This window comes from Schistocerca gregaria, chromosome 10 (assembly GCF_023897955.1).
Source record: "Schistocerca gregaria isolate iqSchGreg1 chromosome 10, iqSchGreg1.2, whole genome shotgun sequence".
NCBI classification, from domain to species: domain Eukaryota; kingdom Metazoa; phylum Arthropoda; class Insecta; order Orthoptera; family Acrididae; genus Schistocerca; species Schistocerca gregaria.
The window spans coordinates 46,447,403-46,591,581 of NC_064929.1; positions in this window are offsets into that span (position 1 = coordinate 46,447,403).

The following is a 144,179-nucleotide window of genomic DNA, read 5'->3' on the forward strand; positions in this document are numbered from 1 at the left end:
TGTTGATGAAACACAGAAATTGCATCGGGATAGAATACAACAGTCACCATGCGCACTTTCCTCCATGGGAGTAAAGTCTGTAACAGTCTACACTTTGATCATTCCCTTGAAGACCAGTAGTAGTTTCCGATGCACATCTGGAGGCATTATGTAATCTGTGGACTATCAGAGTGTTGATGAAACACAGAAATTGCATCGGGATTGAATACAACAGTCACCATGCCGACTTTCCTCCATGGGAGTAATGTCTCAAACAGTCTACGCTTTGATCGTTCCCTGGAAGACCAGTAGTAGTTTCCGATGCACATCTGGAGGCATTCTGTAATCTCTGGACTATCAGAGTGTTGATGAAACTCAGAAATTGCATCGGGATTGAATACAACAGGCACCATGCGCACTTTCCTCCATGTGAGTTCCGTCTCAAACAGTCACACTTTGATCGTTCCCTGGAAGACCAGAAGTAGTTTGCGATGCACATCTGGATGCATTCTGTAATCTGTGGACTATCAAAGTGTTGATGAAACACAGAAATTTCATCGGGATTGAATACAACAGTCCCCATGCGCATTTTCCTGCATGGGAGTAATTCTCAAACAGTCTACGTTTTTATCGTTCCCTGGAAGACCAGTAGTAGTCACCGATGCACATCAGGAGGCATTCTGTAATCTGTGGACTATCAGAGTGTTAAATAAACACAGAAATTGCATCGGGATAGAATACAACAGTCACCATGCGCACTTTCCTCCATGGGAGTAAAGTCTCTAACAGTCTACACTTTGATCATTCCCTTGAAGACCAGTAGTAGTTTCCGATGCTCATCTGGAGGCATTCTGTAACCTGTGGACTATCTGAGTGTTGATGAAACACAGAAATTACATCGCGATTGAATACAGCAGTCACCATGCGCACTTTCCTGCATGGGAGTGATGTGTCAAACAGTCTACGCTTTGATCGTTCATTGGAAGACCAGTAGTAGTTTGCGATGCACATCTGGAGGCATTCTGTAATCTGTGGACTATCTGTGTGTTGATGAAACACAGAAATTACATCGCGATTGAATACAGCAGTCACCATGCGCACTTTCCTCCATGAGAGTAATGTCTCTAACAGTCTAAGATTTTATCGTTCACCGGAAGACCAGTAGTAGTTTCCAATGAACATCTGGAGGCATTCTGTAATTTCTGGACTATCAGAGTGTTGATGAAACACAGAAATTGCATCGGGATTGAATACAACAGTCACCATGCCCACTTTCCTCCATGGGAGTAATGTCTCAAACAGTCTACGCTTTGATCGTTCCCTGGAAGACCAGTAGTAGTTTCCGATGCACATCTGGAGGCATTCTGTAATCTCTGGACTATCAGACTGTTGATGAAACTCAGAAATTGCATCGGGATTGAATACAACAGGCACCATGCGCACTTTCCTCCAGGTGAGTAATGTCTCAAACAGTCTATTCTTTGATCGTACCCTGGAAGATTGGCTGTAGTTTCCGATGCACATCTGGAGGCATTCTGTAATCTGTGGACTATCAGAGTGTTGATGAAACACAGAAAATGCATCGGGATTGAATACAACTGTCACCATGCGCACTTGCCTCCTTGGGAGTAATGTCTCAAACAGTATGCGCTTTGATCGTTCCCTGGAAGACCAGTAGTAGTTTCCGATGCACATCTGGAGGCATTACGTAATCTTTGGACTATTAAAGTGTTGATGAAACACAGAAATAGCATCGGGATTGAATACAACAGTGCCCATGCGCACTTTCCTCCATGGAGTAATTCTCAAACAATCTATGCTTTGATCGTTCCCTGGAAGACCAGTAGTAGTTATCGATGAACATCTGTAGACAATCTGTAATCTCTGGACCTTCAAAGTGTTGATGAAACACAGAAATTGCCTCGGGATTCAGTACAACAGTCACCATGCGGACTTTCCTCCATGGGAGTAATGTCCCAAACAGTCTACGCTTTGATCGTTCCCTGGAAGACCAGTAGTAGTTACCGATGCACATCTGGAGGCATTCTGTAATCTGTGGACTATCAGAGTGTTGATGAAACACAGAAATTGCATCGCGATAAAATACAACCGTCACCATGCGCACTTTCCTCCATGGGAGTAAAGTCTCTAACAGTCTACGATTTGATCAATCCCTGGAAGACCAGTAGTAGTTTCCGATGCACATCTGGATGCATTCTGTAATCTGTGGACTATCTGAGTGTTGATGAACACAGAAATTACAACGGGATTGAATACAGCAGTCACCATGCGCACTTTCCTCCATGGGAGTAATGTCTCTAACAGTCTAAGCTTTTATCGTTCCCCGGAAGACCAGTAGTAGTTTCCGATGCACATCTGGAGGCATTCTGTAATCTGTGGACTATCAGACTGTTGATGAAACACAGAAAATGCATCGGGATTGAATACAACAGGCACCATGCGCACTTTCCTCCATGTGAGTAATGTCTCAAACAGTCTATTCTTTGATCGTACCCTGGAAGATTGGAAGTAGTTTCCGATGCACATCTGGAGGCATTCTGTAATCTGTGGACTATCAGAGTGTTGATGAAACACAGAAAATGCATCGCGATTCAATACAACTGTCACCATGCGCACTTGCCTCCTTGGGAGTAATGTCTCAAACAGTATGCGCTTTGATCGTTCCCTGGAATCCAGTAGTAGTTTCCGATGCACATCTGGAGGCATGATGTAATCTGTGGACCATCAGAGCGTTGATGAAACACAGAAATTGCATCGGGATTGAATACAACTATCATTATGTGCACTTTCCTCCGTAAAAGTAATGTCTTAAACAGACTACGCTTTGATCGTTCCCTGGAACACCAGTAGTAGTTTCCGATGCACATCTGGAGGCATTACGTAATCTTTGGACTATCAAAGTGTTGATGAAACAAAGAAATTGCATCGGGATTGAATACAACAGTCCCCTTGCGCACTTTCCTCCATGGAGTAATTCTCAAACAGTCTATGTTTTGATCGTTCCCTGGAAGACCAGTAGTAGTTATCGATGCACATCTCTAGACAATCTGTAATCTCTGGACCTTCAAGGTGTTGATGAAACACAGAAATTGCCTCGGGATTCAGTACAACAGTCACCATGCGCACTTTCCTCCATGGGAGTAATGTCTCAAACAGTCTACGCTTTGATCGTTTTTTGGAATACCAGTAGTAGTTTCCGATGCACATCTGGTGGCATTCTGTAATCTGTGGACTCTCAGAGTGTTCATGAAACAGAGAAATTGCATCGGGATTGAATAAAACAGTCACCATGAGCATTTTCCTCCATGGGAGTAACGTCTCAAACAGTCATACTTTGATCGTTCCCTGGAAGACCAGAAGTAGTTTGCGATGCACATCTGGAGGCATTCTGTAATCTGTGGACTATCAGAGTGTTGATGAAACACAGAAATTGCATCGGGATTGAATACAACAGGCACCATGCGCACTTTCCTCCATGTGAGTAATGTCTCAAACAGTCTATTCTTTGATCGTACGTGGAAGATTGGAAGTAGTTTCCGATGCACATCTGGAGGCATTCTATAATCTGTGGACTGTCAGAGTGTTGATGAAACACAGAAATTGCATCGGGATAGAATACAACAGTCACCATGCGCACTTTCCTCCATGGGAGTAAAGTCTGTAACAGTCTACACTTTGATCATTCCCTTGAAGACCAGTAGTAGTTTCCGATGCACATCTGGAGGCATTCTGTAATCTGTGGACTATCTGAGTGTTGATGAAACACAGAAATTACATCGGGATTGAATACAGCAGTCATCATGCGCACTTTCCTCCATGAGAGTAATGTCTCTAACAGTCTAAGCTTTTATCGTTCACCGGAAGACCAGTAGTAGTTTCCAATGCACATCTGGAGACATTCTGTAATCTCTGGACTATCAGAGTGTTGATGAAACACAGAAATTGCATCGGGATTGAATACAACAGTCACCATGCCGACTTTCCTCCATGGGAGTAATGTCTCAAACAGTCTACGCTTTGATCGTTCCCTGGAAGACCAGTAGTAGTTTCCGATGCACATCTGGAGGCATTCTGTAATCTCTGGACTATCAGAGTGTTGATGAAACTCAGAAATTGCAATGGGATTGAATACAACAGGCACCATGCGCACTTTCCTCCATGTGAGTTCCGTCTCAAACAGTCACACTTTGATCGTACCCTGGAAGATTGGAAGTAGTTTCCGATGCACATCTGGAGGCATTCTGTAATCTGTGGACTATCAGAGTGTTGATGAAACACAGATATTGCATCGGGATTGAATGCAGCAGTCACCATGCGCACTTTCCTCAATGGGAGTAATGTCTCTAACAGTCTACGCTTTGATCGTTTCCTGGAATACCAGTAGTAGTTTCCGATGCACATCTGGTGGCATTCTGTAATCTGTGGACTCTCAGAGTGTTGATGAAACAGAGAAATTGCGTCGGGACTGAATACAACAGACACCATGAGCACTTTCCTCCATGGGAGTTCCGTCTCAAACAGTCACACTTTGATCGTTCCCTGGAAGACCAGAAGTAGTTTGCGATGCACATCTGGATGCATTCTGTAATCTGTGGACTATCAAAGTGTTGATGAAACACAGAAATTTCATCGGGATTGAATACAACAGTCCCCATGCGCATTTTCCTCCATGGGAGTAATTCTCAAACAGTCTACGTTTTTATCGTTCCCTGGAAGACCAGTAGTAGTTACCGATGCACATCAGGAGGCATTCTGTAATCTGTGGACTATCAGAGTGTTAAATAAACACAGAAATTGCATCGGGATAGAATACAACAGTCACCATGCGCACTTTCCTCCATGGGAGTAAAGTCTCTAACAGTCTACACTTTGATTATTCCCTTGAAGACCAGTAGTAGTTTCCGATGCTCATCTGGAGGCATTCTGTAACCTGTGGACTATCTGAGTGTTGATGAAACACAGAAATTACATCGGGATTGAATACAGCAGTCACCATGCGCACTTTCCTCCATGAGAGTAATGTCTCTAACAGTGTAAGCTTTTATCGTTCACCGGAAGACCAGTAGTAGTTTCCAATGCACATCTGGAGGCATTCTGTAATCTCTGGACTATCAGAGTGTTGATGAAACACAGAAATTGCATCGGGATTGAATACAACAGTCACCATGCCCACTTTCCTCCATGGGAGTAATGTCTCAAACAGTCTACGCTTTGATCATTCCCTGGAAGACCAGTAGTAGTTTCCGATGCACATCTGGAGGCATTCTGTAATCTCTGGACTATCAGACTGTTGATGAAACTCAGAAAATGCATCGGGATTGAATACAACAGGCACCATGCACACTTTCCTCCATGTGAGTAATGTCTCAAACAGTCTATTCTTTGATCGTACCCTGGAAGATTGGAAGTAGTTTCCGATGCACATCTGGAGGCATTCTGTAATCTGTGGACTATCAGAGTGTTGATGAAACACAGAAAATGCATCGGGATTCAATACAACTGACACCATGCGCACTTGCCTCCTTGGGAGTAATGTCTCAAACAGTATGCGCTTTGATCGTTCCCTGGAATCCAGTAGTAGTTTCCGATGCACATCTGGAGGCATTATGTAATCTGTGGACTATCAGAGCGATGATGAAACACAGAAATTGCATCGGGATTGAATACAACTTTCACTATGCGGACTTTCCTCCGTAAAAGTAATGTCTTAAACAGACTACGCTTTGATCGTTCCCTGGAAGACCAGTAGTAGTTTCCGATGCACATCTGGAGGCATTACGTAATCTTTGGACTATCAAAGTGTTGATGAAACACAGAAATTGCATCGGGTTTGAATACAACAGTCCCCATGCACACTTTCCTCCATGGAGTAATTCTCAAACAGTCTATGTTTTGATCGTTCCCTGGAAGACCAGTAGTAGTTATCGATACACATCAGGAGGCATTCTGTAATCTGTGGACTATCAGAGTGTTGATGAAACACAGAAATTGCATCGCGATAAAATACAACCGTCACCATGCGCACTTTCCTCTATGGGAGTAAAGTCTCTAACAGTCTACGCTTTGATCAATCCCTGGAAGACCAGTAGTAGTTTCCGATGCACATCTGGAGGCATTCTGTAATCTGTGGACTATCTGAGTGTTGATGAACACAGAAATTACATCGGGATTGAATACAGCAGTCAACATGCGCACTTTCCTCCATGGGGGTAATGTCTCTAACGGTCTAAGCTTTTATCGTTCCCCGGAAGACCAGTAGTAGTTTCCGATGCACATCTGGAGGCATTATGTAATCTGTGGACTATCAGAGTGTTGATGAAACACAGAAATTGCATCGGGCGTGAATACAGCAGTCACCATGCGCACTTTCCTCAATGGGAGTAATGTCTCTAACAGTCTACGCTTTGATCGTTTCCTGAAATACCAGTAGTAGTTTCCGACGCACATCTGTAGGCATTCTGTATTCTGTGGACTATCAGAATATTGATGAAATACAGAAATGGCATCGGGATTGAATACAACAGTCACCATGCGGACTTTCCTCCATGGGAGTAATGTCCCAAACAGTCTACGCTTTGATCGTTCCCTGGAAGACCAGTAGTAGTTACCGATGCACATCTGGAGGCATTCTGTAATCTCTGGACTATCAGACTGTTGATGAAACTCAGAAATTGCATCGGGATTGAATACAACAGGCACCATGCGCACTTTCCTCCAGGTGAGTAATGTCTCAAACAGTCTATTCTTTGATCGTACCCTGGAAGATTGGCTGTAGTTTCCGATGCACATCTGGAGGCATTCTGTAATCTGTGGACTATCAGAGTGTTGATGAAACACAGAAAATGCATCGGGATTGAATACAACTGTCACCATGCGCACTTGCCTCCTTGGGAGTAATGTCTCAAACAGTATGCGCTTTGATCGTTCCCTGGAAGACCAGTAGTAGTTTCCGATGCACATCTGGAGGCATTACGTAATCTTTGGACTATTAAAGTGTTGATGAAACACAGAAATAGCATCGGGATTAAATACAACAGTGCCCATGCGCACTTTCCTCCATGGAGTAATTCTCAAACAATCTATGTTTTGATCGTTCCCTGGAAGACCAGTAGTAGATATCGATGAACATCTGTAGACAATCTGTAATCTCTGGACCTTCAAATTGTTGATGAAACACAGAAATTGCCTCGGGATTCAGTACAACAGTCACCATGCGGACTTTCCTCCATGGGAGTAATGTCCCAAACAGTCTACGCTTTGATCGTTCCCTGGAAGACCAGTAGTAGTTACCGATGCACATCTGGAGGCATTCTGTAATCTGTGGACTATCAGAGTGTTGATGAAACACAGAAATTGCATCGCGATAAAATACAACCGTCACCATGCGCACTTTCCTCCATGGGAGTAAAGTCTCTAACAGTCTACGATTTGATCAATCCCTGGAAGACCAGTAGTAGTATCCGATGCACATCTGGAGGCATTCTGTAATCTGTGGACTATCTCAGTGTTGATGAACACAGAAATTACAACGGGATTGAATACAGCAGTCACCATGCGCACTTTCCTCCATGGGAGTAATGTCTCTAACAGTCTAAGCTTTTATCGTTCCCCGGAAGACCAGTAGTAGTTTCCGATGCACATCTGGAGGCATTCTGTAATCTGTGGACTATCAGAGTGTTGATGAAACACAGAAATTGCATCGAGATCGAATACAACAGGCACCATGCGCACGTTCCTCCATGGGAGTAATGTCTCAAACAGTCTATTCTTTGATCGTTCCCTGGAAGACCAGTAGTAGTTTCCGATGCACATCTGGAGGCATTCTGTAATCTGTGGACTATCAGAGTGTTGATGAAACACAGAAATTGCATCGGGATTGAATACAAGAGTCACCATGCGCACTTTCCTCCATGGGAGTATTGTCTCAGACAGTCTACGCTTTGAGCGTTCCCATGAAGACCAGTAGTAGTTTCCGATGCACATCTGTAGGCATTCTGTAATCTGTGGACTATCAGAGTGTTGATGAAACACAGAAAATGCATCGGGATTGAATACAACTGTCACCATGCGCACTTGCCTCCATGGGAGTAATGTCTCAAACAGTATGCGCTCTGATCGTTCCCCGGAATCCAGTAGTAGTTTCCGATGCAAATCTGGAGGCATTATGTAATCTGTGGACTATCAGAGCGTTGATGAGACACAGAAATTGCATCGGGATTGAATACAACTGTCACCATGCGCACTTGCCTCCATGGGAGTAATGTCTCAAACAGTATGCGCTCTGATCGTTCCCCGGAATCCAGTAGTAGTTTCCGATGCAAATCTGGAGGCATTATGTAATCTGTGGACTATCAGAGCGTTGATGAAACACAGAAATTGCATCGGGATTGAATACAACAGTCACCATGCGCACTTTCCTTCGTAAAAGTAATGTCTCAAACAGACTACGATTTGATCGTTCCCTGGTAGACCAGTAGTTGTTTCCGATGCACATCTGTAGGTATTCTGTATTCAGTGGATTATCAGAATATTGATGAAACACAGAAATTGCATCGGGATTGAATACAACAGGCACCATGCGCACTTTCCTCCAGGTGAGTAATGTCTCAAACAGTCTATTCTTTGATCGTACACTGGAAGATTGGCTGTAGTTTCCGATGCACATCTGGAGGCATTCTGTAATCTGTGGACTATCAGAGTGTTGATGAAACACAGAAAATGCATCGGGATTGAATACAACTGTCACCATGCGCACTTGCCTCCTTGGGAGTAATGTCTCAAACAGTATGCGCTGTGATCGTTCCCTGGAAGACCAGTAGTAGTTTCCGATGCACATCTGGAGGCATTACGTAATCTTTGGACTATTAAAGTGTTGATGAAACACAGAAATAGCATCGGGATTGAATACAACAGTGCCCATGCGCACTTTCCTCCATGGAGTAATTCTCAAACAATCTATGCTTTGATCGTTCCCTGGAAGACCAGTAGTAGTTATCGATGAACATCTGTAGACAATCTGTAATCTCTGGACCTTCAAAGTGTTGATGAAACACAGAAATTGCCTCGGGATTCAGTACAACAGTCACCATGCGGACTTTCCTCCATGGGAGTAATGTCCCAAACAGTCTACGCTTTGATCGTTCCCTGGAAGACCAGTAGTAGTTACCGATGCACATCTGGAGGCATTCTGTAATCTGTGGACTATCAGAGTGTTGATGAAACACAGAAATTGCATCGCGATAAAATACAACCGTCACCATGCGCACTTTCCTCCATGGGAGTAAAGTCTCTACAGTCTACGATTTGATCAATCCCTGGAAGACCAGTAGTAGTTTCCGATGCACATCTGGAGGCATTCTGTAATCTGTGGACTATCTGAGTGTTGATGAACACAGAAATTACAACGGGATTGAATACAGCAGTCACCATGCGCACTTTCCTCCATGGGAGTAATGTCTCTAACAGTCTAAGCTGTTATCGTTCCCCGGAAGACCAGTAGTAGTTTCCGATGCACATCTGGAGGCATTCTGTAGTCTGTGGACTATCAGAGTGTTGATGAAACACAGAAATTGCGTCGAGATCGAATACAACAGGCACCATGCGCACGTTCCTCCATGGGAGTAATGTCTCAAACAGTCTATTCTTTGATCGTTCCCTGGAAGACCAGTAGTAGTTTCCGATGCACATCTGGAGGCATTCTGTAATTTGTGGACTATCAGAGTGTTGATGAAACACAGAAATTGCATCGGGATCGAATACAAGAGTCACCATGCGCACTTTCCTCCATGGGAGTATTGTCTCAGACAGTCTACGCTTTGAGCGTTCCCATGAAGACCAGTAGTAGTTTCCGATGCACATTTTTAGGCATTCTGTAATCTGTGGACTGTCAGAGTGTTGATGAAACACAGAAAATGCATCGGGATTGAATACAACTGTCACCATGCGCACTTGCCTCCATGGGAGTAATGTCTCAAACAGTATGCGCTCTGATCGTTCCCCGGAATCCAGTAGTAGTTTCCGATGCAAATCTGGAGGCATTATGTAATCTGTGGACTATCAGAGCGTTGATGAGACACAGAAATTGCATCGGGATTGAATACAACTGTCACCATGCGCACTTGCCTCCATGGGAGTAATGTCTCAAACAGTATGCGCTCTGATCGTTCCCCGGAATCCAGTAGTAGTTTCCGATGCAAATCTGGAGGCATTATGTAATCTGTGGACTATCAGAGCGTTGATGAAACAAAGAAATTGCATCGGGATTGAATACAACAGTCACTATGCGCACTTTCCTCCTTAAAAGTAATGTCTCAAACAGACTACGATTTGATCGTTCCCTGGAAGACCAGTAGTTGTTTCCGATGCACATCTGTAGGTATTCTGTATTCAGTGGATTATCAGAATATTGATGAAACACAGAAATTGCATAGGGGTTGAATACAATAGTCACCATGCGCACATTCCTGCATGGGAGTAATGTCTCAAACAGTCTACGCTTTGATCGTTCCCTGGAAGACCAGTAGTAGTTTCCGATGCACATCTGGAGGCATTCTGTAATCTGTGGACTATCAGAGTGTTGATGAAACACAGAAATTGCTTCGGGCGTGAATACAGCAGTCACCATGCGCACTTTCCTCAATGGGAGTAATGTCTCTAACAGTCTACGCTTTGATCGGTTCCTGAAATACCAGTAGTAGTTTCCGATGCACATCTGTAGGCATTCTGTATTCTGTGGACTATCAGAGTGTTGATGAAACACAGAAATTGCATCGGGATAGAATACAACAGTCACCATGAGCACTTTCCTCCATGGGAGTAAAGTCTCTAACAGTCTACACTTTGATCATTCCCTGGAAGACCAGTAGTAGTTTCCGATGCACATCTGGAGGCATTCTGTAATCTGTGGACTATCTGAGTGTTGATGAAACACAGAAATTACATCGCGATTGAATACAGCAGTCACCATGCGCACTTTCCTCCATGAGAGTAATGTCTCTAACAGTCTAAGATTTTATCGTTCACCGGAAGACCAGTAGTAGTTTCCAATGCACATCTGGAGGCATTCTGTAATTTCTGGACTATCAGAGTGTTGATGAAACACAGAAATTGCATCGGGATTGAATACAACAGTCACCATGCCCACTTTCCTAAATGGGAGTAATGTCTCAAACAGTCTACGCTTTGATCGTTCCCTGGAAGACCAGTAGTAGTATCCGATGCACATCTGGAGGCATTCTGTAATCTCTGGACTATCAGACTGTTGATGAAACTCAGAAATTGCATCGGGATTGAATACAACAGGCACCATGCGCACTTTCCTCCAGGTGAGTAATGTCTCAAACAGTCTATTCTTTGATCGTACCCTGGAAAATTGGCTGTAGTTTCCGATGCACATCTGGAGGCATTCTGTAATCTGTGGACTATCAGAGTGTTGATGAAACACAGAAAATGCATCGGGATTGAATAGAACTGTCACCATGCGCACTTGCCTCCTTGGGAGTAATGTCTCAAACAGTATGCGCTTTGATCGTTCCCTGGAAGACCAGTAGTAGTTTCCGATGCACATCTGGAGGCATTACGTAATCTTTGGACTATTTAAGTGTTGATGAAACACAGAAATAGCATCGGGATTGAATACAACAGTGCCCATGCGCACTTTCCTCCATGGAGTAATTCTCAGACAATCTATGTTTTGATCGTTCCCTGTAAGACCAGTAGTAGCTATCGATGAACATCTGTAGACAATCTGTAATCTCTACCTTCAAAGTGTTGATGAAACACAGAAATTGCCTCGGGATTCAGTACAACAGTCACCATGCGGACTTTCCTCCATGGGAGTAATGTCCCAAACAGTCTACGCTTTGATCGTTCCCTGGAAGACCAGTAGTAGTTACCGATGCACATCTGGAGGCATTCTGTAATCTGTGGACTATCAGAGTGTTGATGAAACACAGAAATTGCATCGCGATAAAATACAACCGTCACCATGCGCACTTTCCTCCATGGGAGTAAAGTCTCTAACAGGCTACGATTTGATCAATCCCTGGAAGACCAGTAGTAGTTTCCGATGCACATCTGGAGGCATTCTGTAATCTGTGGACTATCTGAGTGTTGATGAACACAGAAATTACAACGGGATTGAATACAGCAGTCACCATGCGCACTTTCCTCCATGGGAGTAATGTCTCTAACAGTCTAAGTTTTATCGCTCCCCGGAAGACCAGTAGTAGTTTCCGATGCACATCTGGAGGCATTCTGTAATCTGTGGACTATCAGAGTGTTGATGAAACACAGAAATTGCATCGAGATCGAATACAACAGGCACCACGCGCACGTTCCTCCATGGGAGTAATGTCTCAAACAGTCTATTCTTTGATCGTTCCCTGGAAGACCAGTAGTAGTTTCCGATGCACATCTGGAGGCATTATGTAACCTGTGGACTATCAGAGCGTTGATGAAACACATCGGGATTGAATACAACTGTCACCATGCGCACTTGCCTCCATGGGATTAATGTCGCAAACAGTATGCGCTCTGATCGTTCCCCGGAGTCCAGTAGTAGTTTCCGATGCAAATCTGGAGGCATTATGTAATATGTGGACTATCAGCGCGTTGATGAAACACAGAAATTGCATCAGGATTGAATACAACAGTCACTATGCGCACTTTCCTCCGTAAAAGTAATGTCTCAAACAGACTACGATTTGATCGTTCCCTGGAAGACCAGTAGTTGTTTCCGATGCACATCTGTCGGTATTCTGTATTCAGTGGATTATCAGAATATTGATGAAACACAGAAATTGCATCGGGATTGAATACAACAGTCACCATGCGCACATTCCTGCATGGGAGTAATGTCTCAAACATTCTACGCTTTGATCGTTCCCTGGAAGACCAGTAGTAGTTTCCGATGCACATCTGTAGGCATTCTGTAATCTGTGGACTATCTGACTGTTGATGAAACACAGACATTGCATCATGATTGAATACAACAGTCACCATGCGCACATTCCTCCATGGGAATAATGTCTGAAACAGTCTACGCTTTGATCGATCCCAGGAAGACCAGTAGTAGATTCCGATGCACATCTGGAGACAATGTGCAATTTGTGGACTATCAGAGTGTTGATGAAACACAGAAATTGCATCGGGATTGAATACAACAGTCACCATGAGCACTTTCCTCCATGGGAGTAACGTCTCAAACAGTCTACACTTTGATCATTCAATGGAAGACGAAGTAGTAGTTTCCGATGCACATCTGTAGGCATTCTGTATTCTGTGGACTATCTGAATTTTGATGAAACACAGAAATTGCATCCGGTTTGAACACAACAGTCACCATGCGCACTTTCCTGCATTGGAGTAATGTCTCAAACAGTCTACGCTTTGATCGTTCATTGGAAGACCAGTAGTAGTTTCAAATTGCACATCTGGAGGCTTTCTGTAATCTGTGGACTATCAAAGTGTTGATGAAATTCAGAAATTGCATCGGGATTGAATACAACAGTCCCCATGCGCACTTTCCTCCATGGGAGTAATTCTCAAACAGTCTACGATTTTATCGTTCCCTGGAAGACCAGTAGTAGTTTCCGATGCACATCTGGAGGCATTCTGTAATCTGTGGACTATCTGAGTGTTGATGAAACACAGAAATTACATCGGGATTGAATACAGCAGTCACCATGCGCACTTTCCTCCATGGGAGTAATGTCTCTAATAGTCTAAGCTTTTATCGTTCCCTGGAAGACCAGTAGTAGTTTCCGATGCACATCTGGAGGCATTCTGTAATCTCTGGACTATCAGACTGTTGATGAATTTCAGATATTGCATCGGGATTGAATACAACAGGCACCATGCGCAATTTCCTCCATGGGAGTAATGTCTCAAACAGTCTATTCCTTGATCGTACCCTGGAAGATTGCAAGTAGTTTCCGATGGACATCTGGAGGCGTTCTGTAATCTGTGGACTATCAGAGTGTTGATGAAACACAGAAATTGCATCGGGATTGAATACAACAGTCACCATGTGCACTTTCCTCCACGGGCGTATTGTCTCAGACAGTCTGCGCTTTGATCGTTCCCTGGAAGACCAGTAGTAGTTTCCGATGCACATCTGTAGGTATTCTGTAATCTGTGGACTATCAGAATGTTGATGAAACACAGAAAATGAATCGGGATTGAATACAACAGTCACCATGCGCACTTGCCTCCAAGGGAGTAATGTATCAAACAGTATGCGCTTTGATCGTTCCCTGGAATCCAGTAGTAGTTTCCGATGCACATCTGGAGGCATTATGTAATCTGTGGACTATCAGAGCGTTGATGAAACACAGAAGTTGCATCGGGATTGAATACAACTCTCACTATGCGCACTTTCCTCAGTAAAAGTAATTTCTCAAACAGACTACGCTTTGATCGTTCCCTGGAAGACCAGTAGTAGTTTCCGATGCACATCTGGAGGCATTACGTAATCTATGGACTATCAAAGTGTTGATGAAACACAGAAATTGCATAAGGATTGAATACAACAGTCCCCATGCGCACTTTCCTCCATGGGAGTAATTCTCAAACAGTCTACGTTTTGATCGTTCCCTGGAAGACCAGTAGTAGTTATCGACGCACATCTGCAGACAATCTGTAATCTGGCGACCTTCTAAGTGTTGATGAAACACAGAAATTGCCTCGGGATTCAGTACAACAGTCACCATGCGCACTTTCCTCCATGGGAGTAATGTCTGAAACAGTCTACACTTTGATCGTTCCCTGGAAGACCAGTAGTAGTTACCGATGCACATCTGGAGGCATTCTGTAATCTGTGGACTATCAGAGTGTTGATGAAACACAGAAATTGCATCGCGATAAAATACAACCGTCACCATGCGCACTTTCCTCCATGGGAGTAAAGTCTCTAACAGTCTACGCTTTGATCAATCCCTGGAAGACCAGTAGTAGTTTCCGATGCTCATCTGGAGGCATTCTGTAATCTGTGGACTATCTGAGTGTTGATGAAACACAGAAATTACATCGGGATTGAATACAGCAGTCACCATGCGCACTTTCCTCCATGGGAGTAATGTCTCTAAGAGTCTAAGCTTTTATCTTTCCCCGGAAGACCAGTAGTAGTTTCCGATGCACATCTTGAATCATTCTGTAATCTGTGGACTATCAGAGTGTTGATGAAACACAGAAATTGGATCGGGATTGAATACATCAGGCACCATGCGCACGTTCCTCCATGGGAGTAATGTCTCAAACAGTCTATTCTTTGATCGTTCCCTGGAGACCAGAAGTAGTTTCCGACGCACATCTGGAGGCATTCTGTAATCTCTGGACGATCTGACTGTTGATGAAACTCAGAAATTGCATCGGGATTGAATACAACAGGCACCATGCGCACTTTCCTCCATGGGAGTAATGTCTCAAACAGTCTATTCTTTGATCGTACCCTGGAAGATTGGAAGTAGTTTCCGATGCACATCTGGAGGCATTCTGTAATCTGTGGACTATCAGAGTGTTGATGAAACACAGAAATTGCATCGGGATTGAATACAACAGTCACCATGCGCACTTTCCACCATGGGAGTATTGTCTCACACAGTCTACGCTTTGATCGTTCCCTGGAAGACCAGTAGTAGTTTCCGATGCACATCTGGAGGCACTCTGTAATCTGTGGACTATCAGAGTGTTGATGAAACACAGAAAATCCATCGGGATTGAATACAACAGTCACCATGCGCACTTTCCTCCATGGGAGTAATGTCTCTAACAGTCTAGGCTTTTATCGTTCCCCGGAAGACCAGTAGTAGTTTCCGATGCACATCTGGAGGCATTGTGTAATCTCTGGACTATCAGAGTGTTGATGAAACACAGAAATTGCATCGGGATTGAATACAACAGTCACCATGCCCACTTTCCTCCATGGGAGTAATGTCTCAAACAGTCTACGCTCTGATCGTTCCCTGGAAGACCAGTAGTAGTTTGCGATGCACATCTGGAGGCATTCTGTAATCTCTGTACTATCAGACTGTTGATGAGACTCAGAAATTGCATCGGGATTGAATACAACAGGCACCATGCGCAATTTCCTCCATATGAGTAATGTCTCTAACAGTCTATTCTTTGACCATACCCTGGAAGATTGGAAGTAGTTTCCGATGCACATCTGGAGGCATTCTGTAATCTGTGGACTATCAGAGTGTTGATGAAACACAGAAATTGCATCGGGATTGAATACAACAGTCACCATGCGCACTTTCCTCCATGGGAGTATTGTCTCAGAGAGTCTGCGCTTTGATCGTTCCCGGGAACACCAGTAGTAGTTTCCGTTGCACATCTGTAGGCATTCTGTAATCTGTGGACTATCAGAGTGTTGATGAAACACAGAAAATGAATCGGGATTGAATACAAAAGTCACCATGTGCACTTGCCTCCATGGGAGTAATGTCTCAAACAGTTACGCTTTGATCGTTCCCTGGAATCCAGTAGTAGTTTCCAATGCAAATCTGGAGGCATTATGTAATCTATGGACTATCAGAGCGTTGATGAAACACAGAAATTGCATCGGGATTGAATACAACTGTCACTATGCGCACTTTCCTCCGTAAAAGTAATGTCTCAAACAGACTACGTTTTGATCGTTCCCTGGAAGACCAGTAGTAGTTTCCGATACACATCTGGAGGCATTCCGTAATCTGTGGGACTTCAAAGTGCTGATGAAACACAGAAATTGACTCGGGCTTCAATACAACAGTCACCATGCGCACTTTCCTCCATGGGAGTAATGTCTCAAACAGTCTACGCTTTGATCGTTCCCTGGAAGACCAGTAGTAGTTACCGATGCACATCTGGAGTCATTCTGTAATCTGTGAACTATCAGAGTGTTGATGAAACACAGAAATTGCATCACGATACAATACAACAGTCACCATGCGCACTTTCCTCAATGGGAGTAATGTCTCTAACAGTCTAAGATTGTATCGATCCCCGGAAGACCAGTAGGAGTTTCCGATGCACATCTTGAGGCATTCTGTAATCTGTGGACTATCAGAGTGTTGATGAAACACAGAAATTGGGTCGGGATTGAATACAACAGGCACCATGCGCACGTTCCTCCATGGGAGTAATGTCTCAAACAGTCTATTCTTTGATCGTTCCCTGGAAGACCAGAAGTAGTTTCCGATGCACATCTGGAGGCATTCTGTAATCTCTGGACTATCAGACTTTTGATGAAACTCAGAAATAGCATCGGGATTGAATACAACAGGCACCATGCGCACTTTCCTCCATGGGAGTAATGTCTCAATCAATCTATTCTTTGATCGTACCCTTGAAGATTGGAAGTAGTTTCCGATGCACATCTGGAGGCATTCTGTAATCTGTGGACTATCAGAGTGTTGATGAAACACAGATATTGCATCGGGATTGAATACAACAGTCACCATGCGCACTTTCCTCCATGGGAGTTATGTCTCAAACAGTCTACGCTTTGATCGTTCCCTGGAAAACAGTAGTAGTTTCCGATGCACATCTGGAGAGATTCTGTAATCTGTGGACTATCAGAGCGTTGATGACACACAGATATTGCATCGGGATTGAATACAACAGTCACCATGAGCACTTTCCTCCATGGGAGTAACGTCTCAAACAGTCTACACTGTGATCATTCAATGGAAGACCAGTAGTAGTTTCCGATGCACATCTGTAGGCATTCTGTATTCTGTGGACTATCTGAATTTTGATGAAACACAGAAATTGCATCTGGTTTGAACACAACAGTCACCATGCGCACTTTCCTGCATGGGAGTAATGTCTCAAACAGTCTACGCTTTGATCGTTCATTGGAAGACCAGTAGTAGTTTCCGATGCACATCTGGAGGCATTCTGTAATCTGTGGACTATCAAAGTGTTGATGAAACACAGAAATTGCATCGGGATTGAATACAACAGTCCCCATGCGCACTTTCCTCCATGGGAGTAATTCTCAAACAGTCTACGCTTTTATCGTTCCCTGGAAGAACAGTAGTAGTTACCGATGCACATCAGTAGGCATTCTGTAATCTGTGGACTATCAGAGTGTTGATGAAACACAGATATTGCATCGGGACTGAATTCAGCAGACACCATGCGCATTTTCCTCCATGGGAGTAATGTCTCTAACAGTCTACGCTTTGATCGTTTCCTGGAATACCAGTAGTAGTTTCCGATGCACATCTGGAGGCATTCTGTAATCTGTGGACTCTCAGAGTGTTGATGAAACAGAGAAATTGCATCGGGATTGAATACAACAGTCACCATGAGCACTTCCCTCCATGGGAGTAACGTCTCAAACAGTCTACACTTTGATCATTCAATGGAAGACCAGTAGTAGTTTCCGATGCACATCTGTAGGCATTCTGTATTCTGTGGACTATCTGAATTTTGATGAAACACAGAAATTGCATCCGGTTTGAACACAACAGTCACCATGCGCACTTTCCTGCATGGGAGTAATGTCTCAAACAGTCTACGCTTTGATCGTTCATTGGAAGACCAGTAGTAGTTTCAAATTGCACATCTGGAGGCTTTCTGTAATCTGTGGACTATCAAAGTGTTGATGAAACACAGAAATTGCATCGGGATTGAATACAACAGTCCCCATGCGCACTTTCCTCCATGGGAGTAATTCTCAAACAGTCTACGATTTTATCGTTCCCTGGAAGAACAGTAGTAGTTACCGATGCACATCAGTAGGCATTCTGTAATCTGTGGACTATCAGAGTGTTGATGAAAGACAGAAATTGCATTGGGATAGAATACAACAGTCACCATGCGCACTTTCCTCCATGGGAGTAAAGTCTCTAACAGTCTACAATTTGATCATTCCCTGGAAGACCAGTAGTAGTTTCCGATGCACATCTGGAGGCATTCTGTAATCTGTGGACTATCAGAGTGTTGATGAAACACAGAAATTGCATCGGGATTGAATACAACAGTCACCATGCGCACTTTCCTCCATGGGAGTAATTCTCAAACAGTCTACGTTTTGATCGTTCCCTGGAAGACCAGTAGTAGTTATCGATGCACATCTGTAGACAATCTGTAATCTGTGGACCTTCAAAGTGTTGATGAAACACAGAAATTGCCTCGGGATTCAATACAACAGTCACCATGCGCACTTTCCTCCATGGGAGTAATGTCTCTAACAGTCTAAGCTTTTATCGTTCCCTGCAAGACCAATAGTAGTTTCCGATGCACATCTGGAGGCATTCTGTAATCTCTGGACTATCAGACTGTTGATGAAACTCAGAAATTGCATCGGGATTGAATACAACAGGCACCATGCGCAATTTCCTCCACGGGAGTAATGTCTCAAACAGTCTATTCTTTGATCGTACCCTGGAAGATTGAAAGTAGTTTCCGATGCACATATGGAGGCATTCTGTAATCTGTGGATTATCAGTGTGTTGATGAAGCACAGAAATTGCATCGGGATTGAATACAACAGTCACCATGTGCACTTTCCTCCATGGGCGTATTGTCTCAGACAGTCTGCGCTTTGATCGTTCCCTGGAAGACCAGTAGTAGTTTCCGATGCACATCTGTAGGTATTCTGTAATCTGTGGACTCTTAGAATGTTGATGAAACACAGAAAATGAATCGGGATTGAATACAACAGTCACCATGCGCACTTGCCTCCATGGGAGTAATGTATCAAACAGTATGCGCTTTGATCGTTCCCTGGAATCCAGTAGTAGTTTCCGATGCACATCTGGAGGCATTATGTAATCTGTGGACTATCAGAGCGTTGATGAAACACAGAAGTTGCATCGGGATTGAATACAACTCTCACTATGCGCACTTTCCTCCGTAAAAGTAATTTGTCAAACAGACTACGCTTTGATCGTTCCCTGGAAGACCAGTAGTAGTTTCCGATGCACATCTGGAGGCATTACGTAATCTATGGACTATCAAAGTGTTGATGAAACACAGAAATTGCATAAGGATTGAATACAACAGTCCCCATGCGCACTTTCCTCCATGGGAGTAATTCTCAAACAGTCTACGTTTTGATCTTTCCCTGGAAGACCAGTAGTAGTTATCGACGCACATCTGCAGACAATCTGTAATCTGTGGACCTTCAAAGTGTTGATGAAACACAGAAATTGCCTCGGGATTCAGTACAACAGTCACCATGCGCACTTTCCTCCATGGGAGTAATGTCTCAAACAGTCTACACTTTGATCGTTCCCTGGAAGACCAGTAGTAGTTACCGATGCACATCTGGAGGCATTCTGTAATCTGTGGACTATCAGAGTGTTGATGAAACACAGAAATTGCACCGCGATAAAATACAACCGTCACCATGCGCACTTTCCTCCATGGGAGTAAAGTCTCTAACAGTCTACGCTTTGATCAATCCCTGGAAGACCAGTAGTAGTTTCCGATGCTCATCTGGAGGCATTCTGTAATCTGTGGACTATCTGAGTGTTGATGAAACACAGAAATTACATCGGGATTGAATACAGCAGTCAACTTGTGCACTTTCCTCCATGGGAGTAATGTCTCTAACAGTCTAAGATTTTATCGTTCCCCGAAAGACCAGTAGTAGTTTCCGATGCACATCTTGAGGCATTCTGTAATCTGTGGACTATCAGAGTGTTGATGAAACACAGAAATTGCATCGGGATTGAATACATCAGTCACCATGCGCACGTTCCTCCATGGGAGTAATGTCTCAAACAGTCTATTCTTTGATCGTTCCCTGGAAGACCAGAAGTAGTTTCCGATGCACATCCTGAGGCATTCTGTAATCTGTGTTACTTCAAAGTGCTGATGAAACACAGAAATTGCCTCGTGATTCAATACAACAGTCACCATGCGCACTTTCCTCCATTGGAGTAATGTCTCAAACAGTCTACGCTTTGCTCGTTCCCTGGAAGACCATTAGTAGTTACCGATGCACATCTGGAGTCATTCTGTAATCTGTGGACTATCAGAGTGTTGATGAAACACAGAAATTGCATCGCGATAGAATACAACAGTCACCATGCGCACTTTCCTCCATGGGAGTAAAGTCTCTAACAGTCTACGCTTTGATCAATCCCTGGAAGACCAGTAGTAGTTTCCGATGCACATCTGGAGCAATTCAGTGATCTGTGGACTATCTGAGTGTTGATGAAACACAGAAATTACATCGGGATTGAATACAGCAGTCACCATGCGCACTTTCCTCCATGGGAGTAATGTCTCTAAGAGTCTAAGCTTTTATAGTTCCCCGGAAGACCAGTAGTAGTTTCCGATGCACATCTTGAGGCATTCTGTAATCTGTGGACTATCAGAGTGTTGATGAAACACAGAAATTGGATCGGGATTGAATACATCAGGCACCATGCGCACGTTCCTCCATGGGAGTAATGTCTCAAACAGTCTATTCTTTGATCGTTCCCTGGAGACCAGAAGTAGTTTCCGACGCACATCTGGAGGCATTCTGTAATCTCTGGACGATCTGACTGTTGATGGAACTCAGAAATTGCATCGGGATTGAATACAACAGGCACCATGCGCACTTTCCTCCATGGGAGTAATGTCTCAAACAGTCTATTCTTTGATCGTACCCTGGAAGATTGGAAGTAGTTTCCGATGCACATCTGGAAGGATTCTGTAATCTGTGGACTATCAGAGTGTTGATGAAACACAGAAATTGCATCGGGATTGAATACAACAGTCACCATGCGCACTTTCCACCATGGGAGTATTGTCTCACACAGTCTACGCTTTGATCGTTCCCAGGAAGACCAGTAGTAGTTTCCGATGCACATCTGGAGGCACTCTGTAATCTGTGGACTATCAGAGTGTTGATGAAACACAGAAAATCCATCGGGATTGAATACAACAGTCACCATGCGCACTTTCCTCCATGGGAGTAATGTCTCTAACAGTCTAGACTTTTATCGTTCCCCGGAAGACCAGTAGTAGTTTCCGATGCACATCTGGAGGCATTGTGTAATCTCTGGACTATCAGAGTGTTGATGAAACACAGAAATTGCATCGGGATTGAATACAACAGTCACCATGCCCACTTTCCTCCATGGGAGTAATGTCTCAAACAGTCTACGCTCTGATCGTTCCCTGGAAGACCAGTAGTAGTTTCCGATGCACATCTGGAGGCATTCTGTAATCTCTGTACTATCAGACTGTTGATGAGACTCAGACATTGCATCGGGATTGAATACAACAGGCACCATGCGCAATTTCCTCCATATGAGTAATCTCTCTAACAGTCTATTCTTTGACCATATCCTGCAAGATTGCAAGTAGTTTCCGATGCACATCTGGAGGCATTCTGTAATCTGTGGACTATCAGAGTGTTGATAAAACACAGAAATTGCATCAGGATTGAATACAACAGTCACCATGCGCACTTTCCTCCATGGGAGTATTGTCTCAGAGAGTCTGCGCTTTGATCGTTCCCAGGAACACTAGTAGTAGTTTCCGTTGCACATCTGTAGGCATTCTGTAATCTGTGGACTATCAGAGTGTTGATGAAACACAGAAAATGAATCGGGATTGAATACAAAAGTCACCATGTGCACTTGCCTCCATGGGAGTAATGTCTCAAACAGTTACGCTTTGATCGTTCCCTGGAATCCAGTAGTAGTTTCCAATGCAAATCTGGAGGCATTATGTAATCTATGGACTATCAGAGCGTTGATGAAACACAGAAATTGCATCGGGATTGAATACAACTGTCACTATGCGCACTTTCCTCCGTAAAAGTAATGTCTCAAACAGACTACGTTTTGATCGTTCCCTGGAAGACCAGTAGTAGTTTCCGATACACATCTGGAGGCATTCCGTAATCTGTGGGACTTCAAAGTGCTGATGAAACACAGAAATTGACTCGGGCTTCAATACAACAGTCACCATGCGCACTTTCCTCCATGGGAGTAATGTCTCAAACAGTCTACGCTTTGATCGTTCCCTGGAAGACCAGTAGTAGTTACCGATGCACATCTGGAGTCATTCTGTAATCTGTGAACTATCAGAGTGTTGATGAAACACAGAAATTGCATCGCGATACAATACAACAGTCACCATGCGCACTTTCCTCAATGGGAGTAACGTCTCTAACAGTCTAAGCTTTTATCGATCCCCGGAAGACCAGTAGGAGTTTCCGATGCACATCTTGAGGCATTCTGTAATCTGTGGACTATCAGAGTGTTGATGAAACACAGAAATTGGATCGGGATTGAATACAACAGGCACCATGCGCACGTTCCTCCATGGGAGTAATGTCTCAAACAGTCTATTCTTTGATCGTTCCCTGGAAGACCAGAAGTAGTTTCCGATGCACATCTGGAGGCATTCTGTAATCTCTGGACTATCAGACTTTTGATGAAACTCAGAAATAGCATCGGGATTGAATACAACAGGCACCATGCGCACTTTCCTCCATGGGAGTAATGTCTCAATCAATCTACACTTTGATCGTACCCTTGAAGATTGGAAGTAGTTTCCGATGCACATCTGGAGGCATTCTGTAATCTGTGGAATATCAGAGTGTTGATGAAACACAGATATTGCATCGGGATTGAATACAACAGTCACCATGAGCACTTTCTTCCATGGGAGTATTGTCTCAGACTGTCTACGCTTTGATCGTTCCCAGGAAGACCAGTAGTAGTTTCCGATGTACATCTGGAGGCATTCTGTAATCTGTGGACTATCAGAGTGTTGATGGAACACAGAAAATGCATCGGGATTGAATACAACAGTCACCATGCGCACTTTCCTCCATGGGAGTTATGTCTCAAACAGTCTACGCTTTGATCGTTCCCTGGAAAACAGTAGTAGTTTCCGATGCACATCTGGAGGCATTCTGTAATCTGTGGGCTATCAGAGCGTTGATGAAACACAGATATTGCATCGGGATTGAATACAACAGTCACCATGAGCACTTTCCTCCATGGGAGTAACGTCTCAAACAGTCTACACTTTGATCATTCAATGGAAGACCAGTAGTAGTTTCCGATGCACATCTGTAGGCATTCTGTATTCTGTGGACTATCTGAATTTTGATGAAACACAGAAATTGCATCTGGTTTGAACACAACAGTCACCATGCGCACTTTCCTGCATGGGAGTAATGTCTCAAACAGTCTACGCTTTGATCGTTCATTGGAAGACCAGTAGTAGTTTCCGATGCACATCTGGAGGCATTCTGTAATCTGTGGACTATCAAAGTGTTGATGAAACACAGAAATTGCATCGGGATTGAATACAACAGTCCCCATGCGCACTTTCCTCCATGGGAGTAATTCTCAAACAGTCTACGCTTTTATCGTTCCCTGGAAGAACAGTAGTAGTTACCGATGCACATCAGTAGGCATTCTGTAATCTGTGGACTATCTGAGTGTTGATGAAACACAGAAATTACATCGGGAATGAATACAGCAGTCACCATGCGCACTTTCCTCCATGGGAGTAATGTCTCTAACAGTCTAAGCTTTTATCGTTCCCTGGAAGACCAGTAGTAGTTTCCGATGCACATCTCGAGGCATTCTGTAATCTCTGGACTATCAGACTGTTGATGAACCTCAGAAATTGCATCGGGATTGAATACAACAGGCAAAATGCGCAATTTCCTCCATGGGAGTAATGTCTCAAACAGTCTATTCCTTGATCGTACCCTGGAAGATTGGAAGTAGTTTCCGATGGACATCTGGAGGCATTCTGTAATCTGTGGACTATCAGAGTGTTGATGAAACACAGAAATTGCATCGGGATTGAATACAACAGTCACCATGCGCACTTTCCTCCATGAGCGTATTGTCTCAGACAGTCTGCGCTTTGATCGTTCCCTGGAATGCAGTAGTAGTTTCCGATGCACATCTGTAGGTATTCTGTAATCTGTGGACTATCAGAATGTTGATGAAACACAGAAAATGAATCGGGATTGAATACAACAGTCATCATGCGCACTTGCCTCCATGGGAGTAATGTATCAAACAGTATGCGCTTTGATCGTTCCCTGGAATCCAGTAGAAGTTTCCGATGCACATCTGGAGGCATTATCTAATCTGTGGACTATCAGAGCGTTGATGAAACACAGAAGTTGCATCGGGATTGAATACAACTCTCACTATGCGCACTTTCCTCCGTAAAAGTAATTTCTCAAACAGACTACGCTTTGATCGTTCCCTGGAAGACCAGTAGTAGTTTCCGATGCACATCTGGAGGCATTACGTAATCTATGGACTATCAAAGTGTTGATGAAACACAGAAATTGCATAAGGATTGAATACAACAGTCCCCATGCGCACTTTCCTCCATGGGAGTAATTCTCAAACAGTCTACGTTTTGATCGTTACCTGGAAGACCAGTAGTAGTTATCGATGCACATCTGCAGACAATCTGTAATCTGTGGACCTTCAAAGAGTTGATGAAACACAGAAATTGCCTCGGGATTGAATACAACAGTCACCATGCGCACTTTCCTCCATGGGCGTATTGTCTCAGACAGTCTGCGCTTTGATCGTTCCCTGGAATCCAGTAGTAGTTTCTGATGCACATCTGGAGGCATTCTGTAATCTGTGGACTATCAGAGTGTTGATGAAACGCAGAAATTGCATCGCGATAAAATACAACAGTCACCATGCGCACTTTCCTCCATGGGAGTAAAGTCTCTAACAGTCTAAGCTTTGATCAATCCCTGGAAGACCAGTAGTAGTTTCCGATGCACATCTGGAGGCATTCAGTAATCTGTGGACTATCTGAGTGTTGATGAAACACAGATATTACATCGGGATTGAATACAGCAGTCACCATGCGCACTTTCCTCCATGGGAGTAATGTCTCTAAGAGTCTAAGCTTTTATCGTTCCCCGGAAGACCAGTAGTAGTTTCCGATGCACATCTTGAGGCATTCTGTAATCTGTGGACTATCAGAGTGTTGATGAAACACAGAAATTGGATCGGGATTGAATACATCAGGCACCATGCGCACGTTCCTCCATGGGAGTAATGTCTCAAACAGTCTATTCTTTGATCGTTCCCTGGGGACCAGAAGTAGTTTCCGATGCACATCTGGAGGCATTCTGTAATCTCTGGACTATCTGACTGTTGATGAAACTCAGAAATTGCAACGGGATTGAATACAACAGGCACCATGCGCACTTTCCTCCATGGGAGTAATGTCTCAAACAGTCTATTCTTTGATCGTACCCTGGAAGATTGGAAGTAGTTTCCGATGCACATCTGGAGGCATTCTGTAATCTGTGGACTATCAGAGTGTTGATGAAACACAGAAATTGCATCGGGATTGAATACAACAGTCACCATGCGCACTTTCCACCATGGGAGTATTGTCTCACACACTCTACGCTTTGATCGTTCCCAGGAAGACCAGTAGTAGTTTCCGATGCATATCTGGAGGCATTCTGTAATCTGTGGGCTATCAGAGCGTTGATGAAACACAGATATTGCATCGGGATTGAATACAACAGTCACCATGAGCACTTTCCTCCATGGGAGTAACGTCTCAAACAGTCTACACTTTGATCATTCAATGGAAGACCAGTAGTAGTTTCCGATGCACATCTGTAGGCATTCTGTATTCTGTGGACTATCTGAATTTTGATGAAACACAGAAATTGCATCTGGTTTGAACACAACAGTCACCATGCGCACTTTCCTGCATGGGAGTAATGTCTCAAACAGTCTACGCTTTGATCGTTCATTGGAAGACCAGTAGTAGTTTCCGATGCACATCTGGAGGCATTCTGTAATCTGTGGACTATCAAAGTGTTGATGAAACACAGAAATTGCATCGGGATTGAATACAACAGTCCCCATGCGCACTTTCCTCCATGGGAGTAATTCTCAAACAGTCTACGCTTTTATCGTTCCCCGGAAGACCAGTAGTAGTTTCCGATGCACATCTTGAGGCATTCTGTAATCTGTGGACTATCAGAGTGTTGATGAAACACAGAAATTGGATCGGGATTGAATACATCAGGCACCATGCGCACGTTCCTCCATGGGAGTAATGTCTCAAACAGTCTATTCTTTGATCGTTCCCTGGGGACCAGAAGTAGTTTCCGATGCACATCTGGAGGCATTCTGTAATCTCTGGACTATCTGACTGTTGATGAAACTCAGAAATTGCAACGGCATTGAATACAACAGGCACCATGCGCACTTTCCTCCATGGGAGTAATGTCTCAAACAGTCTATTCTTTGATCGTACCCTGGAAGATTGGAAGTAGTTTCCGATGCACATCTGGAGGCATTCTGTAATCTGTGGACTATCAGAGTGTTGATGAAACACAGAAATTGCATCGGGATTGAATACAACAGTCACCATGCGCACTTTCCACCATGGGAGTATTGTCTCACACACTCTACGCTTTGATCGTTCCCAGGAAGACCAGTAGTAGTTTCCGATGCATATCTGGAGGCATTCTGTAATCTGTGGGCTATCAGAGCGTTGATGAAACACAGATATTGCATCGGGATTGAATACAACAGTCACCATGAGCACTTTCCTCCATGGGAGTAACGTCTCAAACAGTCTACACTTTGATCATTCAATGGAAGACCAGTAGTAGTTTCCGATGCACATCTGTAGGCATTCTGTATTCTGTGGACTATCTGAATTTTGATGAAACACAGAAATTGCATCTGGTTTGAACACAACAGTCACCATGCGCACTTTCCTGCATGGGAGTAATGTCTCAAACAGTCTACGCTTTGATCGTTCATTGGAAGACCAGTAGTAGTTACCGATGCACATCAGTAGGCATTCTGTAATCTGTGGACTATCAGAGTGTTGATGAAACACAGAAATTGCATTGGGATAGAATTCAACAGTCACCATGCGCACTTTCCTCCATGGGAGTAAAGTCTCTAACAGTCTACAATTTGATCATTCCCTGGAAGACCAGTAGTAGTTACCGATGCACATCTGGAGGCATTCTGTAATCTGTGGACTATCTGAGTGTTGATGAAACACAGAAATTACATCGGGAATGAATACAGCAGTCACCATGCGCACTTTCCTCCATGGGAGTAATGTCTCTAACAGTCTAAGCTTTTATCGTTCCCTGGAAGACCAGTAGTAGTTTCCGATGCACATCTCGAGGCATTCTGTAATCTCTGGACTATCAGACTGTTGATGAACCTCAGAAATTGCATCGGGATTGAATACAACAGGCAAAATGCGCAATTTCCTCCATGGGAGTAATGTCTCAAACAGTCTATTCCTTGATCGTACCCTGGAAGATTGGAAGTAGTTTCCGATGGACATCTGGAGGCATTCTGTAATCTGTGGACTATCAGAGTGTTGATGAAACACAGAAATTGCATCGGGATTGAATACAACAGTCACCATGCGCACTTTCCTCCATGAGCGTATTGTCTCAGACAGTCTGCGCTTTGATCGTTCCCTGGAATGCAGTAGTAGTTTCCGATGCACATCTGTAGGTATTCTGTAATCTGTGGACTATCAGAATGTTGATGAAACACAGAAAATGAATCGGGATTGAATACAACAGTCATCATGCGCACTTGCCTCCATGGGAGTAATGTATCAAACAGTATGCGCTTTGATCGTTCCCTGGAATCCAGTAGAAGTTTCCGATGCACATCTGGAGGCATTATCTAATCTGTGGACTATCAGAGCGTTGATGAAACACAGAAGTTGCATCGGGATTGAATACAACTCTCACTATGCGCACTTTCCTCCGTAAAAGTAATTTCTCAAACAGACTACGCTTTGATCGTTCCCTGGAAGACCAGTAGTAGTTTCCGATGCACATCTGGAGGCATTACGTAATCTATGGACTATCAAAGTGTTGATGAAACACAGAAATTGCATAAGGATTGAATACAACAGTCCCCATGCGCACTTTCCTCCATGGGAGTAATTCTCAAACAGTCTACGTTTTGATCGTTACCTGGAAGACCAGTAGTAGTTATCGATGCACATCTGCAGACAATCTGTAATCTGTGGACCTTCAAAGAGTTGATGAAACACAGAAATTGCCTCGGGATTGAATACAACAGTCACCATGCGCACTTTCCTCCATGGGCGTATTGTCTCAGACAGTCTGCGCTTTGATCGTTCCCTGGAATCCAGTAGTAGTTTCTGATGCACATCTGGAGGCATTCTGTAATCTGTGGACTATCAGAGTGTTGATGAAACGCAGAAATTGCATCGCGATAAAATACAACAGTCACCATGCGCACTTTCCTCCATGGGAGTAAAGTCTCTAACAGTCTAAGCTTTGATCAATCCCTGGAAGACCAGTAGTAGTTTCCGATGCACATCTGGAGGCATTCAGTAATCTGTGGACTATCTGAGTGTTGATGAAACACAGAAATTACATCGGGATTGAATACAGCAGTCACCATGCGCACTTTCCTCCATGGGAGTAATGTCTCTAAGAGTCTAAGCTTTTATCGTTCCCCGGAAGACCAGTAGTAGTTTCCGATGCACATCTTGAGGCATTCTGTAATCTGTGGACTATCAGAGTGTTGATGAAACACAGAAATTGGATCGGGATTGAATACATCAGGCACCATGCGCACGTTCCTCCATGGGAGTAATGTCTCAAACAGTCTATTCTTTGATCGTTCCCTGGGGACCAGAAGTAGTTTCCGATGCACATCTGGAGGCATTCTGTAATCTCTGGACTATCTGACTGTTGATGAAACTCAGAAATTGCAACGGGATTGAATACAACAGGCACCATGCGCACTTTCCTCCATGGGAGTAATGTCTCAAACAGTCTATTCTTTGATCGTACCCTGGAAGATTGGAAGTAGTTTCCGATGCACATCTGGAGGCATTCTGTAATCTGTGGACTATCAGAGTGTTGATGAAACACAGAAATTGCATCGGGATTGAATACAACAGTCACCATGCGCACTTTCCACCATGGGAGTATTGTCTCACACACTCTACGCTTTGATCGTTCCCAGGAAGACCAGTAGTAGTTTCTGATGCATATCTGGAGGCACTCTGTAATCTGTGGACTATCAGAGTGTTGATGAAACACAGAAAATCCATCGGGATTGAATACAACAGTCACCATGCGCACTTTCCTCCATGTGAGTAATGTTTCTAACAGTCTACGTTTTGATCGTTTCCTGGAATACCAGTAGTAGTTTCCGATGCACATCTGGAGGCATTCCGTAATCTGAGGACTATCAGAGTGTTGATGAAACACATAAATTGCATCGCGATAAAATACAACCGTCACCATGCGCACTTTCCTCCATGGGAGTAAAGTCTCTAACAGTCTACGCTTTGATCAATCCCTGGAACACCAGTAGTAGTTTCTGATGCTCATCTGGAGGCAATCTGTAATCTGTGGACTATCTGAGTGTTGATGAAACACAGATATTACATCGGGATTGAATACAGCAGTCACCATGCGCACTTTCCTCCATGGGAGTAATGTCTCTAACAGTCTAAGCTTTTATTGTTCCCCGGAGGACCAGTAGTAGTTTCCGATGCACATCTGGAGGCATTCTGTAGTCTGTGGACTATCAGAGTGTTGATGAAACACAGAAAATGAATCGGGATTGAATACAACAGTCACCATGCGCACTTGCCTCCATAGGAGTAATGTCTCTAACAGTCTATTCTTTGATCATACCCTGGAAGATTGGAAGTAGTTTCCGATGCAAATCTGGAGGCATTCTGTAATCTGTGGACTATCAGAGTGTTGATGAAACACAGAAATTGCATCGGGATTGAATACAACAGTCACCATGCGCACTTTCCTCCATGAAAGTATTGTCTCAGACAGTCTGCGCTTTGATCGTTCCCAGGAAGACCAGTAGTAGTTTCCGTTGCACATCTGTAGGCATTCTGTAATCTGTGGGCTATCAGAGTGTTGATGAAACACAGAAAATGAATCGGGATTGAATACAACAGTCACCATGCGCACTTGCCTCCATGGGAGTAATGTCTCAAACAGTTGCGCTTTGATCGATCCCTGGAATCCAGTAGTAGTTTCCAATGCAAATCTGGAGGCATTATGTAATCTATGGACTATCAGAGCGTTGATGAAACACAGAAATTGCATCGGGATTGAATACAACTGTCACTATGGGCACTTTCCTCCGTAAAAGTAATGTCTCAAACAGACTACGATTTGATCGTTCCCTGGAAGACCAGTAGTAGTTTCCGATGCACATCTGGAGGCATTCCGTAATCTTTGGACTATCAAAGTGCTGATGAAACACAGAAATTGCATAAGTATTGAATACAACAGTCCCCATGCGCACTTTCCCCATTGGGAATAATTCTCAAACAGTCTACGTTTTGATCGTTCCCTGGAAGACCAGTAGTAGTTATCGAAGCACATCTGTAGGCAATCTGTAATCTGTGGACCTTCAAAGTGTTAATGACACACAGAAATTGCATCGGGATTCAGTAAAACAGTCACCATGCGCACTTTCCTCCATGGGAGTAATGACTCAAACAGTCTACGCTTTGATCGTTCCCTGGAAGACCAGTAGTAGTTACCGATGCACATCTGGAGGCATTCCGTAATCTGAGGACTATCAGAGTGTTGATGAAACACATAAATTGCATCGCGATAAAATACAACAGTCACCATGCGCACTTTCCTCCATGGGAGTAAAGTCTCTAACAGTCTACGCTTTGATCAATCCCTGGAACACCAGTAGTAGTTTCTGATGCTCATCTGGAGGCAATCTGTAATCTGTGGACTATCTGAGTGTTGATGAAACACAGATATTACATCGGGATTGAATACAGCAGTCACCATGCGCACTTTCCTCCATGGGAGTAATGTCTCTAACAGTCTAAGCTTTTATTGTTCCCCGGAAGACCAGTAGTAGTTTCCGATGCACATCTGGAGGCATTCTGTAGTCTGTGGACTATCAGAGTGTTGATGAAACACAGAAATTGCATCGGGATTGAATACAACAGTCACCATGCGCACGTTCCTCCATGGGAGTAATGTCTCAAACAGTCTATTCTTTGATCGTTCCCTGGAAGACCAGAAGTAGTTTCCGATGCACATCTGGAGGCATTCTGTAATCTGTGGGACTTCAAAGTGCTGATGAAACACAGAAATTGACTCGGGCTTCAATACAACAGTCACCATGCGCACTTTCCTCCATGGGAGTAATGTCTCAAACAGTCTACGCTTTGATCGTTCCCTGGAAGACCAGTAGTAGTTACCGATGCACATCTGGAGTCATTCTGTAATCTGTGGACTATCAGAGTGTTGATGAAACACAGAAATTGCATCGCGATACAATACAACAGTCACCATGCGCACTTTCCTCCATGGGAGTAATGTCTCTAACAGTCTAAGCTTTTATCGATCCCTGGAAGACCAGTAGGAGTTTCCGATGCACATCTTGAGGCATTCTGTAATCTGTGGACTATCAGAGTGTTGATGAAACACAGAAATTGGATCGGGATTGAATACAACAGGCACCATGCGCACGTTCCTCAATGGGAGTAATGTCTCAAACAGTCTATTCTTTGATCGTTCCCTGGAAGACCAGAAGTAGGTTCCGATGCACATCTGGAGGCATTCTGTAATCTCTGGACTATCAGACTTTTGATGAAACTCAGAAATTGCATCGGGATTGATTACAACAGGCACCATGCGCTCTTTCCTCAATGGGAGTAATGTCTCAATCAATCTATTCTTTGATCGTACCCTGGAAGATTGGAAGTAGTTTCCGATGCACATCTGGAGGCATTCTGTAATCTGTGGACTATCAGAGTGTTGATGAAACACAGAAAATGCGTCGGGATTGAATACAACAGTCACCATGCGCACTTTCCTCCATGGGAGTTATGTCTCAAACAGTCTACGCTTTGATCGTTCCCTGGAAACCAGTAGTAGTTTCCGAGGCACATCTGGAGGCATTCTGTAATCTGTGGACTATCAGAGCGTTGATGAAACACAGAAATTGCATCGGGATTGAAAGCAACTGTCACTATGCGCACTTTCCTCCGTAAAAGTAATGTCTCAAACAGACTACGCTTTGATCGTTCCCTGGAAGACCAGTAGTAGTTTCCGATGCACATCTGGAGGCATTCTGTAATCTGTGGACTATCAGAGTGTTGATGAAACACAGAAATTGCCTTGGGATTGAATACAACAGTCACCATGCGCACTTTCCTCCATGGGAGTAATGTCTGAAACAGTCTACGCTTTGATCGTCCCCTGGAAGACCAGAAGTAATTTCCGATGCACATCTGGAGCCATTCTGTAATCTGTGGACCTTCAAAGTGTTGATGAAACACCGAAATTGCATCGGGCGTGAATACAGCAGTCACCATGCGTACTTTCCTCCATGGGAGTAATGTCTCTAACAGTCTACGCTTTGATCGTTTCCTGGAATACCAGTAGTAGTTTCCGATGCACATCTAGAGGCATTATGTAATCTGTGGACTCTCAGAGTGTTGATGAAGCAGAGAAATTGCATCGGGATTGAATACATCAGTCACCATGAGCACTTTCCTCCATGGGAGTAATGTCGCAAACAGTGTACGCTTTGATCGTTCCCCGGAAGACCAGTAGTAGTTTCCGATGCACATCTGGAGGCATTCTGTAATCTGTGGACTCTCAGAGTGTTGATGAAACAGAGAAATTGCATCGGGATTTAATACAACAGTCACCATGAGCACTTTCCTCCATGGGAGTAAAGTCTCAAACAGTCTCCACTTTGGTCGTTTCCTGGAAGACCAGTATTAGTTTCCGATGCACATCTGTAGGCATTCTGTATTCTGTGGACTATCAGAATATTGATGAAACACCTAAATTGCATCTGGTTTGAACACAACAGTCACCATGCGCACTTTCCTGCATGGGAGTAAAGTCTCTAACAGTCTACAATTTGATCATTCCCTGGAAGACCAGTAGTAGTTTCCGATGCACATCTGGAGGCATTCTGTAATCTGTGGACTATCTGAGTGTTGATGAAACACAGAAATTACATCGGGATTGAATACAGCAGTCACCATGCGCACTTTCCTTCATGGGAGTAATGTCTCTAACAGTCTAGGCTTTTATCGTTCCCCGGAAGACCAGTAGTAGTTTCCGATGCACATCTGGAGGCATTCTGTTATCTCTGGACTATCAGAGTGTTGATGAAACACAGAAATTGCATCGGGACTGAATACAACAGTCACCATGCCCACTTTCCTCCATGGGAGTAATGTCTCAAACAGTCTACGCTTTGATCGTTTCCTGGAAGACCAGTAGTAGTTTCCGATGCACATCTGGAGGCATTCTGTAATCTGTGGACTATCAGTGTGTTGATGAAACACAGAAATTGCATCGGGATTGAATACAACAGTCACCATGCGCACTTTCCTCCATGGGAGTATTGTCTCATACAGTCTGCGCTTTGATCGTTCCCAGGAAGACCAGTAATAGTTTCCGTTGCACATCTGTAGGCATTCTGTAATCTGTGGACTATCAGAGTGTTGATGAAACACAGAAAATGAATCGGGATTGAATACAACAGTCACCATGCGCACTTGCCTCAAACAGTTGCGCTTTGATCGTTCCCTGGAATCCAGTAGTAGTTTCCAATGCAAATCTGGAGGCATTATGTAATCTATGGACTATCAGAGCGTTGATGAAACACAGAAATTGCATCGGGATTGAATACAACTGTCACTATGCGCACTTTCCTCCGTAAAAGTAATGTCTCAAACAGACTACGCTTTGATCGTTCCCAGGAAGACCAGTAGTAGTTACCGATGCACATCTGGAGGCATTCCGTAATCTGAGGACTATCAGAGTGTTGATGAAACACATAAATTGCATCGCGATAAAATACAACCGTCACCATGCGCACTTTCCTCCATGGGAGTAAAGTCTCTAACAGTCTACGCTTTGATCAATCCCTGGAAGACCAGTAGTAGTTTCTGATGCTCATATGGAGGCAATCTGTAATCTGTGGACTATCTGAGTGTTGATGAAACACAGATATTACATCGGGATTGAATACAGCAGTCACCATGCGCACTTTCCTCCATGGGAGTAATGTCTCTAACTGTCTAAGCTTTTATCGTTCCCCGGAAGACCAGTAGTAGTTCCCGATGCACATCTGGAGGCATTCTGTAATCTGTGGACTATCAGAGTGTTGATGAAACACAGAAATTGCATCGGGATTGAATACAACAGTCACCATGCGCACGTTCCTCCATGGGAGTAATGTCTCAAACAGTCTATTCTTTGATTGTTCCCTGGAAGACCAGAAGTAGTTTCCGATGCACATCTGGAGGCATTCTGTAATCTGTGGGACTTCAAAGTGCTGATGAAACACAGAAATTGACTCTGGCTTCAATACAACAGTCACCATGCGCACTTTCCTCCATGGGAGTAATGTCTCAAACAGTCTACGCTTTGATCGTTCCCTGGAAGACCAGTAGTAGTTACCGATGCACATCTGGAGTCATTCTGTAGTCTGTGGACTATCAGAGTGTTGATGAAACACAGAAATTGCATCGAGATACAATACAACAGTCACCATGCGCACTTTCCTCCATGGGAGTAATGTCTCTAACAGTAAAAGGTTTTATCGATCCCCGGAAGACCAGTAGGAGTTTCCGATGCACATCTTGAGGCATTCTGTAATTTGTGGACTATCAGAGTGTTGATGAAACACAGAAATTGGATCGGGATTGAATACAACAGGCACCATGCGCACGTTCCTCCATTGGAGTAATGTCTCAAACAGTCTATTCTTTGATCGTTACCTGGAAGACCAGAAGTAGTTTCCGATGCACATCTGGAGGCATTCTGTAATCTCTGGACTATCAGACTTTTGATGAAACTCAGAAATTGCATCGGGATTGAATACAACAGGCACCATGCGCACTTTCCTCCATGGGAGTAATGTCTCAAACAATCTAATCTTTGATCGTACCCTGGAAGATTGGAAGTAGTTTCCGATGCACATCTGGAGGCATTCTGTAATCTGTGGACTATCAGAGTGTTGATGAAACACAGAAATTGCATCGGGATTGAATACAACAGTCACCATGCGCACTTTCCTCCATGGGAGTATTGTCCCAGGCAGTCTACGCTTTGATCGTTCCCAGGAAGACCAGTAGTAGTTTCCGATGCACATCTGGAGGCATTCTGTAATCTGTGGACTCTCAGAGTGTTGATGAAGCAGAGAAATTGCATCGGGATTGAATACATCAGTCACCATGAGCACTTTCCTCCATGGGAGTAATGTCGCAAACAGTGTACGCTTTGATCGTTCCCCGGAAGACCAGTAGTAGTTTCCGATGCACATCTGGAGGCATTCTGTAATCTGTGGACTCTCAGAGTGTTGATGAAACAGAGAAATTGCATCGGGATTTAATACAACAGTCACCATGAGCACTTTCCTCCATGGGAGTAAAGTCTCAAACAGTCTACACTTTGGTCGTTTCCTGGAAGACCAGTATTAGTTTCCGATGCACATCTGTAGGCATTCTGTATTCTGTGGACTATCAGAATATTGATGAAACACCTAAATTGCATCTGGTTTGAACACAACAGTCACCATGCGCACTTTCCTGCATGGGAGTAAAGTCTCTAACAGTCTACAATTTGATCATTCCCTGGAAGACCAGTAGTAGTTTCCGATGCACATCTGGAGGCATTCTGTAATCTGTGGACTATCTGAGTGTTGATGAAACACAGAAATTACATCGGGATTGAATACAGCAGTCACCATGCGCACTTTCCTTCATGGGAGTAATGTCTCTAACAGTCTAGGCTTTTATCGTTCCCCGGAAGACCAGTAGTAGTTTCCGATGCACATCTGGAGGCATTCTGTTATCTCTGGACTATCAGAGTGTTGATGAAACACAGAAATTGCATCGGGACTGAATACAACAGTCACCATGCCCACTTTCCTCCATGGGAGTAATGTCTCAAACAGTCTACGCTTTGATCGTTCCCTGGAAGACCAGTAGTAGTTTCCGATGCACATCTGGAGGCATTCTGTAATCTGTGGACTATCAGTGTGTTGATGAAACACAGAAATTGCATCGGGATTGAATACAACAGTCACCATGCGCACTTTCCTCCATGGGAGTATTGTCTCATACAGTCTGCGCTTTGATCGTTCCCAGGAAGACCAGTAATAGTTTCCGTTGCACATCTGTAGGCATTCTGTAATCTGTGGACTATCAGAGTGTTGATGAAACACAGAAAATGAATCGGGATTGAATACAACAGTCACCATGCGCACTTGCCTCAAACAGTTGCGCTTTGATCGTTCCCTGGAATCCAGTAGTAGTTTCCAATGCAAATCTGGAGGCATTATGTAATCTATGGACTATCGGAGCGTTGATGAAACACAGAAATTGCATCGGGATTGAATACAACTGTCACTATGCGCACTTTCCTCCGTAAAAGTAATGTCTCAAACAGACTACGCTTTGATCGTTCCCTGGAAGACCAGTACTAGTTTCCGATGCACATCTGGAGGCATTCCGTAATCTTTGGACTATCAAAGTGTTGATGAAACACAGTAATTGCATAAGGATTGAATACAACAGTCCCCATGCGCACTTTCCCCCTTGGGAATAATTCTCAAACAGTCTACGTTTTGATCGTTCCCTGGAAGACCAGTAGTAGTTATCGATGCACATCTGTAGACAATCTGTAATCTGTGGACCTTCAAAGTGTTAATGAAACACAGAAATTGCCTCGGGATTCAGTAAAACAGTCACCATGCGCACTTTCCTCCATGGGAGTAATGACTCAAACAGTCTACGCTTTGATCGTTCCCAGGAAGACCAGTAGTAGTTACCGATGCACATCTGGAGGCATTCCGTAATCTGAGGACTATCAGAGTGTTGATGAAACACATAAATTGCATCGCGATAAAATACAACCGTCACCATGCGCACTTTCCTCCATGGGAGTAAAGTCTCTAACAGTCTACGCTTTGATCAATCCCTGGAAGACCAGTAGTAGTTTCTGATGCTCATATGGAGGCAATCTGTAATCTGTGGACTATCTGAGTGTTGATGAAACACAGATATTACATCGGGATTGAATACAGCAGTCACCATGCGCACTTTCCTCCATGGGAGTAATGTCTCTAACTGTCTAAGCTTTTATCGTTCCCCGGAAGACCAGTAGTAGTTCCCGATGCACATCTGGAGGCATTCTGTAATCTGTGGACTATCAGAGTGTTGATGAAACACAGAAATTGCATCGGGATTGAATACAACAGTCACCATGCGCACGTTCCTCCATGGGAGTAATGTCTCAAACAGTCTATTCTTTGATTGTTCCCTGGAAGACCAGAAGTAGTTTCCGATGCACATCTGGAGGCATTCTGTAATCTGTGGGACTTCAAAGTGCTGATGAAACACAGAAATTGACTCTGGCTTCAATACAACAGTCACCATGCGCACTTTCCTCCATGGGAGTAATGTCTCAAACAGTCTACGCTTTGATCGTTCCCTGGAAGACCAGTAGTAGTTACCGATGCACATCTGGAGTCATTCTGTAGTCTGTGGACTATCAGAGTGTTGATGAAACACAGAAATTGCATCGAGATACAATACAACAGTCACCATGCGCACTTTCCTCCATGGGAGTAATGTCTCTAACAGTAAAAGGTTTTATCGATCCCCGGAAGACCAGTAGGAGTTTCCGATGCACATCTTGAGGCATTCTGTAATTTGTGGACTATCAGAGTGTTGATGAAACACAGAAATTGGATCGGGATTGAATACAACAGGCACCATGCGCACGTTTCTCCATTGGAGTAATGTCTCAAACAGTCTATTCTTTGATCGTTACCTGGAAGACCAGAAGTAGTTTCCGATGCACATCTGGAGGCATTCTGTAATCTCTGGACTATCAGACTTTTGATGAAACTCAGAAATTGCATCGGGATTGAATACAACAGGCACCATGCGCACTTTCCTCCATGGGAGTAATGTCTCAAACAATCTAATCTTTGATCGTACCCTGGAAGATTGGAAGTAGTTTCCGATGCACATCTGGAGGCATTCTGTAATCTGTGGACTATCAGAGTGTTGATGAAACACAGAAATTGCATCGGGATTGAATACAACAGTCACCATGCGCACTTTCCTCCATGGGAGTATTGTCCCAGGCAGTCTACGCTTTGATCGTTCCCAGGAAGACCAGTAGTAGTTTCCGATGTACATCTGGAGTCATTCTGTAATCTGTGGACTATCAGAGTGTTGATGAAACACAGAAAATGCATCGGGATTGAATACAACAGTCACCATGCGCACTTTCCTTAATGGGAGTTATGTCTCAAACAGTCTACGCTTTGATCGTTCCCTGGAAACCAGTAGTAGTTTCCGATGCACATCTGGAGGCATTCTGTAATCTGTGGACTATCTGAGCGTTGATGAAACACAGAAATTGCATCGGGATTGAATGCAACTGTCACTATGCGCACTTTCCTCCGTAAAAGTAATGTCTCAGACAGACTACGCTTTGATCGTTCCCTGGAAGACCAGTAGTAGTTTCCGATGCACATCTAGAGGCATTATGTAATCTGTGGACTCTCAGAGTGTTGATGTAGCATAGAAATTGCATCGGGATTGAATACATCAGTCACCATGAGCACTTTCCTCCATGGGACTAATGTCTCAAACAGTGTACGCTTTGATCGTTCCCCGGAAGACCAGTAGTAGTTTCCGATGCACATCTGGAGGCATTCTGTAGTCTGTTGACTCTCAGAGTGTTGATGAAACAGAGAAATTGCATCGGGATTGAATACAACAGTCACCATGAGCACTTTCCTCCATGGGAGCAAAGTCTCAAACAGTCTACACTTTGGTCGTTCCCTGGAAGACCAGTATTAGTTTCCGATGCACATCTGTAGGCATTCTGTATTCTGTGGACTATCAGAATATTGATGAAACACAGAAATTGCATCTGGTTTGAACACAACAGTCACCATGCGCACTTTCCTGCATGGGAGTAATGTCCCAAACAGTCTACGCTTTGATCGTTCATTGGAAGACCAGTAGTTGTTTCCGATACACATCTGGAGGTATTCTGTAATCTGTGGACTATCAGAGTGTTGATGAAACACAGAAATTGCATCGGGATAGAATACAACAGTCACCATGCGCACTTTCCTCCATGGGAGTAAAGTCTCTAACAGTCTACAATTTGATCATTCCCGGAAGACCAGTAGTAGTTTCCGATGCACATCTGGAGGCATTCTGTAATCTGTGGACTATCTGAGTGTTGATGAAACACAGAAATTACATCGGGATTGAATACAGCAGTCACCATGCGCACTTTCCTTCATGGGAGTAATGTCTCTAACAGTCTAGGCTTTTATCGTTCCCCAGAAGACCAGTAGTAGTTTCCGATGCACATCTGGAGGCATTCTGTAATCTCTGGACTATCAGGGTGTTGATGAAACACAGAAATTGCATCAGGAATGAATACAACAGTCACCATGCCCACTTTCCTCCATGGGAGTAATGTTTCAAACAGTCTACGCTTTGATCGTTCCCTGGAAGACCAGTAGTAGTTTCCGATGCACATCTGGAGGCATTCTGTAATCTGTGGACTATCAGTGTGTTGATGAAACACAGAAATTGCATCGGGATTGAATACAACAGTCACCATGCGCACTTTCCTCCATGGGAGTATTGTCTCATACAGTCTGCGCTTTGATCGTTCCCAGGAAGACCAGTAGTAGTTTCCGTTGCACATCTGTAGGCATTCTGTAATCTGTGGACTATCAGAGTGTTGATGAAACACAGAAAATGAATCGGGATTGAATACAACAGTCACCATGCGCACTTGCCTCGAACAGTTGCGCTTTGATCGTTCCCAGGAATCCAGTAGTAGTTTCCAATGCAAATCTGGAGGCATTATGTAATCTATGGACTATCAGAGCGTTGATGAAACACAGAAATTGCATCGGGTTTGAATACAACTGTCACTATGCGCACTTTCCTCCGTAAAAGTAATGTCTCTAACAGACTACGTTTTGATCGTTCCCTGGAAGACCAGTAGTAGTTATCGATGCACATCTGTAGACAATCTGTAATCTGTGGACCTTCAAAGTGTTAATGAAACACAGAAATTGCCTCGGAATTCAGTAAAACAGTCACCATGCGCTCTTTCCTCCATGGGAGTAATGACTCAAACAGTCTACGGTTTGATCGTTCCCAGGAAGACCAGTAGTAGTTACTGATGCACATCTGGAGGCATTCCGTAATCTGAGGACTATCAGAGTGTTGATGAAACACATAAATTGCATCGCGATAAAATACAACCGTCACCATGCGCACTTTCCTCCATGGGAGTAAAGTCTCTAACAGTCTACGCTTTGATCAATCCCTGGAAGACCAGTAGTAGTTTCTGATGCTCATATGGAGGCAATCTGTAATCTGTGGACTATCTGAGTGTTGATGAAACACAGATATTACATCGGGATTGAATACAGCAGTCACCATGCGCACTTTCTTCCATGGGAGTAATGTCTCTAACAGTCTAAGCTTTTATCGTTCCCCGGAAGACCAGTAGTAGTTTCCGATGCACATCTGGAGGCATTCTGTAATCTGTGGACTATCAGAGTGTTGATGAAACACAGAAATTGCATCGGGATTGAATACAACAGTCACCATGCGCACGTTCCTCCATGGGAGTAATGTCTCAAACAGTCTATTCTTTGATCGTTCCCTGGAAGACCAGAAGTAGTTTCCGATGCACATCTGGAGGCATTCTGTAATCTGTGGGACTTCAAAGTGCTGATGAAACACAGAAATTGACTCGGGCTTCAATACAACAGTCACCATGCGCACTTTCCTCCATGGGAGTAATGTCTCAAACAGTCTACGCTTTGATCGTTCCCTGGAAGACCAGTAGTAGTTACCGATGCACATCTGGAGTCATTCTGTAATCTGTGGACTATCAGAGTGTTGATGAAACACAGAAATTGCATCGCGATACAATACAACAGTCACCATGCGCACTTTCCTCCATGGGAGTAATGTCTCTAACAGTCTAATGTTTTATCGATCCCCGGAAGACCAGTAAGAGTTTCCGATGCACATCTTGAGGCATTCTGTAATTTGTGGACTATCAGAGTGTTGATGAAACACAGAAATTGGATCGGGATTGCATACAACAGGCACCATGCGCACGTTCCTCCATGGGAGTAATGTCTCAAACAGTCTATTCTTTGATCGTTACCTGGAAGACCAGAAGTAGTTTCCGATGCACATCTGGAGGCATTCTGTAATCTCTGAACTATCAGACTTTTGATGAAACTCAGAAATTGCATCGGGATTGAATACAACAGGCACCATGCGCACTTTCCTCCATGGGAGTAATGTCTCAAACAATCTAATCTTTGATCGTACCCTGGAAGATTGGAAGTAGTTTCCGATGCACATCTGGAGGCATTCTGTAATCTGTGGACTATCAGAGTGTTGATGAAACACAGAAATTGCATCGGGATTGAATACAACAGTCACCATGCGCACTTTCCTCCATGGGAGTATTGTCTCAGGCAGTCTACGCTTTGATCGTTCCCAGGATGACCAGTAGTAGTTTCCGATGTACATCTGGAGTCATTCTGTAATCTGTGGACTATCAGAGTGTTGTTGAAACACAGAAAATGCATCGGGATTGAATACAACAGTCACCATGCGCACTTTCCTCCATGGGAGTTATGTCTCAAACAGTCTACGCTTTGATCGATCCCTGGAAACCAGTAGTAGTTTCCGATGCACATCTGGAGGCATTCTGTAATCTGTGGACTATCAGAGCGTTGATGAAACACAGAAATTGCATCGGGATTGAATGCAACTGTCACTATGCGCACTTTCCTCCGTAAAAGTAATGTCTCAGACAGACTACGCTTTGATCGTTCCCTGGAAGACCAGTAGTAGTTACCGATGCACATCTGGAGTCATTCTGTAATCTGTGGACTATCAGAGTGTTGATGAAACACAGAAATTGCATCGGGATTGAATAAATCAGTTATCATGCGCACTTTCCACCTTGGGAGTAATGTCTCTAACAGTCTACCCTTTGATCGTTCCCTGGAAGACCAGTAGTAGTTTTCGATGCACATTTGGAGGCATTCTGTAATCTGTGGAGTATCAGAGTGTTGATGAAACACAGAAATTGCCTTGGGATTGAATACAACAGTCACCATGCGCACTTTCCTCCATGGGAGTAATGTCTGAAACAGTCTACGCTTTGATCGTCCCCTGGGAGACCAGAAGTAATTTCCGATGCACATCTGGAGCCATTCTGTAATCTGTGGACCTTCAAAGTGTTGATGAAACACCGAAATTGCATCGGGCGTGAATAGAGCAGTCACCATGCGTACTTTCCTCCATGGGAGTAATGTCTCTAACAGTCTACGCTTTGATCGTTTCCTGGAATACCAGTAGTAGTTTCCGATGCCCATCTAGAGGCATTATGTAATCTGTGGACTCTCAGAGTGTTGATGAAGCAGAGAAATTGCATCGGGATTGAATACATCAGTCACCATGAGCACTTTCCTCCATGGGAGTAATGTCTCAAACAGTGTACGCTTTGATCGTTCCCTGGAAGACCAGTAGTAGTTTCCGATGCACATCTGTAGGTATTCTGTATTGTGTGGACTATCAGAATATTGATGAAAAACAGAAATTGCATCGGGAATGAACACAGCAGTCACCATGCGCACTTTCCTGCATGGGAGTAATGTCTCAAACAGTCTACGCTTTGATCGTTCCCTGGAAGACCAGTAGTAGTTTCCGATGCACATCTGTAGGCATTCTGTAATCTGTGGACTATCAGAGTGTTGATGAAACACAAACATTGCATCGGGATTGATTACAACAGCCACCATGCGCACTTTCCTCTATGGGAGTAATGTCTCAAATAGTCTACGCTTTGATCGTTCCCTGGAAGACCAGTAGTAGTTTCCGATGCACATCTGTAGGCATTCTGTAATCTGTGGACTATCAGAGTGTTGATGAAACACAGACATTGCATCGGGATTGAATACAACAGCCACCATGCGCACTTTCCTGCATTGGGAGTAATGTCTCAAACAGTCTACGATTTGATCGTTCCCAGGAAGGCCAGTAGTAGATTCCGATGCACATCTGGAGACAATCTGCATTTTGTGGACTATCAGAGAGTTGATGAAACACAGAAATTGCATCGGGATTGAATACAACTGTCACCATGAGCACTTTCCTCCATGGAAGTAATGTCTCAACCAGTCTACGCTTTAATCGTCCCTTGAAGACCAGTGGTAGTTTCAGATGCACATCTGAAGGCATTCTGTAATCTGTGGACTATCAGAGTGTTGATGAAACAGAGAAATTGGATCGGGATTGAATACAACAGTCACCATGAGCACTTTCCTCCATGGGAGTAACGTCTCAAACAGTCTACACTTTGATCGTTCCCTGGAAGACCAGTAGTAGTTTCCGATGCACATCTGTAGGCATTCTGTATTCTGTGGACTATCGGAATATTGATGAAACCCAGAAATTGCATCTGGATTGAACACAAAAGTCACCATGCGCACTTTCCTGCATGGGAGTAATGTCTCAAACAGTCTATTCTTTGATCGTACCCTGGAAGATTGGAAGTAGTTTCCGATGCACATCTGGAGGCATTCTGTAATCTGTGGACTATTAGAGTGTTGATGAAACACAGAAATTGCATCGGGATTGAATACAACTGTCACCATGCCCCCTTTCCTCCATGGGAGTAATGTCTCAAACAGTCTACGCTTTGATCGTTCCCAGGAAGACCAGTAGTAGTTTCCCTTGCACATCTGTAGGCATTCTGTAATCTGTGGACTATCAGAGTGTTGATGAAACACAGAAAATGAATCGGGATTGAATACAACAGTCACCATGCGCACTTGCCTCCATGGGAGTAATGTCTCAAACAATTGCGCTTTGATCGTTCCCTGGAATCCAGTAGTAGTTTCCAATGCAAATCTGGAGGCATTATGTAATCTATGGACTATCAGAGCGTTGATGAAACACAGAAATTGCATCGGGATTGAATACAACTGTCACTATGCGCACTTTCCTCCGTAAAAGTAATATCTCAAACAGACTACGCTTTGATCGTTCCCTGGAAGACCACTAGTAGTTTCCGATGCACATCTGGAGTCATTCCGTAATCTTTGGACTATCAAAGTGTTGATGAAACACAGAAATTGCATAAGGATTGAATACAACGGTCCCCATGCGCACTTTCCCCCTTGGGAATAATTCTCAAACATTCTACGTTTTGATCGTTCCCTGGAAGACCAGTAGTAGTTATCGATGCACATCTGTAGACAATCTGTAATCTGTGGACCTTCAAAGTGTTAATGAAACACAGAAATTGTCTCGGGATTCAGTAAAACAGTCACCATGCGCACTTTCCTCCATGGGAGTAATGACTCAAACAGTCTACGCTTTGATCGTTCCCTGGAAGACCAGTAGTAGTTACCGATGCACATCTGGAGGCGTTCCGTAATCTGAGGACTATCAGAGTGTTGATGAAACACATAAATTGCATCGCGATAAAATACAACCGTCACCATGCGCACTTTCCTCCATGGGAGTAAAGTCTCTAACAGTCTACGCTTTGATCAATCCCTGGAAGACCAGTAGTAGTTTCTGATGCTCATCTGGAGGCAATCTGTAATCTGTGGACTATCTGAGTGTTGATGAAACACAGATATTACATCGGGATTGAATACAGCAGTCACCATGCGCCCTTTCCTCCATGGGAGTAATGTCTCTAACAGTCTAAGCTTTTATCGTTCCCCGGAAGACCAGTAGTAGTTTCCGATGCACATCTGGAGGCATTCTGTAATCTCTGGACTATCAGACATTTGATGAAACTCAGAAATTGCATCGGGATTGAATACAACAGTCACCATGCGCACGTTCCTCCATGGGAGTAATGTCTCAAACAGTCTATTCTTTGATCGTTCCTGGAAGACCAGAAGAAGTTTCCGATGCACATCTGGAGGCATTCTGTAATCTGTGGACTATCAGAGTGTTGATGAAACACAGAAATTGCATCGGGATTGAATACAACAGTAACCATGCGCACTTTCCTCCATGGTAGTAATTCTCAAACAGTCTACGTTTTGATCGTTCCCTGGAAGACCAGTAGTAGTTATCGATGCACATCTGTAGACAATCTGTAATCTGTGGACCTTCAAAGTGTTGATGAAACACAGAAATTGCATCGGGATTGAATACAACAGTTATCATGCGCACTTTCCACCTTGGGAGTAATGTCTCTAACAGTCTACCCTTAGATCGTTCCCTGGAAGACCAGTAGTAGTTTTTGATGCACATCTGGAGGCATTCTGTAATCTGTGGACTATATGAGTGTTGATGAAACAAAGAAATTACATCGGGATTGAATACAGCAGTCACCATGCGCACTTTCCTCCATGGGAGTTATGTCTCAAAAGTCTAAGCTTTTATCGTTCCCCGGAAGACCAGTAGTAGTTTCCGATGCACATCTGGAGGCATTCTGTAATCTGTGGAACTTCAAAGTGCTGATGAAACATAGAAATTGCCTCAGGATTCAATACAACAGTCACCATGCGCACATTCCTCCATGGGAGTAATGTCTCAAACAGTCTACCCTTTGATCGTTCCCTGGAAGACCAGTAGTAGTTTCCGATGCTCATTTGGATGCATTCTGTAATCTGTGGACTATCAGAGTGTCGATGAAACACAGAAATTGCATCGGGATTGAATACAACAGTCACCATCCGCACTTTCCTCCATGTTAAAAATGTCTCAAACAGTCTACGCTTTGATCGTTCCCTGGAAGACCAGTGTAAGTTTCCGATGCACGTCTGGAGGAATTCTATAATCTGTGGACTATCAAAGTGTTGATGAAACACATAAATTGCATCGGGATTTAATACAACAGCTACCATGCGCACTTTCCCCTTTAGGAGTAATGTCTCTAACTGTCTACGCTTTGATCGTTCCATGGATGACCAGTAGTAGTTTCGGATGCACCTTTGGAGGCATTCTGTAATCTGTGGACTATCAGAGTGTTGATGAAACACAGAAATTGCCTCGGGATTGAATACAACAGTCCCCATGCGCACTTTCCTCCATGGGAGTAATGTCTGAAACAGTCTACGCGTTGATCGTTCCCTGGGTGACCAGAAGTAGTTTCCGATGCACATCTGGAGGCATTCTGTAATCTGTGGACCTTCAAAGTGTTGATGAAACACAGAAATTGCATCGGGCGTGAATACATCAGCCACAATGCGCACTTTCCTCCATGGGAGTAATGTCTCTAACAGTCTACGCATTGATCGTTTCCTGGAATACCAGTAGTAGCTTCCGATGCACATCTAGAGGCATTCTGTAATCTGTGGACTCTCAGAGTGTTGATGAAGCAGAGAAATTGCATCGGGATTGAATATAACAGTCACCATGAGCAATTTCCTCCATGGGAGTAATGTCTCAAACAGTCTACTCTTTGATCGTTCCCTGGAAGGCCAGTAGTAGTTTCCGATGCACATATGTAGGTATTCTGTATTCTCTGTACTATCAGAATATTGATGAAACACAGAAATTGCTTCGGGATTGATTACAACAGTCACCATGCGCACATTCCTCCATGGGAAAATGACTGAAACAGTCTACGTTTTCAACGTTCCCAGGAAGACCAGTAGTAGATTCCGATGCACATCTGGAGACAATCTGCAATTTGTGGACTATCAGAGTGTTGATGAAACACAGAAATTGCATCGGGATTGAATACAACAGTCACGATGAGCACTTTCCTCCATGGGAGTAATGTCTCAAACAGTCTATTCTTTGATCGTACCCTGGATGAGTGGAAGTAGTTTCCGATGCACATCTGGAGGCATCCTGTATTCTGTGGACTATCAGAGCGTTGATGAAACACAGAAATTGCATCGGGATTGAATATAACTGTCACTACGCGCACTTTCCTCCGTAAAAGTAATGTCTCAAACAGACTACGCTTTGATCGTTCCCTGGAAGACCAGTAGTAGTTTCCGATGCATATCTGGAGGCATTCCGTAATCTTTGATTTATCAAAGTGTTGATGAAACACAGAAATGACATCGGTATTGAATACAGCAGTCACCATGCGCACTTTCCACCATGTGAGTAATGTCTCTAACAGTCTAAGCTTTTATCGTTCCCCGGAAGACCAGTAGTAGTTTCCGATGCACATCTGGAGGCATTCTGTAATCTGTGGAACTTCAATGTGCTGATGAAACAAAGAAATTGCATCGGGATTGAATACAACAGTCACCATCCGCACTTTCCTCCATGTTAAAAATGTCACAAACAGTCTACGCTTTGATCGTTCCCTGGATGACCAGTAGTAGTTATCGATGCACATCTGTAAACAATCTGCTATCTGTGGACCTTTAAAGTGTTGATGAAACACAGATATTGCCTCATGATACAATACAACAGTCACCATGCGCACTTTCCTCCATGGGAGTAATGTCTCAAACAGTCTACGCTTTGATCGTTCCCTGGAAGACCAGTAGTAGTTACCGATGCACATCTGGAGGCTTTCTGTAATCTGTGCACTATCAGAGTGTTGATGAAACACAGAAATTGCATCGCGATACAATACAACCGTCACCATGCGAACTTTCCTCCATGGGAGTAAAGGCTCTAATAGTCTACGCTTTGATCAATCCATGGAAGACCAGTAGTAGTTATCGATGCACATCTGTAGACAATCTGTTATCTGTGGAACTTCAAAGTGTTGATGAAACACAGAAATTGCCTCGGCATTCAATACAACAGTCACCATGCGCACTTTCCTCCATGGGAGGAATGTCTCAAACAGTCAACGCTTTGATCGTTACCTGGAAGACCAGTAGTAGTTATCGATGCACATCTGTAGACAATCTGTAATCTGTGGACTTTCAAAGTGTTGATGAAACACAGAAATTGCCACGGGATTCAGTACAACAGTCACCATTCGCACTTTCCGCCATGGGAGTAAAGTCTCTAACAGTCTAAGCTTTTATCGTTCCCCGGAAAACCAGTAGTAGTTTCCGATGCACATCTGGAGGCATTCTGTAATCTGTAGACTATCAGAGTGTTGATGAAACACAGAAATTGCATCGGGCGTGAATACAGCAGTCACCATGCGCACTTTCCTCCATGGGAGTAATGTCTCTAACAGTCTAAGCTTTGATCGTTCCCCGGAAGACCAGTAGTTGTTTCCGATGCACATCTGGAGGCATTCTGTAATCTGTGGACCATCAGAGTGTTGATGAAACACAGATATTTCCTCGGGATTGAATACAACAGTCAGAATGCCTACTTTCCTCCATGGGAGTAATTCTCAAACAGTCAACGTTTTGATCGTTTCCTGGAAGACCAGTAGTAGTTATCGATGCACATCTGTAAACAATCTGTTATCTGTGGACCTTCAAAGTGTTGATGAAACACAGATATTGCCTCGGGAGTCAATACAACAGTCACCATGCGCACTTTCCTCCATGGGAGTAATGTCTCAAACAGTCTACGCTTTGATCGTTCCCTGGAAGACCAGTAGTAGTTACCGATGCACATCTGGAGGCTTTCTGTAATCTGTGCACTATCAGAGTATTGATGAAACACAGAAATTACATCGCGATACAATACAACCGTCACCATGCGAACTTTCCTCCATGGGAGTAAAGGCTCTAATAGTCTACGCTTTGATCAATCCATGGAAGACCAGTAGTAGTTTCCGATGCACACCTGGAGGCATTCTGTAATGTGTGGACTATCCGAGTGTTGATGAAACACAGATATTGCATCGGGATTGAATACATCAGTCACCATGCGCACGTTCCTACATGGGAGTAATGTCTATAACAGTATGCGCTTTGATCGTTCCCTGGAAACCAGTAGTAGTTTCCGATGCACATCTGGAGGCCTTATTTAATCTGTGGACTATCAGAGCGTTGATGAAACACAGAAATGGCATCGGGATTGAATACAACTGTCACTATGCGCACTTTCCTCTGTAAAAGTAATGTCTCAAACAGACTACGCTTTGATCGTTCCCTGGAAGACCAGTAGTAGTTTCCGATGCACATCTGGGGGCATTCCGTAATCTTTGGACTATCAAAGTGTTGATAAAAAACACAGAAATTGCATCGAGATTGAATACAACAGTCCCCATGCGCCCTTTCCTCCAATGGAGTAATTCTCAAACAGTCTACGTTTTGATCGTTCCCTGGAAGACCAGTAGTAGTTACCGATGCACATCTGGAGGCATTCTGTAATCTGTGGATTATCAGAGTGTTGATGAAACACAGAAATTGCATCGTGATAGAATACAACCGTCACCATGCGCATTTTCCTCCATGGGAGTAATTCTCAAACACTATACGTTTTGATCGTTCCCCGGAAGACCAGTAGTTGTTTCCGATGCACATCTGGTGGCATTCTGTAATCTGTGGACTATCAGACTGTTGGTGGAACACAGACATTGCATCTGGATTGATTGCTACATTCACCATGCGCACATTCCTCCATGGGAATAATCTCTGAAACAGTCTACGTTTTGATCGTTCCCAGGAAGACCAGTAGTAGATTCCGATGCACATCTGGAGACAATCTGCAATTTGTGGACTATCAGAGTGTTGATGAAACACAGCAATTGCATCGGGATTGAATACAACAGTCACCATAAGCACTTTCCTCCATGGGAGTAATGTCTCAAACAGTCTACGCTTTTATCGTCCCTTGAAGACCAGTGGTAGTTTCAGATGCACATCTGGAGGCATTCTGTAATCTGTGGACCATCAGAGTGTTGATGAAACACAGATATTTCCTCGGGATTGAATACAACAGTCCCAATGCGTACTTTCCTCCATGGGAGTAATTCTCAAACAGTCAACGTTTTGATCGTTTCCTGGAAGACCAGTAGTAGTTATCGATGCACATCTGTAAACAATCTGTTATCTGTGGACCTTCAAAGTGTTGATGAAACACAGATATTGCCTCGGGATTCAATACAACAGTCACCATGCGCACTTTCCTCCGTGGGAGTAATGTCTCAAACAGTCTACGCTTTGATCGTTCCCTGGAAGACCAGTAGTAGTTACCGATGCACATCTGGAGGCTTTCTGTAATCTGTGCACTATCAGAGTGTTGATGAAACACAGAAATTGCATCGCGATACAATACAACCGTCACCATGCGAACTTTCCTCCATGGGAGTAAAGGCTCTAATAGTCTACGCTTTGATCAATCCATGGAAGACCAGTAGTAGTTTCCGATGCACACCTGGAGGCATTCTGTAATGTGTGGACTATCCGAGTGTTGATGAAACACAGATATTGCATCGGGATTGAATACATCAGTCACCATGCGCACGTTCCTACATGGGAGTAATGTCTATAACAGTATGCGCTTTGATCGTTCCCTGGAAACCAGTAGTAGTTTCCGATGCACATCTGGAGGCCTTATTTAATCTGTGGACTATCAGAGCGTTGATGAAACACAGAAATGGCATCGGGATTGAATACAACTGTCACTATGCGCACTTTCCTCTGTAAAAGTAATGTCTCAAACAGACTACGTTTTGATCGTTCCCTGGAAGACCAGTAGTAGTTTCCGATGCACATCTGGGGGCATTCCGTAATCTTTGGACTATCAAAGTGTTTATAAAAAACACAGAAATTGCATCGAGATTGAATACAACAGTCCCCATGCGCACTTTCCTCCAATGGAGTAATTCTCAAGCAGTCTACGTTTTGATCGTTCCCTGGAAGACCAGTAGTAGTTACCGATGCACATCTGGAGGCATTCTGTAATCTGTGGATTATCAGAGTGTTGATGAAACACAGAAATTGCATCGCGATAGAATACAACCGTCACCATGCGCATTTTCCTCCATGGGAGTAATTCTCAAACACTATACGTTTTGATCGTTCCCTGGAAGACCAGTAGTAGTTATCGATGCACATCAGTACACAATCTGTAATCTGTGGACCTTCAAAGTGTTGATGAAACACAGAAATTGACTCGGGATTCAGTACAACAGTCACCATGCGGACTTTCCTCCATGGGAGTAATGTCTAAAACCAGTCTACGTTTTGATCGTTCCCTGGAAGACCAGTAGTAGTTACCGATGCACATCTGGAGGCATTCTGTAATCTGTGGACTATCAGAGTGTTGATGAAACACAGAAATTGCATCGCGATAGAATACAACCGTCAACATGCGCACTTTCCTCCATGGGAGTAAAGTCTCTAACAGTCTAAGCTTTTATCGTTCCCCGGAAAACCAGTAGTAGTTTCCGATGCACATCTGGAGGCATTCTGTAATCTGTGGACTATCAGAGTGTTGATGAAATAGAGAAATTGCATCGGGATTGAATACAACAGTCACCATGCGCACGTTCCTCCATGGGAGTAATGTGTCAAACAGTCTATTCTTTGATCGTTCCCTGGAAGACCAGAAGTAGTTTCCGATGCACATCTGGAGGCATTCTGTAATCTGTGGAACTTCAATGTGCTGATGAAACACAGAAATTGCATCGGGATTGAATACAACTGTCACCATCCGCACTTTCCTCCATGTTAAAAATGTCACAAACAGTCTACGCTTTGATCGTTCCCTGGATGACCAGTAGTAGTTATCGATACACATCTGTAAACAATCTGCTATCTGTGGACCTTTAAAGTGTTGATGAAACACAGATATTGCCTCATGATTCAATACAACAGTCACCATGCGCACTTTCCTCCATGGGAGTAATGTCTCAAACAGTCTACGCTTTGATCGTTCCCTGGAAGACCAGTAGTAGTTACCGATGCACGTCTGGAGGCTTTCTGTAATCTGTGCACTATCAGAGTGTTGATGAAACACAGAAATTGCATCGCGATACAATACAACCGTCACCATGCGCCCTTTCCTCCATGGGAGTTAAGTCTCTAACAGGCTACGCTTTGATCAATCCCTGGAAGACCAGTAGTAGTTTCCGATGCACATCTGGAGGCATTCTGTAATGTGTGGACTATCCGAGTGTTGATGAAACACAGATGTTGCATCGGGATTGAATACATCAGTCACCATGCGCACTTTCCTACATGGGAGTAATGTCTATAACAGTCTACGCTTTGATCGTTTTCTGGAATACCAGTAGTAGTTTCCGATGCACATCTGGAGGCATTCCGTAATCTTTGGACTATCAAAGTGTTGATGAAACACAGAAATTGCATCGGGATTGAATACAACAGTCCCATGCGCACTTTCCTCCGTAAATGTAATGTCTCAAACAGACTACGCTTTGATCGTTCCCTGGAAGACCAGTAGTAGTTTCCGATGCACATCTGGAGGCATTCTGTAATCTGTGGACTATCAGAGTGTTGATGAAACACAGAAATTGCATCGGGATTGAATACAACAGTTACCATGCGCACTTTCCCCCTTGGGAGTAATGTCTCTAACAGTCTACGCTTTGACCGTTCCCTGGATGACCAGTAGTAGTTTCCGATGCACATTTGGAGGCATTCTGTAATCTGTGGACTATCAGAGTGTTGATGAAACACAGAAATTTCCTCGGGATTGAATACAACAGTCCCCATGCGCACTTTCCTCCATGGGAGTAATTCTCAAACAGTCTACGTTTTGATCGTTTCCTGGAAGACCAGTAGTAGTTATCGATGCACATCTGTAAACAATCTGTTACCTGTGGACCTTCAAAGTGTTGATGAAACACGGATATTGCCTCGGGATTCAATACAACAGTCACCATGCGCACTTTCCTCCATGGGAGTAATGATTCAAAACAGTCTACGCTTTGATCGGTCCCTGGAAGACCAGTAGTAGTTACCGATGCACATCTGGAGGCTTTCTGTAATTTGTGCACTATCAGAGTGTTGATGAAACACAGAAATTGCATCGCGATACAATACAACCGTCACCATGCGCCCTTTCCTCCATGGGAGTAAAGTCTCTAACAGTCTACGCTTTGATCAATCCCTGGAAGACCAGTAGTGGTTTCCGATGCACATCTGGAGGCATTCTGTAATCTGTGGACTATCTGAGTGTTGATGAAACACAGAAATGGCATCGGGATTGAATACAACTGTCACTATGCGCACTTTCCTCTGTAAAAGTAATGTCTCAAACAGACTACGCTTTGTTCGTTCCCTGGAAGACCAGTAGTAGTTTCCGATGCACATCTGGAGGCATTCCATAATCTTTGGACTATCAAAGTGTTGATGAAACACAGAAATTGCATCGGGATTGAATACAACAGTCCCCATGCGCACTTTCCTCCATGGGAGTAATTCTCAAACAGTCTACTTTTTGATCGTTCCCTGGAAGACCAGTAGTAGTTACCGATGCACATCTGGAGGCATTCTGTAATCTGTGGACTATCAGAGTGTTGATGAAACACAGAAATTGCATCGCGATAGAATACAACCGTCACCATGCGCATTTTCCTCCATGGGAGTAATTCTCAAACAGTCTACGTTTTGATCGTTCCCTGGAAGACAAGTAGTAGTTATCGATGCACATCTGTAGACAATCTGTAATCTGCGGACCTTCAAAGTGTTGATGAAACACAGAAATTGCCTCGGGATTCAAGACAACAGTCACCATGCTGACTTTCCTCCATGGGAGTAATGTCTCAAACAGTCTACGCTTTGATCGTTTCCTGGAATACCAGTAGTAGTTTCCGATGCACATCTGGAGGCATTCTGTAACCTGTGGACTCTCAGAGTGTTGATGAAACAGAGAAATTGCGTCGGGATTGAATACAACAGTCACCATGAGCACTTTCCTCCATGGGAGTAACGTCTCAAACAGTCTATTCTTTGATTGTACCCTGGAAGATTGGAAGTAGTTTCCGATGCACATCTGGAGGCATTCTGTAATCTGTGGACTATCAGAGTGATGATGAAACACGGAAATTGCATCGGGATTGAATACAACAGTCTCCATGCGCACTTCCTCCATGGGAGTAATGTCTCAAACAGTATGCGCTTTGATCGTTCCCTGCAATCCAGTAGTAGTTTCCGATACCCATCTGGAGGCATTATGTAATCTGTGGACTATCAGAGCGTTGATGAAACACAGAAATGGCATCGGGATTGAATACAACTGTCACTATGCGCACTTTCCTCTGTAAAAGTAATGTCTCAAACAGACTACGCTTTGATCGTTCCCTGGAAGACCAGTAGTAGTTTCCGATGCACATCTGGGGGCATTCCGTAATCTTTGGACTATCAAAGTGTTGATGAAACACAGAAATTGCATCGGGATTGAATACAACAGTCCCCATGCGCAGTTTCCTCCATGGGAGTAATTCTCAAACAGTCTACGTTTTGATCGTTCCCTGGAAGACCAGTAGTAGTTACCGATGCACATCTGGAGGCATTCTGTAATCTGTGGATTATCAGAGTGTTGATGAAACACAGAAATTGCATCGCGATAGAATACAACCGTCACCATGCGCATTTTCCTCCATGGGAGTAATTCTCAAACAGTCTACGTTTTGATCGTTCCCTGGAAGACCAGTAGTAGTTATCGATGCACATCTGTAGACAATCTATAATCTGTGGACCTTCAAAGTGTTGATGAAACACAGAAATTGCCTTGGGACTCAGTACAACAGTCACCATGCGGACTTTCCTCCATGGGAGTAATGTCTCAAATATTCTACGCTTTGATCGTTCCCTGGAAGACCAGTAGTAGTTACCGATGAACATCTGGAGGCATTCTGTAATCTGTGGACTATCAGAGTGTTGATGAAACACAGAAATTGCATCGCGATAGAATACAACCGTCACCATGCGCCCTTTCCTCCATGGGAGTAAAGTCTCTAACAGTCTAAGCTTTTATCGTTCCCCGGAAAACCAGTAGTAGTTTCCGATGCACATCTGGAGGCATTCTGTAATCTGTGGACTATCAGAGTGTTGATGAAACAGAGAAATTGCGTCGGGATTGAATACAACAGTCACCATGCGCACGTCCCTCCATGGGAGTAATGTGTCAAACAGTCTATTCTTTGATCGTTCCCTGGAAGACCAGAAGTAGTTTCCGATTCACACATGGAGGCATTCTGTAATCTGTGGAACTTCAATGTGCTGATGAAACACAGAAATTGCATCGGGATAGAATACAACAGTCACCATCCGCACTTTGCTCCATGTTAAAAATGTCTCAAACAGTCTACGCTTTGATCGTTCCCTGGAAGACCAGTGTAAGTTTCCGATGCACATCTGGAGGAATTCTGTAATCTGTGGACTATCAAAGTGTTGATGAAACACATAATTTGCATCGGGATTGAATACAAAAGTTACCATGCGCTCTTTCCCCCATGGGAGTAATGTCTCTAACAGTCTACGCTTTGATCGTTCCCTGGAAGACCAGTAGTAGTTTCCGATGCACATTTGGAGGCATTCTGTAATCTGTATACTATCAGAATGTTGATGAAACACAGAAATTGCCTCGGGATTCAATACAACAGTCACCATGCGCACTTTCCTCCATGGGAGGAATGTCTCAAACAGTCAACGATTTGATCGTTACCTGGAAGACCAGTAGTAGTTATCGATGCACATCTGTAGACAATCTGTAATCTGTGGACTTTCAAAGTGTTGATGAAACACAGAAATTGCCACGGGATTCAGTACAACAGTCACCATTCGCACTTTCCGCCATGGGAGTAAAGTCTCTAACAGTCTAAGCTTTTATCGTTCCCCGGAAAACCAGTAGTAGTTTCCGATGCACATCTGGAGGCATTCTGTAATCTGTGGACTATCTGAGTGTTGATGAAACACAGAAATTACATAGGGATTGAATACAGCAGTCACCATGCGCACTTTCCTCCATGAGAGTAATGTCTCTAACAGTCTAAGCTTTTATCGTTCCCCGGAAGACCATTAGTAGTTTCCAATGCACATCTGGATTCATTCTGTAATCTGTGGACTATCAGAGTGTTGATGAAACACAGAAATTGCATCGGGCGTGAATACAACAGTCACCATCCTCACTTTCCTCCATGTTACAAATGTCTCAAACTGTCTACGCTTTGATCGTTCCCTGGAAGACCAGTGTAAGTTTCCGATGCACATCTGGGGGAATTCTGTAATCTGTGGACTATCAGAGTGTTGATGAAACACGGAAATCGCATCGGGATTGAATACAGCAGTCACCATGCGCACTTTCCTCCAGGGGAGTAATGTCTCTAACAATCTAAGCTTTTATCGTTCCCCGGAAAACCAGTAGTAGTTTCCAATGCACATCTGGAGGCATTCTGAAATCTGTGGACTATCAGAGTGTTGATGAAACACAGAAATTGCATCGGGATTGAATACAACAGTCACCATGCCCACTTTCCTCCTTGGGAGTAATGTCTCAAACAGTCTACGCTTTGATCGTTCCCAGGAAGACCAGTAGTAGTTTCCGATGCACATCTGGAGGCATTCTGTAATATCTGGACTATCAGACTGTTGATGAAACAGAGAAATTTTATCGGCATTGAATACAACAGGCACCATGCGCACTTTCCTCCATGGGAGTAATGTCTCAAACAGTCTATTCTCTGATCGTACCCTGGAAGTTTGGAAGTAGTTTCCGATGCACATCTGGAGGCATTCTGTAATCTGTGGACTATCAGAGTGTTGATGAAACACAGATATTGCATCGGGATTGAATACAACAGTCACCATGCGCACTTTCCTCCATGGGAGTATTGTCTCAGACAGTCTACGCTTTGATCGTTCCCAGGAAGACCAGTAGTAGTTTCCGATGCACATCTGTAGGCATTCTGTAAACTGTGGACTATGAGAGTGTTGATGAAACACAGAATATGCATCGGGATTGAATACAACAGTCCCCATGCGCACTTCCCTCCATGGGGGTAATTCTCAATCAGTCTACGTTTTGATCGTTCCCTGGAAGACCAGTAGTAGTTATCGATGCACATCTGTAGACAATCTGTAATCTGTGGACATTCAAAGTGTTGATAAAACACAGAAATTGCATCGGGATTCAATACAACAGGCACCATGCGCACGTTCCTCCATGGGAGTAATGTCTCAAACAGTCAGTTCTTTGATCGTTCCCTGGAAGACCAGAAGTAGTTTCCGATCACATCTGGAGGCATTCTGTAATCTGTGGACTTTCAAAGTGCTGATGAAACACAGAAATTTCATCGGGATTGTATTCAACAGTCACCATCCGCACTTACCTCCATGTTAAAAATGTCTCAAACAGTCTACGCTTTGATCGTTCCCTGAAAGACCAGTGTAAGTTCCCGATGCACATCTGGAGGAATTCTGTAATCTGTGGACTATCAAAGTGTTGATGAAACACATCAATTGCTTCGGGATTGAATACAACAGTTACCATGCGCACTTTCCCCCTTTGGAGTAATATCTCTAACAGTCTACGCTTTGATCGTTCCCTGGAAGACCAGTAGTAGTTTCCGATGCACATTTGAGGCATTCTGTAATCTGTGGACTATCAGAGTGTTGATGAAACACAGAAATTGCCTCGGGATTGAATACAACAGTCCCCATGCGCACTTTCCTCCATGGGAGTAATTCTCAAACAGTCTACGTTTTGATCGTTCCCTGGAAGACCAGTAGTCGTTTCCGATGCACATCTGTAGACAATCTGTAATCTGTGGACCTTCAAAGTGTTGATGAAACACAGAAATTGCCTCGTGATTCAATAAAACAGTCCCCATGCGCACTTTCCTCCATGGGAGTAATACACAATCAGTCTACGTTTTGATCGTTCCCTGGAAGACCAGAAGTAGTTTCCGATCACATCTGGAGGCATTCTGTGATCTGTGGAACTTCAAAGTGTTGATGAAACACAGAAATTGCATCAGGCGTGAATACAACAGACACCATCCGCACTTCCCTCCATGGGAGTAATTCTCAAACAGTCTACGCTTTGATCGTTCCCTTGAAGACCAGTAGTAGTATCCGATACACATCTGTAGGCATTCTGTAATCTGTGGACTATCAGAGTGTTGATGAAACATAGAAATTGCATCGGGAGTGAATACAACGGTCACCATCCGCACTTTCCTCCATGGGAGTAATTCTCAAACGTCTACGCTTTGATCGTTCCCTGGAAGACCAGTAGTAGTTTGCGATGCACATCTGGTGGCATTCTGTGATCTGTGGACCTTCAAAGTGTTGATGAATCACAGAAATTGCATCGGGAGTGAATACAACGGTCACCATCCGCACTTTCCTCCATGGGAGTAATTCTCAAACAGTCTACGCTTTGATCGTTCCCTTGAAGACCAGTAGTAGTTTCCGATGCACATCTGGAGGCATTTTGAAATCTGTGGACCTTCAAAGTGTTGATGAAACACAGAAGTTGCATCGGGAGTGAATACAACAGTCACCATCCGCACTTTCCTCCATGGGAGTATATCTAAAAGAGGCTACGCTTTGATCGTTCCCTGGAAGAAAAGTAGTAGTTTCCGATGAACTTCTGTAGGCATTCTGTAATCTGTGGACTATCAGACTGTTGATGAAACACAGAAATTTCATCGGGATTGAATACAACAGTCACCATGCGCACATCCCTCCATGGGAAAAATGTCTGAAACAGTCTACGCTTTTATCGCTCCCAGGAAGACCAGTAGTAGTTTATGATGTACATCTGGAGACAATCTGCAATTTGTGGACTATCAGAGTGTTGATGAAACACAGAAATTGCATCGGGATTGAATACAACAGTCACCATGCGCACTTGCCTCCGTGGGAGTAATGTCTCAAACAGTCTACGCTTTGATCGTTCCCTTGACGACCAGTGGTAGTTTCCGATGCACATTTGGAGGCATTCTGTAATCTGTGGACTATCAGAGTGTTAATGAAACACAGATATTGCATCGGGATTGAATACAGCAGTCACCATGCGCACTTTCCCCCATGGGAGTAATGTCTCTTACAGTCTACGATTTGATCGTTCCCTGGAAGACCAGTAGGAGTTTCCGATGCACATCTGTAGGTATTCTGTATTCTGTGGACTATCAGAATATTGATGAAACACAGAAATTGCATCGGGATTGCACACAACAGTCACCATGCGCACTTTCCTGCATGGGAGTAATGTCTCAAACAGTCTACGCTTTGATCGTTCCCTGGAAGACCAGCAGTAGTTTCCGATGCACATCTGGAGGCATTCTGTAATCTGTGGACTATCAAAGTGTTGATGAAACACAGAAATTGCATCGGGATTGAATACAACATTCCCCATGCGCACTTTCCCCCATGGGAGTAATTCTCAAACAGTCTACGATTTGATCGTTCCCTGGAAGACCAGTAGTAGTTATCGATGCACATCTGTAGACAATCTGTTATCTGTGGACCTTCAAAGTGTTGATGAAACACAGAAATTGCCTCGGGATTCAATACAACAGTCACCATGCGCACTTTCCTCCATGGGAGGAATGTCTCAAACAGTCTACGCTTTGATCGTTACCTGGAAGACCAGTAGTAGTTATCGATGCACATCTGTAGACAATCTGTAATCTGTGGACTTTCAAAGTGTTGATGAAAAACAGAAATTGCCACGGGATTCAGTACGACAGTCACCATTCGCACTTTCCGCCATGGGAGTAAAGTCTCTAACAGTCTACGCTTTGATCAATCCCTGGAAGACCAGTAGTAGTTTAAGATGCACATTTGGAGGCATTCTGTAATCTGTGGACTATCAGAGTGTTGATGAAACACAGAAATTGCCTCGGGATTGAATGCAACAGTCACCATGCCCACTTTCCTCCATGGGAGTAATGTCTGAAGCAGTCTACGCTTTGATCGTTCCCTGGGAGACCATAAGTAGTTTCCGATGCACATCTGGAGGCATTCTGTAATCTGTGGACCTTCAAAGTCTTGATGAAACACAGAAATTGCATCGGGCGTGAATACAACAGTCACCATCCGCACTTTCCTCCATGGGAGTAATTCTCAAACAGTCTACGTTTTTATCGTTCCCTGGGAGACCAGTAGTAGTTACCGATGCACATCAGGAGGCATTCTGTAATCTGTGGACTATCAGAGTGTTGATGAAACACAGAAATTGCATCGGGATAGAATACAACAGTCACCATGCGCACTTTCCTCCATGGGAGTAAAGTCTCTAACAGTCTACGATTTGATCATTTCATGGAACACCAGTAGTAGTTTCCGATGCACATCTGGAGGCATTCTGTAATCTGTGGACCTTCAAAGTGCTGATGTAACACACAAATGGCATCGGGCGTGAATACAACAGTCACCATCCTCACTTTCCTCCATGTTACAAAGTTCTCAAACTGTCTACGCTTTGATCGTTCCCTGGAAGACCAGTGTAAGTTTCCGATGCACATCTGGAGGAATTCTGTAATCTGTGGACTATCAGAGTGTTGATGAAACACGGAAATCGCATCGGGATTTAATACAGCAGTCACCATGCGCACTTTCCTCCATGGGAGTAATGTCTCTAACAATCTAAGCTTTTATCGTTCCCCGGAAAACCAGTAGTAGTTTCAAAAGCACATCTGGAGGCATTCTGAAATCTGTGGCCTATCAGAGTGTTGATGAAACACAAAAAATTGCATCGGGATTGAATACAACAGTCACCATGACCACTTTCCTCCTTGGGAGTAATGTCTGTAACAGTCTACGCTTTGATCGTTCCCAGGAAGACCAGTAGTAGTTTCCGATGCACATCTGGAGGCATTCTGTAATATCTGGACTATCAGACTGTTGATGAAACACAGAAATTTTATTGGGATTGAATACAACAGGCACCATGCGCACTTTCCTCCATGGGAGTAATGTCTCAAACAGTCTATTCTCTGATCGTACCCTGGAAGATTGGAAGTAGTTTCCGATGCACATCTGGAGGCATTCTGTAATCTGTGGACTATCAGAGTGTTGATGAAACACAGAAATTGCATCGGGATTGAATACAACAGTCACCATGCGCACTTTCCTCCATGGGAGTATTGTCTCAGACAGTCTACGCTTTGATCGTTCCCAGGAAGACCAGTAGTAGTTTCCGATGCACATCTGTAGGCATTCTGTAATCTGTGGACTATCAGAGTGTTGATGAAACACAGAATATGCATCGGGATTGAATACAACAGTCCCCATGCGCACTTTCCTCCATGGGGGTAATTCTCAATCAGTCTACGTTTTGATCGTTCCCTGGAAGACCAGTAGTAGTTATCGATGCACATCTGTAGACAATCTGTAATCTGTGGACATTCAAAGTGTTTATAAAACACAGAAATTGCATCGGGATTCAATACAACAGGCACCATGCGCACGTTCCTCCATGGGAGTAATGTCTCAAACAGTCAATTCTTTGATCGTTCCCTGGAAGACCAGAAGTAGTTTCCGATCACATCTGGAGGCATTCTGTAATCTGTGGACTTTCAAAGTGGTGATGAAACACAGAAATTGCATCGGGATTGTATTCAACACTCACCATCCGCACTTACCTCCATGTTAAAAATGTCTCAAACAGTCTACGATTTGATCGTTCCCTGGAAAACCAGTGTAAGTTCCCGATGCACATCTGGAGGAATTCTGTAATCTGTGGACTATCAAAGTGTTGATGAAACACATCAATTGCTTCGGGATTGAATACAACAGTTACCATGCGCACTTTCCCCTTTGGAGTAATATCTCTAACAGTCTACGCTTTGATCGTTCCCTGGAAGACCAGTAGTAGTTTCCGATGCACATTTGGAGGCATTCTGTAATCTGTGGACTATCAGAGTGTTGATGAAAAACAGAAATTGCCTCGGGATTGAATACAACAGTCCCCATGCGCACTTTCCTCCATGGGAGTAATTCTCAAACAGTCTACGTTTTGATCGTTCCCTGGAAGACCAGTAGTCGTTTCCGATGCACATCTGTAGACAATCTGTAATCTGTGGACCTTCAAAGTGTTGATGAAACACAGAAATTGCCTCGGGATTCAATACGACAGTCCCCATGCGCACTTTCCTCCATGGGAGTAATTCTCAAAAAGTCTACGTTTTGATCGTTCCCTGGAAGACCAGAAGTAGTTTCCGAACACATCTGGAGGCATTCTGTAATCTGTGGACCTTCAAAGTGTTTATGAAACACAGAAATTGCATCTGGCGTGAATACAACAGACACCATCCGCACTTCCCTCCATGGGGGTAATTCTCAAACAGTCTACGCTTTGATCGTTCCCTTGAAGACCAGTAGTAGTATCCGATACACATCTGTAGGCATTCTGTAATCTGTGGACTATCAGAGTGTTGATGAAACACAGAAATTGCATCGGGATTGAATACAACAGTCAACATGCGCACAACCCTCCATGGGAATAATGTCTGAAACAGTTTACACTTTTATCGTTCCCAGGAAGACCAGTAGTAGTTTCCGATGCACATCTGGAGGCATTCTGTAGTCTGTGGATCTTCAGAGTGTTGATGAAACACAGATATTGCATCGGGATTGAATACAACAGTCACCATTCGCAGTTTCCTCCATGGGAGTAATTCTCAAACGTCTACGCTTTGATCGTTCCCTGGAAGACCAGTAGTAGTTTGCGATGCACATCTGGTGGCATTCTGTAATCTGTGGACTTTCAAAGTGTTGATGAAACACAGAAATTGCCACGGGATTCAGTACAACAGTCACCATTCGCACTTTCCGCCATGGGAGTAAAGTCTCTAACAGTCTAAGCTTTTATCTTTCCCCGGAAAACCAGTAGTAGTTTCCGATGCACATCTGGAGGCATTCTGTAATCTGTGGACTATCTGAGTGTTGATGAAACACAGAAATTACATCGGGATTGAATACAGCAGTCACCATGCGCACTTTCCTCCATGAGAGTAATGTCTCTAACAGTCTAAGCTTTTATCGTTCCCCGGAAGACCATTAGTAGTTTCCAATGCACATCTGGATTCATTCTGTAATCTGTGGACTATCAGAGTGTTGATGAAACACAGAAATTGCATCGGGCGTGAATACAACAGTCACCATCCTCACTTTCCTCCATGTTACAAATGTCTCAAACTGTCTACGCTTTGATCGTTCCCTGGAAGACCAGTGTAAGTTTCCGATGCACATCTGGGGGAATTCTGTAATCTGTGGACTATCAGAGTGTTGATGAAACACGGAAATCGCATCGGGATTGAATACAGCAGTCACCATGCGCACTTTCCTCCAGGGGAGTAATGTCTCTAACAATCTAAGCTTTTATCGTTCCCCGGAAAACCAGTAGTAGTTTCCAATGCACATCTGGAGGCATTCTGAAATCTGTGGACTATCAGAGTGTTGATGAAACACAGAAATTGCATCGGGATTGAATACAACAGTCACCATGCCCACTTTCCTCCTTGGGAGTAATGTCTCAAACAGTCTACGCTTTGATCGTTCCCAGGAAGACCAGTAGTAGTTTCCGATGCACATCTGGAGGCATTCTGTAATATCTGGACTATCAGACTGTTGATGAAACACAGAAATTTTATCGGCATTGAATACAACAGGCACCATGCGCACTTTCCTCCATGGGAGTAATGTCTCAAACAGTCTATTCTCTGATCGTACCCTGGAAGTTTGGAAGTAGTTTCCGATGCACATCTGGAGGCATTCTGTAATCTGTGGACTATCAGAGTGTTGATGAAACACAGATATTGCATCGGGATTGAATACAGCAGTCACCATGCGCACTTTCCTCCATGGGAGTAATGTCTCTAACAATCTAAGCTTTTATCGTTCCCCGGAAAACCAGTAGTAGTTTCAAAAGCACATCTGGAGGCATTCTGAAATCTGTGGCCTATCAGAGTGTTGATGAAACACAAAAAATTGCATCGGGATTGAATACAACAGTCACCATGACCACTTTCCTCCTTGGGAGTAATGTCTGTAACAGTCTACGCTTTGATCGTTCCCAGGAAGACCAGTAGTAGTTTCCGATGCACATCTGGAGGCATTCTGTAATATCTGGACTATCAGACTGTTGATGAAACACAGAAATTTTATTGGGATTGAATACAACAGGCACCATGCGCACTTTCCTCCATGGGAGTAATGTCTCAAACAGTCTATTCTCTGATCGTACCCTGGAAGATTGGAAGTAGTTTCCGATGCACATCTGGAGGCATTCTGTAATCTGTGGACTATCAGAGTGTTGATGAAACACAGAAATTGCATCGGGATTGAATACAACAGTCACCATGCGCACTTTCCTCCATGGGAGTATTGTCTCAGACAGTCTACGCTTTGATCGTTCCCAGGAAGACCAGTAGTAGTTTCCGATGCACATCTGTAGGCATTCTGTAATCTGTGGACTATCAGAGTGTTGATGAAACACAGAATATGCATCGGGATTGAATACAACAGTCCCCATGCGCACTTTCCTCCATGGGGGTAATTCTCAATCAGTCTACGTTTTGATCGTTCCCTGGAAGACCAGTAGTAGTTATCGATGCACATCTGTAGACAATCTGTAATCTGTGGACATTCAAAGTGTTTATAAAACACAGAAATTGCATCGGGATTCAATACAACAGGCACCATGCGCACGTTCCTCCATGGGAGTAATGTCTCAAACAGTCAATTCTTTGATCGTTCCCTGGAAGACCAGAAGTAGTTTCCGATCACATCTGGAGGCATTCTGTAATCTGTGGACTTTCAAAGTGGTGATGAAACACAGAAATTGCATCGGGATTGTATTCAACACTCACCATCCGCACTTACCTCCATGTTAAAAATGTCTCAAACAGTCTACGATTTGATCGTTCCCTGGAAAACCAGTGTAAGTTCCCGATGCACATCTGGAGGAATTCTGTAATCTGTGGACTATCAAAGTGTTGATGAAACACATCAATTGCTTCGGGATTGAATACAACAGTTACCATGCGCACTTTCCCCTTTGGAGTAATATCTCTAACAGTCTACGCTTTGATCGTTCCCTGGAAGACCAGTAGTAGTTTCCGATGCACATTTGGAGGCATTCTGTAATCTGTGGACTATCAGAGTGTTGATGAAAAACAGAAATTGCCTCGGGATTGAATACAACAGTCCCCATGAGCACTTTCCTCCATGGGAGTAATTCTCAAACAGTCTACGTTTTGATCGTTCCCTGGAAGACCAGTAGTCGTTTCCGATGCACATCTGTAGACAATCTGTAATCTGTGGACCTTCAAAGTGTTGATGAAACACAGAAATTGCCTCGGGATTCAATACGACAGTCCCCATGCGCACTTTCCTCCATGGGAGTAATTCTCAAAAAGTCTACGTTTTGATCGTTCCCTGGAAGACCAGAAGTAGTTTCCGAACACATCTGGAGGCATTCTGTAATCTGTGGACCTTCAAAGTGTTTATGAAACACAGAAATTGCATCTGGCGTGAATACAACAGACACCATCCGCACTTCCCTCCATGGGGGTAATTCTCAAACAGTCTACGCTTTGATCGTTCCCTTGAAGACCAGTAGTAGTATCCGATACACATCTGTAGGCATTCTGTAATCTGTGGACTATCAGAGTGTTGATGAAACACAGAAATTGCATCGGGATTGAATACAACAGTCAACATGCGCACAACCCTCCATGGGAATAATGTCTGAAACAGTTTACACTTTTATCGTTCCCAGGAAGACCAGTAGTAGTTTCCGATGCACATCTGGAGGCATTCTGTAGTCTGTGGATCTTCAGAGTGTCGATGAAACACAGATATTGCATCGGGATTGAATACAACAGTCACCATTCGCAGTTTCCTCCATGGGAGTAATTCTCAAACGTCTACGCTTTGATCGTTCCCTGGAAGACCAGTAGTAGTTTGCGATGCACATCTGGTGGCATTCTGTAATCTGTGGACTTTCAAAGTGTTGATGAAACACAGAAATTGCCACGGGATTCAGTACAACAGTCACCATTCGCACTTTCCGCCATGGGAGTAAAGTCTCTAACAGTCTAAGCTTTTATCTTTCCCCGGAAAACCAGTAGTAGTTTCCGATGCACATCTGGAGGCATTCTGTAATCTGTGGACTATCTGAGTGTTGATGAAACACAGAAATTACATCGGGATTGAATACAGCAGTCACCATGCGCACTTTCCTCCATGAGAGTAATGTCTCTAACAGTCTAAGCTTTTATCGTTCCCCGGAAGACCATTAGTAGTTTCCAATGCACATCTGGATTCATTCTGTAATCTGTGGACTATCAGAGTGTTGATGAAACACAGAAATTGCATCGGGCGTGAATACAACAGTCACCATCCTCACTTTCCTCCATGTTACAAATGTCTCAAACTGTCTACGCTTTGATCGTTCCCTGGAAGACCAGTGTAAGTTTCCGATGCACATCTGGGGGAATTCTGTAATCTGTGGACTATCAGAGTGTTGATGAAACACGGAAATCGCATCGGGATTGAATACAGCAGTCACCATGCGCACTTTCCTCCAGGGGAGTAATGTCTCTAACAATCTAAGCTTTTATCGTTCCCCGGAAAACCAGTAGTAGTTTCCAATGCACATCTGGAGGCATTCTGAAATCTGTGGACTATCAGAGTGTTGATGAAACACAGAAATTGCATCGGGATTGAATACAACAGTCACCATGCCCACTTTCCTCCTTGGGAGTAATGTCTCAAACAGTCTACGCTTTGATCGTTCCCAGGAAGACCAGTAGTAGTTTCCGATGCACATCTGGAGGCATTCTGTAATATCTGGACTATCAGACTGTTGATGAAACACAGAAATTTTATCGGCATTGAATACAACAGGCACCATGCGCACTTTCCTCCATGGGAGTAATGTCTCAAACAGTCTATTCTCTGATCGTACCCTGGAAGTTTGGAAGTAGTTTCCGATGCACATCTGGAGGCATTCTGTAATCTGTGGACTATCAGAGTGTTGATGAAACACAGATATTGCATCGGGATTGAATACAACAGTCACCATGCGCACTTTCCTCCATGGGAGTATTGTCTCAGACAGTCTACGCTTTGATCGTTCCCAGGAAGACCAGTAGTAGTTTCCGATGCACATCTGTAGGCATTCTGTAATCTGTGGACTATCAGAGTGTTGATGAAACACAGAATATGCATCGGGATTGAATACAACAGTCCCCATGCGCACTTCCCTCCATGGGGGTAATTCTCAATCAGTCTACGTTTTGATCGTTCCCTGGAAGACCAGTAGTAGTTATCGATGCACATCTGTAGACAATCTGTAATCTGTGGACATTCAAAGTGTTGATAAAACACAGAAATTGCATCGGGATTCAATACAACAGGCACCATGCGCACGTTCCTCCATGGGAAAAATGTCTCAAACAGTCAGTTCTTTGATCGTTCCCTGGAAGACCAGAAGTAGTTTCCGATCACATCTGGAGGCATTCTGTAATCTGTGGACTTTCAAAGTGCTGATGAAACACAGAAATTTCATCGGGATTGTATTCAACAGTCACCATCCGCACTTACCTCCATGTTAAAAATGTCTCAAACAGTCTACGCTTTGATCGTTCCCTGAAAGACCAGTGTAAGTTCCCGATGCACATCTGGAGGAATTCTGTAATCTGTGGACTATCAAAGTGTTGATGAAACACATCAATTGCTTCGGGATTGAATACAACAGTTACCATGCGCACTTTCCCCCTTTGGAGTAATATCTCTAACAGTCTACGCTTTGATCGTTCCCTGGAAGACCAGTAGTAGTTTCCGATGCACATTTGAGGCATTCTGTAATCTGTGGACTATCAGAGTGTTGATGAAACACAGAAATTGCCTCGGGATTGAATACAACAGTCCCCATGCGCACTTTCCTCCATGGGAGTAATTCTCAAACAGTCTACGTTTTGATCGTTCCCTGGAAGACCAGTAGTCGTTTCCGATGCACATCTGTAGACAATCTGTAATCTGTGGACCTTCAAAGTGTTGATGAAACACAGAAATTGCCTCGGGATTCAATACAACAGTCCCCATGCGCACTTTCCTCCATGGGAGTAATACTCAAACAGTCTACGTTTTGATCGTTCCCTGGAAGACCAGAAGTAGTTTCCGATCACATCTGGAGGCATTCTGTGATCTGTGGACCTTCAAAGTGTTGATGAAACACAGAAATTGCATCTGGCGTGAATACAACAGACACCATCCGCACTTCCCTCCATGGGAGTAATTCTCAAACAGTCTACGCTTTGATCGTTCCCTTGAAGACCAGTAGTAGTATCCGATACACATCTGTAGGCATTCTGTAATCTGTGGACTATCAGAGTGTTGATGAAACACAGAAATTGCATCGGGATTGAATACAACAGTCAACATGCGCACAACCCTCCATGGGAATAATGTCTGAAACAGTTTACGCTTTTATCGTTCCCAGGAAGACCAGTAGTAGTTTCCGATGCACATCTGGAGGCATTCTGTAGTCTGTGGATCTTCAGAGTGTTGATGAAACACAGATATTGCATCGGGATTGAATACAACAGTCACCATTCGCAGTTTCCTCCATGGGAGTAATTCTCAAACGTCTACGCTTTGATCGTTCCCTGGAAGACCAGTAGTAGTTTGCGATGCACATCTGGTGGCATTCTGTGATCTGTGGACCTTCAAAGTGTTGATGAATCACAGAAATTGCATCGGGAGTGAATACAACAGTCACCATCCGCACTTTCCTCCATGGGAGTAATTCTCAAACAGTCTACGCTTTGATCGTTCCCTTGAAGACCAGTAGTAGTTTCCGATGCACATCTGGAGGCATTCTGAAATCTGTGGACCTTCAAAGTGTTGATGAAACACAGAAGTTGCATCGGGAGTGAATACAACAGTCACCATCCGCACTTTCCTCCATGGGAGTAAATCTAAAAGAGGCTACGCTTTGATCGTTCCCTTGAAGACCAGTGGTAGTTTCCGATGCACATTTGGAGGCATTCTGTAATCTGTGGACTATCAGAGTGTTAATGAAACACAGATATTGCATCGGGATTGAATACAACAGTCACCATGCGCACTTTCCTCCATGGGAGTAAAGTCTCTAACAGTCTACGATTTGATCATTTCATGGAACACCAGTAGTAGTTTCCGATGCACATCTGTAGGCATTCTGTAATCTGTGGACTATCAGAGTGTTGATGAAACACAGAATATGCATCGGGATTGAATACAACAGTCCCCATGCGCACTTCCCTCCATGGGGGTAATTCTCAATCAGTCTACGTTTTGATCGTTCCCTGGAAGACCAGTAGTAGTTATCGATGCACATCTGTAGACAATCTGTAATCTGTGGACATTCAAAGTGTTGATAAAACACAGAAATTGCATCGGGATTCAATACAACAGGCACCATGCGCACGTTCCTCCATGGGAGTAATGTCTCAAACAGTCAGTTCTTTGATCGTTCCCTGGAAGACCAGAAGTAGTTTCCGATCACATCTGGAGGCATTCTGTAATCTGTGGACTTTCAAAGTGCTGATGAAACACAGAAATTTCATCGGGATTGTATTCAACAGTCACCATCCGCACTTACCTCCATGTTAAAAATGTCTCAAACAGTTTACGCTTTGAACGTTCCCTGAAAGACCAGTGTAAGTTCCCGATGCACATCTGGAGGAATTCTGTAATCTGTGGACTATCAAAGTGTTGATGAAACACATCAATTGCTTCGGGATTGAATACAACAGTCCCCATGCGCACTTTCCTCCATGGGAGTAATTCTCAAACAGTCTACGTTTTGATCGTTCCCTGGAAGACCAGTAGTCGTTTCCGATGCACATCTGTAGACAATCTGTAATCTGTGGACCTTCAAAGTGTTGATGAAACACAGAAATTGCCTCGGGATTCAATACAACAGTCCCCATGCGCACTTTCCTCCATGGGAGTAATACTCAAACAGTCTACGTTTTGATCGTTCCCTGGAAGACCAGAAGTAGTTTCCGATCACATCTGGAGGCATTCTGTGATCTGTGGACCTTCAAAGTGTTGATGAAACACAGAAATTGCATCTGGCGTGAATACAACAGACACCATCCGCACTTCCCTCCATGGGAGTAATTCTCAAACAGTCTACGCTTTGATCGTTCCCTTGAAGACCAGTAGTAGTATCCGATACACATCTGTAGGCATTCTGTAATCTGTGGACTATCAGAGTGTTGATGAAACACAGAAATTGCATCGGGATTGAATACAACAGTCAACATGCGCACAACCCTCCATGGGAATAATGTCTGAAACAGTCTACGCTTTGATCGTTCCCTGGAAGACCAGTAGTAGTTTGCGATGCACATCTGGTGGCATTCTGTGATCTGTGGACCTTCAAAGTGTTGATGAATCACAGAAATTGCATCGGGAGTGAATACAACAGTCACCATCCGCACTTTCCTCCATGGGAGTAATTCTCAAACAGTCTACGCTTTGATCGTTCCCTTGAAGACCAGTAGTAGTTTCCGATGCACATCTGGAGGCATTCTGAAATCTGTGGACCTTCAAAGTGTTGATGAAACACAGAAGTTGCATCGGGAGTGAATACAACAGTCACCATCCGCACTTTCCTCCATGGGAGTAAATCTAAAAGAGGCTACGCTTTGATCGTTCCCTGGAAGACCAGTAGTAGTTTCCGATGAACTTCTGTAGGCATTCTGTAATCTGTGGACTATCAGACTGTTGATGAAACACAGAAATTTCATCGGGATTGAATACAACAGTCACCATGCGCACATCCCTCCATCGGAAAAATGTCTGAAACAGTCTACGCTTTTATCGCTCCCAGGAAGACCAGTAGTAGATTATGATGTACATCTGGAGACAATCTGCAATTTGTGGACTATCAGAGTGTTGAAGAAACACAGAAATTGCATCGGGATTGAATACAACAGTCACCATGCGCACTTGCCTCCATGGGAGTAATGTCTCAAACAGTCTACGCTTTGATCGTTCCCTTGAAAACCAGTGGTAGTTTCCGATGCACATTTGGAGGCATTCTGTAATCTGTGGACTATCAGAGTGTTAATGAAACACAGAAATTGCATCGGGATTAAATACAACAGTCACCAAGCGCACTTTCCCCCATGGGAGTAATGTCTCTTACAGTCTACGATTTGATCGTTCCCTGGAAGACCAGTAGGAGTTTCCGATGCACATCTGTAGGTATTCTGTATTCTGTGGACTATCAGAATATTGATGAAACACAGAAATTGCATCGGGATTGCACACAACAGTCACCATGCGCACTTTCCTGCATGGGAGTAATGTCTCAAACAGTCTACGCTTTGATCGTTCCCTGGAAGACCAGCAGTAGTTTCCGATGCACATCTGGAGGCATTCTGTAATCTGTGGACTATCAAAGTGTTGATGAAACACAGAAATTGCATCGGGATTGAATACAAAAGTTACCATGCGCACTTTCCCCCATGGGAGTAATGTCTCTAACAGTCTACGCTTTGATCGTTCCCTGGAAGACCAGTAGTAGTTTCCGATGCACATTTGGAGGCATTCTGTAATCTGTGGACTATCAGAGTGTTGATGAAACACAGAAATTGCATCGGGATTGAATACAACAGTCCCCATGCGCACTTTCCCCCATGGGAGTAATTCTCAAACAGTCTACGATTTGATCGTTCCCTGGAAGACCAGTAGTAGTTATCGATGCACATCTGTAGACAATCTGTTATCTGTGGACCTTCAAAGTGTTGATGAAACACAGAAATTGCCTCGGGATTCAATACAACAGTCACCATGCGCACTTTCCTCCATGGGAGGAATGTCTCAAACAGTCTACGCTTTGATCGTTACCTGGAAGACCAGTAGTAGTTATCGATGCACATCTGTAGACAATCTGTAATCTGTGGACTTTCAAAGTGTTGATGAAAAACAGAAATTGCCACGGGATTCAGTACGACAGTCACCATTCGCACTTTCCGCCATGGGAGTAAAGTCTCTAACAGTCTACGCTTTGATCAATCCCTGGAAGACCAGTAGTAGTTTAAGATGCACATTTGGAGGCATTCTGTAATCTGTGGACTATCAGAGTGTTGATGAAACACAGAAATTGCCTCGGGATTGAATGCAACAGTCACCATGCCCACTTTCCTCCATGGGAGTAATGTCTGAAGCAGTCTACGCTTTGATCGTTCCCTGGGAGACCATAAGTAGTTTCCGATGCACATCTGGAGGCATTCTGTAATCTGTGGACCTTCAAAGTCTTGATGAAACACAGAAATTGCATCGGGCGTGAATACAACAGTCACCATCCGCACTTTCCTCCATGGGAGTAATTCTCAAACAGTCTACGTTTTTATCGTTCCCTGGGAGACCAGTAGTAGTTACCGATGCACATCAGGAGGCATTCTGTAATCTGTGGACTATCACAGTGTTGATAAAACACAGAAATTGCATCGGGATAGAATACAACAGTCACCATGCGCACTTTCCTCCATGGGAGTAAAGTCTCTAACAGTCTACGATTTGATCATTTCATGGAACACCAGTAGTAGTTTCCGATGCACATCTGGAGGCATTCTGTAATCTGTGGACCTTCAAAGTGCTGATGAAACACACAAATGGCATCGGGCGTGAATACAACAGTCACCATCCTCACTTTCCTCCATGTTACAAAGTTCTCAAACTGTCTACGCTTTGATCGTTCCCTGGAAGACCAGTGTAAGTTTCCGATGCACATCTGGAGGAATTCTGTAATCTGTGGACTATCAGAGTGTTGATGAAACACGGAAATCGCATCGGGATTTAATACAGCAGTCACCATGCGCACTTTCCTCCATGGGAGTAATGTCTCTAACAATCTAAGCTTTTATCGTTCCCCGGAAAACCAGTAGTAGTTTCAAAAGCACATCTGGAGGCATTCTGAAATCTGTGGCCTATCAGAGTGTTGATGAAACACAAAAAATTGCATCGGGATTGAATACAACAGTCACCATGACCACTTTCCTCCTTGGGAGTAATGTCTGTAACAGTCTACGCTTTGATCGTTCCCAGGAAGACCAGTAGTAGCTTCCGATGCACATCTGGAGGCATTCTGTAATATCTGGACTATCAGACTGTTGATGAAACACAGAAATTTTATCGGGATTGAATACAACAGGCACCATGCGCACTTTCCTCCATGGGAGTAATGTCTCAAACAGTCTATTCTCTGATCGTACCCTGGAAGATTGGAAGTAGTTTCCGATGCACATCTGGAGGCATTCTGTAATCTGTGGACTATCAGAGTGTTGATGAAACACAGAAATTGCGTCGGGATTGAATACAACAGTCACCATGCGCACTTTCCTCCATGGGGGTAATTCTCAATCACTCTACGTTTTGATCGTTCCCTGGAAGACCAGTAGTAGTTATCGATGCACATCTGTAGACAATCTGTAATCTGTGGACATTCAAAGTGTTTATAAAACACAGAAATTGCATCGGGATTCAATACAACAGGCACCATGCGCACGTTCCTCCATGGGAGTAATGTCTCAAACAGTCAATTCTTTGATCGTTCCCTGGAAGACCAGAAGTAGTTTCCGATCACATCTGGAGGCATTCTGTAATCTGTGGACTATCAGAGTGTTGATGAAACACAGAATATGCATCGGGATTGAATACAACAGTCCCCATGCGCACTTTCCTCCATGGGGGTAATTCTCAATCAGTCTACGTTTTGATCGTTCCCTGGAAGACCAGTAGTAGTTATCGATGCACATCTGTAGACAATCTGTAATCTGTGGACATTCAAAGTGTTTATAAAACACAGAAATTGCATCGGGATTCAATACAACAGGCACCATGCGCACGTTCCTCCATGGGAGTAATGTCTCAAACAGTCAATTCTTTGATCGTTCCCTGGAAGACCAGAAGTAGTTTCCGATCACATCTGGAGGCATTCTGTAATCTGTGGACTTTCAAAGTGGTGATGAAACACAGAAATTGCATCGGGATTGAATACAACAGTCCCCATGCGCACTTTCCGCCATGGGAGTAATTCTCAAACAGTCTACGTTTTTATCATTCCCTGGAATACCAGTAGTAGTTACCGATGCACATCAGGAGGTATTCTGTAATCTGTGGACTATCAGTGTGTTGATGAAACACAGAAATTGCATCGGGATAGAATACAACAGTCACCATGCGCAGTTTCCTCCATGGGAGTAAAGTCTCTAACAGTCTACGCTTTGATAATTCCCTGGAAGACCAGTGTAAGTTTCCGATGCACATCTGGAGGAATTCTGTAATCTGTGGACTATCAAAGTGTTGATGAAACACATAATTTGCATCGGGATTGAATACAAAAGTTACCATGCGCACTTTCCCCCATGGGAGTAATGTCTCTAACAGTCTACGCTTTGATCGTTCCCTGGAAGACCAGTAGTAGTTTCCGATGCACATTTGGAGGCATTCTGTAATCTGTGGACTATCAGAGTGTTGATGAAACACAGAAATTGCATCGGGATTGAATACAACAGTCCCCATGCGCACTTTCCCCCATGGGAGTAATTCTCAAACAGTCTACGATTTGATCGTTCCCTGGAAGACCAGTAGTAGTTATCGATGCACATCTGTAGACAATCTGTTATCTGTGGACCTTCAAAGTGTTGATGAAACGCAGAAATTGCCTCGGGATTCAATACAACAGTCACCATGCGCACTTTCCTCCATGGGAGGAATGTCTCAAACAGTCTACGCTTTGATCGTTACCTGGAAGAGCAGTAGTAGTTATCGATGCACATCTGTAGACAATCTGTAATCTGTGGACTTTCAAAGTGTTGATGAAAAACAGAAATTGCCACGGGATTCAGTACGACAGTCACCATTCGCACTTTCCGCCATGGGAGTAAAGTCTCTAACAGTCTACGCTTTGATCAATCCCTGGAAGACCAGTAGTAGTTTAAGATGCACATTTGGAGGCATTCTGTAATCTGTGGACTATCAGAGTGTTGATGAAACACAGAAATTGCCTCGGGATTGAATGCAACAGTCACCATGCCCACTTTCCTCCATGGGAGTAATGTCTGAAGCAGTCTACGCTTTGATCGTTCCCTGGGAGACCATAAGTAGTTTCCGATGCACATCTGGAGGCATTCTGTAATCTGTGGACCTTCAAAGTCTTGATGAAACACAGAAATTGCATCGGGCGTGAATACAACAGTCACCATCCGCACTTTCCTCCATGGGAGTAATTCTCAAACAGTCTACGTTTTTATCGTTCCCTGGGAGACCAGTAGTAGTTACCGATGCACATCAGGAGGCATTCTGTAATCTGTGGACTATCAGAGTGTTGATGAAACACAGAAATTGCATCGGGATAGAATACAACAGTCACCATGCGCACTTTCCTCCATGGGAGTAAAGTCTCTAACAGTCTACGATTTGATCATTTCATGGAACACCAGTAGTAGTTTCCGATGCACATCTGGAGGCATTCTGTAATCTGTGGACCTTCAAAGTGCTGATGAAACACACAAATGGCATCGGGCGTGAATACAACAGTCACCATCCTCACTTTCCTCCATGTTACAAAGTTCTCAAACTGTCTACGCTTTGATCGTTCCCTGGAAGACCAGTGTAAGTTTCCGATGCACATCTGGAGGAATTCTGTAATCTGTGGACTATCAGAGTGTTGATGAAACACGGAAATCGCATCGGGATTTAATACAGCAGTCACCATGCGCACTTTCCTCCATGGGAGTAATGTCTCTAACAATCTAAGCTTTTATCGTTCCCCGGGAAACCAGTAGTAGTTTCAAAAGCACATCTGGAGGCATTCTGAAATCTGTGGCCTATCAGAGTGTTGAAGAAACACAAAAAATTGCATCGGGATTGAATACAACAGTCACCATGACCACTTTCCTCCTTGGGAGTAATGTCTGTAACAGTCTACGCTTTGATCGTTCCCAGGAAGACCAGTAGTAGTTTCCGATGCACATCTGGAGGCATTCTGTAATATCTGGACTATCAGACTGTTGATGAAACACAGAAATTTTATCGGGATTGAATACAACAGGCACCTTGCGCACTTTCCTCCATGGGAGTAATGTCTCAAACAGTCTATTCTCTGATCGTACCCTGGAAGATTGGAAGTAGTTTCCGATGCACATCTGGAGGCATTCTGTAATCTGTGGACTATCAGAGTGTTGATGAAACACAGAAATTGCATCGGGATTGAATACAACAGTCACCATGCGCACTTTCCTCCATGGGAGTATTGTCTCAGACAGTCTACGCTTTGATCGTTCCCAGGAAGACCAGTAGTAGTTTCCGATGCACATCTGTAGGCATTCTGTAATCTGTGGACTATCAGAGTGTTGATGAAACACAGAATATGCATCGGGATTGAATACAACAGTCCCCATGCGCACTTTCCTCCATGGGGGTAATTCTCAATCAGTCTACGTTTTGATCGTTCCCTGGAAGACCAGTAGTAGTTATCGATGCACATCTGTAGACAATCTGTAATCTGTGGACATTCAAAGTGTTTATAAAACACAGAAATTGCATCGGGATTCAATACAACAGGCACCATGCGCACGTTCCTCCATGGGAGTAATGTCTCAAACAGTCAATTCTTTGATCGTTCCCTGGAAGACCAGAAGTAGTTTCCGATCACATCTGGAGGCATTCTGTAATCTGTGGACTTTCAAAGTGGTGATGAAACACAGAAATTGCATCGGGATTGTATTCAACAGTCACCATCCGCACTTACCTCCATGTTAAAAATGTCTCAAACAGTCTACGCTTTGATCGTTCCCTGGAAGACCAGTGTAAGTTCCCGACGCACATCTGGAGGAATTCTGTAATCTGTGGACTATCAAAGTGTTGATGAAACACATCAATTGCTTCGGGATTGAATACAACAGTTACCATGCGCACTTTCCCCCTTTGGAGTAATATCTCTAACAGTCTACGCTTTGATCGTTCCCTGGAAGACCAGTAGTAGTTTCCGATGCAGGTTTGGAGGCATTCTGTAATCTGTGGACTATCAGAGTGTTGATGAAACACAGAAATTGCCTCGGGATTGAATACAACAGTCCCCATGCGCACTTTCCTCCATGGGGGTAATTCTCAAACAGTCTACGTTTTGATCGTTCCCTGGAAGACCAGTAGTCGTTTCCGATGCACATCTGTAGACAATCTGTAATCTGTGGACCTTCAAAGTGTTGATGAAACACAGAAATTGCCTCGGGATTCAATGCGACAGTCCCCATGCGCACTTTCCTCCATGGGAGTAATTCTCAAACAGTCTACGTTTTGATCGTTCCCTGGAAGACCAGAAGTAGTTTCCGATCACATCTGGAGGCATTCTGTAATCTGTGGACCTTCAAAGTGTTTATGAAACACAGAAATTGCATCTGGCGTAAATACAACAGACACCATCCGCAATTCCCTCCATGGGGGTAATTCTCAAAGAGTCTACGCTTTGATCGTTCCCTTGAAGACCAGTAGTAGTATCCGATACACATCTGTAGGCATTCTGTAATCTGTGGACTATCAGAGTGTTGATGAATCACAGAAATTGCATCGGGATTGAATACAACAGTCAACATGCGCACAACCCTCCATGGGAATAATGTCTGAAACAGTTTACGCTTTTATCGTTCCCAGGAAGACCAGTAGTAGTTTCCGATGCACATCTGGAGGCATTCTGTAGTCTGTGGATCTTCAGAGTGTTGATGAAACACAGATATTGCATCGGGATTGAATACAACAGTCACCATTCGCAGTTTCCTCCATGGGAGTAATTCTCAAACGTCTACGCTTTGATCGTTCCCTGGAAGACCAGTAGTAGTTTGCGATGCACATCTGGTGGCATTCTGTGATCTGTGGACCTTCAAAGTGTTGATGAATCACAGAAATTGCATCGGGAGTGAATACAACAGTCACCATCCGCACTTTCCTCCATGGGAGTAATTCTCAAACAGTCTACGCTTTGATCGTTCCCTTGAAGACCAGTAGTAGTTTCCGATGCACATCTGGAGGCATTCTGAAATCTGTGGACCTTCAGAGTCTTGATGAAACACAGAAATTGCATCGGGCGTGAATACAACAGTCACCATCCGCACATCCCTCCATGGGAAAAATGTCTGAAACAGTCTACGCTTTTATCGCTCCCAGGAAGACCAGTAGTAGTTTATGATGTACATCTGGAGACAATCTTCAATTTGTGGACTATCAGAGTGTTGATGAAACACAGAAATTGCATCGGGATTGAATACAACAGTCACCATGCGCACTTGCCTCCATGGGAGTAATGTCTCAAACAGTCTACGCTTTGATCGTTCCCTTGAAGACCAGTGGTAGTTTCCAATGCACATTTGGAGGCATTCTGTAATCTGTGGACTATCAGAGTGTCAATGAAACACAGATATTGCATCGGGATTGAATACAGCAGTCACCATGCGCACTTTCCCCCATGGGAGTAATGTCTCTTACAGTCTACGATTTGATCGTTCCCTGGAAGACCAGTAGGAGTTTCCGATGCACATCTGTAGGTATTCTGTATTCTGTGGACTATCAGAATATTGATGAAACACAGAAATTGCATCGGGATTGCACACAACAGTCACCATGCGCACTTTCCTGCATGGGAGTAATGTCTCAAACAGTCTACGCTTTGATCGTTCCCTTGAAGACCAGTGGTAGTTTCCGATGCACATTTGGAGGCATTCTGTAATCTGTGGACCATCAGAGTGTTGATGAAACACAGAAATTGCATCGGGATTGAATACAACAGTCCCCATGCGCACTTTCCCCCATGGGAGTAATTCTCAAACAGTCTACGATTTGATCGTTCCCTGGAAGACCAGTAGTAGTTATCGATGCACATCTGTAGACAATCTGTTATCTGTGGACCTTCAAAGTGTTGATGAAACACAGAAATTGCCTCGGGATTCAATACAACAGTCACCATGCGCACTTTCCTCCATGGGAGGAATGTCTCAAACAGTCTACGCTTTGATCGTTACCTGGAAGACCAGTAGTAGTTATCGATGCACATCTGTAGACAATCTGTAATCTGTGGACTTTCAAAGTGTTGATGAAAAACAGAAATTGCCACGGGATTCAGTACGACAGTCACCATTCGCACATTCCGCCATGGGAGTAAAGTCTCTAACAGTCTACGCTTTGATCAATCCCTGGAAGACCAGTAGTAGTTTAAGATGCACATTTGGAGGCATTCTGTAATCTGTGGACTATCAGAGTGTTGATGAAACACAGAAATTGCCTCGGGATTGAATGCAACAGTCACCATGCCCACTTTCCTCCATGGGAGTAATGTCTGAAGCAGTCTACGCTTTGATCGTTCCCTGGGAGACCATAAGTAGTTTCCGATGCACATCTGGAGGCATTCTGAAATCTGTGGACCTTCAAAGTCTTGATGAAACACACAAATGGCATCGGGCGTGAATACAACAGTCACCATCCTCACTTTCCTCCATGTTACAAAGTTCTCAAACTGTCTACGCTTTGATCGTTCCCTGGAAGACCAGTGTAAGTTTCCGATGCACATCTGGAGGAATTCTGTAATCTGTGGACTATCAGAGTGTTGATGAAACACGGAAATCGCATCGGGATTTAATACAGCAGTCACCATGCGCACTTTCCTCCATGGGAGTAATTCTCAAACAGTCTACGTTTTTATCGTTCCCTGGGAGACCAGTAGTAGTTACCGATGCACATCAGGAGGCATTCTGTAATCTGTGGACTATCAGAGTGTTGATGAAACACAGAAATTGCATCGGTATAGAATACAACAGTCACCATGCGCACTTTCCTCCATGGGAGTAAAGTCTCTAACAGTCTACGATTTGATCATTTCATGGAAAACCAGTAGTAGTTTCCGATGCACATCTGGAGGCATTCTGTAATCTGTGGACCTTCAAAGTGCTGATGAAACACACAAATGGCATCGGGCGTGAATACAACAGTCACCATCCTCACTTTCCTCCATGTTACAAAGTTCTCAAACTGTCTACGCTTTGATCGTTCCCTGGAAGACCAGTGTAAGTTTCCGATGCACATCTGGAGGAATTCTGTAATCTGTGGACTATCAGAGTGTTGATGAAACACGGAAATCGCATCGGGATTTAATACAGCAGTCACCATGCGCACTTTCCTCCATGGGAGTAATGTCTCTAACAATCTAAGCTTTTATCGTTCCCCGGAAAACCAGTAGTAGTTTCAAAAGCACATCTGGAGGCATTCTGAAATCTGTGGCCTATCAGAGTGTTGATGAAACACAAAAAATTGCATCGGGATTGAGTACAACAGTCACCATGACCACTTTCCTCCTTGGGAGTAATGTCTGTAACAGTCTACGCTTTGATCGTTCCCAGGAAGACCAGTAGTAGTTTCCGATGCACATCTGGAGGCATTCTGTAATATCTGGACTATCAGACTGTTGATGAAACACAGAAATTTTATCGGGATTGAATACAACAGGCACCATGCGCACTTTCCTCCATGGGAGTAATGTCTCAAACAGTCTATTTTCTGATCGTACCCTGGAAGATTGGAAGTAGTTTCCGATGCACATCTGGAGGCATTCTGTAATCTGTGGACTATCAGAGTGTTGATGAAACACAGAAATTGCATCGGGATTGAATACAACAGTCACCATGCGCACTTTCCTCCATGGGAGTATTGTCTCAGACAGTCTACGCTTTGATCGTTCCCAGGAAGACCAGTAGTAGTTTCCGATGCACATCTGTAGGCATTCTGTAATCTGTGGACTATCAGAGTGTTGATGAAACACAGAATATGCATCGGGATTGAATACAACAGTCCCCATGCGCACTTTCCTCCATGGGGGTAATTCTCAATCAGTCTACGTTTTGATCGTTCCCTGGAAGACCAGTAGTAGTTATCGATGCACATCTGTAGACAATCTGTAATCTGTGGACATTCAAAGTGTTTATAAAACACAGAAATTGCATCGGGATTCAATACAACAGGCACCATGCGCACGTTCCTCCATGGGAGTAATGTCTCAAACACTCAATTCTTTGATCGTTCCCTGGAAGACCAGAAGTAGTTTCCGATCACATCTGGAGGCATTCTGTAATCTGTGGACTTTCAAAGTGGTGATGAAACACAGAAATTGCATCGGGATTGTATTCAACAGTCACCATCCGCACTTACCTCCATGTTAAAAATGTCTCAAACAGTCTACGCTTTGATCGTTCCCTGGAAGACCAGTAGTAGTTTCCGATGCACATCTGGAGGCATTCTGTAATCTCTGGACTATCAGACTGATGATGAAACAGAGAAATTTTATCGGGATTGCATACAACAGGCACCATGCGCACTTCCCTCCATGGGAGTAATGTCTCAAACAGTCTATTCTTTGATCGTACCCTGGAAGATTGGAAGTAGTTTCCGATGCACATCTGGAGGCATTCTGTAATCTGTGGACTATCAGAGTGTTGATGAAACACAGAAATTGCATCGGGATTGAATAAAACAGTCACCATGCGCACTTTCCTCCATGGGAGTATTGTCTCAAACTGTCTACGCATTGATCGTTCCCAGGAAGACCAGTAGTAGTTTCCGATGCACATCTGTAGGCATTCTGTAATCTGTGGACTATCAGCGTGTTGATGAAACACAGAAAATGCATCGGGATTGAATACAACAGTCTCCATGCGCACTTTCCTCCATGGGAGTAATGTATCAAACAGTCTACGCTTTGATCGTTCCCTGGAAACCATTAGTAGTTTCCGATGCACATCTAGAGGCTTTATGTAATCTGTGGACTATCAGAGCGTTGATGAAACACAGAAATTGCATCGGGATTGCATACAACAGGCACCATGCGCACTTCCCTCCATGGGAGTAATGTCTCAAACAGACTATCCTTTGATCGTTCCCTGGAAGACCAGAAGTAGTTTCAGATCACATCTGGAAGCATTCTGTAATCTGTGGACCTTCAAAGTGCTGATGAAACACAGAAATTGCATCGGGATTGTGTACAACAGTAACCATCCGCACTTTCCTCCATGATAAAAATGTATCAAACAGTCTACGCTTTGATCGTTCCCTGGAAGACCAGTATAAGTTTCTGTGGCACATCTGGAGGAATTCTGTAATCTGTGGACTATCAAAGTGTTGATGAAACACACAAATTGCATCGGGATTGAATACAACAGTTACCATGCGCACTTTCCCCCTTTGGAGTAATGTCTGTAACAGTCTTCGCTTTGATCGTTCCCTGGAAGACCAGTAGTAGTTTCCGATGCACATTTGGAGGCATTCTGTAATCTGTGGACTATCAGAGTGTTGATGAAACACAAAAATTGCATCGCGATAGAATACAACAGTCACCATGCGCACTTTCCTCCATGGGAGTAAAATCTCTAACAGTCTACGCTTTGATCATTCAGTGGACGACCAGTAGTAGTTTCCGATGCACATCTGGAGGCAGTCTGTAATCTGTGGACTATCAGAGTGTTGATGAAACACAGAAATTACATCGGGATTGAATATAGCAGTCACCATGCACACTTTCCTCCATGGGAGTGTTGACTCAGACAGTCTACGCTTTGATCGTTCCCAGGAAGACCAGTAGTAGTTTCCGATGCACATCTGGAGGCATTCTGTAATCTGTGGCCTATCAGAGTGTTGATGAAACACAGAAAATGCATCGGGATTGAATACAACAGTCACCATGCGCACTTTCCTCCATGGGTGTAATGTCTCAAACAGTCTACGCTTTGATCGTTCCCTGGAAACCAGTAGTAGTTTCCGATGCACATCTGGAGGCATTATGTAATCTGTGGACTATCAGATCGTTGATGAAACACAGAAATTGCAACGGGATTGAATATAACTGTCACTATGCGCACTTTCCTCCGTAAAAGTAATGTCTCAAACAGACTACGCTTTGATCGATCCCAGAAAGACCAGTAGTAGTTTTTGTTGCACATCTGGAGGCATTCTGTAATCTGTGGACCTTCAAAGTGCTGATGAAACACAGAAATTGCATCGGGATTGAATACAACAGTCACCATCTGCACTTTCTTCCATGTTAAAAATGTCTCAAACAGTCTACGCTTTATCGTTCCCTGGAAGACCAGTGTAAGTTTCCGACGCACATCTGGAGGAATTCTGTAATCTGTGGACTATCAAAGTGTTGATGAAACACATTAATTGCATCGGGATTGAATACTACAGTTACCATGCGCACTTTCCCCCTTGGGAGTAATGTCTCTAACAGTCTACGCTTTGATGGTTCCCTGGAAGATCAGTAGTAGTTTCCGATGCACATTTGGAGGCATTCTGTAATCTGTGGACTATCAGAGTGTTGATGAAACACAGAAATTGCCTCGGGATTGAATACAACAGTCACCATGCGCACTTTCCTCCATGGGAGTAATGTCTGAAGCAGTCTACGTTTTTATCGTTCCCTGGGAGACCAGAAGTAGTTTCCGATGCACATCTGGAGGCATTCGGTAATCTGTGGACCTTCAAAGTGTTGATGAAACACAGAAATTGCATCTTGCGTGAATACAACAGTCACCATCCGCACTTTCTTCCATGGGAGTAATTCTCAAACAGTCTACGCTTTGATCGTTCCCTTGAAGATCAGTAGTAGTTTCCGATACACATCTGGAGGCATTCTGTAATCTGTGGACCTTCAAAGTGTTGATGAATCACAGAAATTGCATCGGGAGTGAATACAACAGTCACCATCCGCACTTTCCTCCATGGGAGTAATTCTCAAACAGTTTACGCTTTGATCGTTCCCTTGTAGAACAGTAGTAGTTACCGATGCACATCTGGAGGCAATCTTTAATCTGTGGACCTTCAAAGTGTTGATGAAACACAGATATTGCATCTGGAGTGAATACAACAGTCACCATCCGCACTTTCCTCTATGGGAGTAAATCTCAAACAGGCTACGCTTTGATCGTTCCCTGGAAGACCAGTAGTAGTTTCCGATGCACATCTGGAGACAATCTGCAATTTGTGGACTATCAGAGTGTTGATGAAACACAGAAATTGCATCGGGATTGAATACAACAGTCACCATGCGCACTTTTCTCCATGGGAGTAATGTCTCTAACAGTCTACGCTTTGATCGTTCCCTGGAAGACCAGTAGTTGTTTCCGATGCACATTTGGATTCATTCTGTAATCCGTGAACTATCAAAGTGTTGATGAAACACAGAAATTGCATCGGGATTGAATACAACAGTTTCCATGCGCACTTTCCTCCATGGGAGTAATTCTCAAACAATCTACATTTTTATCGTTCCCTGGAAGACCAGTAGTAGTTACCGATGCACATCAGGAGGAATTCTGTAATCTGTGGACTATCAGAGTGTTGATGAAACACAGAAATTGCATCTGGATAGAATACAACAGGCACCATGCGCACTTTCCTCCATGGGAGTAAAGTCTATAACAGTCTACGCTTTGATAATTCCCTGGAAGACCAGTAGTAGTTTCCGATGCACATCTGGATTCATTCTGTAATCTGTGGACTATCTGAGTGTGGATGAAACACAGAAATTACATCGGGATTGAATACAGCAGTCACCATGCGCACTTTCCTCCATGGGAGTAATGTCTCTAACAGTCTAAGCATTTATCGTTCCCCGCATGACCAGTAGTAGTTTCCAATGCACATCTGGAGGCATTCTGTAATCTATGGAACTTCAAAGTGCTGATGAGACACAGAAATTGCATCGGGATTGAATACAACAGGCACCATGCGCACTTTCCTCCATAGGAGTAAGGTCTCAAACAGTCTATTCTTTGATCGTACCCTTTAAGATTAGAAATAGTTTCCGATGCACATCTGGAGGCATTCTGTAATCTATGGACTATCAGAACGTTGATGAAACACAGAAATTGCATCGGGATTGAATATAACTGTCACTATGCGCACTTTCCTCCGTAAAAGTAATGTCTTAAACAGACTACGCTTTTTTCGTTCCAAGGAAGACCAGTAGTAGTTTCCGATGCACATCTGTAGGCATTCTGTAATCTTTGGACTATCAGAGTGTTGATGTAACACAGAAAATGCATTGGGATTGAATACAACAGTCACCATGCGCACTTTCCTCCATGGGAGTAGTGTCTCAAACAGTCTACGCTTTGATCGTTCCCTGGAAACCAGTAGTAGTTTCCGATGCACATCTGGAGGCATTATGCAATCTGTGCACTATCAGACCGTTGATGAAACACAGAAATTGCATCGGGATTGAATATAACTGTCACTATGCGCACTTTCCTCCATGGGAGTAATTCTCAAACAGTCTACATTAATATCGTTCCCTGGAAGACCAGTAGTAGTTACCGATGCACATCAGGAGGAATTCTGTAATCTGTGGACTATCAGAGTGTTGATGAAACACAGAAATTGCATCTGGATAGAATACAACAGGCACCATGCGCACTTTCCTCCATGGGAGTAAAGTCTATAACAGTCTACGCTTTGATAATTCCCTGGAAGACCGGAAGTAGTTTCCGATGCACATCTGGAGGCATTCTGTAGTCTGTGGACCTTCAAAGTGCTGATGAAACACAGAAATTGCATCGGGATTGAATACAACAGTCACCATCCGCACTTTCCTCCATGTTGAAATGTCTCAAACAGTCTACGCTTTGATCGTTCCCTGGAAGGCCAGTGTAATTTTCCGACGCACATCTGGAGGAATTCTGTAATCTGTGGACTATCAAAATGTTGATGAAGCACATAAATTGCATCGGGATTGAATACAACAGTTACCATGCGCACTTTCCTGCTTGGGAGTAATGTCTCTAACAGTCTACGCTTTGACCATTCCCTGGAAGACCAGTATTAGATTCCGATGCACATCTGTAGGCATTCTGTAATCTGTGGACTATCTGAGTGTGGATGAAACACAGAAATTACATCGGGATTGAATACAGCAGTCACCATGCGCACTTTCCTCCATGGGAGTAATGTCTCTAACAGTCTAAGCATTTATCGTTCCCCGCATGACCAGTAGTAGTTTCCAATGCATATCTGGAGGCATTCTGTAATCTATGGAACTTCAAAGTGCTGATGAAACACAGAAATTGCATCGGGATTGAATACAACAGGCACCATGCGCACTTTCCTCCATAGGAGTAAGGTCTCAAACAGTCTATTCTTTGATCGCACCCTTTAAGATTAGAAATAGTTTCCGATGCACATCTGGAGGCATTCTGTAATCTGTGGACTATCAGAACGTTGATGAAACACAGAAATTGCATCGGGATTGAATATAACTGTCACTATGCGCACTTTCCTCCGTAAAAGTAATGTCTTAAACAGACTACGCTTTGATCGTTCCAAGGAAGACCAGTATTAGTTTCCGATGCACATCTGTAGGCATTCTGTAATCTGTGGACTATCAGAGTGTTGATGAAACACAGAAAATGCATTGGGATTGAATACAACAGTCACCATGCGCACTTTCTCTAAATGGGAGTATTGACTCAGACAGTTTACGCTTTGATCGTTCCCAGGAAGACCAGTAGTAGTTTCCGATGCACATCTGGAGGCATTCTGTAATCTGTGGACTATCAGAGTGTTGATGAAACACAGAAAATGCTTCGGGATTGAATACAACAGTCACCATGCGCACTTTCCTCCATGGGAGTAATGTCTCAAACAGTCTACGCTTTGATCGTTCCTTGGAAACCAGTAGTAGTTTCCGATGCACATCTGGAGGCATTATGCAATCTGTGCACTATCAGACCGTTGATGAAACACAGAAATTGCATCGGGATTGAATATAACTGTCACTATGCGCACTTTCCTCCGTAAAAGTAATGTCTCAAACAGACTACGCTTTGATCGTTCCCAGGAAGACCAGTAGTACTTTCCGATGCACATCTGGAGGCATTCTGTAAACTGTGGACCATCAAAGTGTTGATGAAACACAGAAACTACATCGGGATTGAATACAACAGTCCCCATGCGCACTTTCCTCCATGGGAGGAATGTCTCTAACAGTCTAAGCTTTTATCGTTCCCCGGAAGACCAGTAGTAGTTTCCGATGCACATCTGGAGGCATTCTGTAATCTGTGGACTATCAGAGTGTTGATGAAACACAGAAATTGCATCGGGAGTGAATACAACAGGCACCATGCGCACGTTCCTCCATGGGAGTAATGTCTCAAACAGTCTATTCTTTGATCGTTCCCTGGAAGACCGGAAGTAGTTTCCGATGCACATCTGGAGGCATTCTGTAGTCTGTGGACCTTCAAAGTGCTGATGAAACACAGAAATTGCATCGGGATTGAATACAACAGTCACCATCCGCACTTTCCTCCATGTTGAAATGTCTCAAACAGTCTACGCTTTGATCGTTCCCTGGAAGGCCAGTGTAATTTTCCGACGCACATCTGGAGGAATTCTGTAATCTGTGGACTATCAAAATGTTGATGAAGCACATAAATTGCATCGGGATTGAATACAACAGTTACCATGCGCACTTTCCTGCTTGGGAGTAATGTCTCTAACAGTCTACGCTTTGACCATTCCCTGGAAGACCAGTATTAGATTCCGATGCACATCTGGAGGCATTCTGTAATCTGTGGACTATCTGAGTGTTGATGAAACACAGAAATTACATCGGGATTGAATACAGCTGTCACCATGCGCACTTTCCTCCATGGGAGTAATGTCTCTAACAGTCTAAGCTTTTATCGTTCCCCGGAAGTCCAGAAGTAGTTTCCGATGCACATCTGGAGGCATTCTGTAATCTGTGGACCTTCAAAGTGCTGATGAAACACAGAAATTGCATCAGGATTGAATACAACAGTCACCATCCGCACTTTCCACCTTGGGAGTAATGTCTCTAACAGTCTACGCTTTGATCGTTCCCTGGACGACCAGTAGTAGTTTCCGATGCACATTTGGATGCATTCTGTAATCTGTGGACTATCAGAGTGTTGATGAAACACAGAAATTGCCTCCGGATTGAATACAACAGTCACTTGCGCACTTTCCTCCATGGGAGTAAAGTCTGATACAGTCTACGCTTTGATCGTTCCCTGGGAGACCAGAAATACTTTCCGATGCACATCTGGAGGCATTGTGTAATCTGTGGACTATCAGAGTGTTGATGAAACACAGAAATTGCATCGGGATTGAGTACAACAGTCACCATGCGCACTTTCCTCCATGGGAGTAATTCTCAAACAGTCTACGCTTTGATCGTTCCCTTGAAGACCAGTAGTAGTTTCCGATGAACATCTGGTGGCATTCTGTAATCTGTGGACCTTCAAAGTGTTGATGAATCACAGAAATTGCACCGCGAGTGAATACAACAGTCACCATCTGCACTTTCCTCCATGGGAGTAATTCTCAAACAGTCTACGCTTTGATCGTTCCCAGGAAGACCAGCAGTAGTTTCCGATGCACATCTGGAGACAATCTGTAATCTGTGGACTATGAGTGTGTTGATGAAACACAGAAATAGCATCTGGATTGAATACAACAGTCACCACGCACACTTTCCTCCATGGGTGTAATGTCTCAAACAGTCTACGCTTTGATCGTTTGCTGGAAGACCAGTGGTAGTTTCCGATGCACATCTGGAGGCATTCTGTAATCTGTGGACTATCTAGGTGTTGATGAGACACAGAAGTTGCATCGGGATTGAATACAACAGTTACCATGCGCACTTTCCACCTTGGGAATAATGTCTCTAACAGTCTACGCTTTGATCGTTCCCTGGAAGACCAGTAGTAGTTTCCGATGCACATCTGGATTCATTCTGTAATCTGTGGACTATCTGAGTGTGGATGAAACACAGAAATTACATCGGGATTGAATACAGCAGTCACCATGCGCACTTTCCTCCATGGGAGTAATGTCTCTAACAGTCTAAGCATTTATCGTTCCCCGCATGACCAGTAGTAGTTTCCAATGCACATCTGGAGGCATTCTGTAATCTATGGAACTTCAAAGTGCTGATGAAACACAGAAATTGCATCGGGATTGAATACAACAGGCACCATGCGCACTTTCCTCCATGGGAGTAATGTCTCAAACAGTCTACGCTTTGATCGTTCCCTGGAAACCAGTAGTAGTTTCCGATGCACATCTGGAGGCATTATGCAATCTGTGCACTATCAGACCGTTGATGAAACACAGAAATTGCATCGGGATTGAATATAACTGTCACTATGCGCACTTTCCTCCGTAAAAGTAATGTCTCAAACAGACTACGCTTTGATCGTTCCCAGGAAGACCAGTAGTACTTTCCGATGCACATCTGGAGGCATTCTGTAATCTGTGGACCATCAAAGTGTTGATGAAACACAGAAACTACATCGGGATTGAATACAACAGTCCCCATGCGCACTTTCCTCCATGGGAGTAATGTCTCTAACAGTCTAAGCTTTTATCGTTCCCCGGAAGACCAGTAGTAGTTTCCGATGCACATCTGGAGGCATTCTGTAATCTGTGGACTATCAGAGTGTTGATGAAACACAGAAATTGCATCGGGAGTGAATACAACAGGCACCATGCGCACGTTCCTCCATGGGAGTAATGTCTCAAACAGTCTATTCTTTAATCGTTCCCTGGAAGACCAGAAGTAGTTTCCAATGCACATCTGGAGGCATTCTGTAGTCTGTGGACCTTCAAAGTGCTGATGAAACACAGAAATTGCATCGGGATTGAATACAACAGTCACCATCCGCACTTTCCTCCATGTTGAAATGTCTCAAACAGTCTACGCTTTGATCGTTCCCTGGAAGGCCAGTGTAATTTTCCGACGCACATCTGGAGGAATTCTGTAATCTGTGGACTATCAAAGTGTTGATGAAGCACATAAATTGCATCGGGATTGAATACAACAGTTACCATGCGCACTTTCCTGCTTGGGAGTAATGTCTCTAACAGTCTACGCTTTGTCCATTCCCTGGAAGACCAGTATTAGATTCCGATGCACATCTGGAGGCATTCTGTAATCTGTGGACTATCTAAATGTGTTGATGAAACACAGAAATTACATCGGGATTGAATACAGCTGTCACCATGCGCACTTTCCTCCATGGGAGTAATGTCTCTAACAGTCTAAGCTTTTATCGTTCCCCGGAAGTCCAGAAGTAGTTTCCGATGCACATCTGGAGGCATTCTGTAATCTGTGGACCTTCAAAGTGCTGATGAAACACAGAAATTGCATCAGGATTGAATACAACAGTCACCATCCGCACTTTCCACCTTGGGACTAATGTCTCTAACAGTCTACGCTTTGATCGTTCCCTGGACGACCAGTAGTAGTTTCCGATGCACATTTGGATGCATTCTGTAATCTGTGGACTATCAGAGTGTTGATGAAACACAGAAATTGCCTCGGGATTGAATACAACAGTCACTTGCGCACTTTCCTCCATGGGAGTAAAGTCTGATACAGTCTACGCTTTGATCTTTCCCTGGGAGACCAGAAATATTTTCCGATGCACATCTGGAGGCATTGTGTAATCTGTGGACTATCAGAGTGTTGATGAAACACAGAAATTGCATCGGGATTGAGTACAACAGTCACCATGCGCACTTTCCTCCATGGGAGTAATTCTCAAACAGTCTACGCTTTGATCGTTCCCTTGAAGACCAGTAGTAGTTTCCGATGAACATCTGGTGGCATTCTGTAATCTGTGGACCTTCAAAGTGTTGATGAATCACAGAAATTGCATCGCGAGTGAATACAACAGTCACCATCTGCACTTTCCTCCATGGGAGTAATTCTCAAACAGTCTACGCTTTGATCGTTCCCTTGAAGACCAGTAGTAGTTTCCGATGCACATTTGGAGGCATTCTGTAATCTGTGGACTATCAGGGTGTTGATGAGACACTGAAACTGCATCGGGATTGAATACAACAGTCACCTTTCGCAGTTTTCTCCATGGGAGTAATTCTCAAACGTCTACGCTTTGATCGTTCCCTGGAAGACCAGTAGTAGTTTCCGACGCACATCTGGTGGCAATCTGTAATCTGTGGACCTTCAAAGTGTTGATAAATCACAGAAATTGCATCGGGGTTGAATACAACAGTCACCATCCGCACTTTCCCCCATGGGGGTAATTCTCAAACAGTCTACGGTTTCATCGTTCCCTTGAAGACCAGTAGTAGTTTCCGATGCACATCTGGTGGCATTCTGTAATCTGTGGACCTTAAAAGTGTTAATAAATCACAGAAATTGCATCGGGAGTGAATACAACAGTCACCATGCCCACTTTCCTCCATGGGAGTAATGTCTCAAACAGTCTACGCTTTGATCGTTCGCTGGATGATCAGTAGTAGTTTCCGATGCACATCTGGAGGCATTCTGTTATCTGTGGACTATCAGAGTGTTGATGAAACACAGAAATTGCATCGGGATTGAATACAACAGTCACCATGCGCACTTTCCTCCATGGGAGTAATGTCTCAAACAGTCTATTCTTTGATCGTACCCTGGAAGATTAGAAGTAGTTTCCGATGCACATCTGGAGGCATTCTGTAATCTATGGACTATCAGAGTGTTGATGAAACACAGAAATTGCATCGGGTGTGAATACAACAGTCACCATGCGCACCTTCCTCCATTGGAGTATTGTCTAAGACAGTCTACGCTTTGATCGTTCCCAGGAAGACCAGTTGCAGTTTCCGATGCACATATTGAGGCACTCTGCAATCTGTGGACTATCAGAGTGTTGATGAAACACAGAAAATGCATCGGGATTGAATACAACAGTCACCATCCGCACTTTCCTCCATGGGAGTAATGTCTCAAACAGTCTACGCATTGATCGTTCCCGGGATGACCAGTAGTAGTTACCGACGCACATCTGGAGGCATTCTGTAATCTTTGGACTATCAGAGTGTTGATGAAGCACAGAAATTGCATCGCGATGGAATACAACATTCACCATGCGCACTTTCCTCCATGGGAGTAAAGACTCTAACAGTCTACGCTTTGATCAATCCCTGGAAGACCAGTACTAGTTTTCGATGCACATCTGGAGGCATTCTGTAATCTGTGGACTATCAGAGTGTTGATGAAACACAGAAATTGCATAGGACTTGAATACAACAGTCACCATCCGCTCTTTCCTCCATGTTAAAAATGTCTCAAACAGTCTACGGTTTGATCGTTCCCTGGAAGACCAGTGTAAGTTTCCGATGCACATCTGGAGGAATTCTGTAATCTGTCGACTATCAAAGTGTTGATGAAACACAGAAATTGCATCGGGATTGAATACAACAGTTACCATGCACACTTTCCACCTTGGGAGTAATGTTTCTAACAGTCTACGTATTGATCGTTCCCTGGAAGACCAGTTGTAGTTTCCGTGGCACACCTGGAGGCATTCTGTAATCTGTGGACCTTCACAGTGTTGATGATGCACAGAACTTGCATCGGGCGTGAATACAACAGTCACCATCCGCACTTTCCTAAATGGGAGTAATTCTCAAACAGTCTACGCTTTTATCGTTCCCTGGAAGACCAGTAGTAGTTTCCGACGCACATCTGGAGGCATTCTGTAATCTGTGGACCTTCAAAGTGTTGATGAATCACAGAAATTGCATCGGGATTGAATACAACAGTCACCATGCCCACTTTCCTCCATGGGTGTAATGTCTCAAACAGTCTACGCTTTGATCGTTAGCTGGAAGACCAGTAGTAGTTTCCGATGCACATCTGGAGGCATTCTGTAATCTGTGGACTATCAGAGTTTTCATAAAACACAGAAATTGCATCGGGATTGAATATAACAGTCAACATGAGCTCTTTGCTCCATGGGAGTAATGTCTCAAGAAGTCTTTTTTTTATCGTTCCCTGCAAGACCAGTAGTAGTTTCCGATGCACATCTGGAGGCATTCTGTAATCTGAGGAATATCAGACTGTTGATGAAACACAGACAATGCATCGGGATTTAATACAACAGTCACCATGCGCACTTTCCTCTATGGGAGTAATGTCTTAAAGATTTTACGCTTTGATCGATCTCTGGAAGACCAGTAGTAGTTTCCGATGCACATTTGGAGGCATTCTGTAATCTGTGGATTATCAGAGAGTTTATGAAACACTAAAATTGCATCGGGATTGAGTACAACAGTCACCAAGCCCACTTTCCTCCATGGAGTAATGTCTCAAACAGTCTACGCTTTCAACGTTCCCTGGAAGACCAGTAGTAGTTTCCGTGGCACACCTGGAGGCATTCTGTAATCTGTGGACTATCAGACTGTTGATGAAACACAGAAATTGCATCGGAATTGAATACAACAGTCACCATGCGCACTTTCCTCCATGGGAGTAATGTCTCAAACAGCCTACGCTTAGATCGTTCCCTGGAAGACCAGTAGAATTTTCCGATGCACATCTGGAGGCATTCTGTAATCTGTGGACTATCAGAGTTTTGATGAAACACAGATATTGCTTCGGGATTGAATGCAACAGTCACCATGCGCACTTTTCTCCATGGGAGTAATGTCTCAAACAGCCTACGCTTTGATCGTTACCTGGAAGACCAGTAGTAGTTTCCGATGCACATCTGGAGGCATTCTGTAATCTGTGGACTATCAGAGTGTTAATGAAACACAGAAATTTCATCGGGATTGAATACAACTGCCACCATTCGCAGTTTCCTCCATGGGAGTAATTCTCAAACGTCTACGCTTTGATCGTTCCCTGGAAGACCAGTAGTAGTTTCCGACGCACATCTGGAGGCATTCTGTAATCTGTGGACCTTCAAAGTGTTGATGAAACCGGGAAATTGCCTCGGGATTGAATACAACAGTCACCATGCGCACTTTCCTCCATGGGAGTAATGTCTGAAACAGTCTACGCTTTGATCGTTCCCTGGGAGACCAGAAGTAGTTTCCGATGCACATCTGGAGGCATTCTGTAATCTGTGGACTATCAGAGTGTTGACGAAACACAGAAATTTCATCGGGATTGAATACAACAGTCACCATTCGCAGTTTCTACCATGGGAGTAATTCTCAAACGTCTACGCTTTGATCGTTCCCTGGAAGACCAGTAGTAGTTTCCGACGCACATCTGGAGGCATTCTGTAATCTGTGGACCTTCAAAGTGTTGATGAAACATAAAAATTGCCTCGGGATTGAATACAACAGTCACCATGCGCACTTTCCCCCATGGGAGTAATTTCTGAAACAGTCTACGCTTTGATCGTTAACTGGGAGACCAGAAGTAGTTTCCGATGCACATCTGGGGGCATTCTGTAATCTGTGGACCTTCAAAGTGTTGATGAAACACAGAAATTGCATCGGGAGTGAATACAACAGTCACCATCCGCACTTTCCAACATGGGAGTAATCCTTAAACAATCTACGCTTTTATCGTTCCCTTGAAGACCAGTAGTAGTTTCCGATTCACATCTGGTGGCATTCTGTAATCTGTGGACCTTCAAAGTGTTGATGAATCACATTAATTGCATCGGGATTGAATACAACAGTCACCATGAGCACTTTCCTCCATGGGAGTAATTCTCAAACAGAGTACGTTTTGATCGTTCTCTGGAAATCCAGTAGTAGTTATCGTTGCACATCTGTAGACAATCTGTAATCTGTGGAACTTCAAAGTGTTGATGAAACATAGAAATTGCCTCAGGATTCAATACAACAGTAACCATGCGCACTTTCCTCCATGGGAGTAATGTCTCAAACAGTCTACGCTTTGATCGTCCCCTGGAAGACCAGTAGTAGTTACCGATGCACATCTGGAGGCATTCTGTAATCTGTGGACTATCAGAGTGTTGATGAAACACAGAAATTTCATCGGGATTTAATACAACAGTCACCATGAGCACTTTCCTCCATGGGAGCAATGTCTCAAACAGTCTACGCTTTGATCGTTCCCTGGAGGACCAGTTTTAGTTTCCGATGCACATCTGGAGGCATTCTGTAATCTGTGGACTATCAGAGTGTTGATGAAACACAGAAATTGCATCGGGATTGAATACAACAGTTACCACGCGCACTTTCCTCCAAGGGAGTAATGTCTCTAACAGTCTACGCTTTGATCGTTCCCTGCAAGGCCAGTAGTAGTTTCCGATGCACATCTGGAGGCATTCTGCAATTTGTTTACTATCAGAGTGTTTATGAAACACTAAAATTGCATCGGGATTGAGTACAACAGTCGCCATGCGCACTTTCCTCCATGGAGTAATGTCTCAAACAGTCTACGCTTTGATCGTTCCCATGAAGACCAGTAGTAGTTTCCGTGGCACACCTGGAGGCATTCTGTAATCTGTGGACTATTAGACTGTTGATGAAACACAGAAATTGCATCGGAATTGAATACAACAGTCACCATGCGCACTTTCCTCCATGGGAGTAATGTCTCAAAGAGCCTACGCTTAGATCGTTCCCTGGAAGACCAGTAGTAGTTTCCGATGCACATCTGGAGGCATTCTGTAATCTGTGGACTATCAGAGTGTTGATGAAACACAGAAATTTCATCGGGATAGAATACAACAGTCACCATTCGCAGTTTCCTCCATGGGAGTAATTCTCAAACGTTTACGCTTTGATCGTTCCCTGGAAGACCAGTAGTAGTTACCGATGCACATCTGGTGGCATTCTGTAATCTGTGGACCTTCAAAGTGTTGATGAATCACAGAAATTGCATCGGGATTGGATACAACAGTCACCATGCGCACTTTCCTCCATGGGAGCAATGTCTCAAACAGTCTACGCTTTGATCGTTCCCTGGAGGACCAGTTTTAGTTTGCGATGCACATCTGGAGGCATTCTGTAATCTGTGAACTATCAGACTGTTGATGAAACACAGAAATTGCATCGGAATTGAATACAACAGTCACCATGCGCACTTTTCTCCATGGGAGTAATGTATCAAACAGCGTAATCTTTGATCGTTCCCTGGAAGACCTGAAGTAGTTTCCGATGCCCATCTGGAGGCATTCTGTAATATGTGGACTATCAGTGTGTTGATGAAAGACAGAAATTGCATCGGGATTGAATACAACAGTCACCATGAACACTTTCCCCCATGGGAGTAAAGTCTCAAACAGCCTACGCTTTTATCGTTCCCTGGAAGACCTGAAGAAGTTTCCGATGCACATCTGGACGCATTCTGTAATCTGTGCAGTATCAGAGTGTTGACGAAACACAGAAATTGCATCGGGATTGAATACAACAGTCACCATATGCACTTTCCTCCATGGGAGTAATCTCTCAAACAGTCTACGCTTTGATCGTTCCCAGGAAGACCGGTAGTAGTTTCCGATGCACATCTGGAGGCATTCTGTAATCTGTGGACTATCAGAGAGTTGATGAAACACAGAATTTGCATCGGGATTGATTACAACAGTCACCATGCGCACTTTCCTCCATGGCAGTAATGTCTCAAACAGTCTGCGCTTTGAACGTTCCCTGGAAGACCAGTAGTAGTTTTCGATGCACATCTGGAGGCATTCTGAAATCTGTGGGCTAACTGAGTGCTGATGAAACACAGAAATTGCTTCGGGATTGAATAGAACAGTCATTATCCGCACTCTCCTCCATGGGGGTAAAGTCTGAAACAGTCTACGCTTTGATCGTTCCCTGGAAGACCAGTAGTAGTTTCCGATGCACATTTGGAGGCATTCTGTAATCTGTGGACTATCAGAGTGTTGATGAAACACATAAATTGCATCGGGATTGAATACAACAGTCACCATGAGCACTTTCCTCCATGGGAGTAATGTCTCAAACATTCTTTTTCTTATTGTTCCCTGGAAGACCAGTAGTAGTTTCCGATGCACATCTGGAGGCATTCTGTAATCTGTGGAATATCAGACTGTTGATGAAACACAGATATTGCACTGGGATTCAATACAACAGTCACCTTGCGCACTTTCCTCCATGGGAGTAATGTCTCAAACAGTCTACGCTTTTATCGTTCCCTGGAAGTCCTGAAGTAGTTTCCGATGCACATCTGGAGGCATTCTATAATCTGTGGAGTATCAGAGTGTTGATGAAACACAGAAATTGCATCGGGATTGAATACAACAGTCACCATGCGCACTTTCCTCCATGGGAGTAATGTCTTCAACAGTTTACGTTTTGATCGTTCCCTGGAAGATCAGTAGTAGTTTCCGATGCATACCAGGAGGCATTCTGTAATCTGTGGGCTATCAGAGTGTTTATGAAACACAGAAATTGCATCGGGATTGAATACAACAGTCACCATCCGCACTTTCCTAAATGGGAGTAAAGTCTGAAAGAGTCTACGCTTTGATCGTTCCCTGGAAGACCAGTAGTAGTTTCCGATGCACATCTGGTGGCGTTATGTAATTTGTGGACTACCAGACTGTTGATGAAACTCAGAAATTGCATCGGGATTGAACACTACAGTCACCATGCTCACTTTCTTTCACGTGAGTAGTGTCTCAAACAGTCTACTCTTTGATCGTTCTGTGGAAGACCAGTAGTAGTTTCCGATGCACATCTGGTAGCATTCTGTAATCTGTGGACTATCAGAGTGTTGATGAAACACATAAATTGCATCGGGATTGAATACAACACTCACCATGCGCACTTTCTTCATGGGAGTAATGTCTCAAACAGTCTACGCTTTGATCGTTCCCTGGAAGACCAGTGGTAGTTTCCGATGCACATCTGTAGGCATTCTGTAACCTGTGGACTATCAGACTGTTTATGAAACACAGAAATTGCATCGGGATTGAATACAACAGTCACCATGCGCACTCTCCTCCATGGGAGTAATGTCTCAAAGAGTCTACGCTTTGATCGTTCTCTGGAAGACCGGTAGTAGTTTCCGATGCACATCTGGAGGCATTCTGTAATCTGTGGACTATCAGAGTATTGATGAAACACAGAAATTGCACCGGGATTGTATACAACAGTCACGATGCTTACCTTCGTTTATGGGAGTAATGTCTCAAAGAGTTTACGCTTTGATCCATCTTTGGAAGACCAGTAGTAGTTTCCGATGCACATCTGGAGGCATTCTGTAATCTGTGGAATATCAGAGTGTTCATGTAACACAGAAATTGCATCGGGATTGAATACAACAGTCACCATGCGCACTTCCCTCCATGGGAGTAGTGTCTCATACAGTCTACGCTTTGATCGTTCCCTGGAATACCAGAAGTAGTTTCCATGCACATATGGAGGCATTCTGAAATCTGTGGACTAACTGAGTGTTGATGAAACATAGAAATTGCATCGGGATTGAATACAACAGTCACGATGCTTACCTTCCTCCATGGGAGTAATATCTCAAAGATTTTACGCTTTGATCGATCCCTGGAAGACCAGTAGTAGTTTCCGATGAACATCTGGAGGCATTCTGTAATCTGTGGACTATCAGACTGTTGATGAAACGCAGAAATTGCATCGGGATTGAATACAACAATCACCATGCGCACTTTCCTCCGTGGGAGAAATCTCTCAAACAGTCTACGCTTTGATCGTTCCCTGGAAGACCAGAAGTAGTTTCCGATGCACATCTGGAGGCATTCTGTAATCTGTGGACCTTCAAAGTGCTGATGAAACACAGAAATTGCATCGGGATTGAATACAACAGTCACCATCCGCACTTTCCTCCATGTTAAAAATGTCTCAAACAGTCTACGCTTTGATCGTTCCTTGGAAGACCAGTGTAAGTTTGCGATGTACATCTGGAGTAATTCTGTAATCTGTGGACTATCAAAGTGTTGATGAAACACAGAAATTGCATCGGGATTGAATACAACAGATACCATGCGCACTTTCCACCTTGGGTGTAATGTCTCTAACAGTCTACGCTTTGATCGTTCTCTGGAAGACCAGTAGTAGTTTCCGATGCACATCTGGAGGCATTCTGTAGTCTGTGGACTATCTGAGTATTGATGAAACACAGAAATTGCATCGGGATTGAATACAACAGTCAAAATCTGCGCTTTCCTCCATGGGAGTAATTCTCAAACAGTCTACGCTTTGATCGTTTAGTGGAAGACCAGTAGTGGTTTCCGATGCACATCTGGAGGCATTCAGTAATCTGTGGAGTATCAGACTGTTGATGAAATACAGACAATGCATCAAGATTGAATACAACAGTCACCATGCGCACTTTCCTCCATGGGAGTAATGTCTTAAAGAGTTTACGCTTTGATCGTTCCCTGGAAGACCAGTAGTAGTTTCCGATGCACATCTGGAGGCATTCTGCAATCTGTGGACTATCAGCGTGTTGATGAAACACAGAAATTGCATCGGGATTGAATACAACAGTCACCATGCGCACTTTCCTCCATGGGAGCAATGTCTCAAATAATCTACGCTTTGATAGTTCTCTGGAGGACCAGTTTTAGTTTCCGATGCACATCTGGAGGCAGTCAGTAATCCGTGGACCTTCAAACTGTTGATGAAACACAGAAATTGCATCGGGATTGAATACAACAGTCACCATGCGCACTTTCCTCCATGGGAGTAATGTCTCAAACAGTCTACGCTTTGATCGTTCCCTGGAAGACCTGTGGTACTTTCCGATGCACATCTGGAGGCATTCTGTAGCCTGTGGACTATCAGACTGTTGATGAAACACAGAAATTGCATCGGGATTGAATACAACAGTCATCATGCGCACTTTCCTCCATGGCAGTAATGTCTCAAACAGTCTACGCTTTGATCGTTCCCTGGAAGACCAGTAGTAGTTTTCGATGCACATCTGGGTGCATTCTGAAATCTGTGGACTAACTGAGTGTTGATGAAACACAGAAATTGCATCGGGATTGAATACAACAGTCACCATCCGCACTCTCCTCCATGGGAGTAAAGTCTGAAACAGTCTACGCTTTGACCGTTCCCTGGAAGACCAGTAGTAGTTTCCGGTGCACATCTGGTGGCATTATGTAATTTGTGGACTATCAGACTGTTGATGAAACACTAAAATTGCATCGGGATTGAGTACAACAGTCACCATGCGCACTTTCCTCCATGGGAGTAATGTCTCAAACAGTCTACGCTTTGATCGTTCCCTGGAAGACCAGTAGTAGTTTGTGATGCACACCTGGATCATTCTGCAATCTGTGGACTACCAGACTGTTGATGAAACACAGAAATTGCATCGGAATTTTAATACAACAGTAACTATGCGCACTTTCCTCCATGGGAGTAATGTCTCAAGCAGTCTACGCTTTGAGCGTCCCCTGGAAGACCAGTAGTAGTTTCCGATGCACATCTAGAAGCATTCTGTAATCTGTGGACTATCAGAGTGTTGATGAAACACATAAATTGCATCGGGATTGAATACAGCAGTCACCATGCGCACTTTCCAGCATGGGAGTAATGTCTCAAACAGTCTACGCTTTGATCGTTCCCTGGAAGACCAGTAGTAGTTTTCGATGCACGTCTGGAGGCATTCTGAAATCTGTGGACTAGCTGAGTGTTGATGAATAACAGAAATTGCATCGGGATTGAATACAACAGTCACCATTCGCACTCTCCTCCATGGGAGTAAAGTCTGAAACAGTCTACGCTTTGATCGTTCCCTGGAAGACCAGTAGTAGTTTCCGTTGCACATCTGGTGGCATAATGTAATTTGTGGACTATCAGACTGTTGATGAACCTCAGAAATTGCATCGGGATTGAACACAACAGTCACCGTGCACACTTTCCTACACTGGAGTAGTGTCTCATACAGTCTACTCTTTAATCGTTCTGTGGAAGGCCAGTAGTAGTTTCCGATGCACATCTGGTAGCATTCTGTAATCTGTTTTCTATCAGAGTGTTGATGAAACACATAAATTGAATCGGGATTGAATACAACAGTCACCATGCGCACTTTCCTCCATGGGAGTAATGTCTCAAACAGTCAACGCTTTGATCGTTCCCTGGAAGACCAGTGGTACTTTCCGATGCACATCTGGAGGCAATCTGTAACCTGTGGACTATCAGACTGTTGATGAAACACAGAAATTGCATCGGGATTGAATACAACAGTCACCATGCGCACTTTCCTCCATGGGAGTAATGTCTCAAACAGTCTACGCTTTGATCGTTCCCTGGAAGACCAGTAGTAGTTTCCGATGCACATCTGGAGGCATTCTGTAATCTGTGGACTATCAGACTGTTGATGAAACACAGAAATTGCATCGGGATTGAATACAACAGTCATCATGCGCACTTTCCTCCATGGCAGTAATGTCTCAAACAGTCTACGCTTTGATCGTTCCCTGGAAGACCAGTAGTAGTTTTCGATGCACATCTGGGTGCATTCTGAAATCTGTGGACTAACTGAGTGTTGATGAAACACAGAAATTGCATCGGGATTGAATACAACAGTCACCATCCGCACTCTCCTCCATGGGAGTAAAGTCTGAAACAGTCTACGCTTTGACCGTTCCCTGGAAGACCAGGAGTAGTTTCCGGTGCACATCTGGTGGCATTATGTAATTTGTGGACTATCAGACTGTTGATGAAACACTAAAATTGCATCGGGATTGAGTACAACAGTCACCATTCGCACTTTCCTCCATGGGAGTAATGTCTCAAACAGTCTACGCTTTGATCGTTCCCTGGAAGACCAGTAGTAGTTTGTGATGCACACCTGGATCATTCTGCAATCTGTGGACTACCAGACTGTTGATGAAACACAGAAATTGCATCGGAATTTTAATACAACAGTAACTATGCGCACTTTCCTCCATGGGAGTAATGTCTCAAGCAGTCTACGCTTTGATCGTTCCCTGGAAGACCAGTAGTAGTTCCCGATGCACATCTAGAGGCATTCTGTAATCTGTGGACAATCAGAGTGTTGATGAAACACATAAATTGCATCGGGATTGAATACAGCAGTCACCATGCGCACTTTCCTGCATGGGAGTAATGTCTCAAACAGTCTACGCTTTGATCGTTCCCTGGAAGACCAGTAGTAGTTTTCGATGCACGTCTGGAGGCATTCTGAAATCTGTGGACTAACTGAGTGTTGATGAATCACAGAAATTGCATCGGGATTGAATACAACAGTCACCATTCGCACTCTCCTCCATGGGAGTAAAGTCTGAAACAGTCTACGCTTTGATCGTTCCCTGGAAGACCAGTAGTAGTTTCCGTTGCACATCTGGTGGCATAATGTAATTTGTGGACTATCAGACTGTTGATGAACCTCAGAAATTGCATCGGGATTGAACACAACAGTCACCGTGCACACTTTCCTACACTGGAGTAGTGTCTCATACAGTCTACTCTTTAATCGTTCTGTGGAAGACCAGTAGTAGTTTCCGATGCACATCTGGTAGCATTCTGTAATCTGTTTTCTATCAGAGTGTTGATGAAACACATAAATTGAATCGGGATTGAATACAACAGTCACCATGCGCACTTTCCTCCATGGGAGTAATGTCTCAAACAGTCAACGCTTTGATCGTTCCCTGGAAGACCAGTGGTACTTTCCGATGCACATCTGGAGGCAATCTGTAACCTGTGGACTATCAGACTGTTGATGAAAGACAGAAATTGCATCGGGATTGAATACAACAGTCACCATTCGCACTTTCCTCCATGGGAGTAATGTCTCAAACAGTCTACGCTTTGATCGTTCCCTGGAAGACCAGTAGTAGTTTGTGATGCACACCTGGATCATTCTGCAATCTGTGGACTACCAGACTGTTGATGAAACACAGAAATTGCATCGGAATTTTAATACAACAGTAACTATGCGCACTTTCCTCCATGGGAGTAATGTCTCAAGCAGTCTACGCTTTGATCGTTCCCTGGAAGACCAGTAGTAGTTTCCGATGCACATCTAGAGGCATTCTGTAATCTGTGGACAATCAGAGTGTTGATGAAACACATAAATTGCATCGGGATTGAATACAGCAATCACCATGCGCACTTTCCTGCATGGGAGTAATGTCTCAAACAGTCTACGCTTTGATCGTTCCCTGGAAGACCAGTAGTAGTTTTCGATGCACGTCTGGAGGCATTCTGAAATCTGTGGACTAACTGAGTGTTGATGAATCACAGAAAATGCATCGGGATTGAATACAACAGTCACCATTCGCACTCTCCTCCATGGGAGTAAAGTCTGAAACAGTCTACGCTTTGATCGTTCCCTGGAAGACCAGTAGTAGTTTCCGTTGCACATCTGGTGGCATAATGTAATTTGTGGACTATCAGACTGTTGATGAACCTCAGAAATTGCATCGGGATTGAACACAACAGTCACCGTGCACACTTTCCTACACTGGAGTAGTGTCTCATACAGTCTACTCTGTAATCGTTCTGTGGAAGACCAGTAGTAGTTTCCGATGCACATCTGGTAGCATTCTGTAATCTGTTTTCTATCAGAGTGTTGATAAAACACATAAATTGAATCGGGATTGAATACAACAGTCACCATGCTCACTTTCCTCCATGGGAGTAATGTCTCAAACAGTCAACGCTTTGATCGTTCCCTGGAAGACCAGTGGTACTTTCCGATGCACATCTGGAGGCAATCTGTAACCTATGGACTATCAGACTGTTGATGAAAGACAGAAATTGCATCGGGATTGAATACAACAGTCACCATGCGCACTTTCCTCCATGGGAGTAATGTCTCAAACAGTCTACGCTTTGATCGTTCCCTGGAAGACCAGTAGTAGTTTCCGATGCACATCTGGAGGCATTCTGTAACCTGTGGACTATCAGACTGTTGATGAAACACAGAAATTGCATCGGGATTGAATACAACAGTCATCATGCGCACTTTCCTCCATGGCAGTAATGTCTCAAACAGTCTACGCTTTGATCGTTCAATGGAAGACCAGTAGTAGATTTCGATGCACATCTGGGTGCATTCTGAAATCTGTGGACTAACTGAGTGTTGATGAAACACAGAAATTCCATCGGGATTGAATATAACAGTCACCATCCGCACTCTCCTCCATGGTAGTAAAGTCTTGAACAGTCTACGCTTTGATCGTTCCCTGGAAGACCAGTAGTAGTTTCCGATGCACATCTGGTGGCATTATATAATTTGTGGACTATCAGACTGTTAATGAAACTCAGAAATTGCATCGGGATTGAACACTACAGTCACCATGCGCACTTTCCTCCAAGGGAGTAGTGTCTCAAACAGTCTACTCATTGATCGTTCTGTGGAAGACCAGTAGTAGTTTCCTATGCACATCTGGTAGCATTCTGTAATCTGTGGACTATCAGAGTGTTGATGAAACACATAAATTGCATCGAGAGTGAATACAACAGTCATCATCCGCACTTTCCTCCATGGGAGTAATTCTCAAACAGTCTACGCTTTGATCGTTCCCTGGAAGACCAGTAGTAGTTTCCGATGCACATCTGGAGGAATTCTGTAATCTGTGGACTATCAGAGTGTTGATGAAACACTGAAATAGCATCGGGATTGAATACAACAGTCACCAAGCGCACTTTCCTACGTGGGAGTAATGTTTTAAAGAGTTTACGCTTTGATCGTTCCCTGGAAGACCAGTAGTAGTTTCCGACCCACATCTGGAGGAATTCTGTAATCTGTGGACCTTCAAAGTGTTGATGAAACACAGACATTGCCTCGGGATTGAATACAACAGTCACCATGCGCACTTTCCTCCGTGGGAGTAATGTCTGAAACAGTCTACGCTTTGATCGTTCCCTGGGAGACCAGAAGTAGTTTCCGATGCACATCTGGAGTCATTCTGTAATCTGTGGACCTTCAAAGTGTTGATGAAACAAAGAAATTGCATCGGGAGTGAATACAACAGTCAGCATCCGCACTTTCCTCCATGGGAGTAATTCTCAAACAGTCTACGCTCTTATCGTTCCCTTGAAGACCAGAACTAGATTCCGATGCACCTCTGGTGGCTTCTGTAATCTGCGGACCTGCAAAGTGTTGATGAATCACAGAAATTGCATCGAGAGTAAATACAAAAGTCACCATCCGCACTTTCCTGCATGGGAGTAATTCTCAAACAGTCTACGCTTTGATCGTTCCCTGGAAGACCAGTAGTAGTTTCCGATGCACATCTGGAGGCATTCTGTAATCTGTGGACTATCAGAGTGTTGATGAAACACTGAAATTGCATCGGGATTGAATACAACAGTCACCATGCGCATTTTCCTCCATGGGAGTAATGTTTTAAAGAGTTTACGCTTTGATCGTTCCCTGGGAGACCAGTAGTAGTTTCCGATGCACATCTGGAGGCATTCTGCAATCTGTGGACTATCAGAGGGTTGATGAAACACAGAACTTGCATCGGGATTGAATACAACAGTCACCATGCGCACTTTCCTCCATGGGAGTAGTTTCTCATACAGTCTACGCTTTGATCGTTCCCTGGAATACCAGAAGTAGTTTCCATGCACATCTGGAGGCATTCTGAAATCTGTGGACTAACTGAGTGTTGATGAAACACAGAAATTGCATCGGGATTGAATACAACAGTCACGATGCTTACCTTCCTCCATGGGAGTAATGTCTCAAAGATTTTACGCTTTGATCGATCAATGGAAGACCAGTAGTAGTTTACGATGCTCATCTGGAGGTATTCTGTAATCTGTGGACTATCAGACTGTTGATGAAACACAGAAATTGCATCGTGATTGAATACAACATTCACCATGCGCACTTTCCTCCATGGGAGTAATCTCTCAAACAGTCTACCCTTTGATCGTTCCCAGGAAGACCAGAAGTAGTTTCCGATGCACATCTGGAGGCATTCTGTAATCTGTGGACCTTCAAAGTGCTGATGAAACCCAGAAACTGCATCGGGATTGAATACAACAGTCACCATCCGCACTTTCCTCCATGTTAAAAATGTCTCAAACAGTCTACGCTTTGATCGTTCCTTGGAAGACCAGTGTAAGTTTGCGATGCACATCTGGAGGAATTCTGTAATCTGTGGACTATCAAAGTGTTGATGAATCACAGAAATTGCATCGGGATTGAATACAACAGTTACCATGCGAACTTTCCACCTTTTGAGTAATGTCTCTAACAGTCTACGCTTTGATCGTTCCCTGGAAGACCAGTAGTAGTTTCCGATGCACATCTGGAGGAATTCTGTAATCTGTGGACTATCAAAGTGTTGATGAATCACAGAAATTGCATCGGGATTGATTACAACAGTTACCATGCGCACTTTCCACCTTGGGAGTAATGTCTGAAACAGTCTACGCTTTGATCGTTCGCTGGAAGACCAGTGGTAGTTTCCGATGCAGATCTGGAGGCATTCTGTAATCTGTGGACTATCAGAGTGTTGATGAAACACAGAAATTGCATCGGGATTGAATACAACAGTCACCATTCGCAGTTTCCTCCATGGGAGTAATTCTCAAACGTCAACGATTTGATCGTTCCCTGGAAGACCAGTAGTAGTTCCGACGCACATCTGAAGGAATTCTGTAATCTGTGGACCTTCAAAGTGTTGATGAAACACAGAAATTGCCTCGGGATGGAAGACAACAGTCACCATGCGCACTTTCCTCCATGGGAGTAATGTCTGAAACAGTCTACGCTTTGATCGTTCCCTGGGAGACCAGAAGAAGTTTCCGATGCACATCTGGAGGCATTCTGTAATCTGTGGTCCTTCAAAGTGTTGATGAAACACAGAAATTGCATCGGGAGTGAATACAACAGTCAGCATCCGCACTTTCCTCCATGGGAGTAATTCTCAAACAGTCTACGCTCTAATCGTTCCCTTGAAGACCAGTAGTAGTTTCCGATGCACATCTGGTGGCTTCTGTAATCTGTGGACCTGCAAAGTGTTGATGAATCACAGAAATTGCATCGAGAGTGAATACAACAGTCACCATCCGCACTTTCCTCCAGGGGAGTAATTCTCAAACAGTCTACGCTTTGATCGTTCCCTGGAAGACCAGTAGCAGTTTCCGATGCACATCTGGAGGCATTCATTAATCAGTGGACTATCAGAGTGTTGATGAAACACTGAAATTGCATCGGGATTGAATACAACAGTCACCATGTGCAGTTTCCTCCATGGGAGTAATGTTTTAAAGAGTTTACGCTTTGATCGTTCCCTTTAAGACCAGTAGTAGTTTCCGATGCACATCTGGAGAAATTCTGCAATCTGTGGACTATCAGAGTGTTGATGAACACAGAAATTGCATCGGGATTGAATACAACAGTCACCATGCGCACTTTCCTCCATGCGAGCATTGTCTCAAACAATCTACGCTTTGATCGTTCCCTGGAGGACCAGTTTTAGTTTCCGATGCACATCTGGAGGCATTCTGTTATCCGTGGATCTTCAAAGTGTTGATGAAACACAGAAATTGCATCGGGATTGAATGCAACAGTTACCATGCGCACTTTCCTCCATGGGAGTAATGTCTCTAACAGTCTACGCTTTGATCGTTCCCTGAAAGACCAGTAGTAGTTTCCGATGCACATCTGGAGGCATTCTGTAATCTGTGGACTATCACAGTGTTGATGAAACACTAAAATTGCATCGGGATTGAGTACAACAGTCACCATGCGCACTCTCCTCCATGGCAGTAATGTCTCAAACAGTCTACGCTTTGATCGTTCCCTGGAAGACCAGTAGTAGTTTCCGATGCACATCTGGATGCATTCTGTAATCTGTGGATTATCAGAGTGTTGATGAAACACAGAAATTACATCGGGATTGAATACAACAGTCACCATGCGCACTTTCCTCCACGGGAGTAATTCTCAAACAGTCTACACTTTGATCATTCCCTGGAGGTCCAGTAGCAGTTTCCGATGCACATCTGGAGGCATTCTGTAATCCGTGGAACTTCAAAGTGTTGATGAAACACAGAAATTGCATCGGGATTGAATACGTCACTATCCGCACTTTCCTCCATGTTAGTAATGTCTCAAACAGTCTACGCTTTGATCGTTCCCTGGAAGAACAGTTTTACTTTCCGATGCACATCAGGAGGCATTCTGTAATCTGTGGACTATCAGAGTGTTGAGGAAACACAGAAATTGCCTCTGGATTGAGTACAACAGTCACCATGCGCACTTTCCTCCATGGGAGTAATATCTCAAACAGTCTACGCTTTGATCATTCCCTGGAGGTCCAGTAGCAGTTTCCGATGCACATCTGGAGGCATTCTGTAATCCGTGGAACTTCAAAGTGTTGATGAAACACAGAAATTGCATCGGGATTGAATACGTCACTATCCGCACTTTCCTCCATGTTAGTAATGTCTCAAACAGTCTACGCTTTGATCGTTCCCTGGAAGAACAGTTTTACTTTCCGATGCACATCAGGAGGCATTCTGTAATCTGTGGACTATCAGAGTGTTGAGGAAACACAGAAATTGCCTCGGGATTGAGTACAACAGTCACCATGCGCACTTTCCTCCATGGGAGTAATATCTCAAACAGTCTACGCTTTGATCGTTCCCAGGAAGACCAGAAGTAGTTTCCGATGCACATCTGGAGGCATTCTGTAATCTGTGGACCTTCAAAGTGTTGATGAAACACAGAAATTGCATCGGGAGTGAATACAACAGTCAGCATCCGCACTTTCCTCCATGGGAGTAATTCTCAAACTGTCTACGCTCTAATCGTTCCCTTGAAGACCAGTAGTAGTTTCCGATGCACATCTGGTGGCTTCTGTAATCTGTGGACCTGCAAAGTGTTGATGAATCACAGAAATTGCATCGAGAGTGAATACAACAGTCACCATCCGCACTTTCCTCCATGGGAGTAATTCTCAAACAGTCTACGCTTTGATCGTTCCCTGGAAGACCAGTAGTAGTTTCCGATGCACATCTGGAGGCATTCTGTAATCTGTGGACCTGCGAAGTGCTGATGAAACACAGAAATTGCATCGGGATTGAATACAACAGTCACCATCCGCACTTTACTCCATGTTAAAAATGTCTCAAACAGCCTACGCTTTGATCGTTCCTTGGAAGACCAGTGTAAGCTTGCGATGCACATCTGGAGGAATTCTGTAATCTGTGGACTATCAAAGTGTTGATGAATCACAGAAATTGCATCGGGATTGATTACAACAGTTACCATGCGCACTTTCCACCTTGGGAGTAATGTCTCTAACAGTCTACGCTTTGATCGTTCCCTGGAAGATCAGTAGTAGTTTCCGATGCACATTTGGAGGCATTCTGTAATCTGTGGACTATCAGAGTGTTGATGAAACACAGAAATTGCCTCTTGATTGAATACAACAGTCACCTTGCGCACTTTCCTCCGTGGGAGTAATGTCTGAAACAGTCCACGCTTTGATCGTTCGCTGGAAGACCAGTGGTAGTTTCCGATGCAGATCTGGAGGCATTCTGTAATCTGTGGACTATCAGAGTGTTGATGAAACACAGAAATTGCATTGGGATTGAATACAACAGTGACCATTCGCAGTTTACTCCATGGGAGTAATTCTCAAACGTCAACGGTTTGATCGTTCCCTGGAAGACCAGTAGTAGTTTCCGACGCACATCTGGAGGAATTCTGTAATCTGTGGACCTTCAAAGTGTTGATGAAACACAGAAATTGCCTCGGGATTGAAGACAACAGTCACCATGCGCACTTTCCTCCATGGGAGTAATGTCTGAAACAGTCTACGCTTTGATCGTTCCCTGGGAGACCAGAAGTAGTTTCCGATGCACATCTGGAGGCATTCTGTAATCTGTGGACCTTCAAAGTGTTGATGAAACACAGAATTTGCATCGGGAGTGAATACAACAGTCAGCATCCGCACTTTCCTCCATGGGAGTAATTCTCAAACAGTCTACGCTCTAATCGTTCCCTTGAAGACCAGTAGTAGTTTCCGATGCACATCTGGTGGCTTCTGTAATCTGTGGACCTGCAAAGTGTTGATGAATCACAGAAATTGCATCGAGAGTGAATACAACAGTCACCATCCGCACTTTCCTCCATGGGAGTAATTCTCAAACAGTCTACGCTTTGATCGTTCCCTGGAAGACCAGTAGTAGTTTCCGATGCAGATCTGGAGGCATTCTGTAATCTGTGGACCTTCGAAGTGCTGATGAATCACAGAAATTGCATCGGGATTGAATACAACAGTCACCATCCGCACTTTACTCCATGTTAAAAATGTCTCAAACAGCCTACGCTTTGATCGTTCCTTGGAAGACCAGTGTAAGTTTGCGATGCACATCTGGAGGAATTCTGTAATCTGTGGACTATCAAAGTGTTGATGAATCACAGAAATTGCATCGGGATTGATTACAACAGTTACCATGCGCACTTTCCACCTTGGGAGTAATGTCTGAAACAGTCTACGCTTTGATCGTTCGCTGGAAGACCAGTGGTAGTTTCCGATGCAGATCTGGAGGCATTCTGTAATCTGTGGACTATCAGAGTGTTGATGAAACACAGAAATTGCATCGGGATTGAATACAACAGTCACCATTCGCAGTTTCCTCCATGGGAGTAATTCTCAAACGTCAACGATTTGATCGTTCCCTGGAAGACCAGTAGTAGTTCCGACGCACATCTGGAGGAATTCTGTAATCTGTGGACCTTCAAAGTGTTGATGAAACACAGAAATTGCCTCGGGATGGAAGACAACAGTCACCATGCGCACTTTCCTCCATGGGAGTAATGTCTGAAACAGTCTACGCTTTGATCGTTCCCTGGGAGACCAGAAGAAGTTTCCGATGCACATCTGGAGGCATTCTGTAATCTGTGGACCTTCAAAGTGTTGATGAAACACAGAAATTGCATCGGGAGTGAATACAACAGTCAGCATCCGCACTTTCCTCCATGGGAGTAATTCTCAAACAGTCTACGCTCTAATCGTTCCCTTGAAGACCAGTAGTAGTTTCCGATGCACATCTGGTGGCTTCTGTAATCTGTGGACCTGCAAAGTGTTGATGAATCACAGAAATTGCATCGAGAGTGAATACAACAGTCACCATTCGCACTTTCCTCCATGGGAGTAATTCTCAAACAGTCTACGCTTTGATCGTTCCCTGGAAGACCAGTAGTAGTTTCCGATGCACATCTGGAGGCATTCTGTAATCTGTGGACCTGCGAAGTGCTGATGAAACACAGAAATTGCATCGGGATTGAATACAACAGTCACCATCCGCACTTTACTCCATGTTAAAAATGTCTCAAACAGCCTACGATTTGATCGTTCCTTGGAAGACCAGTGTAAGTTTGCGATGCACATCTGGAGGAATTCTGTAATCTGTGGACTATCAAAGTGTTGATGAATCACAAAAATTGCATCGGGATTGATTACAACAGTTACCATGCGCACTTTCCACCTTGGGAGTAATGTCTCTAACAGTCTACGCTTTGATCGTTCACTGGAAGATCAGTAGTAGTTTCCGATGCACATTTGGAGGCATTCTGTAATCTGTGGACTATCAGAGGGTTGATGAAACACAGAAATTGCCTCTTGATTGAATACAACAGTCACCTTGCGCACTTTCCTCCGTGGGAGTAATGTCTGAAACAGTCTACGCTTTGATCGTTCGCTGGAAGACCAGTGGTAGTTTCCGATGCAGATCTGGAGGCATTCTGTAATCTGTGGACTATCAGAGTGTTGATGAAACACAGAAATTGCATCGGGATTGAATACAACAGTCACCATTCGCAGTTTCCTCCATGGGAGTAATTCTCAAACGTCAACGATTTGATCGTTCCCTGGAAGACCAGTAGTAGTTCCGACGCACATCTGGAGGAGTTCTGTAATCTGTGGACCTTCAAAGTGTTGATGAAACACAGAAATTGCCTCGGGATGGAAGACAACAGTCACCATGCGCACTTTCCTCCATGGGAGTAATGTCTGAAACAGTCTACGCTTTGATCGTTCCCTGGGAGACCAGAAGTAGTTTCCGATGCACATCTGGAGGCATTCTGTAATCTGTGGACCTTCAAAGTGTTGATGAAACACAGAAATTGCATCGGGAGTGAATACAACAGTCAGCATCCGCACTTTCCTCCATGGGAGTAATTCTCAAACAGTCTACGCTCTAATCGTTCCCTTGAAGACCAGTAGTAGTTTCCGATGCACATCTGGTGGCTTCTGTAATCTGTGGACCTGCAAAGTGTTGATGAATCACAGAAATTGCATCGAGAGTGAATACAACAGTCACCATCCGCACTTTCCTCCAGGGGAGTAATTCTCAAACAGTCTACGCTTTGATCGTTCCCTGGAAGACCAGTAGTAGTTTCCGATGCACATCTGGAGGCATTCTGTAATCTGTGGACTATCAGAGTGTTGATGAAACACTGAAATTGCATCGGGATTGAATACAACAGTCACAATGCGCACTTTCCTCCATGGGAGTAATGTTTTAAAGAGTTTACGCTTTGATCGTTCCCTTTAAGACCAGTAGTAGTTTCCGATGCACATCTGGAGAAATTCTGCAATCTGTGGACTATCAGAGTGTTGATGAAACACAGAAATTGCATCGGGATTGAATACAACAGTCACAATGCGCACTTTCCTCCATGCGAGCATTGTCTCAAACAATCTACGCTTTGATCGTTCCCTGGAGGACCAGTTTTAGTTTCCGATGCACATCTGGAGGCATTCTGTTATCCGTGGATCTTCAAAGTGTTGATGAAACACAGAAATTGCCTCGGGATTGAATGCAACAGTTACCATGCGCACTTTCCTCCATGGGAGTAATGTCTCTAACAGTCTACGCTTTGATCGTTCCCTGTAAGACCAGTAGTAGTTTCCGATGCACATCTGGAGGCATTCTGTAATCTGTGGACTATCAGAGTGTTTATGAAACACTAAAATTGCATCGGGATTGAGTACAACAGTCACCATGCGCACTCTCCTCCATGGCAGTAATGTCTCAAACAGTCTACGCTTTAATCGTTCCCTGGAAGACCAGTAGTAGTTTCCGATGCACATCTGGAGGCATTCTGTAATCTGTGGACTATCAGAGTGTTGATGAAACACAGAAATTGCATCGGGATTGAATACCTCAATCACCATCCGCACTTTCCTCCATGGTAGTAATGTCTCAAACAGTCTACGCTTTGATCGTTCCCTGGAAGACCAGTAGTAGTTTCCGATGCACATCTGGATGCATTCTGTAATCACTGGATTATCAGAGTGTTGATGAAACACAGAAATTACATCGGGATTGAATACAACTGTCACCATGCGCACTTTCCTCCACGGGAGTAATTCTCAAACAGTCTACGCTTTGATCATTCCCTGGAGGACCAGTAGCAGTTTCCGATGCACATCTGGAGGCATTCTGTAATCCGTGGACCTTCAAAGTGTTGATGAAACACAGAAATTGCATCGGGATTGAATACGTCACTATCCGCACTTTCCTCCATGTTAGTAATGTCTCAAACAGTCTACGATTTGATCGTTCCCTGGAAGAACAGTCTTACTTTCCGATGCACATCAGGAGGCATTCTGTAATCTGTGGACTATCAGAGTGTTGAGGAAACACAGAAATTGCCTCGGGATCGAGTACAACAGTCACCATGCGCACTTTCCTCCATGGGAGTAATGTCTCAAACAGTGTACGCTTTGATCGTTCCCTTGAAGTCCAGTAGTAGTTTCCGATGCACACCTGGAGGATTTCTGTAATCTGTGGACTATCAGACTGTTGATGAAACACAGAAATTGCATCGGAATTGAATACAACAGTCACCATGCACACTTTCCTCCATGGGAGTAATGTCTCAAACAGTCTACGCTTTGATCGTCCCCTGGAGGACCAGTAGCAGTTTCCGATGCACATCTGGAGGCATTCTGTAATCCGTGGACCTTCAAAGTGTTGATTAAACACAGAAATTGCATCGGGATTGAATACGTCACTATCCGCACTTTCCTCCATGTTACTAATGTCTCAAACAGTCTACGCTTTGATCGTGCCCTGGAAGACCAGTAGTAGTTTCCGATGCACATCTGGTGGCATTCTGTAATCTGTGGACTATCAGACTGTTGATGAAACACAGAAATTGCATCGGGATTGAATACAACAGTCACCATGCGCACTTTCCTCCATGGGAGTAATGTCGCAAACAGTCTACGCTTTGATCGTTCCCTGGAAGACCAGTAGTAGTTTCCGATGCACATCTGGAGGCATTCTGTAATCTGTGGACTATCAGAGTGTTGATGAAACACAGAAATTCCACCGGGATTCAATACAACAGTCACCATGCGCAATTTACTCCATGGGAGTGTTGTCTCAAACAGCCTACGCTTTGATCATTCCGTGGAAGGCCTGAAGTAGTTTCCGATGCACATCTGGAGGCATTCTGTAATCTGTGGACTATCAGAGTGTTGATGAAACACAGAAATTGCATCGGGATTGAATACAACAGTCACCATGCGCACTTTCCTCGATGGGAGTAATGTCTCAAACAGTCTACGCTTTGATCGTTCCCTGGAAGACCAGTAGTAGTTTCCGATGCACATCTGAAGTCATTCTGTAATTTGTGGACTACCAGAGTGCTGATGAAACACAGAAATTGCATCGGGATTGAATAAAACAGTCACCATGCGCTCTATCCTAAATGGGGGTAATGTCTAAACGGTCTACGCTTTGATCGTTCCCTTGAAAACCAGTAGTAGTTTCGGATGCACATCTGGAGGCATTCTGTAATCTGTGGACTATCAGAGTGTTGATGAAACACAGAAATTGCATCGGGATTGAATACAACAGTCACCATGCGCACTTTCCTCCATGGGAGCAATGTCTCAAACAGTCTACGCTTCGATCGTTCCCTGGAGGACCAGTAGCAGTTTCCGATGCACATCTGGAGGCATTCTGTAATCCGTGGACCTTCAAAGTGTTGATGAAACACAGAAATTGCATCGGGATTGAATACTTCACTATCCGCACTTTCCTCCATGTTAGTAATGTCTCAAACAGTCTACGCTTTGATCGTTCCCTGGAAGACCAGTGTTACTTTCCGATGCACATCAGGAGGCATTCTGTAATCTGTGGACTATCAGAGTGTTGATGAAACACAGAAATTGCATCGGGATTGAATACAACAGTCACCATGAGCACTTTCCTCTACGGGAGTAGTGTCGGAAACAGTCTACGCTTTGATCGTTCCCTGGAAGACCAGTAGTAGTTTCCGATGCACGTCTGGAGGCATTCTGTAATCCGTGGACCTTCAAAGTGTTAAGGAAACACAGAAATTGCATCGGGATTGAATACGTCACTATCCGCACTTTCCTCCATGTTACTAATGTCTCAAACAGTCTTCGCTTTGATCGTTCCCTGGAAGAACAGTTTTACTTTCCGATGCACATTAGGAGGCCTTCTGTAATCTGTGGACTATCAGAGTGTTGATGAAACACAGAAATTGCCTCGGGATTGAGTACAACAGTCACCATGCGCACTTTCCTCCATGGGAGTAATGTCTCAAACAGTGTACGCTTTCATCGTTCCCTTGAAGTCCAGTAGTAGTTTCCGATGCACACCTGGAGGATTTCTGTAATCTGTGGACTATCAGACTGTTGATGAAACACAGAAATTGCATCGGAATTGAATACAACAGTCACCATGCGCACTTTCCTCCATGGGAGTAATGTCGCAAACAGTCTACGCTTTGATCGTTCCCTGGAAGATCAGTAGTAGTTTCCGATGCACATCTGGAGGCATTCTGTAATCTGTGGACTATCAGAGTGTTGATGAAACACAGAAATTCCACCGGGATATAATACAACAGTCACCATGCGTACTTTACTCCATGGGAGTGTTGTCTCAAACAGCCTACGCTTTGATCGTTCCGTGGAAGGCCTGAAGTAGTTTCCGATGCACATCTGGAGGCATTCTGTAATCAGTGGACTATCAGAGTGTTGATGAAACACAGAAATTGCATCGGGATTGAATACAACAGTCACCATGCGCACTTTCCTCGATGGGAGTAATGTCTCAAACAGTCTACGCTTTGATCGTTCCCTGGAAGACCAGTAGTAGTTTCCTATGCACATCTGAAGGCATTCTGTAATTTGTGGACTATCAGAGTGCTGATGAAACACAGAAATTGCATCGGGATTGAATAAAACAGTCACCATGCGCTCTATCCTAAATGGGAGTAATGTCTAAACGGTCTACGCTTTGATCGTTCACTTGAAATCCAGTAGTAGTTTCGGATGCACATCTGGAGGCATTCTGTAATCTGTGGACTATCAGAGTGTTGATGAAACACAGAAAATGCATCGGGATTGAATACAACAGTCACCATGCGCACTTTCCTCCATGGGAGCAATGTCTCAAACAGTCTACGCTTTGATCGTTCCCTGGAGGACCAGTAGCAGTTTCCGATGCACATCTGGAGGCATTCTGTAATCCGTGGACCTTCAAAGTGTTGATGAAACACAGAAATTGCATCGGGATTGAATAAGTCACTATCCGCACTTTCCTCCATGTTACTAATGTCTCAAACAGTCTACGCTTTGATCGTTCCCTGGAAGACCAGTGTTACTTTCCGATGCCCATCAGGAGGCATTCTGTAATCTGTGGACTATCAGAGTGTTGATGAAACGAAGAAATTGCATCGGGATTGAATACAACACCTACCATGCGCACTTTCCTCCATGGGAGTAATGTCCCTAACAGTCTACGCTTTGATCGTTCCCTGGTAGATCAATAGTAGTTTCCGATGCACATCTGGAGGCATTCTGTAATCTGTGGACTATCAGAGTGTTTATGAAACACTAAAATTGCATAGGGATTGATTACAACAGTCACCATGCGCACTTTCCTCCATGGGAGTAATGTTTCAAACAGTGTACGCTGTGATCGTTCCCTGGATGTCCAGTAGTAGTTTCCGATGCACACCTGGATGTGTTCTGTAATCTGTGGACTATCAGACTGTTGATGAAACACAGAAATTGCATCGGAATTGAATACAACAGTCACCATGCGCACTTTCCTCCATGGGAGTAATGTCTCAAACAGTCTACGCTTTGATCGTTCCCTGGAAGACCAGTAGTAGTTTCCGATGCACATCTGGAGGCATTCTGTAATCTGTGGACTATCAGAGTGTTGATGAACACAGAAATTCCATCGGGATTGAATACAACAGTCACCATGCGCACTTTACTCCATGGGAGTGTTGTCTCAAACAGCCTACGCTTTGATCGTTCCGTGGAAGGCCTGAAGTAGTTTCCGATGCACATCTGGAGGCATTCTGTAATCTGTGGACTATCAGACTGTTGATGAAACACAGAAATTGCATCGGGATTGAACACAACAGTCACCATGCGCACTTTCCTTCATGGGAGTAATGTCTCAAACGGTCTACGATTTTATCATTCCCTGGAAGACCAGTAGTAGTTTCCGATGCACATCTGGATGCAATCTGTAATCTGTGGACTATCAGAGTGTTGATGAAACACAGACATTGCATCGAGATTGAATACAACAGTCAACATGTGCACTTTCCTCCATGGGAGTATTGTTTCTAACAGTCTTCGCTTTGATCGTTCCCTGTAAGACCAGTAGTAGTTTCCGATGCACGTCTGGAGGCATTCTGTAATCTGTGGACTATCAGAGTGTTGATGAAACACAGAAATTGCATCGGGATTGAATACAACAGTCGCTATGCTCACTTTCCTCCATGGGAGTAATGTCTCAAACAGTTAACGCTTTGATCGTTCCCTGGAAGACGTGAAGTAGTTTCCGATGCACATCTGGAGGCATTCTGTAATCTGTGGACTACCACATTGTTAATGAAACACAGAAATTGCATCGGGATTGAATACAACAGTCACCATGCGCAGTTTCCTCCATGGAAGTAATGTCTCAAACAGTCTACGTTGTAATCGATCCCTGGAAGTCCAGTAGTAGTTTTCGATGCACACCTGGAGGAATTCTGTAATCTGTGGACTATCAGACTGTTGATGAAACACAGAAATTGCATCGGAATTGAATACAATAGTCACCATGCGCACTTTCCTCCATGGGGGTAATGTCTCAAACAGTCTACGCTTTGATCGTTTCCTGGAAGACCAGTAGTAGTTTCCGATGCACATCTGAAGGCATTCTGTAATCTGTGGACTATCAGAGTGCTGATGAAACACAGAAATTGCATCGGGATTGAATAAAACAGTCACCATGCGCACTTTCCTCCATGGGAGTAATGTCCCTAACAGTCTACGCTTTGATCGTTCCCTGGTAGACCAGTAGTAGTTTCCGATGCACATCTGGAGGCGTTCTGTAATCTGTGGACTATCAGATTGTTTATGAAACACGAAAATTGCATCGGGATTGAGTACAACAGTCACCATACGCACTTTCCTCCATGGGAGTAATGTCTCAAACAGTGTACGCTTTGATCGTTCCCTGGAAGTCCAGTAGTAGTTTCAGATGCACACCTGGAGGCATTCTGTAACCTGGGGACTATCAGACTGTTGATGAAACACAGAAATTGCATCGGAATTGAATACAACAGTCACCATGCTCACTTTCCTCCATGGGAGTAATGTCTCAAACGGTCTAAGCTTTGATCGTTCCCTGGAAGACCAGTAGTAGTTTCCGATGCACATCTGGAGGCATTCTGTAATCTGTGGACTATCAGAGTGTTGATGAAACACAGAAATTCCATCGGGATTGAATACAACAGTCACCATGCGCACTTTACTCCATGGGGTTGTTGTCTCAAACAGCCAAGGCTTTGATCGTTCCCTGGAAGACCATAAGTAGTTTCTGATGCACAGCTGGAGGCATTCTGTAATCTGTGGACTATCAGAGTGTTGTTGAAACACAGAAATTGCATCGGGATTGAATACAACAGTCACCATGCGCACTTTCCTCCATGGGAGTAATGTCTCAAACAGTCTACGCTCTGATCATTCCCTGGAGGACCAGTAGCAGTTTCCGATGCACATCTGGAGGCATTCTGTAATCCGTGGACCTTCAAAGTGTTGATGAAACACAGAAATTGCATCGGGATTGAATACGTCACTATCCGCACTTTCCTCCATGTTAGTAATGTCTCAAACAGTCTACGCTTTGATCTTTCCCTGGAAGACCTGTAGTAGTTTCCGACGCACATCTGGAGGCATTCAGTAATCTGTGGACTATCAGAGTGATGATGAAGCACTAAAATTGCATCGGGATTGAGTATAATAGCCACCATGCGCACTTTCCTCCATGGGAGTAATGTCTCAAACAGTCTACGTTGTAATCGATTCCTGGAAGTCCAGTAGTAGTTTTCGATGCACACCTGGAGGAATTCTGTAATCTGTGGACTATCAGACTGTTAATGATATACAGAAATTGCATCGGAATTGAATACAACAGTCACCATGCGCACTTTCCTCCATGGGGGTAATGTCTCAAACAGTCTACGCTTTGATCGTTTCCTGGAAGGCCAGTAGTAGTTTCTGATGCACATCTGAAGGCATTCTGTAATCTGTGGACTATCAGAGTGCTGATGAAACACAGAAATTGCATCGGGATTGAATAAAACAGTCACCATGCGCACTTTCCCAAATGGGAGTAATGTCTAAACGGTCTACACTTTGATGGTTCCCTTGAAATCCAGTAGTAGTTTCGGATGTACATCTTGAGGCATTCTGTAATCTGTGGACTATCAGAGTGTTGATGAAACACAGAAATTGCATCGGGATTGAATACAACAGTCACCATGCGCACTTTCCTCCATGGGAGTAGTGTCTGACACAGTCTACGCTTTGATCGTCCCCTGGAAGACCAGTAGTAGTTTCCGATGCACGTCTGGAGGCATTCTGTAATCTGTGGACTATCAGAGTGTTGATGAAACACAGAAATTCCATCGGGATTGAATACAACAGTCACCATGCGCACTTTACTCCATGGGAGTGTTGTCCCAAACAGCCTACGACTTGATCGTTCCCTGGAAGACCTGAGGTAGTTTCCGACGCACATGTGGAGGCATTCTGTAATCTGTGGACTATCAGAGTGTTGATGAAACACAGAAATTGCATCGGGATTGAATACAACAGTCGCTATGCGCACTTTCCTCCATGGGAGTAAAGTCTCAAACAGTCTACGCTTTGATCGTTCCCTGGAAGACGTGAAGTAGTTTCCGATGCACATCTGGAGGCATTCTGTAATCTGTGGACTACCATATTGTTAATGAAACACAGAAGTTGCATTGGGATTGAATACAACAGTCACCATGCGCACTTTCCTACATGGGAGTAATGTCTCAAACAGTCTACGCTTCGATCGTTCCCTGGAGGACCAGTAGCAGTTTCCGATGCACATCTGGAGGCATTCTGTAATCCGTGGACCTTCAAAGTGTTGATGAAACACAGAAATTGCATCGGGATTGAATACGTCACTATCCGCACTTTCCTCCATGTTAGTAATATCTCAAACAGTCTACGCTTTCATCGTTCCCTGGAAGACCAGTGTTACTTTCCGATGCACATCAGGAGGCATTCTGTAATCTGTGGACTATCAGAGTGTTGATGAAACACAGAAATTGCATCGGGATTGAATACAACAGTCACCATGAGCACTTTCCTCCACGGGAGTAGTGTCTGAAACGGTCTACGCTTTGATCGTTCCCTGGAAGACCAGTAGTAGTTTCCGATGCACGTCAGGAGGCATTCTGTAATCTGTGGACTATCAGAGTGTTGATGAAACACAGAAATTCCATCGGGATTGAATACAACAGTCACCATGCGCACTTTACTCCATGGGAGTGTTGTCCCAAACAGCCTACGCTTTGATCGTTCCCTGGAAAACCAGTAGTAGATTCGGATGCACATCTGGAGGCATTCTCTAATCTGTTGACTATCAGAGTGTTGATGAAACACAGAAATTGCATCGGGATTGAATACAACAGTCACCATGCGCACTTTCCACCATGGGAGCAATGTCTCAAACAGTCTACGCTTTGATCGTTCCCTGGAGGACCAGTAGCAGTTTTCGATGCATATCTGGAGGCATTCTGTAATTCGTGGACCTTCAAAGTGTTAAGGAAACACAGAAATTGCATCGGGATTGAATACGTCACTATCCGCACTTTCCTCCATGTTAGTAATGTCTCAAACAGTCTTCGCTTTGATCGTTCCCTGGAAGAACAGTTTTACTTTCCGATGCACATCAGGAGGCATTCTGTAATCTGTGGACTATCAGAGTGTTGATGAAACACAGAAATTGCCTCGGGATTGAGTACAACAGTCACCATGCGCACTTTCCTCCATGGGAGTAATGTCTCAAACAGTGTACGCTTTCATCGTTCCCTTGAAGTCCAGTAGTAGTTTCCGATGCACACCTGGAGGATTTCTGTAATCTGTGGACTATCAGACTGTTGATGAAACACAGAAATTGCATCGGAATTGAATACAACAGTCACCATGCGCACTTTCCTCCATGGGAGTAATGTCGCAAAGAGTCTACGCTTTGATCGTTCCCTGGAAGACCAGTAGTAGTTTCCGATGCACATCTGGAGGCATTCTGTAATCTGTGGACTACCAGAGTGTTGATGAAACACAGAAATTCCACCGGGATTCAATACAACAGTCACCATGCGTACTTTACTCCCTGGAGTGTTGTCTCAAACAGCCTACGCTTTGATCGTTCCGTGGAAGGCCTGAAGTAGTTTCCGATGCACATCTGGAGGCATTCTGTAATCAGTGGACTATCAGAGTGTTGATGAAACACAGAAATTGCATCGGGATTGAATACAACAGTCACCATGCGCACTTTCCTCGATGGGAGTAATGTCTCAAACAGTCTACGCTTTGATCGTTCCCTGGAAGACCAGTAGTAGTTTCCGATGCACATCTGAAGGCTTTCTGTAATTTGTGGACTATCAGAGTGCTGATGAAACACAGAAATTGCATCGGGATTGAATAAAACAGTCACCATGCGCTCTATCCTAAATGGGAGTAATGTCTAAACGGTCTACGCTTTGATCGTTCACTTGAAATCCAGTAGTAGTTTCGGACGCACATCTGGAGGCATTCTGTAATCTGTGGACTATGAGAGTGTTGATGAAACACAGAAATTGCATCGGGATTGAATACAACAGTCACCATGCGCACTTTCCTCCATGGGAGCAATGTCTCAAACAGTCTACGCTTTGATCGTTCCCTGGAGGACCAGTAGCAGTTTCCGATGCACATCTGGAGGCATTCTGTAATCCGTGGACCTTCAAAGTGTTGATGAAACACAGAAATTGCATCGGGATTGAATACGTCACTATCCGCACTTTCCTCCATGTTACTAATGTCTCAAACAGTCTACGCTTTGATCGATCCCTGGAAGACCAGTGTTACTTTCCGATGCACATCAGGAGGCATTCTGTAATCTGTGGACTATCAGAGTGTTGATGAAACGAAGAAATTGCATCGGGATTGAATACAACACCTACCATGCGCACTTTCCTCCATGGGAGTAATGTCCCTAACAGTCTACGCTTTGATCGTTCCCTAGTAGATCAATAGTAGTTTCCGATGCACATCTGGAGGCATTCTGTAATCTGTGGACTATCAGAGTGTTTATGAAACACTAAAATTGCATAGGGATTGATTACAACAGTCACCATGCACACTTTCCTCCATGGGAGTAATGTCTCAAACAGTGTACGCTGTGATCGTTCCCTGGAAGTCCAGTAGTAGTTTCCGATGCACACCTGGAGGTGTTCTGTAATCTGTGGACTATCAGACTGTTGATGAAACACAGAAATTGCATCGGAATTGAATTCAACAGTCACCATGCGCACTTTCCTCCATGGGAGTAATGTCTCAAACAGTCTACGCTTTGATCGTTCCCTGGAAGACCAGTAGTAGTTTCCGATGCACATCTGGAGGCATTCTGTAATCTGTGGACTATCAGAGTGTTGATGAAACACAGAAATTCCATCGGGATTGAATACAACAGTCACCATGCGCACTTTACTCCATGGGAGTGTTGTCTCAAACAGCCTACGCTTTGATCGTTCTGTGGAAGGCCTGAAGTAGTTTCCGATGCTCATCTGGAGGCATTCTGTAATCTGTGGACTATCAGACTGTTGATGAAACACAGAAATTGCATCGGGATTGAACACAACAGTCACCATGCGCACTTTCCTTCATGGGAGAAATGTCTCAAACAGTCTACGATTTGATCATTCCCTGGAAGACCAGTAGTAGTTTCCGATGCACATCTGGATGCAATCTGTAATCTGTGGACTATCAGAGTGTTGATGAAACACAGAAATTGCATCGAGATTGAATACAACAGTCAACATGTGCACTTTCCTCCATGGGAGTATTGTTTCTAACAGTCTTCGCTTTGATCGTTCCCTGTAAGACCAGTAGTAGTTTCCGATGCACATCTGGAGGCATTCTGTAATCTGTGGACTATCAGAGTGCTGATGAAACACAGAAATTGCATCGGGATTGAATAAAACAGTCACCATGCGCACTTTCCTCCATGGGGGTAATGTCTCAAACAGTCTACGCTTTGATCGTTTCCTGGAAGACCAGTAGTAGTTTCCGATGCACATCTGAAGGCATTCTGTAATCTGTGGACTATCAGAGTGCTGATGAAACACAGAAATTGCATCGGGATTGAATAAAACAGTCACCATGCGCACTTTCCTAAATGGGAGTGATGTCTAAACGGTCTACGCTTTGATCGTTCCCTTGAAAACCAGTAGTAGTTTCCGATGCACATCTGGAGGCATTCTGTAATCTGTGGACTATCAGAGTGTTTATGAAACACGAAAATTGCATCGGGATTGAGTACAACAGTCACCATACGCACTTTCCTCCATGAGAGTAATGTCTCAAACAGTGTACGCTTTGATCTTTCCCTGGAAGTCCAGTAGTAGTTTCAGATGCACACCTGGAGGCATGCTGTAATCTGGGGACTATCAGACTGTTGATGAAACACAGAAATTGCATTGGAATTGAATACAACAGTCACCATGCGCACTTTCCTCCATGGGAGTAATGTCTCAAACGGTCTAAGCTTTGATCGTTCCCTGGAAGACCAGTAGTAGTTTCCGATGCACATCTGGAGGCATTCTGTAATCTGTGGACTATCAGAGTGTTGATGAAACACAGAAATTCCATCGGGATTGCATACAACAGTCACCATGCGCACTTTACTCCATGGGGGTGTTGTCTCAAACAGCCAAGGCTTTGTTCGTTCCCTGGAAGACCAGAAGTAGTTTCTGATGCACAGCTGGAGGCATTCTGTAATCTGTGGACTATCAGAGTGTTGTTGCAACACAGAAATTGCATCGGGATTGAATACAACAGTCACCATGCGCACTTTCCTCCATGGGAGTAATGTCTCAAACAGTCTACGCTCTGATCATTCCTTGGAGGACCAGTAGCAGTTTCCGATGCACATCTGGAGGCATTCTGTAATCCGTGGACCTTCAAAGTGTTGATGAAACACAGAAATTGCATCGGGATTGAATACGTCACTATCCGCACTTTCCTCCATGTTAGTAATGTCTCAAACAGTCTACGCTTTGATCTTTCCCTGGAAGACCTGTAGTAGTTTCCGATGCACATCTGGAGGCATTCTGTAATCTGTGGACTATCAGAGTGTTGATGAAGCAATAAAATTGCATCGGGAATGAGTACAATAGCCACCATGCGCACTTCCTTCCATGGGAGTAATGTCTCAAACAGTCTACGCTTTGATCGTTCCTAGGAAGACCAGTAGTATTTTCCGATGCACATCTGGAGGCATTCTGTAATCTGTGGAGTATCAGAGTGTAGAAGAAACACAGAAATTGCATCGGGTTTGAATACAACAGTCACCATGCGCACTTTCCACCATGGGAGTAATATCTCAAACACTCTACGCTTTGATCTTTCCCTGGAAGACCTGTAGTAGTTTCCGATGCACATCTGGAGGCATTCTGTAATCTGTGGACTATCAGAGTGTTGATGAAACACAGAAATTGCATCGGGATTGAATACAACAGTCACCATGCGCACTTTCCTCCATCGGAGTAGTGTCTCGTACAGTCTACGCTTTGATCGTTCCTAGGAAGACCAGTAGTAGTTTCCGATGCACATCTGGGAGCATTCTGTAATCTGTGGAGAATCAGAGTGTAGATGAAACAAAGAAATTGCATCGGGATTGAATACAACAGTCACCATGCGCACTTTCCTCCATGGGAGTAATGTCTCAAACACTCTACGCTTTGATCTTTCCCTGGAAGACCTGTAGTAGTTTCCGATGCACATCTGGAGGCATTCTGTAATCTGTGGACTATCAGAGTGTTGATGAAACACAGATATTGCATCGGGATTGAATACAACAGTCACCATGCGCACTTTCCTAAAAGGGAGTAATGTCTCAAACACTCTACGCTTTGATCTTTCCCTGGAAGACCTGTAGTAGTTTGCGATGCACATCTGGAGGCATTCTGTAATCTGTGGACTATCAGAGTGCTGATGAAACACAGAAATTGCATCGGGATTGAATAAAACAGTCACCATGCGCACTTTCCCAAATGGGGTTAATGTCTCAAACAGTCTACGTTGTAATCGATCCCTGGAAGTCCAGTAGTAGATTTCGATGCACACCTGGAGGAATTCTGTAATCTGTGGACTATCAGACTGTTAATGATATACAGAAATTGCATCGGAATTGAATACAACAGTCACCATGCGCACTTTCCTCCATGGGGGTAATGTCTCAAACAGTCTACGCTTTGATCGTTTCCTGGAAGGCCAGTTGTAGTTTCTGATGCACATCTGAAGGCATTCTGTAATCTGTGGACTATCAGAGTGCTGATGAAACACAGAAATTGCATCGGGATTGAATAAAACAGTCACCATGCGCACTTTCCTAAATGGGAGTAATGTCTAAACGGTCTACACTTTGATGGTTCCCTTGAAATCCAGTAGTAGTTTCGGATGCACATCTTGAGGCATTCTGTAATCTGTGGACTATCAGAGTGTTGATGAAACACAGAAATTGCATCGGGATTGAATACAACAGTCACCATGCGCACTTTCCTCCATGGGAGTAGTGTCTGACACAGTCTACGCTTTGATCGTTCCCTGGAAGACCAGTAGTGGTTTCCGATGCACGTCTGGAGGCATTCTGTAATCTGTGGACTATCAGAGTGTTGATGAAACACAGAAATTCCATCGGGATTGAATACAACAGTCACCATGCGCACTTTACTCCATGGGAGTGTTGTCCCAAACAGCCTACGACTTGATCGTTCCCTGGAAGACCTGAGGTAGTTTCCGACGCACATGTGGAGGCATTCTGTAATCTGTGGACTATCAGAGTGTTGATGAAACACAGAAATTGCATCGGGATTGAATACAACAGTCGCTATGCGCACTTTCCTCCATGGGAGTAAAGTCTCAAACAGTCTACGCTTTGATCGTTCCCTGGAAGACGTGAAGTAGGTTCCGATGCACATCTGGAGGCATTCTGTAATCTGTGGACTACCACATTGTTAATGAAACACAGAAGTTGCATCGGGATTGAATACAACAGTCACCATGCGCACTTTCCTCCATGGGAGTAATGTCTCAAACGGTCTACGCTTTGATCGTTCCCTGGAAGACCAGTAGTAGTTTCCGATGCACATCTGGAGGCATTCTGTAATCTGTGGACTATCAGAGTGTTGATGAAACACAGAAATTCCATCGGGAATGAATACAACAGTCACCATGCGCACTTTACTCCATGGGGGTGTTGTCTCAAACAGCCAAGGCTTTGATCGTTCCCTGGAAGAGCAGAAGTAGTTTCTGATTCACAGCTGGAGGCATTCTGTAATCTGTGGACTATCAGAGTGTTGTTGAAACACAGAAATTGCATCGGGATTGAATACAACAGTCACCATGCGCACTTTCCTCCATGGGAGTAATGTCTCAAACAGTCTACGCTCTGATCATTCTCTGGAGGAGCAGTAGCAGTTTCCGATGCACATCTGGAGGCATTCTGTAATCCGTGGACCTTCAAAGTGTTGATGAAACACAGAAATTGCATCGGGATTGAATACGTCACTATCCGGACTTTCCTCCATGTTAGTATTGTCTCAAACAGTCTACGCTTTGATCTTTCCCTGGAAGACCAGTAGTAGTTTCCGAAGCACATCTGGAGGTATTCTGTAATCTGTGGACAATCAGACTGTTGATGAAACACAGAAATTGCATCGTGATTGAATACAACAGTCACCATGCGCACTTTCCTCCATGTTAAAAATGTCTCTAACAGTCTACGCTTTGATCGTTCCTTGGAAGACCAGTGTAAGTTTGCGATGCACATCTGGAGGAATTCTGTAATCTGTGGACTATCAAAGTGTTGATGAATCACAGAAATTGCATCGGGATTGAATACAACAGTCACCATCCGCACTTTCCTCCATGTTAAAAATGTCTCAAACAGTCTACGCTTTGATCGTTCCTTGGAAGACCAGTGTAAGTTTGCGATGCACATCTGGAGGAATTCTGTAATCTGTGGACTATCAAAGTGTTGATGAATCACAGAAATTGCATCGGGATTGAATACAACAGTTGCCATGCGCACTTTCCACCTTGGAAGTAATGTCTCTAACAGTCTACGCTTTGATCGTTCCCTGGAAGATCAGTAGTAGTTTCCGATGCATATTTGGAGGCATTCTGTAATCTGTGGACTATCAGAGTGTTTATGAAACACAGAAATTGCCTCTTGATTGAATACAACAGTGACCATTCGCAGTTTCCTCCATGGGAGTAATTCTCAAACGTCAACGGTTTGATCGTTCCCTGGAAGACCAGTAGTAGTTTCCGACGCACATCTGGAGGAATTCTGTAATCTGTGGACCTTCAAAGTTTTGATGAATCACAGAAATTGCATCGAGAGTGAATACAACAGGCACCATCCGCACTTTCCTCCATCGGAGTAATTCTCAAACAGTCTACGCTTTGATCGTTCCCTGGAAGACCAGTAGTAGTTTCCGATGCACATCTGGAGGCATTCTGTAATCTGTGGACCTTCGAAGTGCCGATGAAACACAGAAATTGCATCGGGATTGAATACAACAGTCACCATCCGCACTTTACTCCATGTTAAAAATGTCTCAAACAGTCTACGATTTGCTCGTTCCTTGGAAGACCAGTGTAAGTTTGCGATGCACATCTGGAGGAATTCTGTAATCTGTGGACTATCAAAGTGTTGATGAATCACAGAAATTGCATCGGGATTGAATACAACAGTTACCATGCGCACTTTCCACCTTGGGAGTAATGTCTCTAACAGTCTACGCTTTGATCGTTCGCTGGAAGACCAGTGGTAGTTTCCGATGCAGATCTGGAGGCATTCTGTAATCTGTGGACTATCAGAGTGTTGATGAAACACGGAAATTGCATCGGGATTGAATACAACAGTCGCCATTCGCAGTTTCCTCCATGGGAGTAATTCTCAAACGTGAACGATTTGATCGTTCCCTGGAAGACCAGTAGTAGTTTCCGACGCACATCTGGAGGAATTCTGTAATCTGTGGACCTTCAAAGTGTTGATGAAACACAGAAGTTGCCTCGGGATTGAAGACAACAGTCACCATGCGCACTTTCCTCCATGGGAGTAATGTCTGAAACAGTCTACGCTTTGATCGTTCCCTGGGAGACCAGAAGTAGTTTCCGATGCACATCTGGTGGCTTCTGTAATCTGTGGACCTGCAAAGTGTTGATGAATCACAGAAATTGCATCGAGAGTGAATACAACAGTCACCATCCGCACTTTCCTCCATTGGAGTAATTCTCAAACAGTCTAAGCTTTGATCGTTCCCTGGAAGACCAGTAGTAGTTTCCGATGCACATCTGGAGGCATTCTGTAATCTGTGGACTATCAGAGTGTTGATGAATCACTGAAATTGCATCGGGATTGAATACAACAGTCACCATGCGCACTTTCCTCCATGGGAGTAATGTTTTAAAGAGTTTACGGTTTGATCGTTCCCTTTAAGACCAGTAGTAGTTTCCGAAGCACATCTGGAGAAATGCTGCAATCTGTGGACTATCAGAGTGTTGATGAAACACAGAAATTGCATCGGGAGTGAATACAACAGTCACCATGCGCACTTTCCTCCATGCGAGCATTGTCTCAAACAATCTACGCTTTGATCGTTCCCTGGAGGACCAGTTTTAGTTTCCGATGCACATCTGGAGGCATTCCGTTATCCGTGGATCTTCAAAGTGTTGATGAAACACAGAAATTGCATCGGGATTGAATGCAACAGTTACCATGCGCACTTTCCTCCATGGGAGTAATGTCTCTAACAGTCCACGCTTTGATCGTTCCCTGAAAGACCAGTAGTAGTTTCCGATGCACATCTGGAGGCATTCTGTAATCTGTGGACTATCAGAGTGTTTATGAAACACTAAAATTGCATCGGGATTGAGTACAACAGTCACCATGCGCACTCTCCTCCATGGGAGTAATGTCTCAAACAGTCTACGCTTTGATCGTTCCCTGGAAGACCAGTAGTAGTTTCCGATGCACATCTGGAGGCATTCCTTAATCTGTGGACTATCAGACTGTTGATGAAACACAGAAATTGCTTCGGGATTGAATACAACAGTCACCATGCGCACTTTCCTCCATGGGAGTAATGTCTCAAAGAGTCTACGCTTTGATCGTTCTCTGGAAGACCAGTAGTAGTTTCCAATGCACATCTGGAGGCATTCTGTAATCTGTGGACTATCTGAGTGTTGATGAAACACAGAAATTGCATCGGGATTGAGTACCTCACTCACCATCCGCACTTTCCTCCATGGTAGTAATGTCTCAAACAGTCTACGCTTTGATCGTTCCCTGGAAGACCAGTAGTAGTTTCCGATGCACATCTGGATGCATTCTGTAATCTGTGGATTATCAGAGTGTTGATGAAACACAGAAATTACATCGGGATTGAATACAACAGTCACCATGCGCACTTTCCTCCACGGGAGTAATTCTCAAACAGTCTACGCTTTGATCATTCCCTGGAAGATCGGTAGTAGTTTCCGATGCACATCTGAAGGCATTCTGTAATCTGTGGACTATCAGAGTGCTGATGAAACACAGAAATTGCATCGGGATTGAATAAAACAGTCACCATGCGAACTATCCTAAATGGGAGTAATGTCTAAACGGTCTACGATTTGATCGTTCCCTTGAAAACCAGTAGTAGTTTCGGATGCACATCTGGAGGCATTCTGTAATCTGTGGACTATCAGAGTGTTGATGAAACACAGAAATTGCATCGGGATTGAATACAACAGTCACCATGCGCACATTCCTCCATGGGAGCAATGTCTCAAACAGTCTACGCTTTGATCGTTCCCTGGAGGACCAGTAGCAGCTTCCGATGCACATCTGGAGGCATTCTGTAATCCGTGGACCTTCAAAGTGTTGATGAAACACAGAAATTGCATCGGGATTGAATACGTCACTATCCGCACTTTCCTCCATGTTAGTAATGTCTCAAACAGTCTACACTTTGATCGTTCCCTGGAAGAACAGTTTTACTTTCCGATGCACATCAGGAGGCATTCTGTAATCTGTGGACTATCAGAGTGTTGATGAAACACAGAAATTGCATCGGGATTGAGTACAACAGTCACCATGCGCACTTTCCTCCATGGGAGTAATGTCTCAAACAGTGTACGCTTTGATCGTTCCCTTGAAGTCCAGTAGAGGTTTCCGATGCACACCTGGAGGATTTCTGTAATCTGTGGACTATCAGACTGTGATGAAACACAGAAATTGCATCGGAATTGAATACAACAGTCACCATGCACACTTTCCTCCATGGGAGTAATGTCTCAAACAGTCTACGCTTTGATCGTTCCCTGGAGGACCAGTAGCAGTTTCCAATGGACATCTGGGGGCATTCTGTAATCCGTGGACCTTCAAAGTGTTGATGAAACACAGAAATTGCATCGGGATTGAATACGTCACTATCCGCATTTTCCTCCATGTTACTAATGTCTCAAACAGTCTTAACTTTGATCGTTCCCTGGAAGAACAGTTTTACTTTCCGATGCACATCAGGAGGCATTCTGTAATCTGTGGACTATCAGAGTGTTGATGAAACACAGAAATTGCCTCGGGATTGAGTACAACAGTCACCATGCGCACTTTCCTCCATGGGAGTAATGTCTCAAACAGTCTACGCTTTGATCGTTCCCTGGAGGACCAGTAGCAGTTTCCGATGCACATCTGGAGGCATTCGGTAATCCGTGGACCTTCAAAGTGTTGATGAAACACAGAAATTGCATCGGGATTGAATACGTCACTATCCGCACTTTCCTCCATGTTACTAATGTCTCAAACAGTCTACGTTTGATCGTTCCCTGGAAGACCAGTAGTAGTTTCCGATGCACATCTGGTTGCATTCTGTAATCTGTGGACTATCAGACTGTTGATGAATCACAGAAATTGCATCGGGATTGAATACAACAGTCACCATGCGCACTTTCCTCCATGGGGGTAATGTCTCAAACAGTCTACGCTTTGATCGTTTCCTGGAAGACCAGTAGTAGTTTCCGATGCACACCTGGAGGCATTCTGTAATCTGTGGACTATCAGACTGTTGATGAAACACAGAAATTGCATTGGAATTGAGTACAACAGTCACCATGCGCACTTTCCTCCATGGGAGTAATGTCGCAAACAGTCTACGCTTTGATCGTTCCCTGGAAGACCAGTAGTAGTTTCCTATGCACATCTGGAGGCATTCTGTAATCTGTGGACTATCAGAGTGTTGATGAAACACAGAAATTCCACCGGGATTCAATACAACAGTCACCATGCGCACTTTACTCCATGGGAGTGTTGTCTCAAACAGCCTACGCTTTGATCGTTCCGTGGAAGGCCTGAAGTAGTTTCCGATGCACATCTGGAGGCATTCTGTAATCAGTGGACTATCAGAGTGTTGATGAAACACAGAAATTGCATCGGGATTGAATACAACAGTCACCATGCGCACTTTCCCCGATGGGAGTAATGTCTCAAACAGTCTACGCTTTGATCGTTCCCTGGAAGACCAGTAGTAGTTTCCGATGCACATTTGAAGGCATTCTGTAATTTGTGGACTATCAGAGTGCTGATGAAACACAGAAATTGCATCGGGATTGAATAAAACAGTCACCATGCGCTCTATCCTAAATGGGAGTAATGTCTAAACGGTCTACGCTTTGATCGTTCCCTTGAGAACCAGTAGTAGTTTCGGATGCACATCTGGAGGCATTCTGTAATCTGTGGACTATCAGAGTGTTGATGAAACACAGAAATTGCATCGCGATTGAATACAACAGTCACCATGCGCACTTTCCTCCATGGGAGCAATGTCTCAAACAGTCTACGCTTTGATCGTTCCCTGGAGGACCAGTAGCAGTTTCCGATGCACATCTGGAGGCATTCTGTAATCCGTGGACCTTCAAAGTGTTGATGAAACACAGAAATTGCATCGGGATTGAATACGTCACTATCCGCACTTTCCTCCATGTTACTAATGTCTCAAACAGTATACGCTTTGATCGTTCCCTGGAAGACCAGTGTTACTTTCCGATGCACATCAGGAGGCATTCTGTAATCTGTGGACTATCAGAGTGTTGATGAAACACAGAAATTGCATCGGGATTGAGTACCTCACTCACCATCCGCACTTTCCTCCATGGTAGTAATGTCTCAAACAGTCTACGCTTTGATCGTTCCCTGGAAGACCAGTAGTAGTTTCCGATGCACATCTGGATGCATTCTGTAATCTGTGGATTATCAGAGTGTTGATGAAACACAGAAATTACATCGGGATTGAATACAACAGTCACCATGCGCACTTTCCTCCACGGGAGTAATTCTCAAACAGTCTACGCTTTGATCATTCCCTGGAAGATCGGTAGTAGTTTCCGATGCACATCTGAAGGCATTCTGTAATCTGTGGACTATCAGAGTGCTGATGAAACACAGAAATTGCATCGGGATTGAATAAAACAGTCACCATGCGAACTATCCTAAATGGGAGTAATGTCTAAACGGTCTACGATTTGATCGTTCCCTTGAAAACCAGTAGTAGTTTCGGATGCACATCTGGAGGCATTCTGTAATCTGTGGACTATCAGAGTGTTGATGAAACACAGAAATTGCATCGGGATTGAATACAACAGTCACCATGCGCACATTCCTCCATGGGAGCAATGTCTCAAACAGTCTACGCTTTGATCGTTCCCTGGAGGACCAGTAGCAGCTTCCGATGCACATCTGGAGGCATTCTGTAATCCGTGGACCTTCAAAGTGTTGATGAAACACAGAAATTGCATCGGGATTGAATACGTCACTATCCGCACTTTCCTCCATGTTAGTAATGTCTCAAACAGTCTACACTTTGATCGTTCCCTGGAAGAACAGTTTTACTTTCCGATGCACATCAGGAGGCATTCTGTAATCTGTGGACTATCAGAGTGTTGATGAAACACAGAAATTGCATCGGGATTGAGTACAACAGTCACCATGCGCACTTTCCTCCATGGGAGTAATGTCTCAAACAGTGTACGCTTTGATCGTTCCCTTGAAGTCCAGTAGAGGTTTCCGATGCACACCTGGAGGATTTCTGTAATCTGTGGACTATCAGACTGTGATGAAACACAGAAATTGCATCGGAATTGAATACAACAGTCACCATGCACACTTTCCTCCATGGGAGTAATGTCTCAAACAGTCTACGCTTTGATCGTTCCCTGGAGGACCAGTAGCAGTTTCCAATGGACATCTGGGGGCATTCTGTAATCCGTGGACCTTCAAAGTGTTGATGAAACACAGAAATTGCATCGGGATTGAATACGTCACTATCCGCATTTTCCTCCATGTTACTAATGTCTCAAACAGTCTTAACTTTGATCGTTCCCTGGAAGAACAGTTTTACTTTCCGATGCACATCAGGAGGCATTCTGTAATCTGTGGACTATCAGAGTGTTGATGAAACACAGAAATTGCCTCGGGATTGAGTACAACAGTCACCATGCGCACTTTCCTCCATGGGAGTAATGTCTCAAACAGTCTACGCTTTGATCGTTCCCTGGAGGACCAGTAGCAGTTTCCGATGCACATCTGGAGGCATTCGGTAATCCGTGGACCTTCAAAGTGTTGATGAAACACAGAAATTGCATCGGGATTGAATACGTCACTATCCGCACTTTCCTCCATGTTACTAATGTCTCAAACAGTCTACGTTTGATCGTTCCCTGGAAGACCAGTAGTAGTTTCCGATGCACATCTGGTTGCATTCTGTAATCTGTGGACTATCAGACTGTTGATGAATCACAGAATTTGCATCGGGATTGAATACAACAGTCACCATGCGCACTTTCCTCCATGGGGGTAATGTCTCAAACAGTCTACGCTTTGATCGTTTCCTGGAAGACCAGTAGTAGTTTCCGATGCACACCTGGAGGCATTCTGTAATCTGTGGACTATCAGACTGTTGATGAAACACAGAAATTGCATTGGAATTGAGTACAACAGTCACCATGCGCACTTTCCTCCATGGGAGTAATGTCGCAAACAGTCTACGCTTTGATCGTTCCCTGGAAGACCAGTAGTAGTTTCCTATGCACATCTGGAGGCATTCTGTAATCTGTGGACTATCAGAGTGTTGATGAAACACAGAAATTCCACCGGGATTCAATACAACAGTCACCATGCGCACTTTACTCCATGGGAGTGTTGTCTCAAACAGCCTACGCTTTGATCGTTCCGTGGAAGGCCTGAAGTAGTTTCCGATGCACATCTGGAGGCATTCTGTAATCAGTGGACTATCAGAGTGTTGATGAAACACAGAAATTGCATCGGGATTGAATACAACAGTCACCATGCGCACTTTCCCCGATGGGAGTAATGTCTCAAACAGTCTACGCTTTGATCGTTCCCTGGAAGACCAGTAGTAGTTTCCGATGCACATTTGAAGGCATTCTGTAATTTGTGGACTATCAGAGTGCTGATGAAACACAGAAATTGCATCGGGATTGAATAAAACAGTCACCATGCGCTCTATCCTAAATGGGAGTAATGTCTAAACGGTCTACGCTTTGATCGTTCCCTTGAGAACCAGTAGTAGTTTCGGATGCACATCTGGAGGCATTCTGTAATCTGTGGACTATCAGAGTGTTGATGAAACACAGAAATTGCATCGCGATTGAATACAACAGTCACCATGCGCACTTTCCTCCATGGGAGCAATGTCTCAAACAGTCTACGCTTTGATCGTTCCCTGGAGGACCAGTAGCAGTTTCCGATGCACATCTGGAGGCATTCTGTAATCCGTGGACCTTCAAAGTGTTGATGAAACACAGAAATTGCATCGGGATTGAATACGTCACTATCCGCACTTTCCTCCATGTTACTAATGTCTCAAACAGTCTACGCTTTGATCGTTCCCTGGAAGACCAGTGTTACTTTCCGATGCACATCAGGAGGCATTCTGTAATCTGTGGACTATCAGAGTGTTGATGAAACAAAGAAATTGCATCGGGATTGAATACAACACCTACCATGCGCACTTTCCTCCATGGGAGTAATGTCCCTAACAGTCTACGCTTTGATCGTTCCCTGGTAGATCAATAGTAGTTTCCGATGCACATCTGGAGGCATTCTGTAATCTGTGGACTATCAGAGTGTTGATGAAACACAGAAATTCCATCGGGATTGAACACAACAGTCACCATGCGCACTTTCCTCCATGGGAGTAATGTCTCAAACAGTCTACGATTTGATCGTTCCCTGGAAGACCAGTAGTAGTTTCCGATGCACATCTGGATGCAATCTGTAATCTGTGGACTATCAGAGTGTTGATGAAACACAGAAATTGCATCGGGATTGAATAGAACAGTCACCATGCGCACTTTCCTCCATGGGAGTAGTGTCTGAAACAGTCTACGCTTTGATCGTTCCCTGGAAGACCAGTAGTAGTTTCCGATGCACATCTGGAGGCATTCTGTAATCTGTGGACTATCAGAGTGTTGATGAAACACAGAAATTCCATCGGGATTGAATACAACAGTCACCATGCGCACTTTACTCCATGGGAGTGTTGTCCCAAACAGCCTACGCTTTGATCGTTCACTGGAAGACCTGAGGTAGTTTCCGATGCACATCTGGAGGCATTCTGTAATCTGTGGACTATCAGAGTGTTGATGTAACACAGAAATTGCATCGGGATTGAATACAACAGTCGCTATGCGCACTTTCCTCCATGGGAGTAGTGTCTCAAACAGTCTACGCTTTGATCGTTCCCTGGAAGACGTGAAGTAGTTTCCGATGCACATCTGGAGGCATTCTGTAATCTGTGGACTACCACATTGTTAATGAAACACAGAAATTGCATCGGGATTGAATACAACAGTCACCATTCGCACTTTCCTCCATGGGAGTAATGTCTCTAACAGTCTACGCTTTGATCGTTCCCTGGAAGACCAGTAGTAGTTTCTGAAGCACATCTGCAGGCATTCTGTAATCTGTGGACTATCAGTGTTGATGAAGCACTAAAATAGCATCGGGATTGAGTACAATAGCCACCATGCGCACTTTCCTCCATGGGAGTAATGTCTCTAACAGTCTACGTTGTAATCGATCCCTGGAAGTCCAGTAGTAGTTTTCGATGCACACCTGGAGGAATTCTGTAATCTGTGGACTATCAGACTGTTGATGAAACACAGAAATTGCATCGGAATTGAATACAACAGTCACCATGCGCACTTTCCTCCATGGGGGTAATGTCTCAAACAGTCTACGCTTTGATCGTTTCCTGGAAGACCAGTAGTAGTTTCCGATGCACATCTGAAGGCATTCTGTAATCTGTGGACTATCAGAGTGCTGATGAAACACAGAAATTGCATCGGGATTGAATAAAACAGTCACCATGCGCACTTTCCTAAATGGGAGTGATGTCTAAACGGTCTACGCTTTGATCGTTCCCTTGAAAACCAGTAGTAGTTTCGGATGCACATCTGGAGGCATTCTGTAATCTGTGGACTATCACAGTGTTGTTGAAACACAGAAATTGCATCGGGATTGAATACAACAGTCACCATGCGCACTTTCCTCCATGGGACCAATGTCTCAAACCGTCTACGCTTTGCTAGTTCCCTGGAGGACCAGTAGCAGTTTCCGACGCACATCTGGAGGCATTCTGTCATCTGTGGACTATCAGAGTGTTAATGAAACACAGAAATTGCATCGGGATTGAATACGTCACCATCCGCACTTTCCTCCATAATAGTAATGTCTCAAACAGACTACGCTTTGATCGTTCCCTGGAAGACCAGTGTTACTTTCCGATGCACATCAGGAGGCATTCTGTAATCTGTGGACTATCAGAGTGTTGATGAAACTAAGAAATTGCATCGGGATTAAATACAACAGTCACCATGCGCACTTTCCTCCATGGGAGTAATGTCCCTAACAGTCTACGCTTTGATCTTTCCCTGGTAGACCAGTAGTAGTTTCCGATGCACATCTGGAGGCATTCTGTAATCTGTGGACTATCAGAGTGTTTATGAAACACGAAAATTGCATCGGGATTGAGTACAACAGTCACCATACGCACTTTCCTCCATGGGAGTAATGTCTCAAACAGTGTACGCTTTGATCGTTCCCTGGAAGTCCCGTAGTAGTTTCCGATGCACACCTGGAGGCATTCTGTAATCTGGGGACTATCAGACTGTTGATGAAACACAGAAATTGCATCGGAATTGAATACAACAGTCACCATGCGCACTTTCCTCCATGGGAGTAATGTCTCAAACGGTCTAAGCTTTGATGGTTCCCTGGAAGACCAGTAGTAGTTTCCGATGCACATCTGGAGGCATTCTGTAATCTGTGGACTATCAGAGTGTTGATGAAACACAGAAATTCCATCGGGATTGAATACAACAGTCACCATGCGCACTTTACTCCATGGGGGTGTTGTCTCAAACAGCCAAGGCTTTGATCGTTCCCTGGAAGACCAGAAGTAGTTTCTGATGCACAGCTGGAGGCATTCTGTAATCTGTGGACTATCAGAGTGTTGTTGAAACACAGAAATTGCATCGGGATTGAATACAACAGTCACCATGCGCACTTTCCTCCATGGGAGTAATGTCTCAAACAGTCTACGCTCTGATCATTCCCTGGAGGACCAGTAGCAGTTTCCGATGCACATCTGGAGGCATTCTGTAATCCGTGGACCTTCAAAGTGTTGATGAAACACAGAAATTGCATCGGGATTGAATACGTCACTATCTGCACTTTCCTCCATGTTAGTAATGTCTCAAACAGTCTACGCTTTGATCGTTCCCTGGAAGACCAGTGTTACTTTCCGATGCTCATCAGTAGGCATTCTGTAATCTGTGGACTATCAGAGTGTTGATGAAACACAGAAATTGCCTCGGGATTGAATACAACAGTCACCATGCGCACTTTCCTCCATGGGAGTAATGTCCCTAACAGTCTACGCTTTGATCGTTCCCTGGTAGACCAATAGTAGTTTCCGATGCACATCTGGAGGCATTCTGTAATCTGTGGACTATCAGAGTGTTTATGAAACACTAAAATTGCATCGGGATTGAGTACAACAGTCACCATGCGCACTTTCCTCCGTGGGAGTAATGTCTCAAACAGTGTACGCTTTGATCGTTCCCTGGAAGTCCAGTAGTACTTTCCGATGCACACCTGGAGGCATTCTGTAATCTGTGGACTATCAGAGTAATGATGAAACACAGAAATGGCATCGGGATTGAATACAACTGTCACCATGTGCACTTTCCTCCATGCGAGTATTGTCTCTAACAGTCTACGCTTTGATCGTTCCCTGGAAGACCAGTAGAAGTTTCCGAAGCACATCTGGAGGCATTCTGTAATCTGTGGACTATCAGAGTGTTGATGAAGCAATAAAATTGCATCGGGAATGAGTACAAAAGAAACCATGCGCACTTCCTTCCATGGGAGTAATGTCTCAGTCTACGCTTTGATCGTTCCTAGGAAGACCAGTAGTATTTTCCGATGCACATCTGGAGGCATTCTGTAGTCTGTGACTATCAGAGTGTTGATGAAACACAGAAATTGCATCGGGATTGAATACAACAATCACCATGCGCACTTTCCACCATGGGAGTAATGTCTCAAACACTCTACGCTTTGATCTTTCCCAGGAAGACCTGTTGTAGTTTCCGATGCACATCTGGAGGCATTCTGTAGTCTGTGACTATCAGAGTGTTGATGAAACACAGAAATTGCATCGGGATTGAATACAACAGTCACCATGCGCACTTTCCTCCATGGGAGTAGTGTATCATACAGTCTACGCTTTGATCGTTCCTAGGAAGACCAGTAGTAGTTTCCGATGCACCTCTGGAGGCATTCTGTAATCTGTGGACTATCAGTGTTGATGAAGCACAAAAATTGCATCGGGATTGAGTACAATAGCTACCATGCGCACTTTCCTCCATGGGAGTAATGTCTCAAACAGTCTACGTTGTAATCGATCCCTGGAAGTCCAGTAGTAGTTTTCGATGCACACCTGGAGGAATTCTGTAATCTGTGGACTATCAGACTGTTAATGATATACAGAAATTGCATCGGAATTGAATACAACAGTCACCATGCGCACTTTCCTCCATGGGGGTAATGTCTCAAACAGTCTACGCTTTGATCGTTTCCTGGAAGACCAGTAGTAGTTTCCGATGCACATCTGAAGGCATTCTGTAATCTGTGGACTATCAGAGTGCTGATGAAACACAGAAAATGCATCGGGATTGAATACAACAGTCGCTATGCGTACTTTCCTCCATGGGACTAATGTCTCAAACAGTCTACGCTTTGATCGTTCCCTGGAATACGTGAAGTAGTTTCCGATGCACATCTGGAGGCACTCTGTAATCTGTGGACTACCACATTGTTAATGAAACACAGAAATTGCATTGGGATTGAATACAACAGTCACCATGCGCACTTTCCTCCATGGGAGTAATGTCTCTAACAGTCTACGCTTTGATCGTTCCCTGGAAGACCAGTAGTAGTTTCTGAAGCACATCTGCAGGCATTCTGTAATCTGTGGACTATCAGTGTTGATGAAGCACTAAAATTGCATCGGGATTGAGTACAATAGCCACCATGCGCACTTTCCTACATGGGAGTAATGTCTCAAACAGTCTACGTTGTAATCGATCCCTGGAAGTCCAGTAGTAGTTTTCGATGCACACCTGGAGGAATTCTGTAATCTGTGGACTATCAGACTGTTGATGGAACACAGAAATTGCATCGGAATTGAATACAACAGTCACCATGCGCACTTTCCTCCATGGGGGTAATGTCTCAAAATGTCTACGCTTTGATCGTTTCCTGGAAGACCAGTAGTAGTTTCCGATGCACATCTGAAGGCATTCAGTAATCTTTGGACTATCAGAGTGTTGATGAAACAAGGAAATTGCATCGGGATTGAATACAACAGTCACCATGCGCACTTTCCTCCATGGGAGTAATGTCCCTAACAGTCTACGCTTTGATCGTTCCCTGGTAGACCAGTAGTAGTTTCCGATGCACATCAGGAGGCATTCTGTAATCTGTGGACTATCAGAGTGTTGTTGAAACTAAGAAATTGCATCGGGATTGAATACAACAGTCACCATGCGCACTTTCCTCCATGGGAGTATTGTCTCTAACAGTCTACGCTTTGATCGTTCCTAGGAAGACCAGTAGTATTTTCCGATGCACATCTGGAGGCATTCTGTAATCTGTGGAGTATCAGAGTGTAGATGAAACACAGAAATTGCATCGGGATTGAATACAACAGTCACCATGCGCACTTTCCACCATGGGAGTAATGTCTCAAACACTCTACGCTTTGATCTTTCCCTGGAAGACCTGTAGTAGTTTCCGATGCACATCTGGAGGCATTCTGTAATCTGTGGACTATCAGAGTGTTGATGAAACACAGAAATTGCATCGGGATTGAATACAACAGTCACCATGCGCACCTTCCTCCATGGGAGTAGTGTCTCGTACAGTCTACGCTTTGATCGTACCTAGGAAGACCAGTAGTAGTTTCCGGTGCACATCTGGAGGCATTCTGTAATCTGTGGAGTATCAGAGTGTAGATGAAACTCAGAAATTGCATCGGGATGGAATACAACAGTCACCATGCGCACTTTCCTCCATGGGAGTAATGTCTCAAACACTCAACGCTTTGATCTTTCCCTGGAAGACCTGTAGTAGTTTCCGATGCACATCTGGAGGCATTCTGTAATCTGTGGATTATCAGAGTGTTGATGAAACACAGAAATTGCATCGGGATTGAATACAACAGTCACCATGCGCACTTTACTCCATGGGAGTGTTGTCCCAAACAGCCTACGCTTTGATCGTTCCCTGGAAGACCTGAGGTAGTTTCCGATGCACATGTGGAGGCATTCTGTAATCTGTGGACTATCAGAGTGTTGATGAAACACAGAAATTGCATCGGGATTGAATACAACAGTCGCTATGCGCACTTTCCTCCATGGGAGTAATGTCTCAAACAGTCTACGCTTTGATCGTTCCCTGGAAGACGTGAAGTAGTTTCCGATGCACATCTGGAGGCATTCTGTAATCTGTGGACTACCACATTGTTAATGAAACACAGAAATTGCATCGGGATTGAATACAACAGTCACCATGCGCACTTTCCTCCATGGGAGTAATGTCTCTAACAGTCTACGCTTTGATCGTTCCCTGGAAGACCAGTAGTAGTTTCCGATGCACATCTGAAGGCATTCTGTAATCTGTGGACTATCAGAGTGATGATGAAACACAGAAATTGCATCGGGATTGAATAAAAAAGTCACCATGCGCACTTTCCTAAATGGGAGTGATGTCTAAACGGTCTACGCTTTGATCGTTCCCTTGAAAACCAGTGGGAGTTTCGGATGCACATATGGAGGCATTCTGTAATCTGTGGACTATCACAGTGTTGATGAAACACAGAAATTGCATCGGGATTGAATACAACAGTCACCATGCGCACTTTCCTCCATGGGAGTAATGTCCCTAACAGTCTACGCTTTGATCGTTCCCAGGTAGACCTGTAGTAGTTTCCGATGCACATCTGGAGGCATTCTGCAATCTGTGGACTATCAGAGTGTTAATGAAACACAGAAATTGCATCGGGATTAAATACGTCACCATCCGCACTTTCCTCCATGTTAGTAATGTCTCAAACAGTCTACGCTTTGATCGTTCCCTGGAAGACGTGAAGTAGTTTCCGATGCACATCTGGAGGCATTCTGTAATCTGTGGACTACCACATTGTTAATGAAACACAGAAATTGCCTCGGGATTGAATACAACGGTCACCATGCGCACTTTCCTCCATGGGAGTAATGTCCCTAACAGTCTACGCTTTGATCGTTCCCTGGTAGACCAATAGTAGTTTCCGATGCACATCTGGAGGCAATCTGTAATCTGTGGACTATCTGAGTGTTTATGAAACACTAAAATTGCCTCGGGATTGAGTACAACAGTCACCATGCGCACTTTCCTCCGTGGGAGTAATGTCTCAAACAGTGTACGCTTTGATCGTTCCCTGGAAGTCCAGTAGTACTTTCCGATGCACACCTGGAGGCATTCTGTAATCTGTGTACTATCAGAGTAATGATGAAACACAGAAATGGCATCGGGATTGAATACAACTGTCACCATGTGCACTTTCCTACATGGGAGTAATGTCTCAAACACTCTACGCTTTGATCTTTCCCTGGAAGACCTGTAGTAGTTTCCGATGCACATCTGGAGGCATTCTGTAACCTGTGGACTATCAGAGTGTTGATGAAACACAGAAATTGCATCGGGATTGAATACAACAGTCACCATGCGCACTTTCCTCCATGGGAGTAGTATCTCGTACAGTCTACGCTTTGATCGTACCTAGGAAGACCAGTAGTAGTTTCCGATGCACATCTGGAGGCATTCTGTAATCTGTGTAGAATCAGAGTGTAGATGAAACACAGAAATTGCATCGGGATGGAATACAACAGTCACCATGCGCACTTTCCTCCATGGGAGTAATGTCTCAAACACTCAACGCTTTGATCTTTCCCTGGAAGACCTGTAGTAGTTTCCGATGCACATCTGGAGGCATTCTGTAATCTGTGGACTATCAGAGTGTTGATGAAACACAGAAATTGCATCGGGATTGAATACAACAGTCACCATGCGCACTTTTCTCCATTGGAGTAGTGTCTCATACAGTCTACGCTTTGATCGTTCCTAGGAAGACCAGTAGTAGTTTCCGATTGACCTCTGGAGGCATTCTGTAATCTGTGGACTATCAGAGTGTTGACGAAACACAGAAATTGCATCGGGATTCAATACAACAGTCACCATGCGCACTTTCCTCCATGGGAGTAATGTCTCAAACACTCTACGCTTTGATCTTTCCCTGGA